Raw genomic sequence first — 144,179 nt, 5'->3', positions numbered from 1 at the left:
CATCCAACGATGCCGTCGGATGTCAAGCATGCTGTTTTGCAGAACCGAAACCTAAACTTGTTTGAATGCTAACCTTGGACATCGTCCAATCACGGTACGTCTCCTCCCGTCGTCACTGCATTTAGTTGGTGCGGCCGCCGCAAACCGCGCATGGTAGTTTTTCTTCTTTCGCGCTTTGTAAAATAATTACTGACTTGTCAACCGGATAAACGGTGAAAAGTGTGCTAATTTGAGCCAGTCTACGCAGTGCAAGGAAAAACGGAGCTTGACAAATTCACTACAGTGTTCCTTTAATCCTCCATACGGGGCTCAATTCTTTGTTGTCTGAATTGAATTAAGGTGTGGGAGAAAACCATTTCCTTCGTATTTACAATAAAGGTGTATCGGATTGGCTGAGTTGGTTTCTTTTTAATTTCTATTATGCGGCGATAATGCTGCCTGATATTGAACATGTACAATGATCAACGTTGGGCTCCTCTGGCCGACCGTGGCTTTACCGAGCACACGTAGATCCTCAACATCGCACACTTGTAAGGACGAAAGGAAGGGCATTAAAATACCTCCGTTACCTGTCACTTTCAGAAACGTGTATTTAGGAACTCACCATGATAAAGCAATATTCATTGTCGTCTCCGTATGTAAACTGCACCTTATGTCGTGTTACGGCGATAAGAAATAATTCGTTTCTGGCGTTGTAGTACGCTCTAAAACCAGCTGCTTGCCACGTAGACAGCTAGGAAAACACTCTGAGCAGGGACTGCTGTTACTCGCATCAAAATACGCAGAGTACTGAGATTTATTCTTGAAAAACACACAAAAAAATCACGATGACTGTTCAGCTTGAGAAGTTTGCTTTATGTGATTTCTGTTGAATACGGACTGTGAAGAGGGAATCATCTTTTCTTAATTCGGGCTACAGCACTATTGCTCTTTATTTCCGGAGAGGGATCCGTGCAGAAGCGTTGCCGGCGTAGTTTTACGTCGTAGATGCGGCAATCGTGACTTCGGGGCCCGGTAGTTTGTTACTACGTGAACTGGTTCCTGGGTACGCATCGGCGTTGTGAGTTTCTGAAGAAGGCCTTGCGGCAGAGACAGCCGTGGCAGCAGGCATACGTGTAGTTGGGTCCCACTATTCGCGGCTCGACACGAGTGCTTCTTCGGCGCAGCTGCTCCATACTTCACCGGGATCGCACTTCACCAGTGTGTCTCCTGATATCCCGGTACCTGTTGAGTGAAGCAGAAACAACGCGATTACAAAATTTCCCAGTGCTTACCTGGAAACATTTTTCTTACAGGAGTTGACGAATATCTGATCACTGGGCTGCAATTGTTGTCGAAAGACGATAGTTATCTGCTGCCAGTGACAGTCTCCTCCGTCCCCTTCCTCGAATCATTCGCCCAGCCAAAATTTAAAAGAATTCTTCAGCAATACGTTTACAGAAGCAAAACATCTCCAAACTACTAAATCGGGTAAGACACTTTATAATTGTCAACATTGTTCAGCAAAAAGAAAGATTTAGGCATATTTGAAGGACAATATAAATGCATATACTCGCACCGTTCTCAAGTGAAAAAGAGACGTTGGCGTAATCTTTGCGGTAGCAAACTCATAAAGTGTGTTAAAACCAGGGCCCGCAATCAAGCCTAGAGGTCGCGGCTCGTGTGCCAAGACAAACAGTAGCAACAGGTCCGACATATGGCTCGCCAGAAGTGCGAACTCGGGAAACCTGAATTGATTTCAGCAAACCTTTTTCGACTTTATCATGAGACGACGTAGACAGGGGGGTAACAGCGTTAGAGGTGAGCGGTGGAGATGGGAGAGGCAGTTGCGGGGCAGGGGCCGCACAAGACTATCGTCTTTAAACGATACTTTTTTTTTGCAGCGAAACCAGCAGATTAACGGCCCTGTTTTTTTTCTTTTGTTTTTACAATATCTTAGGGGTATTCGCAGAGATTAGGGGTGAAGAATGAGTTATTACTGATGTTAACCATGGGGAACGTCACAAACTAGTGTTTTGCCACACACAGGCGCAATTAGACGTGCATTTTTCCAAAGATAGAAAGCAAAGGTCTTCGAACTCCCATCAACTATGCTTAGTGTAGGCCAATTCAACACTGCTCACTGAGGTACAGGCCCCCAAAAAGCCGAATGCTGACTTTGAGATCTTTACGACTAACTCATAACTAAGATGCACGTGTCAATAATATCCCCTCCATTGTTCTATCAACCAAGAGAGCTTTTAACGACGATGGTTTTTCTTGAGTTACTAAAGCGCGAAAAATTTTGGTCTGCCTGTCTGTAGCCCGTCCTTAAGTCTATTGTTCGATGCAGTCGCACGGCCAAAATTGAAAGATTCCCTGCGCGAGGTGTTTATATAGGCAAAATATTCTGAATCTAATAAATATAAAAATATTATCCATATTTTTCAACAGTGTTAAGAAAAAAAAAGGTCATATTGGGCGTATTTGGAGAAGTCGACCAGTACATAACTGGAGTTTGCAGTGAAGTCGAGGGTTTGGCGGAAACCCGCCTGATCGGGAGACATGTTGCAGTAAAAACGGAGACATCGACCAAATGAAACTGTTAAAAACTTTAAAAACTTTAAAACAACAAACAAGACGTTTCGGCTTCGCTATGGAAGTTTTTTTCACAATGAGGTGAAGGATGATTTATGCACGTCTATGTTTTGTTGGGCACGTGACGTAAGCAGCGCGTGTAAGACGGGGGAGGGATCCTTCATTCCGGATAAGCGTGTGACGTGTTCTCTGTATCTCCAGGGACTCGAGATAAAGTCGCGATCTGAAGTTGCTTTCTTGGCCGATGATTCTTGAATTATTCCAATTAATCCCATGGCCCGTTGCATCCACGTGCTCGGCAAGAGCAGTGTTTGCAGTGTTCTTGTAATAAAAAGCACATGCAGGCACAATTTTCGCGGAAAAATGAAAAAAAAAGCGTTGAAGACAACGTTTCAACCACAAAATACGAAGAAGGATGGCGCTCGAGGCTCTGAAAATAGCGTGTCAGCAGTGCGAACGTGGCAAATTTGAACTTCACAAACCTCCAATACGTGGACCGAGACAGAAGAAGTGGACGGATGAGGAAGAAGAGGTGGTTCAGCGGTAGAAGACAATCGTTTTTCGACGGTATGTGCAGCTACGCGAGCAGATGCACGGCCAATTCTGCGTTTGAGGCAAGGTTTGGCAAAAAAGGGAAAAGGTAAAATAGCGATGTTTTTGCACACTTCAAACAGAAAACTAGTGACAGAAATAGCTTACAATTTGATACTAATCTGGCCTTTTGCCAACACATCTACTCAGATGGTGTGTAGCGAAGAATAACCCGTCCTTCGTGGCGCACATTTTGTTGCCCGTTTTTGTACAAATATTCACCACATTTGGTTCACGTTCATACGGTGGAAGGCGACACATCTCGACCAGTATCTCTCATCAAGATGTAACAGGTACTGGGGTCCTTAAAAGCTCACGTTAAAAAAATACACCTATATGGTGGGAAAGTATGTGATCCTATAACCAAGCTTGCAATGTGACCCGACGTGATTGAGTGCCAAAGTAACAATTAACTAAAGCACATCGAGCAAGCAAGATAAATGACAGGCAATGTAGCTTCCGAGCTATCGTGAGGAATGCAACACCAGCAGAAACTCTTACTCCCGCTGCTAACTGCCCCTGAACCGAGTTCATTCCGAGCTACTACAAATCTGCCGGGGTCCACCCACACGAAGTTGCAGCGACACCTATCATGCTAAAAATGACAATTCGATTGCGGCACTTGAGACTGGTTTGAAAGTTGTCCCACTCTATCGTGCCATGCTGCAGACGATTCTAACTTTACGCGCAAGAAAGAAGCCGGAACCAGATGGGCGAGGGGTCAGTTTTTGTAAGTGATTCCACACTCAGCTACTGGGAAGTTCTTGCCCGAGCAGCGTGGTAGTAGTTCTTACCTCAAGGTGTTATCCTCGTCCTCTGGGCCGCAACTGCGATAAGGGCAATGACAAGCAGAACCACTGCTAGGAGCTTCATGCTGTTTGCTTCTCGTGAGCCACACGTGCCGCTGGTACGAGGAGAGGCCCTTTATACGGCCGCACCTTGCGCCTCGTTCTTCCTGATTGCTGCGAATGTGGTAAACGGTACAGGAAGGACTGCGAGGACGATAGCTCGGGCTCTTTCCTTCCAATGAAAGGCTGTTTGCCTGTGTGCGTGCGTGCTTGCTGTCTTTCTCTCTGTCTGTTCGTGTGTGCGCGTGTGGGGGGCGGAGCCTATCTTGAGAAAAACTCCAGGATACCCTGGTTTACAATGTTTTTTCGGCGCCATTTAGATTCCATCTAGGTATGTCAGCTCATTTGGTCGAAAAATCGAACTCGTAATAAGGACTTCGATGCAAAGCACCCGTTCATGGGTGTCCATTCTTGTTGGATGAATTTACAAGTTACAAACGTCATGCGATGGTTATCGAGTGTGGACTGATGGGTGAGTTGGTATTTCGACATTCTTGTATTACAGCGCACTACAAACAGGACACAGGGAAGGACGCAGACACAGCGCTGACTAACAACTGAAGGGTTTATTGGGAAAGTGAACATATATACGATGCAAACAAATACAAAACCAATATCAAGTGTGAACAAAGTATGCACTCTCATCTCATTGACAGTTGGTGACAAGTGCATCAGCATGCCTTCTGTAGCCCTATCAGAAAAAGAACTAAAATTTCTGGCCAACCGTCAATGAGATGAGAGTGCATACTTTGTTCACACTTGATATTTGTTGTGTTTGTTTGCATCGTATATATGTTCACTTTCCCAATAAACCCTTCAGTTGTTATTCAGCGCTGTGTCTCCGTCCTTCCCTGTGTCCTGTTTGTAGTGCGCTGTAATACAAGAATGTCGATGGTTATCATTGGTTTTTTAATTATTTGGGCCCCCTTACTTTTAGGATTGCCACCTTTCCCCGAAAAAAAAACCCCGCCCCTTCGGGGGGTCCATAGAATATTTAATTTGTGTTGAAAAAAAGACACCATGTTTTTGCATGCAGTGTCATTTATTGCAGTTTTTTTAGAGAGGAATCAACATAACGTTTGTACTGGAAGTGATTGAGAGCTTTGTTATTGCTATGTGTGTGCTTCACTGAAAAGTAACCGCAATTGCTGGCCGCGGCGGCAGCATTGTTAGGTCCCCCTTCATCTCAGGCAGCGCGCTCGCCCGCGTATTTTCTCTGCTCGCGTGTCTTTGCGCAGGTGTTCGGCACATATTTATAGTCTTAGTTGGTCGCTTGTGAAACGCCAAGACGGACATATATATATATATATATATATATATATATATATATATATATATATATATATATATATATATATATATATATATATATATATATATATATATATATATATATATATATATATATATATATAGGTTTTTGGAAATTTTTGGAAATGAGGGGCTCGTTAGGAAATACAGAAAGAAATGCCGGCAGTCTACAACGCCAAGGAAGGCATAGGGGAATGATTAGACTATTTTTTTACTGTTAGTGCTGTTACATTATTATTTTTCATTATTATTAATTACGTGAGAAAGAAAGAAAAACACGCGCCCAGAGTGGGGACCGAACGAAAGGCGTGGGTTCGGTCCCCACTCTGGGCGCGTGTTTTTCTTTCTTTCTCACGTAATTAATAATAATGAAAAATAATAATGTAACAGCACTAACAGTAAAAAAATAGTCTAATCATTCCCCTATGCCTTCCTTGGCGTTGTAGACTGCCGGCATTTCTTTCTGTATATATATATATATATATATATATATATATATATATATATATATATATATATATATATATATATATATATATATATATATATATATATATATATATATATATATATAATCCCGGCACCAGCGCCAAGAAAAAAAGGGCAATGACGGCTGGTTTTAAGTATGGACCGGCAACCGGTCCGGCCGGTCCAAAACCAGGAAGGTGGCAACACTGCTTACTGTGGTAACTGTTTCCTCTAGAACTGGGTGTGATCGGATCACATTCAGAGGACCGTGCACGTTGCGCTCATTGAGAGTTGCATGTGTCTTGCCTGAACAATGCTGCTATTTTTTTGCAAAGTCTAGAAATGGTAGTAAAGCGCGACTGGTGGCATTACTTCGTAAGTAAACTTAAATAAGTTATAAATGCAAACGCCGAGTTTATTCCAGAACGAATATATGTGGTGAACAAACCTACCTCAGTGTACAAACACCCAATGTATAAAAAATTACTTGTAATTCACTTTAATTGCACTGCCTTTCAAAAACGGGGCCGTTCTAGGGCTCGCTCTGACGACACTATCTGCTGATATTGGGCCACGCGCTCGCTGGAGAAGGTTTCCTCGCGGCGCAAACATCGGTTACCACAGTAAAAGTAAAGTGATAAAAAAACCCGGTCTTCTGCATATGCTAATATATGACGTCTTATATTGCCCCTGGAACGACTCAAACAGTAGGCTGAGTTTCATCTACTGTGAAGTTTCACCTAGCCCACAGTGAAGCTCTAAACATTGTGAAATTTCTGTCCGCTGTCAATACATGGGATTCTACGGGAGGGGAAAGGAAAGCCTTATGTTAGTACGCTAGAATAAAACTCTAGTCCTTGCTAGTTTTATTCAGATAATTAACTATAGGAGGTACGCTGAAACAAACATGACAAACAAACGTCTTTTTTTTGTGCATAGAAGCGTCAATTGAGGCCCACCACAGCTTCGCTGCTCGTCCTAAATCGAGTGGAAGGGATAATAAAATTCTCTCTCCACCGATCACCACGAAGGGGCAGTAATAACCGCAGAGTTGAGGTTCACATTCTCTTCGTGCGATAAACGGCAAGAAAAATGAAATGAGAAGGCTTTTGCACATGAAATGTATTTATTTACATACAATCATCTTGAAGTTCTTGGCAAGGACGTTGGTTGAATTTCTTCAACCGACAAATATTGCTTCGCCAGGGCAGCATGCTTTGTTCATTTCATAAACAGGGCCTAGTATTCTCCAACATTTGCTTCATTGACGGGATTTTAATTCCCCTTATGTAATACCCCCTGTCGGGGGTCTTTAAAGAAATAAAGTGATGAATAAAGTGAAGGCATTGGAGAGTCGATATCCGCCCAAGTGTTGTTTGTGCTGCTGTTTTGCATCTGTCTTTGATTGTGGCTCCAGTTCAGGTGATGCATAAACGTTCGCTGTCGTACGGGCAGACTTTCATGGTTGGAGGAGGGGAATGACGGTCTTGTTTACACATCAAAAATGCGTGCTCATTGCTTTAGGTAAGGCTGTGCACTAATCGCTTGCCAAGTACCAGCGCATGCGTCTACGCAGTACCCAACAGGCCGTACGAAGATTGGAGGATGTTTTCATTAGCTCCAGGCGAATTAGCTGACCAGAAGAAGAAATGAAGAGTATCTACTGCGGATGACCAGGACAGCTGCTCGTGCAGTTCCCGTTCTCGTCGCGGAAATAATCATCATCGCAGTAGCAGCCAAACGCGCAGTCGTCCAAGCAGCCAACATCCTTCCGTGGGCAGGTGCGCTCCGGGCAGGTGCTACTCACGCACTCCTTCCACACTTCATTCGTACCGCAATCTTGAGGTCTTGGCGCTGGCCACGTAAAATCTTCAGCTGAGGGACAAAAAATGTAGGAATATGTGTGAATATTTAGCGCTGTAAATCACCTCGATTCCATCGTAGACAACTGCTGACGTTCGACAAAAATACGATTTTTCTAAATTTAGTTGGTTAATATGTAATGCCGTGAAAAAGATAATAAGGCCCAATACGTTATAAAATACTAAACCGCAAGGGAAAAAAAGCACCAAAAGGGTAGCCTACTTACTTACCATTGCTGCTTAGCAAGGCAAATAAATAGTGCAGGAAATCTACTAATCGGTAACCACTGACAAAGAAACAAGACGTTAGTGTCCTTCTCCTGGACTTCGAAAGATGTGAAAAGTTTTAGCTTTCCCAAAACACTTGCTCATTTTTAATTCGTGCGTAAATAATTTTTAGCCGGGGTTTTTTACACACACACTTTACTGAATTTCCAGCCGGCCAAATTAAATAATACGCGTTCTTGAGTGGATATGCTTTATTTGTACTATAGGGAATCGGCAACCGGGCATAAAAAACCGGTTTCTCGTGTTTTTTCTCAGCCTTACGGAGGCACAGTTATGGTGAACAGTACCACCATTACTGGAAATAGGCTGGTCGCGGCTGTATGAAGTTAGAACATTTAATTATACACTACAAAGAAAAAAGATAACGTTCCACCGTAATATCAAAAGCGACAGTCAAATATCCCTGTCTCTCATTAGCTCGCCCGCCACCAAAGCGTTCGTATGGAATAAAATAAATCTCAGAAAACGTTCCTCCCAAAATCATTGAGCAATTTAACCGCCATAAAGTTCACGTTCTGTGCCCTTGAAGGGGGCGGCGTCTTCGCCAGGGAAATCGAAACTTTAGAAGTTTCGCCTTACTTCTCGTTTTCCGGATGCACTCGCCACTGCTCACCGTTCTGCATAATCAGTAGCTACGCCAAGCGTAATTACATTTAAAATGCCACACGTCAGTTCATTTCAACCCAGGTATGTCACGGTAAAAGCTTTGCGTTACGTCGATTCGTACCTCTGCATGCGATCCGCCTTTCTTTACCTGCGTTGTGTTTTTTGCCCGTTTTTTTTTAAGTGTAGACAATGGCTAGGTGCCTCGCACGGTTGCTGCCCGTAGTAAAGACATTTTCGCATGCACATCTGTCTGAACGGCATCAATCTAAAATGTTAAGTTCACTCAAGCTGGTGGAAAACAATTGGAGCGTCAGCGATAGTCTAGTCAACTGATGACACATGCCTACCACTGCTTGCACTACCTTGCACGTTTCCTAGCGCAAAAAGATGCAGAATTAACTTCAATGGGTCTGAGTTGGCCTGGATTACGTAGCTACAAATTGTAATATTCTGAAAATGTGGGAGAGGTGCAGAAGGAGCCTTCATTAGAAGATAGCAAGAAAAGAACACGTGGTGAGCTGGCCAAAACCTACAGCATCGCCCGAATAGACATGAACAGTCAAGACATTTAGATCAGGAAAACACGTAACCTATGTCATCCTCATGTATACATTGAAGTGAAACCAGACAGTGCCTCTCGCCCTGAATTCGTGTATGCGCGTACCATACTGGCTCTCAGCTTTTCTGGTAACAACACTGGCTCTCTAATGTTCACAGATATTTTTACGGTATCATTCGGTAAGCCGTGAGTGCACTGAAGATGAGCTACCAGAATATTGTTGCGGTAAAAAGGGTTGACCTCTTGTCACTAAATATACGGATACGGAAAGAGTGGGCGAACAACGCGGTTATCGATTGTTTGATATCTAATGAATTTTACGCCTAGCGCGTCTAATTGCTCAAGTATTTTTTTCAGAGATTGTGCGTTTGCAAAAACTGCTTTTATCATAGTTATATCGCTCATAACATTTCTGTATAAACAGTTATTACCAGCCGCAAATCGGGGTATAAACTGTGCTGTTAAGAAACAAAATAAATTTATTTTTGTCCCTGATTGTAAACAGGCTTGCCGACATCGTAAAACATGATGGATATAAAATTTTACCGGCCGCCTAACTTTTTTCTATACACGTTAGCGATGGCTTTGAAATAATGAACTCACCTGCGTTACTTTGCCAGTTTGGTGTGGTAAACGTTCACCTACCAGATACGTTCAGAGCCAGATGGAATGACGTATAAAAAGTTTACCGTGACCGTCAAATAAAGTAACGACGGTAATTATCACAGAACATAAGTTATTTTTTGCTTTACAGGGACGTGACTTGTGTCAACAGCTGCCACAGTTAGAGGCATCAACATGTCAAGTCTATAGTAATGCCATGCGCCGTGCCTTAGCCCTTTTATTGCGCGGTTGTTTCCTGAAACTTTAAAAGCAGCCTACACATTAGTGCACCAAATGGTAGGCATGCAAAATACATATAAAGGGAACAAATTGCAAGGCTCCGTCAAGTGTTTTACAATGCTTCTCGTACAATTTATAAACACTTCCTTTTCATATTATTCGCAAATTTCGATTACCTGGAACCAGCGTTGCTGAAGATAGGACCACCGATAATGCCAGAAGAAGCAGCACTCCAATTGAAAGGTTCATCTTAGCTGCTACGGTTCCTTTGTAGGGGCGGAGGACAAGGGTACGAAAGGTTTTGCGCATGTCTGTAAAGAATGAAGCTTTTATACGCCAACTCCGACTTTACAAGCTGATCAACTCTGACAATCCGTGACACGATGGCAAAATGCCAGATGTATGGTTCTCAGCATAGCTTGACAAGTTCGTGTCAAGCCCGAAGGCCAAATTGTTGCGCAGTACTAACTAAAGCGAACAGCGGCGCGTCTTTCCTGCTTCCTGATGCTTCACAGCCAAGTTGCCAGCTATAATGCGCATGCATCATTCACACCGGTGACACTGATTTAGCTAGTTCGAGTAACGTGGATGTCAGTTGAAATTGTCTGGCGAGTTTCAATACTCAGAAAAGAATTAATATGACAGGCTAGTTGTCGTACTCGGGGTTTTGGTTCCGACTACACAAATTTGGTGTCTGTTCGAGGAATCTTTCTTAGTTTAAATATGGAGTTAAAAATGCACTTTAAAGGCATTGCGTTCTTGACGAAAAGAAGAAGGCCCGGAATGGTTGGGCTTGCCGGGATTCTTTAATTTAGCACTCCAATCAACGTGAATGAATCATTGACAACGTTGGGCTGTTCACGTTTTCGTTTGCGCAATCTTCGTTGAACGCAATAAAACCGCGTGCATCAAATACAATCCGTAATACGGTTCGACCTTGTGTAAAATGAAAAACTACTTCGAGATTGTAGTCGTTGAAATACTAGCTTGCGTTGAGAGCTATTTCTGGAATGGGCCAATGTGATCAGGTTTGGAGCTTCAGTGGCACTCTCCATCTTTCAGTATACAAATGTTGTTTCATGCGCTCCTATGGCGCTTTTTAAGGGAAGCATAGCATCTAATTAAGCCTCCAATGAATCGGTGAATATGAGCTTTTATAATACTCAAGTATGATCATCCGCGATTGTGGAGAGGAGCGTCCTCTGTTGACCATGTTGTACGTACGAAAGGCGAGATTCTCCGTTGTGGCACCAGGTCCTAGGAACCGGCCTCGGTTCCCAAGAACGACACCGCAACCCCGGAAAACTACACCTTTACTGGTAGTCCCGTTCCCAAAGTACGATTCTCAGCAGTCGAGCCGCGCACTCGCTGAATCCCATGCTGTCTGTCATGTCCTATCTACGTGGATACAAGTTACGAACGGCAATAACTCACGCAGTGTATCACTCCGCCGAAGCCAGGGCCCCGGAAGTCAGCGGGGGAGCGCGTTGTGAAAGGAGATGGCGCGTTATGTGTCACAGCACCTGCTTTCTCTCACGTAGTTTGTTTGTCATCGAAAAATGACGAAAACGATTCGCGTTGTGTTCAAAATACTCGCAGTAAGGCGCACTTGCGCTGCGCGGAGGAACAGCCGGCTGCGGTGATGAGGCGCATGGGCAACCTCTGTGGTCGTTCTTCATCATCCTTGTCATCGCTACACAAAGGTGTGCATAGCAATCAGGTGGAATTCACCACAGCCACTGTTGTCCGGCTACCACACCACGTAAATAGTGCGGTCGTTGCCGTGCTTTAGCACCTGGGACACGGTATTTGTCATTTTACCCATGTCGCATTTGAGGAAGCTGTTTATTTCGGATGGTAATCAAACTTCGTTGTTACTAAACATCGTATACAGCGCTTATCAGTTCATAGGTCCCTTTTCAGTGCTCTAAGCTTCAAACATTTCATATATCATAAAATTAAAGCGAGGCCATACGTAAGGCGAATTTGCTCAGCCATTCTTGGCCTATCCAAAGAACAAACGATAAGCGAAATAAAACAATAAAATTTTACCAAGACACCTGAGTATTCCTTCTGATGCAGTGAAGGACAAAGCATTAGTGTCCAATCACCGAACGTGTCCTCTTCTTATCATAGTGCTATTATTATTGAAAAGTCCTCGAGTGTGCTTGGGAGCTTCTAAAGCCACGCCAAGCCCCCTTGTGCTGGAAGAAACACCAGAGTCGCCTATTATGGTTCTGCGGCTAAGAGAAATAACTCGGCACCTGTTGAGAATATTCACGCAACACGCTTACCACCCACCACCCACTAATAGACGCAATATCGAAGCGAACTGGTTCTAGGATCTCTGCCATGCTGCAAGTCTACCAGGCACTCCTTCGTGCATTCACACGGTGGCCTGGTTTTAGTCCTCTCTGGCTCCTCCCGCAGCCTAACATCACTGCAGGAATACCAGGAATAGACAAAAGGGCGAATTTTCCCTTCTCTGCATTGGTCTAACTAGTGCTGATGCATATTTAAAACACGCATCATGGGGACAAGCTGCATGTATACACGAATGGATCTTGCAATGCACGTAGCTCCGCTTGCGCGTCCGCAGTGCTTGCATTAGGCGTGCATTAGGCCATTGTCTCAAGGAGCATCCTCGACAATTGCTTATCTCGGTGCCATTGTAGAGGCTGTCAAATTTATTGCCGCAAGGCAGCAAAGTGCTAGGTGGGTTGTCTGCTCATACTCAAAGACAGCACTTCCGCTCCTACAAAACATTCAGGCCAGATCCGGGTGTCGTATATTGGCTCTTATGATTGCTGAACATCTTCAAACAGCCCGTGATTAAGGGCATGCTGTAGATTTCCAATGGGTACCCAGCCACAGCGGCCTGAAAGGAAATGAAAGAGCAGATAGACTCGCCAAGCAGGGCCAGGACCATGGCGACAAGCTCACCGTTCCTCTCCTCGCCGGTGATATAAGGGCCATTATACGGAAACTGAGTGAGCAACGGTCCACAAAGGCGTGGTTTGATCTGGACACGAAGCTGTCATTGCTGTGCGCAATAGACCCAGCCTTACAGTTACGATTCAATGTGGAGCGACCGCGAAATGCGATCGTATGCGATTGTGCGTTGCCTATAAAAATTCGTTTCTGCTCGAAATAACTGTGTCAACTCCCCATCGTACGCATGCGGAGATCTTGAGGAAGATCTTTACCATGCGTCATTACATTGCCCGTTATACTCCCTGAAAAGACGTGAAATGTACAAAAAACTGCCATTTGCTAACCGTTGTGTGGTGTCTAGCATCAACTAGGTCCATGGCCTGATGCTTGCCTTCAAAATAGGGTTATCCGCGCCTTGAATACGTTCTTTACCTCAACAGGTATGACGTCAAATTATTAGGCGGCGTTATCGGCCTTTCACCGTGAATCCGTGAAGAATACAAACCCAGGAGGACACCTAATGAACAACATCTAGACATCCCGGCAATTTTTGTGAATTTGTGATTTCTTTACTTGGTTCTATGACCCTTTGTTTTGTGAAATGGGGTATCCGGGAGCATATTCGCTTCCCACTTCTACTCTCTCTTCGTCTGCCTTTTCTTCTCCTCGTTCTATCGGTTGCTATGACTAAGAGACTTCGCCAATCATCTCTGTTATTCTTATATCTTCACTGTAAAATGATTGAAACACTTAAGTGGACCTTTTACTGTCTATAACTAACAGCCTTATAACCTAGCAAGAACATAAGAAAAATACGGCTTTGAAGGCCCTTTTAAATGACAAAACACCACGTAAAACGGTGTTTCCTTGAAATTTTGCTCGGGTTTAACGGCGGCAGTCAGTGAGGTCTTTTCTTAATTGTCCCAGCGAAAATGCAATCAAGCAATTTCATCATTGCCGACGTGTCGGAGATTTCGCATTCTGCAAACTGAGCAATACGTTAATAAAACACACCAGTTTGAAACAAAAGGTTGTTCACTTCCAACTTGCAAAACATCATGTTTATTGAAGGGTGACTACAACTCTTTTCATGAGCGAGCCCTTGCAGTAGCATAATTTAGTAATTTTGCAAAATAATCCAAGGGTAAGTCGGCAATCCTCGCGGTTCCGGATAGCCAGGAGTCTGGGCGTAAAAAGGCATTACTGGAAACGCTTTTGTCGGAATCCCCGGGTAGAGCCGTTGAAATTGGAGGCCCGGAACATCTTGGCGGCAATCCTTGACGCAGGTTCCTACTCTGCTTCGGAAGTAGCCATCGGCGCAGAAGCAGCCGGAGGCGCAGTCCTCGATGCAACTGCTCAGGCCCTTGCGTCCACAGCGTTTCTCTCCACACGTGCTGCTCACGCAAGCCTTGTAGAATTCATTTCGGTGACACTTCTGCGGTGATGGCAGGAACGCTGGTACTGGGGAAGCAATAAAAGACATGTCTCCATATCCAGCCTGATAGTTAGGGATGTGCATTTTTCATTGAGAACTGTTTATTACATTTCGTAAATTCTCGATAATTTCCAAGTGCACTTATAGGCTTAGTTTGTTCTAAATAATTTTGCTTATTTTTGATTACATATGTGCATATGTGCAGTAGTTGTAATACACTCTTCGGTAACTTCACTTGATGTTCTGAGTCTTGGGCCTATATTTGATTTTGTGTGTGTGTGTGTGTGTGTGTGTGTGTGTGTGTGTGTGTGTGTGTGTGTGTGTGTGTGTGTGTGTTTGTGTGTGTGTGTGTGTGTGCGTGTGTGTGTGTGTGTGTGCTTGCTTGCTTGCTTATTTTGTGCTGTCAATGTTTGCCTACCAGTGCCCTTATTTGGGTGTTACCTGTTTATATTATGTGTCCTCCTTACTCTATGCCCCCTATAATAAACTGGAAATACACAAACGAATAAAACTGGCAGTATTCGCGTACTCCAAGAAATCACCGCAAGTGGGCTTTACCTTGACGCCCCAGAACAACCATCAACGTGACCAAATGTGCGAATTAGGCGAATGACCTGGCCCAGTATGTGATTAGAGTAAAAAATATAAAATTCACTAGGACTACAGCGCAAGCCGTCCATGTGCATTGTTGTCCCCGCACAGATTGTTTTTTACTCTTATCGATGCTGGGACTGGTCATTCGCCGAATTCGCACATTTGGTCACGTTGATGGCAGTTCTTTGGCGTCGACTCGTAAAGCCCCCTTGTGGTGCTTGCTTAGAGTGTAATATACATCGCCCAGAAAGGACCTACATTGCAGAAAGGGCAAATATTCTTTTCCTAGTACTTTGTACTTTCTGTGTTCTGTATGCCGTGTGAAAACTTTGAACCAGCATACCAAAACCTTTCCCAGTCTAGAAATTTGGAGTCCCGTTTATTCATTTATTTTTATTTACAAATACTGCTGGACAAAGGCCAAAGAAGGAGGCGCGAACGATAGAGTAATTATATGCAACATTTTGTTACAACAGCAACAAGAGGAAAAGCTATGAACGCGCTTTTCCAAGGTTAAATTGAATAAAAAATGCATAGGGCAGGAATACGTCAAGCATCTCTGAGTATTAAGTAAGTTTCTGGCTAGACAAAGTATTCCCTCAAGTTTTCTTTTTAAAAGAAACCCCATACATTCGACGTACACGTGATTACTGAAAGTGAATATAGAAATTCAGTTGATGTCAGTAGCGTCACTACCAAAGTGGTATACGTCTATCTCGTGGCAAAACTGAGGCCCTCCACTGGAGGGAACGCTGCTACGGTCCGCCATAGAATAATCGAGGCACGGTGAAAGTGGTGGAGAGAGTGGCTGTTTAACGAGTAGCTTCAAGGTCTTTTGAGAGAGCGGGAGAGAGAAGACGCGGCAAGATGCGGGGTCGACTTTAGAGCGAGTTTACAAACTGGTTCCTGATACAAAATCATTTGTGGAATGTCCGTCCTGTCTTTTCCACGTAGGCTATTAAGCACTTATTTGCTTGGTATACGTTAATTGTACTAAGTATAAAAACGCCGTCACGTTCATATTACGGCTATGTATGACTCTTTTGATAAAATACTAACAAATTCTATCCATCACCACGCCCCGAGGAACAAAAAACGTACCTTACCTGGATTACTCAGGCCAAACGCCAGAGGAAGACCGGACGCCAGTGCAATAGCGACCAATAGCGTGACATTCATCCTTGAACCGCGCGGTGCCTTTGTCAACGATGGTAATTCTAAATGGAGATGCGGCGTACTTCCTTTAACACTCTGTACGTACCCGGGCAGGCGTGTTTAGCAAGCGGGCAGCAGAAGTCTGACGGGCACGTTCGTGCGTCCGGTTCTCGCCCGTGTAACGACAGGGTGCCCCACGGCGATCGCAAGAGCGGATTTCATTGGCGTCAGACGTGCATTTCTCTCTTACGCAACCACAAAAAACTTCGGCTACAAGCGGCTTTCCTTTTATCGCAAATGTTTTTAAAAGCCCCAACTACGCGCTCAGGAATGTGTTATTTTTAACGCTCGAGGCCAGACAAACTTGTTAATAATTTCAACAGCGTCGAGTGCGAAAGGGTTGCATACGCAAACGCGCTCTTTCGCGAGTATATATTTAGATCCAAGCCATTTCGCCGGGAATATATTATCCCTAACCACGCATTTTTAATTTCTCTGTTAGGCGAACAGTTCTTTAGCCTAACGACATTGCTCTGCGCAACAGCTTGGTGCAACTGCTCTGGATTAATTCCTCTTCTATCAACTCACTGAGTGATGGTGGTGTTTAACGTGCCGAACCTGCACCTCGGTTCGACACACGGGTTCTGTTCTATCAAGAGGAGTAATTCAGCGCCAAAAAGGCTGCGCTTCGTGAGAAGTCCTTGCAGTTGTACTTGATAGGTCGTCATATTTGACCCAAAAATGCGTATTTTAGGAGTACAAAGTTGTCCTCCTTCTGTGGAAAATATTTGCGTTGTACAACACCTCACAGTTGTCATATTTTGTCGACTACAAAGCATTGTTGTTTGCATGTAGGCTTAACACGAAACGTAAAGTACTGTCACGGCAACCTGCATCACTATTTTTGCAGCGGAGCTGCGCACGGATAGTTTTTCATACATTTTTCTGTTTGCTCACATCGTAGCTCCCCGCGCCCGCTTTCAGGAGGGAAGGGAAACCAGCAAGGTGTGTGCTGACGAATGGCTCTTCCGCGCTCACGGTGCGATCGGCTGCCTCAAAGAAAAACAAAATTTGAGCATCTCCACGAAGTTAATCATGACGATTGAGCGAAGCACTGGGGATCGTTCTTACCGTAAATAACCTGTGAGAGTGCTTACTGCTGCTAAAACGATTTCCAATCCAATCCAATCCAATCTAATACAATTAAATTTATGCCAATCCAATTCAATTCATTTCAATCCAATCCACTACAATCTAATCCAATTCAATGCTCCTCGCGCATGCGCAGCACGGCTCTCCAGAAACACACACGCACTCTCTCTAACCTTTTGTGAACCTATCATTTTGTTCTTGCTAACCTTTTGTGAACCTGTTGTTCACAGATATTTCGATGTACACGGCGCTGTGCCGTGAGCACGAATGCCGGACGACGGGCGGGCAAGCCTCGGTCTTAAGATGCTTCTCCCTTAAAAACAGGCCGCTTACGAAGCCGGACGTAGCGAACGTAAACTGAAATATGAGTGGTAGGTAGCTCGGTGATGGCGCCACTGAACACATGTTCGCTGCTCAGATTCGCTTTGACTTTTATACAGGTGAACTTTACAAACTCCGGTTTGTCCGAGACTAAGGTGCACGTAAAGCTAATCCATGACTACATATTAGTACCTGTATCCTTGCCCAGGCCGTCGCGTCTTTCGGACGAACTGTATGTAACGCAAACTTGACTATTCAATACGTGGTCTCGTAATAGGGAGTGTAAGCATATCGTTACCGTGTTTGTCGGATCCCGGAGTTTCCGTTTACCGCTGAAAACGGTACGACACGTTTTATCACACAATTTGCGGTTTGCGTATTGGGGCCGCCGTTGTGCAGGTAGGGACATTTGATGAATCAGTCTCAAAGCAGATCTCGCATAATTTTGTTGCTCATATCCATTTGCTTTCGTTTAAAGTAGCTTGAATGTTTCACTTTTCGCATGAGGTGTTGACAATAACATTAATTATTTTGGAAATACTGCAGCGAGCGCTGCCTTGAGGGGCGCCACTGAAATCCCACTAGCGGCCCGTTTCGAAAGCAGCTGCAGGAGATCTGATAATCCGGCCCGCACCCCACTTTCGCCGCTGCTTTTGCGGCACGTTCACGATTGAGATGTACCGTTTGTATGCGTTGGCAAGAGCGTAAATATTTCTGACGCGATCTCAGTGGGGTTAATTCGATGTGTGCAAGCGCCAGGTGTGTGCCACAGGCCGGCATCGCGAAAACGGCATATGCATGGAACTGATTGCAATTCCGCTGTCCTAAAATTTACTAACAGTGTGTCCCTAAGCAGCCTTTCCTCAGATGGTCATGCTACGACTATACGCTACTATGTAAATCGGTTTTGTGCGCTTACATAACGTTGCGGAGTGCTCATACCTGACAGCATGCCAGTTACGCTTACCAATGCCATACCCCAGATATACACTTGACAAGCCAGTGTGGCATAAATGTCACGATCATTCCACGAAATAGGTACGATGAACAATGCAATATTAAATTCAGGGATCCACACATGACAAAACATTTAATGCTGGGTCGTTTCTGGGCAGCTGAGTGCCGGTAAACATCCATTATCTGCTGCATATATCCTCCTCGAGGAGCGCGGAGGCGGGCTTATAGAGTAATCCGCGTCCGCAACTCAACGCGTCTTCAAAACATCGCCTTGCGATACAGGTAGTCTGCAGAATCTAGCAGAAATTGAAATAACAGGGCTTTATGAATACTCTTCCAACGACACCTTTTCCTGCTTGTGGCCTGCGTATATACTTTCTGCTCCAAAAAATGAGCCCGCCGAGTGATCAGCTGTTCGTTTAAGTCGAAAAACAAAACTGAATTAAACGCACAGCTCCTATGTGTGTTCACTAAAACGTTTATTTCTTGATTTCGCTTCGCATTCGTACACAACGATAGTTAAGCGTCCCCCTCCTTCGTGTCCTTCGATATAGCAGTGCATTTCGCATCTAATTCCTCTGGATATTACTACCTGAATTATGTTTAGGCGAACTTCTTTAGCCTTTCCGAAGCTTCACTGGGTTTTTCATTCCCGTACGAGCTATTATGTTCCTTCTCGACTTGCAGAACTTTTTTTTCCATGGTTTCACTAACCTTACTTGGTTCTTGATATCCGGCGTGAATGTGCACATGCGGAATAACGCAGTGCCTTGGAATATACTTCACATTTTTGTGTAGCTTATATTCCCATAAAGGGCACCACATATTGTCTGGTTTTCAGTAATCACATCCATGAAGCATATTTTTATACGACGCATATATCCGAAACCAAGCGGCATTTTTTGTCCGTGCTGCAAAACACAGTCAACCTCTCCCTGTGCTAGTATCAGGTCTAAACGAGGCGACAATAGAGTTCACTTGAGCCTGACGTATTCGGAGGGGACACTAGTGATATCCTGCTGCCGTCGCCGACGCCGGTAAGAACGGCCAAGTGGCGCTCAGAACCGCGTCCTCGGATAGTTCTTGTTGGCGTTCGAGCACTCTGCCAAGACGCAGCTGTTTTTTGAAGCGCCCTAAACGTAATATTTGATAAGAGACGTGGCCATAGCAAGTTGTTTAGGGCGCGGAAAGGCAAAAAGAAGCGAAAGAGAACTAAAGCATTGCATGAGCCCCTATCAGCCTCGCAGGGCCGATACCGCAAACGCAGCGCAGCAGCGGCGGCAGGCGGCCCACCGTTGGTACCGCCATCTACTTGGTAGAATTGAAATCAAGGTAAACTATAATTCACGCCCGCGCTAAATATTTTGGTAAGAAATGAGCAAAATGTCTAGAAATTACTCAACAACGTACACTACCTTGCGCAGCACAATTTTGGAAGCCTAAAAACACTCCGCGAGCCCATAAAGTTATCCCAAAAATTTTAAGTGCGTGACGCTTAGTCCAAGTAGGGGCGGCTGTTTTGCTCGCTGATGTGAGAAAAATAGTCGTTTGCCGTGCTCCTGAGCATATTTTAACAAGAAAAACACAATAAACAACCTCAACTAAGAATTGTTTATCGGTTGTACCAAGCATCAAGAGCCGGGCACACTGAATTTCCTGTAACAAAGACGCGAGGGTATACACTTCGTCTGCCCAGGAAACTCGCTGGCGACGGTAAAGCATGTGCCGGTAAGTTACCGTTCGCAGTAACTCTCGCGCATGCGCAGTTGACTCCCGCAAACACTGTAGACGGCTACGTAAACACGGTAACGCTATGCTAAAACTCTCTAATTAACTAGGGAACATAGCGGGTGTGTAGTGCCTGTAGCACAGTAAACGGAGAAGCACTGAGCTGGCGGCGCACCTAAGTTTCGCGCTATAAAGAAATGGAAAGGATCATATCGTGTGAACAATCTCGCGCCAAGAAGCTTCGATTCCATGTGCGCAGGTAACTAATCAATTGCTCATCACCCTCGCTGGAAGCGCATCGGCTTTTTTCTACGCACAGCGATTGCACAGACGGGTATCCGAGCTCCATGGAGTTTCTTGGAATACACACTAAACAGGAATCTGGCGCTAGCGTCTGTGCGGCTCACATAAAGACCGTTCGTGTAGTCGTGCACTTCCCTGATGCAACACGCACACCTTACTTTCATCATTGGCTCGGATTAAAATGATTTAGTGACCATAGATTGAAACACAGTGACCCGAAAACGCCAAGAGTTGTGTTATATTGGTAGAAAAGAAAAGACGCTGTATTGAAGCTAAGAAAAAGCCAAGTAAGGCGTCTTCCTTGTACTGAGAGTCTATCAGAGCGGTTGTCACCGCTTTAAAAATGAGGCCATGGCATATCAATGCACAGTAAAGACAGCAAATCCAAGAAAACGATGAATAATACAAATTTCATGCCAAGCCCAAGCCAGAAGCTCTACTCGTTGCATTATCTCCCACGACAACATGAATTCCCTCTCTATACTTACTAAGAAACTGTACGCCGCGTTCCGCACAAACGATAAGGTGTCATGCGCCATTCTTAACAAAGGGTACCGCTCATATTAATCAGGATTTTCTGCGTCTTCATTTTCAACCGGCCCAAGTCATTGGCTGCGTTTGTAACCTGAGGCCCCAACTCAAGCCTCTGTCCGTCCCCCGTTGTGGACTCCACTCTTATCGCGATCACTTCAGGGGAAGCGGGAAGTCGTGCTGAACGTACGCTACGTTAAACGCCCCAAACACGTTTAATGCCTGGGCTCCTGCGACTTTTGGTTGACAGTTGAAAGCTCACTTATAAGTGTGCCCTATGTACTTACAATGGGACATTTGATAGACCATTGTTTGAAGGTCTTCGGAAGGACTTTGAAACGGCCGTGTAGCATGGGTATTATATCCGCAGTATGAAAATTGGAAAATGGCGGCTAAGGAGTGGGGTGCTGCTAAATTCGCTTGCAAGGCAGGTATTAGTGGGGCAGGAGCTACTGGCGCGCTTTCAGGCGAGCTTGGTTGCACGACTCGCGTGCAGGCGCGCTTGCAGCTGGGCTTGCTTTGAAGTTAAGCTTACAAAACAACGCCTGGTGCCATACGGGCAGCTAGGGTAACGCGATATTTCCGCGGAAAAGAATACTGTCGAAGAAAAGGCCGTTAATTTTGTGCTTTACTACAAAGTCATTAGTTGACAGCTCTTATTTTTCCATAGGAATTTCAGGCTTCGGTAACTTTGAAAAGTTATATAAACATTTTTTATCACATTGTGAGGTTTCCGCGATGAAACATAAAAGAATGGGCAATGCTCCCGACTTGCCTCCTAAAGCAGCTTTTGAAAATAATTGATACCTTCATGCGTCGTCGTAACCTGTTTCTCGCACTACTTTGTGATTGTGAGCCGTAGCTGTATTACTGCGCAAAAAACTGCCACTTTCACCTGCAGTGGAGTTGACGGGATTTCCGAGTTTTACTAAAAATATTCACTTAAGCACGCACTATAAGTTGCCCCGAACACAGCCGGTTCATTAAAAAAAGACTTAATACGTTCTTCCCTATAACGAAGTGGTTCTCGCAATTGTGTAATCACACCATATCATGCGTCAGTTTTCTTAAGGGTGGAACAAGGAGTTTGAGAGTACTGTTTTTTGAAGGAAAGTGCGTGCTGTTTTGAAAGCACATACACCGTTATAGAAGCTACGTGGCCCAAAATATTTCTTTTGAGTTCCGTGATGGAGATTCGCTAAAACAATCGCCGGTTAGAAACGACTGTAGCGAACTTGGATTGATTGATTGATTGATTGATTGATTGATTGATTGATTGATTGATTGATTGATTGATTGATTGTAGGGTTTTAACGCGCCGATGCAATGCAGGCGATGAGGCGCGCCGTAGTGGAGGGCTCCGGATTAGTTTTGACCATCTGGGGATCTTTAACGAGCGCCGAAATCTCGTACACACGGGCGTTTTTGCTTTTCGCCTCCATCAGAAAAGCGCCCGAAAATCGAACCCGCGTTCTCGTGCTCAACAGCGGAACGCCTTAACTACTGAGCCACCGTGGCGGGTGACCGTAGCAAACTTCAGTCAGTCGGCTAAAGATGCCGTTTGATACCCATTTATTCATCTTTCTGTGCTGAAGGCCTGACAGCGCTATTACAGTGGCAACAACTTGAAAGCTTAAAAGGTGTTTAAACGTTGATGACTTAACAGGCGGAGAACGTTTCCTGTTTGAATTCCCAGAACTGCAGCGTCGTGTCCGTCCGGCAGTAATAAAAATGGAGAAACAGAAATTCTGCTATGCTGCGGGCCTTGTCATGTCGCTGCCAGGACACGGATTAAATAGCTCTTTCTTTCCTGCGTGGCCAGCCTCTGCCCACGTTCATGGTCATAAGTTTCGGTCATCGTGTTTCAAGCGACGTAAGAAAAAGGCGACTAGAAGATTGTTCACTACTCCCCTATAGACATTGCCACACGTGGAAACTTCCACCCATTTTTGTCAGAAATGATTTCTGACGGCAGCCCATTCTGACGGTCATTGCATAAGACTTGTGCGGCCCCACGGACGTTCTCTCTTTTAAAGCAGAGGTTTTACGCGCTACGTCGGCATACAAGAACAGGCGGCAGTAGCTGCTTCTTTTCACACAACAGTTGTGAAGGGGCTGTGCACAGGTGAACAATGCATTTCACCGTGATCCCAGCAGTTGTCGTCGCGTTGGCCATACCCATCGTTGCTGCTTCGTACTATCCTTCTGGTACGTAGACGGAATTTGAAATTTTACTTCTGTGTATTGCCATAAATCTATAGCTCACGTTGCTCAGAGAGGATAGCATCAATTCAAAATTATGGTCTTATTTGAGAGGAATTGCTATATTTTCGCTTTGTTGCGAACTATACCATCAGCCTGGAAACTATGTTGTTAGAATTGTGCGAAAAAATTAAACATCAATTATTTTCTACTGTGGTTATATTGTGCAGTGAGAGCTCTATACGTACGCGATGATGAGGCGTTCGCATATCCAACTAGTTACACACAAAGTGGTGAACCAAGAGTCTGACTTGATCACTGATGAGATAGGTTTCACCTCAGCTTCGCAATGACAGCGCGACCATCGCTACATCAAGCGCCCCATGTTCAACAGCGTATGCCTTTTCAAAGCTGCATACAAAATTACCTTTTGAACACTTCTAAGGCCTAAGCTACGTTCACGGATCCCTAGCTTAAATAATCACGTTGTCCATTTCTGGTTACAGAATTGAGTGACATACACTAAGTAGGCTTGCTAGACGTTTTGAACGCATTGTTCCTGCCGGGAGGTTTTCCGACATACCGCTAAAACACAGAGAATGCTGCCGCAAGAGGCGGACTTAGTGTCACAAACTCCTCCCCCGAGTAATTGCGTCCGCTTGCAAATACCAAAGGAGGGGCGCGAGACAACAGTTATTTATATTTTAGCAGGGTGGTCGGCCCGTGAGTTTTCACGTGTGCCGAGATTGCTGGGGTGAAGGAAATCACAACGGAGAGGCTCGGCTACGTTTTGAACTATATAGGTTTACTGTACAAACAAACAAACAAAAAAAAGTACAGGGCAACGCCCGACACAAGAAGAGAAAAAAAAAACCTTCACAATGCCATCGGCCTGTGCGCGCAGGCACTAATCCGCCGTGGCCTACGACTTAACCTTCTCCCTCGAAAACATACTCAGACAGCCGTACGCGACACACTCTAGAGGCAAACACTTGTTTTAACCTCGACAACGCAACTACAACAAAAGTACTAACAAGTACGCAAAACACTCTAGAGGCAAACACTTGTTTAACCCTCAACAACGCAACTACCAAAAAAAATACTAACAATTACGCAACACGCAAAACCCTCTAGGGGACAAACATCGTGAGTTACAAGTGACGCTAGAAAGAAAAAAAAACCAAGGCGGATACCTTAACCCGATACGACAAACAATTCCGAAGGAGGGGGCGCGGGAAGAGGAAGTCTCTACGAGACAAGTAGAACCCGCCGGTTGAACGGCAGAAAGTCACGACGAGGTGGAGACGGCCTCGCCGGGCAGCAGCTCACGTGTTTCGGGGCTCCGGGGTGCAGAAGCTGGTCGGCCATGGGACTCGCGGCGACGGGCGAACTCGAGCGCTGAGCCGAGGCGTGGACCGGTCCGTCGCGAGCCTACCGATGTGCTTCTGCTAAAGCGCGTCACCCCCGGGCCTTTCCCCGCGTAGCACGTTCTGAAATCTTCGCCGACTGCCCCAAGCAATCGCTTGCGTCCGCTTAAATAACCTCCGCCGGCCGTCCCGTAGCCCCACTTCGGAGTATTCCCATTGTTCCTCTTTTCCCCCTCCTGGGGGCCCTTGCTTCCTTCGCCACGATCGCAAGCGCGCGTCCACGCCAGCGACCGTGACGTCACCCTCAGACAACAGCGCTGGAATGCGGCAGCTCGTATTGTCATCCGAGCAGGCAGGGCTAAACAAAGGAGGTGCGCACAAAGCCGAAGGGGGCACCCCGAATTCCCTCGCGCGGCGCAAAATGGCCGACTCCGTCCGGGAGGCCGTCCGAAAATAAAAAAAATGGAGGGTCTGGCCTGCAGTTTGTGACACTTGCCCCCTCCTAAAGAATATTATCCCAGAATATTCAAACACACACAAACAACAGGCCACCACACATGCACACTGCTCTATACAGGCAATGAGAAAAAGCAAGAAAAAAGTTCGTGGCGAGACTAGTGTCCCTTTTGGTCGCACAGCTCCGAGGAATCGTGGAAACGCGCACTCACGAATCTGAGCCCGCGCTCACCTGCAGAGCACTTTTGGGCGACTGCACTGCGCAAGTTCACACGCCACCACATCGCGCACACAACTGTTCAAGTCTCTCTCTTGCACTCCCACACTAGTCTTAAACAGGGAGAACTCAACGCACAAATTTCATAAGGTGAATGAAAATAAAACTCTTCAATCCTACACCAACACTCTATCCACGTGCGGAGAAGATGCACGCCGCACGGCACACTCAACAAAGAGACTGTACAAAATGAACACATATGAAAAAAAAAATGTATCCCCGAAGCAATGCAACCGCAATGGGTTTTCTTTTTTTCTTTTTTTTTTTTTACTCGCTTCGGCAGGTTACTCCCTCATACCATACGGCTCAGGTAGTCAGCCCCCACGTTCTCACTTCCCTTGATGTACTCTACCCTGAAGCTGTACTGTTGGAGTTTAATACTCCAGCGAAGGGCCCGGCTGTGGGCGGACCTGGCCTCCTGGATAAACCGCAGGGGTTGATGATCGGTTTGAACGAGGAATCTCGGGCCATACAGGAACGATTGGAATTTTTCTATTCCCCAAACCAGAGCCAACGCCTCCTTTTCGATAGTGGAATAGGCTGTCTCCCGGGGGAGCAACCTCCGACTGGCGTAGGCTACGGGATGCAGCTTTCCGTCGTGCTCCTGCAAAACCACGGCCCCCAATGTCGATGGCCACCCTCTGAAAAGGGGTGCCGATTATGGGCACCCGCACCATCGGCGCCCTCCGGGTGTGCCCCTTTGGAGTCGTACGCTGACACACGTCGCACGAGGCCACGTATCGTCTTACATCTGCTTGCATCGCCGGCCAAAAGAACTCCGCCCGCATCTTCAGTAGCGTCCTCTTTGTTCCCTGGTGTCCTCCCATCACCCCATCATGGGCGAGCTCCAAGACCGCAGTCCGGTATTTCCTCGGAACAACTACCTGCGTAACTTCGCCGCCAAACCTGGTGGTGTACTTTCGCTTCAGAACTTCGTCACTGATAAAAAAGTGTTGGCCTTCCCCTTTCTTGTTGTTGAAAATTTTTCCGACCCGCTCGTAACATCCCTTCAGGGTGGGGTCACCCCTTTGTTCCCGGACGAGCTCACCGCGTGTAACTTCCGGAAAGTCTCCAGCCACCTTAAGCTTGCGGAACGGCGCCGCGTCGCGACTCTGGGCTCGGGTAACCACGGGGCTTGCAGTCGCGCCGTACAGGTCCGGCGTCTGGGTGCTCATGCGATCCTGCACACGCGCACCCGCGGCCCGCTTTGACAGTTTTTTCTCCGACCCCCCTCGACTGTTGCCTGTTGTCGCGTGAGAGCGGGTTCTCTCCCCCCAGTCGGGGTCCGGACAGTCGACCGGCCGGACGCCTTCAACGTTTCCCAAAACCAAGTCATACAGCGGGCTGTCTAGGCACTTGACCCTCAAGCGACCAGTGAAGTAGGGTGTGTCAACAACTATCGAGGCCTCGGGGAGCATTAAGACCGACCGGTCTAGGAGGCAGACGGGAGAGCTCGTTCCTGTTAGGTCTCTGTCCCGAACTAGACAGCGTTTCACGATGGCCGTGTTGCAACCCGTGTCGCGAAGTACACGAACCCTCTCGCCCCCGATCAGACCCTCTACGATAGGCAGCCCCGCGTCCGTTCCTGGCGCCTTCTGACTGAGTGCCGCGCCAACAATCGGCACCTCTTCTCCATCTCCGAACTCTACGGAGTGGCCCTCGACGCCTGCGGCTGCGGCTTCTTCCCGGAACCCTGGGGTCTGCTGCGGTGACACTAATCTGCAGTCCCGGCCAACGTGGCCAACTTTCCCGCACTTGAAACACCTCACGGGAGCCCCACCCCGACCAAGCTGCTCACCTCGACAGTCCGGCGCCAGGTGTCCCACACGGGAACAAAGAAAACATTGCTTTACCCTCAAGCCCTTGGCGGGGAGAGATGGAGGCAGGGGCCCCGTTTTCCCATTGCCTCCGGTTGCGTCTCCCCCTGGCTTCGGTTTAAGCGCTGTGCGTCCCGCAAAGTTACTCCACCCGTGAGCCTCGACATACTGCTCCGCCCGGGCCACGAGGTCTGTCAGACCGGAGTCCTTCCTTTCCTTCAAGAAAAGCTGCAAACTCGGGGAGCAATTGGCCAGGAACTGCTCTCTCAAAAACAACTCTATCAGGGCCTGGTAGCTCTTCTCCCCTCCCGAGAGCTCAACCCAACGCTCCAGGAAATTTCGCAAGCGCGTAACAAACTGCGTGCATGTCTCGCCGTTCAAAGGCGCGCTTTCACGGAACCTCTCGCGACATCCTTCCTCGGTCATGCGGAACCTTAGCATTAACGCCTGCCGCAACTTGTCATAATCCGCACACTCGGTTGCCGGCATGCGGCTAAAGACACATAGAGCCTCGCCACTCAGGCAAAGGCTCAGGGCCGTGGCCCACTGTTCCCGAGGCCAGTTCTGGCCCTCGGCCACACGTTCGAACCGTCGCAGATATGAGTCCAGGTCGTCACGCTCTTCGTTGAAGGGCGGCATGAATTTATGCGGGCTTATCCTGCTCGCCCTTGAAGCAGCAGACCCGTCCGACGGTGCATCCGAACCTGGGCTCTCGCGTTCCCGGCGTTGCAACAGCAGCTCCTGCTCCTTTTCCATCTCTCGAATACGCAACTGCGAGTCGAGCTCCTTCCTCTTGACTTCCTGTTCGAACGCCTCCTTCTCTCTTTGCCGTTCTTCATTACGCTCATCTTTAAGCCTTGCTCTCTCCTGCTGGACGAACTCCATCAGCTTACTTCCTTCAAGTCCGAAAATTCGGCCCTGTTCGATCAACTTGTCAGTCTCCGCCATCTCGAGCGCCGGGAGAACACAAAAAAAAATATCTGCTAGAAGCACCCTGTTCGCGGCGGCTAGTTAAGCTACTGTGGAGCCTCAAAGAACAAATGCGCGAGCCGGCGGTAAGCGTTACTACGCGTGAGCCTCTCCGATTCCAGCAACCTCAGCACGTGGCCGACCGGTCCTGCCGTGGACGCCACTTATTGTCACAAACTCCTCCCCCGAGTAATTGCGTCCGCTTGCAAATACCAAAGGAGGGGCGCGAGACAACAGTTATTTATATTTTAGCAGGGTGGTCGGCCCGTGAGTTTTCACGTGTGCCGAGATTGCTGGGGTGAAGGAAATCACAACGGAGAGGCTCGGCTACGTTTTGAACTATATAGGTTTACTGTACAAACAAACAAACAAAAAAAAGTACAGGGCAACGCCCGACACAAGAAGAGAAAAAAAAAACCTTCACAATGCCATCGGCCTGTGCGCGCAGGCACTAATCCGCCGTGGCCTACGACTTAACCTTCTCCCTCGAAAACATACTCAGACAGCCGTACGCGACACACTCTAGAGGCAAACACTTGTTTTAACCTCGACAACGCAACTACAACAAAAGTACTAACAAGTACGCAAAACACTCTAGAGGCAAACACTTGTTTAACCCTCAACAACGCAACTACCAAAAAAAATACTAACAATTACGCAACACGCAAAACCCTCTAGGGGACAAACATCGTGAGTTACAAGTGACGCTAGAAAGAAAAAAAAACCAAGGCGGATACCTTAACCCGATACGACAAACAATTCCGAAGGAGGGGGCGCGGGAAGAGGAAGTCTCTACGAGACAAGTAGAACCCGCCGGTTGAACGGCAGAAAGTCACGACGAGGTGGAGACGGCCTCGCCGGGCAGCAGCTCACGTGTTTCGGGGCTCCGGGGTGCAGAAGCTGGTCGGCCATGGGACTCGCGGCGACGGGCGAACTCGAGCGCTGAGCCGAGGCGTGGACCGGTCCGTCGCGAGCCTACCGATGTGCTTCTGCTAAAGCGCGTCACCCCCGGGCCTTTCCCCGCGTAGCACGTTCTGAAATCTTCGCCGACTGCCCCAAGCAATCGCTTGCGTCCGCTTAAATAACCTCCGCCGGCCGTCCCGTAGCCCCACTTCGGAGTATTCCCATTGTTCCTCTTTTCCCCCTCCTGGGGGCCCTTGCTTCCTTCGCCACGATCGCAAGCGCGCGTCCACGCCAGCGACCGTGACGTCACCCTCAGACAACAGCGCTGGAATGCGGCAGCTCGTATTGTCATCCGAGCAGGCAGGGCTAAACAAAGGAGGTGCGCACAAAGCCGAAGGGGGCACCCCGAATTCCCTCGCGCGGCGCAAAATGGCCGACTCCGTCCGGGAGGCCGTCCGAAAATAAAAAAAATGGAGGGTCTGGCCTGCAGTTTGTGACACTTAGTGACACCTGTTTAGACTTCTTTGGCTTGATTGACCTGTTTAAACTTTGAATTGGTTGACACTTCAAACCCATATACCATAACCCATGTTCACAAACATTTTCGAAGGGTATTTATAGCTCGTATTGTTGGTGGGTTCCCGATGACTATTCTTCCTTTTATGATCTGAGTTGCCTAAGCAAAATGAACGAAGGGGCCAACGTATACGTCATTGCCCTTGAGTATTCTTATGTGGTTTACATTTTGCGTAATCATTCCGGCTCGTCTTCAAGTTTTCTAGAAGCAAACATACGATTTTGTGGGTTTTAAGCTGACTGGTGTTTTTTCTTCTCCTGATTATTCTTACTGGGTGTCGTTGCAAAGATGAGGCCCAGATTTTTACCGTTTACCTGAGGAGTTCGTGCCAATCACTGCGCCAACTTTTCTATAAATCATATTTATCATATTAACAATAGAGAAAAGAACGTAGAAGTATGTTTTTAAAATAATTTTGGACTACCTTGATGAAGACTTCCCTTATGTTCCCAGTTTCTTCTTACGAGAGTAGGCAACATCGTCTTTAAGATGAGGGCTTGAAAACCAAACATCGGCTGCTTGCACTTCAAGAAAGCAGAGGATGTGCCATGAAAGTGTTAAAATGTGCCACGTGCAAAGTTGTCTAAGTAATGATTACCTTATACACATTCCCGTTTGCTGTTCTGTTTTCATAAACCAGGGGAACTCCCGAAGCCAAGGAAGTGCGGTCCCAATGAAATCTGGAAGGAGTGTGTGAGCCCAGAATGCGCCGAGCAAACCTGCCCGCCGAAGAATGTCGATGCTTGTACTTCATTGTGCTCATTTGACTGTTACTGTGCGGACGGCTTTGCTAGAGACCGACGGGGGATATGTATAAGCGTTCAAGACTGTCTCAACGGAGGCCCAAGACATCCTCAATTCCGCCCGTTTGGTCACAATGCCCGCGGTCAAAGCTCTTGGCCCCTGAACCCTGGTTCTAGATTTCGTCATCCCCCTCGTCCACCGAGTTATCCAGATCCGCATATCGTGTACCAGGCCTGGTCACCTCGTTCGTGACGGACGTCACCCTTAGCGTCATCCAACCATCATTCGGATCTGCCAGTGCCCTTACTTAAACCTCCCATAGCAAGCTGCAATACTCCATCCTAAACAACTAGTGTTAAGGTTGCTTGTAACATTGTAACATTGTAATAACATTGTAACATTGTAACCTTGTAACACATAACACGTCCCTCCCCCGAGGCAGCATCTTAGGACCCAGCACAGCTAAAGATGCCGAACCTCCTGAGAAAATGTATTGCCAAGAAAAATAAATAGCAAAAATAGGCCTGTTTTGCCTCCTTTACAGCTACGCATTGAATAATGCCCTGTTTTTTTAGAAAGGAATTTTATCACAGAACAAATAACAATCGCTTTCTGAAATAAACGTGCCTTATTAAGTATATCTTCGTTTCTACTAGCAAGTTCATAACATTTCACGCTATTAACTTGGTTTTATAGTTAAGTAACTCATAGGCACATCGGCAGCCTTTTTAAGGCAAGCCTTCGGTTTTTAATAAGCAATGAGTACTTACACCAGACGATGAACCACTGATCTACGATGCATGTTTTACAGTCTGCTTGTCGACGTTTATTTTGCTCTTATGCAGCCCTAAAATCATTCGGGGAAATGATTATGAGCTGTATCTGTTTTGCAGGCCTTTTTACAAGAAATCTTGCCGACATGCTTGAACCCCACTTTGCCTTTTTTACAGTGACTTGTCTTGCTCCCGCAACGTAGCGTCTCGGAACACGTTAACCTGCCACTTGAAATGCGAGGAGCGCAAGCCGTTCGTATTTTGTTTGCGCATACAGCAGCTCCTGACATCAAGGAATACTCACACTTGATGCAGTAGTTGCCTAAGCCCTTCGTGGAAGGAATAGTGCGTTAAGCTGTCAGCAGTTTACACATTTGGGGAATCATGTTTGATTTCTCACAATAGAATGTTAATCATGCCCGGTGCACAACTGAACACGCCCTTGACTGTTGAGTCGTTAGAATCTCTCCCCGTTAGCCACCCTGGCCTGCAATTTGAATACGTACCACAGTCTGTTTTCCATTGTATAGAAAATGTTTTTCGAATGAAATTCTTTACCTCATCTTCTCCACCCAACAACCTTCCCTCTGCGCTTACTGTCCCCAGCCTGGCAACCTCTACCACATCATATGGGAGTGCCAACAAACTCCAGACTTGCCCCCCCTTCCAACCCAACCTTCGAGCAGTGGAGTGCTTCCCTGGCCAGCCCGGACCCGGATATCCAGCTTAAGTTGGTGACCCGAGCACGGATGGCCAGCCGAAGTCAAGGCATCCCGGACTAGGGACGCCTTCCACGGAGCGGCCCGCACATCAGCCTCTGCTGGAGAAATAAAAATATTTTTTTTTCTCTCTCTTTACAGCCCCAAACGGGTTGGTTTATCTGGGGGGGGGGGGGGGGGGGACTCTGGCTTTTTTAAGTGCGAATGCACTTTATAAGCGACCCTGAATTCCGTTGACCGCCGTCCGTCCACATAGCAACAGCTGCGGGTGCGCGCGCTCCTCGTCTTCCTTGGCAACGGGGGGAGATGGCACATACCCACGTGGGAGATTGGCCAGGAATCTCCTCGTCTTCCTTGGCAACGGGGGGAGATGGGCGCGCGCTGCCTGGCCGCTGACATGGCACATACCCACGTGGGGGATTGGCCAGGAATCGGGCGTGAGAAGGGCTAATGCACCCGCTTAAAGGAGTACTGACACGAAATTTCAAAGCTGAGATCCGCTCTAGCAATCAAGTACAACGACAACACAAATAGGTGTCTGTGCATGGCACATACCCACGTGGGGGATTGGCCAGGAATCGGGCGTGAGAAGGGCTAATGCACCCGCTTAAAGGAGTACTGACACGAAATTTCAAAGCTGAGATCCGCTCTAGCAATCAAGTACAACGACAACACAAATAGGTGTCTGTGAATAAATGTATCTTTCTTTCTTTGTAGTTGTGTGTGTGTGTGTGATCTCTCTTTCGCGAACATTACCGAACCGCGCAAATTCAACTCCTGCATTCGCACTTTCACATTCTTCCCCTCGGGGAAATGCGGGGAATTTTTTTCTATTCATACGATGCGCAAACTAGGTAACGCAAGAGGGAGCGGGACGCAATCATGTCAAATATTTACAGAATAGCACCCGCGAATATTTTCGCTTCTAAAACCAGCCACACAAGTTATTAAATGCCCTCAAGTGTTATTTGTATGTCGCGTTGCTGACAGCGAGAGCGCATGCCTACACACTCAACAATCTGGTCGCAACTGCAGAAGATAGAAACCTGTACTGTGATAATGCCAAAGGTGCGTTTGACCGCAATTTAAAGCGGTATGCAGCACACTCTTTAAAAAAGGTAGTGGCACTAACTAGCAGAACACTAACCAGCTACTTGTCTCAGTATAAACTATGTACTTATTGGATTTTAGTAACTAGCCATGCATAACCTAGTGTAAAGCTATGCGCGACAATCTGTATCGACTAAGCGTTTAGCGCGGCAGACACATTCAACGCGCAGATATCACACTTAGACAACCAACACATAAATTGAACAAGAAAACCAAAAGAATGCACGAGGAGGACGAGTTCAACTTAGTAATTTTAGGAATAGATCTGCTCTTCTTGCTTTTATACGCAGTAGCGGAAAGTGATTTGATAGAGTTGGTGGGCTTGTCGCAAAAATCAAATATTTTAGTGATAGTCATAGAATTATGCATTTTTAATGTGAGCATGTACAAGTGTGCTTTCGGATTTCGAAAAACGTTTTAATCGTGATTTGGAGTGGGGAAAGTGCTGTAGTTATTACTTTTACAAATTCATAGAATTTTGTTATGTGTGTGATCTTAGCATCAAAAAAGAAGTTACTAAGTGCACAATCCAGCGGTTACATACTTAGTGGCAGGACCTACGTACCCTTCTGGGGGTAGTAAAGTTCGTAAAGAGTTAGTAAACCCAGCCGTTACTGTGCTATTACAAGCTTTTTTTTAACAGTGCAGTCTTGTTTGTTCTCATATTGTGGCAGCAGTCCCAATACTCCTATGCGACATCTTTTAGGCGCACAGAGGGAAGGCAAAAAGGTTAGTGAGAGTGTTACGATATAAAAAGTTGCACATAATATTCATTTCGTGTGAAAACTGTTAAACAGCGCTGCCTGTGCGCAAACTGCGCTGAAATCTGTGTTTATTAAAAGATTTCTGCGCACGTGAAAAACAACAATGATACTTACGTATAGCCAGAATCGGCCAGTAGACTGGCCTTGATATAAGGAAGATTCAAGATAAGTATCTTACTTTGGCCTTCCAACGTAGACAGATACGAAAGTAAACAACGCTGTTGTTCTTCACGTGTGTACAAATTTTTACTAACACCCACCCCTCACACACACACAAACACACACAAAAGCACACGCACACACGCACCACGCACATGCACACACATGCGAACACGCACCCGCACGCACACACACATCGTATGCATAGTAAATTATGTCATACCAGCTAGCCGAAACGTCCACTCTGGTTTAAGCCCTTTGCTAGTTTGGAATTTGTAAATCTACAGTGCTACATGTCTATCGACGTCTACATTATCCATCTGTTGTTAATTAGGGGCCCACCATGCTATTCCTACGACGCTGCGAAGGTATTGTTGTATGCGGGTTCCTCCGACCACAAGTCTAAAACTAATGAAAGAATTGGCTACGCGACACTTCCGCTGTTGTCCATTCATTCAAATTATTTCGGTGAAAGTAGACTGGAAAGCTTACATAAATTTTGCAATAGCAAAGGTCATCTAAGGGTCGAAGAAACACTCATAATTTTATTTTGTTGATGCTCTCAATACTTATTTTATTCTTCGAAAGCAGAGATGATGTTCGTGAGCACGAGTTCTAATCACCGCGCGCGGAAACATATATGTATAAATTCAACGTTCACTGCGCATATTTCTTCACGGACACTGGTTTCTTGGTACACAGCGCTTCTGGCTATTCCTGAAGAAGCCGTTGGAACAGAAGCATCCCGCAACGCAGTCGTACGTGCAGGCTGGGCCAAGGGTGGGCTTAACGCAGGTGGTCTCGGCGCAGCTGCTGCTGGCACAGAGTTTGTGCTCCTCATTTGCGCCACACTTCTTGGGAACAGCCAGGTCCTGATCTGACAGGAGAGCCACAAAACCACATGTTTAGAAACTTTTCATTATAAAGACAGGTCAACAAGCATGGAAGTTATTTATTACAAAAAGTTTGTTGAGAAAATGTGAATCAAGGCTGCTGTTTCTATTCAGAGTACCTAGATTTATGAATGGCGACGTTTGAATATTGTTACAATAAAAAATATATATTTGCCTGTCGCATCGAATTGTTGAAACGTGAAAAAAATAGAATACAGTATGTTCAGGATTGCTTGAAAATTTGCGCGGTCATTGTGTTTCCAATGTCCTTCCTTGTTACGGCGTTCCGAATAAGGTGAAAATATCGTGTTTAAGCCCTTTGCGAGTTTGGAATTTTTATATGTATAGTACTTATGTTATCCAGCCTACTCTAGTGGAATCGTTCCGCGGTCGTCACGTCCAATTGTGAGAACCAAGTTTGTGGTCCATAGAAGCACTAAAAACAATGAGGCAAGTATTGTATGTATGCCCACAAGGAATGCAGTTCGCATGTATATTCGATGTTCTGACACAATTTTGCAGCGAAACGTGGTGAGTGAAAGTGTGTCCGAAAGCACTACGTATGGTATTTTTGCGCTTTATGTAATTCCGAGTGTTTAATAAATATAGAGCTTACAACGTGGTACGTAACTGGGATAGGTTCACCCAAAAGCTTGGTAATTGGGTGGTCACTGGGTGGTCAGTAACTATGGTGTTGCTACCCTGGACACACGCGGGCGTTGGTTTTCTGGCCTTGGCAGATGTTTTCCTTAGGATGGCTAAAAATGAAAAACACGCCCGTTCGATATCTGGTTGCGGCGTAAAGGCCGGGAGGGGATCTGAAATAATCCTGACAGTATCACTACGGGCAACAAAAGGTATCGTCGAAGCTTTGCGGGCTTCGACTAGACAAATATGAATTCAATGCAGCAAAGGGCTGAAAACGGAGTGAAATTTAAATGATAATTCAATCCGGGAACAAGCGACAAGTGATCACCACACAGCGCAAACCATCGTAATTAGACAATCCGCGACTGAGCATCTACTTGCCTTCCTTACCCGCCGCGGTGGCTCAGTGACTAAGGCGTTGCGCTGCTGAGCACGAGGTCGCGGGTTCGATTCCCGGCCGCGGCGGCCGCTTTTCTGATGGAGGCGAAAAGCAAAAACGCCCCTGTGTACGAGATTTCGGCGCACGATAAAGATCCCCAGGTGGTCAAAATTAATCCGGAGCCCTCCACTACGGCGCGCCTCATCGCCTGCGTTGCGTCGGCGCGTTAAAACCCTACAATCAATCAATTACTTGCCTTCCTTAACGGGTTATTTCCTACTACCATTATCGTTACCTTTAGTATTTTACTACGGAGTATCAGTAATTTCATTTCAAACTTCAATGGCCTCATGTTCTGTGTTCTACATTTGGAACCTCTTAATGAAAGCTTAGTTCGTCCGACCCCATACGAGACGCGTGGCAGCTGCTTAATAGTCGAATAAATATTCCTCACCTTTTTTTGCTTCCGCAAACATCACCACCAGCAGAAGGGCAAGAGCCGCAACTACTCCCATCTTGAAAGTCATGTTCGTCAAATAGTTGTACTTGCTAGGGCTCCTCGTGAAACTATTAAATCGGTTCGAACCACATGGCTGATGTTTATATAGGCCAGCCCGCCAACCATCGACGACTGTTTTTGCGGTGACGCACGACGAAGACCTTGGTTTCCCTTTCAGCAACAACTTCATTCGACTTCGTTCTACCCGTCGCCCTATCTTTTGATCGGCGGCACACACGAAGCTTAGTTTGGCCGCCTCAGAAGTTTCAAGGACGAGGCGAGTGTTTATAAATTGCGCAGCCTATTTCTCACCCTGAATTCCAATCCTACACGTGGCTATGAGCGCGGGACGCAACGTCCGTAAAATGCATAGCTGCACGAGTGCCGGCATGAATGCACAAACGTGGGGCTTGTCGTTACTGACAAACTGCAAATGCTGGTAGTGCCAGCTGGTACCTTGCTCAAAATGTTGTAGATAGCTTAACACAGCGCGCATTCGTACTTTACGCGGGCAGGATACACGTCATTTAGCGCACATCGCAAAGTATGAAAAGCATTAGCCATCTGGGGACAGATTTCTGAAGGAGTATTTATCCAGTTGTAGGCTTTTTGGCCTAGTCGTAATGAAGAAACGAAAAAGCAGCGGTGGCGACCTGGGCGCTGAAAAAGACAACCGGTAACACTGCTGTAACACCTGGAGGTCTTCGACCGAATCGAACATCGAATGCCAACATTTTTGTAGAAAGACCACAAATGACGTTGTAAGCTACCTGATACGTTAGCAATCCAAGTTTTCCTTGGTATTTTGAAACCATTGGGGAAATTGTTCACGACACTCTAAAAGAGGTCGGCGCCGCCTATTGCTTCAGAACAACCAATTAATGCCTCCAAGTGAGAAATTCGCGAATGAAGACGGCTAGCATGGGGACTAAGTTAAAATGAAACCTTCACAGGGATGGGGCGCAATTGAAAGTATCATGCCTTCCCAAGACCCAATGAAAAAACGAAACAAAAAAAGGCGCCGAAAATAGGATTTTGGGAAACGTGTTTGCGCTGTCAGTTCAAGTCAGTGAGAAGGATTTGATTTTCGGTAGTTTCCCTTCACAAAAAGAAGACACCCAGCTATGAAACCAAAAAAAAAAAATCGTTGTCGTTCTTTACTGAATTCGCCCAACTGCAGATTGCGCTTGAAAGGGGAAATACTGAAACCTGGGACCTTCTTTGACCTATCTAAACACCGTATAGCGCAGTAGGCAAGACACAGGACGAAGGGGACACGGACCGCTCGGCTTTGACCGCTCGGCTTGACAAGTACGTTATCTGCGAAACTGACCGCAGCTACGTTTCACTGACCACACTTCTAACAGCGAAGCTGTTGAGCAAATCGTCGGTTTATGGCGTCCGCAGTTCAAAATACCAAGAAAACGCCGAGCACTCGAGAAATCGCGCCTCGAGCGCACGTTCGTCCAGCTAAAGATACTTTGGGAGATTAGCCAACAATTGCCTCAAAAAAAAAAAAAAAAGCTGTTCGCTGTATCGTGGCACCACTTGCTTGGAACGAGAAAGACACGTCATAGCGTATACTCCCCTCGTTCGTTCGTCCTCGTGTCGTGGTGCGGATGCGTCCTGTACCGTAGAAGAGCTGCGACTTGAATGTCGATCATTGACTCCACATGACCCAGCCGCGCATACTTCGCACGGCCGAGGAAGAGGACGCACATCGAGAGGCTCGGCATGTGAAGCATCCGCTACACACGACAAGTCACGCTTGGAGAGTGGCGTACGAAAACGTCGACTGCAACGATGAGCTCACTCTGGCCTTGCTCAGCATAAGGTCATTGAAATGCCATGACGCCGACGTCAACCACGACACCACAACGACACCAAAACTCATCTTTGTGTCCGTCAACAATCCTCTATGCCAGCTTCGTCATTTAAGCCTTGCGCGTGAGTGCGAGCTTCCTTGAATTTTCTGGTTCAATTTTGAGAAGCCGCAATATCACAGCAACCGTAATTGCGTTTTTCTTTTTCGATGTGTTATTCAATGCGGTCATGTTGCTTCCATCTCAACAGCGTGTCCAAGTCCTAACACACATTTAAACCAGCACGGTGCAACGCCAATGTGAGGGTTCTTTACCGCATTATAATTTTTATGACAAATATTTGGCAGAAACAATTCCGTGTCTGCCTGTATGTTTCACTGATTGACTCCCTGGCTTCAACTCGTTTAGTCTGCTGGAGGACCATGGCACTGAGAAAGCTCAATTATAAACATTTAGACTAAGTAGAGCGATCAAAGTTGGTTATCAAGGGAAACTGACAGGGATGTATATGCACAGCGCTCGTTAATAATAAGTATGTAAGGTACACAGCACGTTTAATTTCAAATGCTTGATTTAATAAGTACACAAAACGCCGGATTTCCCAATTAACACTTGTTTGATGGACTATGGGGTTTAACACGCCGAAGCTACAACTGGGCGATGAGACGTGCCGTAGTGGGGGGCTTCGTATTGTTGTGACCACCTTTCTAACCTTTCTTCTTTTTTTGACCAAATTTCTAACGTGCGCCTAAATTTAGGTACACGGGCATTTTCGCTTTTGGCTTCCACCAGGAAAGCGGCCACCTGCATCCTTGAGCTCAGCAGCACAACGCCTTAGCCCCTGAACCACCGCTTCGAGTTCAATTACCACTTACAGCTCGCTTATTTAAGGATAATCGTGGAACTTATACAGCATGTTGTCAGTGTAAATTCCTCGTCTGCCGCAAATTATTTTCAACCTCTGCCAACGGTGGGCTCAGATCAGATTTACTATACAGCGTTAATTAAAGGAGCCATGAAGAGAAAATGCAAGTTGGTTTTATTCGAAAGATTTCGTGTTTTATAGTGCCCCTAGCGCTTGTCCGGAACAAACGGTGCTTTATTCACTGAGAAATTAAACAATTTAGGTTAAAAGTCTGATTTTCCCGCTCAATCGTGCGTTTTCGTGGTCCCAAATGACATCACAGGAACCGACCGCTCTGCAGCCTAGAGTACCTTCATTCACGCATCCGCCGTACAGGGTAGAGACACGTATACGCTGGCGCCGCCATTTTCGGTTGCTCGCTCGCCGCCGAAGCAAGTCATTGTGTCAAAACCGCGCTAAAATTATCGCCGCAACGCGGTTTACTGAAGAAGTTTGAATCATATTGTCGGTTTCGCGTTGCTAGGTCTCGTGGGAAACGAAAAGAATAACGCGTTGAGCCCGTTGGCCCAATTGCGGCGGCACGGGACCGTTCAAAGGTTGTCTCCACCCTGTACAGCGGTGTTGGTTTGTTCCCGCGTTTCTTTACGTTCCGTAACCTAGATGGCGCCACCATACCGTGGCAAGCGTTTGGTTTGTTTTTGCCCGCATTTAAACCTGGTTTGTTTTTGTTCTGGGAGAAAATATTCGTTCCCTGAAACAGTGCTCGCTCGACAAATGGGGTCACGTAAGACACCGTTGCTTGCGTCAATCGGCCAGTGTCGTCTGAGACAACCCCAAGCCCCGTAGTGCTGCTAAACCAAGCATGCTGTGCGCAGTACGAACAGCAGAACGCATCAGTACTTCTATGTTTACATGTGCTTTCGTAACTTCCACTGTTTGTCCAATCATTCTTATTTCTTTGTAAAGAATGTGCCCTAAATTTAAGCGCAAATCGCTCGTTCGTCCAGTTTGTAAGCTGTACCTAATTTGCGTCTGCTTCTGCCAGCCTCCGCCAATCGCAGAGCTTAGCTCATGTGATATCATAGGTTCTGTTGCGGGAAATGAGCTGGTGGGTCGCATGACCATTCCCGTTTTTCCTAATTATGTAGCTTATTTGACCGAAGTTTACGTTAAAAGTGGTGTCAGTATGATTCTAACGAGACAATCTTTTGAATGAACCAAACTTGTGTTTTCTCTTCATGGCTCCTTTAAGAAATGATTCGCTTACCGGCTGGAAATACTGAACTATGACGATTTTGGGCGATATATGACAGAGATAAGGTTCGGGCCACTTATCAATCTTTGCGTACGAGCGCTAATTTATGCATTGAGATCGGTAGGTTGCCAGACCCCCTAGCAGGTTCTCTAGATCTTTACACCGAAGTAGGGGCTGAGTGGTCTCGGGTGCCCGTCGCGACAGCGAAGGGGGGCGGGGGGGGGGGGGGGGCTGGTGCGAAAGTCACCGGCGCACGCCCACCGAAACAAAATTAGCAGTGGCTTAGCTCGGCAAAGCCAGGATATACGTAACGTGAGCTTAGGTTCAGCTGGTTATTTTTAGGTTTCCTGGTTGTCTAGGAATAGCTGATTATCATGCTTACTGCTGCTAAAACGATTTTCCATCCCGTCTCATCCAATACAACCGAATCGAATCCAATCCAGTCCAGTCCAGTCCAGTCCAGTCCAGTCCAGTCCAGTCCAGTCACAGCTACTCACGCATGCGCAGCACGGCTCTCCAGGAGCCACGCGAAACGGCTATCAAGCGGCTCCGGCGTAGCGTCAGACTTGGCTACTGCGCAACAGAGGCACACAGCTAGGCACGCGCCGGCGCCAGTGCGTCTGCCGTGGCTATGACGTCACGTCTCTGGAATGCGCAGACCGGCGAAAGTGCAGACCCAATTCTCTACACACCCGTACCCCAATTGGATTGGATTTCAATCCAACACAATCCAATTTAATCCAATCCAAGCCAATCCACGCCAAGCCAATCCAATCCAATCCAAGCCAAGCCAAGCCAATCGGATCCGATCCAAACCAATCCAATGCTCCTCGCGCTTGCGCAGAACGGCCCTTCACGGCACACGCGAAACTGCTCAACCTCGGCCAGTGTAGCTTACGCTACAAAATGGGTACAAGCGTCCCCGGGCCTGGTGCCCGGGCTCTGCCAGGGGCGTGCGCTTGGAAGAAGTCCCATCAAACCCGGTGCGCCCCTCAACGTGGGGGGGGGGGGGGGGGGCAATTCCGTTTCGAAAACCACAGCCCGCAAGGGTTGTTAGACTGTAGGTGTTTGCATGTGGCTATCAAGAAATCAAGCGCGCTTCGTGTGCCGCCAACGCAAGGGCCTGATCGCTCGACCAAGCAGAAGCAAACTGCTGTAGTTACGTCATGCGGGTGCAGATTACGATAGTAAACTTGTTTTCCCCATACAACTGCCCCCCTGATTGCTACACCCTTAAGCCACCACTCCCCACCGTATACTTTACTGCACGCACCACCCTACCAACTCTCCTCCTCTGCTCCCAAGCAGTGGGAATGCATGCACGCTGACCTTCTCGGACCTGCATGACCAGGGAAATCTGATCCAGCGGGACACCCGAGCACCGAAAGCACGCGGCTACCCGGACTGGGGCGGCACCCAGCCAGTATAAATCTAGAAAATAAGCGTTTATTCCTCCTCCTGTTTACCCAGCACGTGAAATGTGTTCAAAGGGGAGAGATGAAAGACAATAAAACTTCGTTTAGATGCCAACTGGAGTTCGTAGGCGTCGGCCTCAAGCCCCTGTGCTCTGGGAGCGTTTTCGGCCAGTTCGGCCCAGAGTTGATCTTCCGGGTTAGAGGGGCCATAATAAGTTGTGATTGTAAATAAAGTTCGTTTTATATCTTAAAGAAACATAGTTGTGGGCCATATAGGCAGATCGATCTGGTGTTGTCAGTGATTTCATTCAGAGAGTGGTGGAAGTGCCATGTTTCTTGCACTGCTCAAACGCAGAAATTTTTGTCTGTTTCTGTGCCTGCCGTTTAGAAAGAGTTTATTTGACAATACACACAAAGCGTTACACTACAAACACGGAACACAGAACATTCATGTACCATGCTTACAGGCATATTCATACACTGGCAATAGGCAGCACAATCCCGTTAACTATGTGCTATAGGGGGAATGAGATTGTATAACTATACATCCACATATATGAACGACCACATGTATGCACAAACTGAATTGAAATCTCGGTCACTTAATTCAACCACCTGGCCAAAATTAAGACAATTTTTCAACAAGATATCGGTTTGTATAGGCATGCCCGTGCAAGCTAAAAATCTATTGGCATTGGACATAAATGCTCTTTTCATGCAGCGCAAAAGAAACTTCAAGCGTGTTTCGGCAAAATGTCAGTACATAGCCGAAGGAAGCAACGTTTTTTTTTGTTAGGCGTACACGTTACCATGATTTGAAGCGCAACAAAAATCACGGACGAAAAAACAGAGTAGACGAGACAGGTGCCTGTCTCGTCTACTCTGTTTCTTCGTCCGTGTTTGTTGTTCTCCCAATCATGGCAACTATTCACCAAGTAGCCCAGCAAGAAGTTCTTCTCGTATAAACGTTAGACGATTTTTTATGGTAGCAAAAAAAAAACGAGTTAAAAAGGCATGTTGCGCACTTTTCCTTCAAGAGCGCTAGCAGCGCGACCGCTCGAAAAGTGACTTAAGTTGAGAAAATCGGAAGAGAAAAGCAGAGATACGAGAGGAGCGAGAAGGGAGGATCTTGAAAGGTGGCAGGGATAGAGAGAAGAGCGTGTCACCTTGCAGGGGCAGCAGAGAAGGATCCTTTTTAGACGACATTTGCCGTGCACAATTATTATTCGTAGGCCCTGTTTCTTTTTACAGAACTGTTTCAAGCTTCTACGAGAAAGAAAGCAAGCACGCGACAGCAAGGTGCATCACGGTCGTCAACGGAGCGTTCACCTTGCGACCATAGTCGGTTTTTTGCGACAGAATATAAGCAAACCAAAAGAGTTATGTGACTTTATTGCCTTTTTTGGACGTCTGACCTACTGCACTACTTAAAACAGACACCGTGTGCCCGCACACATAACCTTCCTTCAACAGGTTAATGGCGAGGGCTTGCCATTTATATTTCTGCCGGGTCACTGTCAGTTTGTTCTTCTAGGTTTTAAGCCAAATGCACGCTCTAGTTCGAAAGTTATAGCAATAGGGACTCGAAACAGCAGTTATAGCTTACGTTGTACTGAGAACATCACCTCCCTTTGGTGCAGCTGTTGCCACTTACCCAAATGTCGGTCGGACTAATCAAATAATGCCACGATCACCACGACATCAGTGGTTCTCTATCTTGAACTGTGCTATCTCGTGCGCCGCCTTGCCCTTCATTTCGAGTCTCCCGCGCCTTCAAAGCGAGCCAGCAGACGGTGAAAGTCATTTCTGGCAGTACAGATACATGCCTAGGGGCGCGTGCCCCGCAGAGGAAAGGCACGTAGCAAGGGGGTCTTCTAGCGAACAAACGGGTTTGCTTTTGAGATGCGCCCAAATGAACAAGACACGAACTAAACGTGAAAAAGAGAAAAAAAGAAGCCGGGACGCTCTGCGACGGTGGGAAACAGGTACGATAAAATACCGGAATGTCGAGATTTCCCCGTGAGCGGCGGGGCGACCTCAAATGGGTCACAAAGCCCAATCGCGGGGTCATCGCGAGCGGCGTCTCGTCTCGGTCGCCCGGAGCCAGTTTTCTCTGTAGCCGTCGAGCAAGAGGAGCGCACCAAATTGCACTGCTCCCCGTTTCAACTTGGGATCCTCTTCGGTTATCTTACCAAAAGAGCCATGCAAAATCTGACTGCCGTTTTTATCTTTGTCTGCGCGATCGTCTGCGTGGTTGTTGCTGCTCCGAAATCCGGCGATGGTAAGTTCGGTTTACGTCTTATCACTCGTTCTTCTTGTTCCAGATGTGTTGGTTGTCCTTTTTATGTATATGCGCCCTAAGAAGCAATATTCTTTCTTTTTTTGTTTGTATTGACAACTATGTTTCCACGAGCTTAACCCATACTTTATGCAACTGTTCCTTCTTGATTGCCCATTTAGGCACCTTTATTAACTTCCTGGCCTTGCCTTACGCACACGGTGGAAAACGTACGAATTTTTGAATGTATAGTGAGACTCAGGTTACTATCAGCACTAAATACGTTCGCTTTGTATTAATAAGCCGCAAATATTTGTGCCGGATAAAATATTTTTCGCCCAGCTTAAACAGCTGAAAAAGACAACAATCAAGGAAAAGGGAAAGTGGACGTATCTCAATATCCTGACATGGTTCTGCAGTCACCAATTCAGAACCTAGAAAATGAATAAACGGTGAGCATGGAAAATTTACCTCTGTGAACATGCCAGTTTTTTACTTAGATCATTAGATCATTCAAGCTCGAAACTTCTTCCAGCGACTGGGGGCCTTATTTTCTTACTGAGGTAACTCCTGTGCCATGCATACAGACAAAAAAGTTCCCGTTGCGTTTTGGTTGAAACTCCACGTAGAATAAAATGCCACCACAATTCCTTTCTCTGTATCGCTTCTACAGAACTGCGAATATTGGAGTGGATTTTCTTGGCTTCATGACTCCTCATTAGAATGCGTTGGAAGATCTTCCGTCCAGCTTTGCGATTGAAACTCAGCGTACCATTGGCTACTCCTAATGTCTTTGTATAGACCGTTTTCAACCTTCTCGTAGAACAGTAATCGTGGTACTCAAAAAACCAAATTATCTGTATTTTTCTTTCGTGAAGGGACGGTGGTCACCGGAAAGCACATTACGTAAACACTAGACGCAGCAGGGCATTGTGTGAGAAGCTTTCCGTCAAGACAATCTCATTTTTAATGCTCGGTTGTTGGCCAAATTAGCAATACCTCGACACCGCCTTCTGCTGAACTCATCTTTATTGTTAACTCTCGTTACTGTTCCTCCTATTTCGAGAAGTCAGCTTTACCGCTTTTTTTGCGGGAAGTAGTCATTTTGAAAATGAACTGTAATATGTACAGTATCATGTTTTTACGTGGCCTGCACGAAACTTTCATACGAAGGCAATTGCGCTAATGTAATTTATTATTACGTCAGTCTTTAACGCCTCCTTGGAGGAGAAAAGTTTTCATTGTCGCGAATAATACCTTTCGTGCGCAATTCACCAATCAAAGGTTCACAGAAAAACTTTTTGAAAATTTTAAATATGTTCAGAACGTCGATAACATAGATGAAGCAGTCGCGGAGTAGGCGAGGGAAATATTACTGCTCTACGCTGATCGGGTAATTCGAAAACATGCTCAAAAGATGTTTCTGTCTTTCTTGGTCAGGGCATTGTTTGCGGGTTTAAGTAACGCCATCCACGCGATATGGTGGGAATTGGCCGGCTTCTTTGCAGTTGCAGCAATAACCACAGTGTATACCCCTTAAAAATTAACCGCCCCTTCCTAAAAACATTTGATAGAAGCGCGAAAGCTTTCTAACACCAAAACTGCGTCGAAAGTGCGTCCAACCTTCCCTGAAAGTGCGACCAACATATCGTCAACCCTCCACAGACCCAAATCGCAAGCGAACTAACCAATCGACGATTTTTCGCGCACTAAGTAAGCGCACCTACCAGTGATTTGAATGAACACCGATTCGGACTTCATGAAATGAAGGTATACCATTGTACTCCTTTCTGATGATCCATGCCTATTGTCTAATTTAGAACCATTCAGTTTTCGCTCGTTTCAAGTAACCGTTTTGACACAATTGAATCCCGGTTTCACGCACGCGCACTGTGTCCAGAAATCTTATCGAGTCTCTTCGGTCGACCAACCAGCCTATGGGCAGATGCATTAGTTCTTTGACAGGCCTACGCCATCGGTCCCCCCCAGAAAGCTCCTGCTTTAAGAAAATCGCATCAAAAGCATAGCAGAAACTGCAAGGCTCTTCTGCTACGACGAGCCCTTCACGCAATGGCGCTCTCTGCTGGCGATAACGGTAGGCGCCGAAGTAGTTCAGTTAAGAAGGAAAAAGTGAACGCGTTAATTTCCAGTGTCCCAGGGCACTTAATAGCAAAGCTAGTTTCCAACGACACCTATGACCTTCTTTTTTCCCAAACACCTCCCAAACAGTTCATAACTTCTAACGGCGCGACCTGCCTTCGGCTTGCAGCTTTTTAACGCCCTAAGCACACTGACCACAATACAGGCTCGGGCAAGGTGTTTCATAATCTGGATGCAACTGGACCTCGGTGGTATAAGGCATCGGCAACCCCTCGACGTGGGGAGGATGTGGTTTCCGCTTCAAGTGGCCGTGCTCTGCCTGCATAAACAATTAAGACGCCACCTCGGCACCAGATGTCTAGCGAGTTGGAAAAACGCGGGCAAACCGGTTGGCGGTGCGGATGGTTTTCCGCTTACAGCTAAGCGAACAGAGGAGTCTGCTTCTCTTGCTGCGCGCTGTCCCGCAGAGCAGCCTGAGCTTGTTTCAACCAACGGTGCAATATTTTCTCTTTCTGCTCCGACGTAATCGCAATATTTGCTGCCCCCAGCAACAAACTGCTTGTGTGCAATCTTTTCGCGCGTGCTGCAACCATGTCGAGCGTTCCTCTGACAAGACCGATTCTCTGACAGGTTAATCGTATTCGCACCACCGCGTGCGCGCTTGCTCATTGCGGGTCCGCACTGTAAGCGAGGCAAATAAAATCGCAAGTTGCTCAACCAAGTCGAAGTTGCGTCGCGAATATGCACATACGTTTTCCTAACGAAGATAACATTGATTTGCTCGTCGACATCTCCTCGAGAGATCGTTCTTTCGTGAGTTACCTTCTAGGAGGAGCCTTGCTCACATGGGCGATCATTGTTGCTCAACGTGTAGTTGCACCGTGCATTATAGTCTCAAGTTTAATAAGTCTTCCGGTCAGATATAGTGACGGCAAATTTAAAAAGTGACTCCCTAAAAGCTTGAATTTGTTCTCATTGGGTTTTTTCATGGTGAAGCGACCCTCAGTAATGTAGACCACTGAAGAGGTGTGAAACGTGCTTCAACGAACGAATGTTTTTATTGTTCCCTCCCACCAGATGAGCAGCATCCGTGGCCGCAGGCCAAACCTGTGACATGGTGATCAGTAGACGTGGGCCTTAGCCACGAACACATCGCGCTCGGTCAGCAGCAGTTTTTCAGCTGCCGAATTTATTTATTAACAGATACTGCTGTCTCCATACATGATACATAGAAGGAGTGGGTACATCACACAGTAGATCTAACAATGAACTTACAATGCATTCAAAACGTATTACGAAATGTGGTTAGACGATTAATGTACAGACTATGCATTTGGTTTTCCCCGCAAGGAACCATCTGCGCTCTAACAAGTATAACCAACGCTTGGAAAAACGCAATACTGTAAGGAATGGCTGTAAGGAAACGATATAAGGTGGGCTTATCGGGGCAAGGCAGTTCCAGTGGAATAACTGAGGAAATCGGTGCTTGAATGCATCTGCGACCATGTACAATCTTATGTAGCAAAGTGATACGATCAAGCGTGCTTGGACAACTCAGGGATTTCGATCTCTTGAACCTACCACCATAGTTTAAAAATAATAAATTAACATTAAATGTTTCAAAAATAAAATAGATAATATTCTCCCGCCCTTATAAAATCCTCAACAGCCAGACTGAACTGTTTTGAGATGGCAACCTGCCTGAATGAGTATAAGAGCTCACATACGTTGGAATAACTTTGGAGTGCTATCTTAACATTAAGCAGCACATCTCACTCCTATGTAATCCGTTGGCGCGAGCGTGTTCCGGCTTATTAAAAGCGAGGTGTTATTTCTCTCCACCTACATTGAAAATAAGTTACTATTCAAGTTTTCAAAGCAATATTCCTTAATGTGTTGACACTTGGGGCCTCGCACACTCTACCTACCTAAATCATGTTCAAGTTTTACAAAAAACGCCCATTAGGGTTATCACACACACTAAAGTAATCACAGTTATGGTATCCTGTCTCGAGATTTAAACATAATGCAACTGGCTAAAATAAGGCATTATAAAATTGCGTACATGGTTGAAAATACAGTACAACACAACGTTTCGTTCGAGCCTCCAAGTTTTATCAGGCCGTTGCATCAAACGCGAAATAACTCAGAGTTGCGTTTCAACCTACCAGTCGTAGAGATAATATACTGACTCTAGAGGGAAAGCGCGCCGCTGAGCCAATGCATCGGAACCGTCACAGTGGCTGACATGATTCAACAATTTGAAGGTTGCCAGCTGCGTTTCTGCTTACTAAAACCGGCGAAAGCGATGGGTATTAATCTGCGATGGGTATTAATCTGGCAACGTGCTGCCGTGGCGTTTCCGCGTCCAGCTAGCGAAGAATTCTGCGATTAATTGTAAGATGGCGGCCCACTGGCCAGGGGGGTTTCGTTAGGGTGGCTAGAATTCTAGCCACCCTAGTTTCGTGTTTGCGTCGTCGACAGCATTGCGTAGTTTATTTCCTGTGCGTAGGTAACCAACGTGTTTTCAGTTTAGCGTGTGACTTGTACGTAGCGAGACTATTTGAGCAAGACGTGGTAACGCTCACGCAACACTTGCGCGCAAGCTCGAATGCGACTGATCGCATGCGCGAGGACGCCAAGGAATCAGCTGATACGTCGTGAGGCGCACAGAAAATGAATCTCCGTCATGATCTCCGTGCATTTTTGCACCGTGTCGCTTTATTTGCCATTCTGTGACATTTTGCGCGGCGCTCAACACTTTTCAATCGAAGTGTAGTGAACTGCGGATTTAGCTGAATGTTTAACCCTTATTGACAAAAGAAATGTTATCCCACGTTTCAACGCTGATATTTCTGGTGAGTCCCTTTCAAGCACGGGAACGAAACAGCGCGGTTGATCGCAGGCAAACCCAGTGGCAGAACGCATGCCGAGGGCAGTATGCAAAATACAGTCAGCGGCGTGTCCCGTTTTCTTTTCTCTCTGCATTCGTCAAGTTCTAAGCTGCTTTCCAACACTTCCAAGTAAAAGGTGGCGCGGTACTGAATGGGGGCTGTAATTTGCCGCACAAAGCGAGTAGAGAACATTCACTTGTGGTCACTGATTAAAAAAAGAAACCTATTTTCGTTACTAATTTTTTCGTTGTACCTTCACGAACGTTTGCGCGACCGTTCGAAGCACGGACAGCTGTACGAAGTTGCTTGAATAAAACAACTGAAACGGAACGATTATAAAAGGTCCTTTTATTTCTTTTCCAACGGGAACGATCGCTGGCTGCCACTCCGTAGCCTGTAGTGAACTTGCGGTAGTCAAGTTCAGATCAGAATCGCTGTTCCGGCGTCAGTTCAGAGGCAATAGATAAGGTGCTTAACGTGAAGCAACGAATGACGGCCTCGAAAGCGCCCGGGGAGGCAGTTGCTCAGCGCGTGCATCCGGCTTCCCACGTTTTGCACGCCCGCACATCTGAGCTGGAGACTGTACGCACGCGCTGTCAGTGCGAAACTCTATGAGGCGCAAGGGCCTCGCCACTTCATGGCGCACTTGAAGGAAATCGGAACCGAAACTGATGTACACATTTACTTTTCTTCGCTAATTACGGCTTAACTACACTGAAAGTTTTTTGAAGAGCTAGTATTAATTACTGAGGCAGTTATATGTAACTTTTTTGTTTCAGTTATTTGCTTTAGTTAAATATTTACTGAAGAACTTTTTCGCAGGCGAAATACAATTGCTCCTGCAACCATGGGAATTGTATCATGTTAGCGCCCACGATTCTTACGGTCTCAGAGCTCGCTTTACCCCCCTGCTACCAGTAGTTCACAACGGATATGGCAAACGCACCATTGCGTTTTTTAGGGTGGTTCTGCGGAATTTCTTCCTTTAATATATTAGAAGAGATGCCCATTTTACAAGAAGCATCAAAATATTTATCCGCGGAGATTTTACACTTCATCAGTATAAACATAAACTCTAAAAAATCTCTGCGGGCGGAATTCACCACAACACTCCAGCACGACTATTCTTCTGCGCTTTATCCGCACCGTTTCACAGCGCAGATAGTAGAAATATAGTATCTGCGCCGTTGTCTCAGTGCACACACTATATTTTGCTCAATTCGTATGTTGGGCTTCGTCATTCACCAAATTTGCACATTTGATCACGACGATTCGATGTTCTGGAGTGTTGTGATGAAGGCCACCGGCGGCGCTTTTTAAGAGTGTACATCGAAGAGATTTGCAATGACCCATTTTCAATCATATGTAGGTTCGTGTTGTTATTCCATTATGGTTTCTTTGCTTATTTATTTTTGTTTTTTAATTTTACACTATACCAAAATTGCTTCGTGCTAGCAACCTCAGCCCATCATTGTCACCTGCAAAGCAACTTTTTAGTATGTACACCAGCTTCTTTGAGCAATTATTTCGTGTTATTGTGTAGATGTGTACACGTTATTGTTTGTAATGTGTCTATCAAAGAATGTATCTCAGATCTTTTTAGATTCTTATGTTTACACTCGATAAACATGCATGTGTGTCAACCACTGGCACCATTCAGTGTCACCACTCCAACCATATTTTTACATGCACTCTGCCAATTCGGAGAGAATAACTCGCCCCTTTTCTTGCATACCTGTTACTTCGTGTCATTCGACGCTTCTCCCACAAACTGTACCTGAAATCTTTATTGCATGCGCCCACTTTCTAGCCAGTAGGCTATGGTCCCAGATGACCGATTTTTTATTGCAAAAAAATGCTCAAACAACTATTTTTTCCTCTTCTTCTATCGATGGTGTGCTTGCGTGAGATGAGTAAAATAGGTTGCGGCCGTATAGGTGATTAATAAACCGTATTGCTTTTTTTCTGTATGCCATCGATTCCCGGTGTTTTAGTAGCCTGACTACACGAGCCGACGACCGGAGAGGCCGACAGCCCGAGCCCCTAATGTGTTTCGCCTAGTTAAGCAGCTGAATAAAATTTGGAAGAACTCGAGATTTACTCTCGAGGACACAAATGGGGTTCTCCGTTTCCCTCCGGCATTGTAGGCATCTTACTGTCTGTGTAACGTACAAACCCAAACCACTCGACCACGGAGGATGGTCGTCAGGTTGCATCGGTGCTTGGGACGACCACGTTGAACTGCAGCAGCAGCACATCGGGCGTGTCATCGGTGAGCGCGTGAAGCCTGGCGGCGAGTGCACGTTTCCCGCCCCCTCCGCCACTACCCCCACCCGAGAACGCTTGAACCCGTGCACGATGATAAACGTGCATATGACGTATGTCGAAAGTATGTTAACATTACGGCCGTGCAATAAAAAAGTGGGGATGAATGAGATGCTAATGTATACACGCTAAAGCTTTACTTTTGGCTTCCGTACTGATAAAAGGCTGAAATGTAATTTTAGTAGCTTGAAGTAAGGCCGTAAAATTATAGTGCTCAGTTTCATTGCATCATGTGCCTGTTCGAAGTTTTTCGGTATCCCACGACGCTAGTGTGTAGTTGAAATCCAAAATCACCAAGGGCTGCAGCATCCCTCACACATGCCTGTATACAGTATACTGTGTGGACACCAATCGGGCAAGCTGGTGAGTCTTGGGGCCTCTCAGGGTCACAGGGGCCTCCGTACGACGTGGAGCAAGGATTTAGTTGGGTCAGTTTCTTGGACCCTGGACCAAAAATATGGATTCATCTTTAGGGACGAAACTTTTGCTGCGTTTTTGACGGTATTTTGGACTAAAAAGGAAATTGTAATTCTTGACGTGTGCGTGAGACAAAATCGGTGCACGTTTGCGTCGTCATGTACAGATTGTTTCCTTTTTGTTAGTTTGATGTTCGGTCTTCATCCGCACCATTTGCTCTACTTCTTTACAGCGCTTTCTATTTAGAGTTTCATTGCTTGCATTTTATTGTGTCTTTATCTATATTTAATATTCGTTTTCTCGCTCATTGTTGCCTTCTCGATCTCCGACATCTACCTAACTCCATTGTAATCTTCCCCTTCTGGCGTAGCAAGCCATGCCGATAGCAGAACTGACCTCTCCAGACAGCATCAAAAAGTTTTCCCTTCCCCCCTTATACAAAACCTTTGGTACCGAGTTTACGACTAGAAATAAAAGTTCCCATCTGTCGGCGAAAAAACCCACTAAATTTAATTGATTTTAAGAATTGCTTCTGATAAACGAGCACATCTCTCCTACTTTTTATTCCTTTTTCATAACTTTATGCTAGAATTCTGTATTCCTTTCTCTCGACTTTAATTAAAAACTAGCTATAGCCAATTGCTAAACGTGATTTCCAAATGCCGGAAGTTTAATTACTATTGCAATAAAACAAGCCCGAGACGCCACCGTTTCGAAAGGATGCCAGCATATGTAGCACTATTTGAATCTTTCTAATAACGAACACTAGAACGCTTAGCCTCATGCAGACTATGGACAGCTGAGAGGCGCAGGAAAAAACGGTTGCTAGCAGAATAAACAGAATTCTAAGATTTAGATTACTGTTATTTTTGTTGGCGTAAAATAAAATACAATGAATACCGCTTTCCCTCTAATATGCCAATTTCCTGACATACTTGACCACAGTGTTAAAAAAATTAGGTAAGAAATCATTGCGCAGAACGGCGCGCGCGCACACGCACACGCACACGCACACGCACACGCACACGCACGCGCACGCGCACGCGCACGCGCACGCAAACGCACACACACACACACACACGCACACGCACATGCACACGCACACACACACACACACACACACACACAAAAAAAAAAAAACACACCTTACAAGAAGAGATGAACGGCACAAGCCCAGGACAAGTGGCTGAGGGTGCTTTTCTCCTAAGGACATTACCAACTTGAATTAGGACGCATCGTCGCGTTAGGTGGTGGTCAACACTACCAAATATTTAATCCCCTAGCAGCTTGGGGCCCAGGAGTCACCTCATAAAGGCATTTCTAACTGCTGTCGTTTCCGTTTTTATTTTCTTTCGCCTTTCGTGCTACCAAGTGCCCGTGTAAGTGCCGCCTTATCTCTTTTTCCAGACGGCCCGACGACCACGCCGGACCCCAAGGCCTGTCCGGGCTGGGAGGTGTGGCAGGACTGCTCGGGCGACGACTGCCGCGAAATGACCTGCGACGACCCCACCACTTCGGAAGGCTGCAAGGACTGCACTAGCGGCTGCTACTGCGACTCCGGCTACTTCCGAAACAACCTTGGTATCTGTGTCAACTGGGACCACTGCCAGCGCGCATAAAGTCTTACACCCCTACATTGTCCGGCTCGATTGAAATAGATGAGAGTATATCCCGGACCCGCCGCCGTGGCTCAGTGGCTAAGACGTTGTGCTGCTGAGCCTAGCGTCACTAAATAAGCTACACTCAAGAGTACCGCCCCTTCGGGCACCCGGAAGCGTCCGGGGGCCATTTTGTTTCTGGCGTGCAGTGTTGCCATCTCTCCCAACGAAACCGCCGCCGGTTGTGACGGGCAGAGTGTGACCGGCCGCTCTAGCGTCTGCGCAGCAGAGAGAGAGAGCGGAGAGGAGAGCAGAGATGCCCAAAAACAAAATGGCTGCGCCCATATGTAAACAAATATCACGTGGTGACGACCGACCAATGAAAATCCTGGCGCACATACCAAAGAGAGAAAAGAGTCCCGGTACTCTAAAAACCTTTATTCAGTGACGCTAGCTGAGGCAAAGGATGTGAACTCTCTCCCGGCCACAGTGGCTGCTTTTCAGATGCAGGCGAACAGAGCGAATTCCCTGTGTCGAGATTTCGGTGCACGTTAATTCTTCTCAGGTGGCCCAATTAATTTAGAGCCTTCCACTGCGGTGCACTTGATAGCCTGGGTGTTCCTTCGGCATGTAGAACACCCCGAATTTCAGACCACACTCTGGCCAAACGAAGTGCGACTCCCGCCGGTTAGAACAACCAGTGATCCATGTATCCGGCGTGTTGTTCACACAGTTCACACGCTCCACAGCCCGGCAGTGACCTCTGCAACTACAGGGGAACTGTGTCGAGGGATATCTCAGTAACGGGTATTTGGCAAGTATAATTCATTTTGCATCGTAATCCTCGAATTCGTTTCAGCTGCCCGGAGGCAGTGCATGAGTGTGTTATGTGTTAGACAAAACACCAGTATACTAGGGTAGTATACTGGCGTTTTGTAAACTATACTAGGGTAGTTAGGTATACTAGGGTAGTATGCTAGCTTTATCAATCCTACAGTGTTCTTTTTGGCAGTTTCGTGTTTTCTCGTCCTCTGCTGTCTTTTTTTCTGCCAGTGACATTATTCAAGTGTCAAAGTGCCTTCAGCCGTTATTAGAAAGGAACGTGAGCTGTAAGGAGACTTGTTAACTTTCTTGCCACATGTGGATCTGTAGCTGAGGGAGTTGGTAAGGATCGATGGTGTAACAACGAGATATTCAACGCGAGACTACAGGCAAAAAATATCAAAGATTCACTGGTGAGCCATCAAGAATGCGTGAGTATCCCGTTTTTCTCTGCGAATTTGAGGGTGCCCCCGGTGCGCGAGATTTGCTCGGCTTCCTGGATTGGCCGCTTTGCACTGGTTGCCCATTGCGTTCTGTAGAACGTGAAAGCGGTGGCAGGGGCCACAGGACTTGTCCAGGGAGCGCAGGGACAGGTAGCGTGCCGTGGTTCGACATGACGATCCGTACTGTCGTGAATGCAGATGTTTCCTTCCCCACTGTCCGCTCTTTCTCTCTCTACATGTTTTCTGCACACTGCCGTTCTATATCATTACCCATTACAAGTTGAGGGATTATCCTCAGGCGGATACATCCCTCAACTTTAACTACCTCACGCCTGGTGCCAACTCAAGATGGGAGTCTTCCCAAATCCGGACACAATGACCCATATCTACACCATCCTTTACCCAACCCTGGCTTGCCACTTATGTGGTGCCCATACCAACCTGGCCCACATCATCTGAGCATGCGCCCAGAACCTTTTCCCCGAAATCCCTTTGAGGGGAGGTGGCCCGCCTGGCTTCGCCGCCCCGACGAGGACCTACATATCCGCCTGGTCAAGAGGGCAGAAGAGGTAGCCGAAAGGCACTGTAGGCCACCACAGGACCACCAACTTAACTCAAGGAGAAAACGTCGAGGAGGGGGTGGGCCTTCAGCCCCTCAAATCCTCCAGCTACCGCACGACTACAGTGCTAGGCTGTACAGCACAACGCTCGGAGATGACGGCCTGACCTCGCTCTCATTCATAACCAATATCGCATGCACGTGGCGAGTTACGTGGTCAGGTGCGAACCGCGAACCAGCTGTGGAGTGCACATGCGCCAAGCCAGTAGCGGCGCCGGCAGCGGCGAACGCGGCCTTTTGATGAGCTCCGCCCGGCGAGTGACGTGTTGCGCAGTTGTGCTAAAATGAAAATCAAATCAATAGCGATGGCGAAACTGCTCGACGAGATTAGTAGAATTTTAATTAAAAAATGATGAACCACTTCCCTCAGCGTTCTTGACTGGCTTCCTTATCCAACGAACCCCTCTTTCGAAATTCCGATCAGCTGCTCGCAAAGCGGAGGCCACAGTTCTGCAGTCATGGTTGATGCCATAGGTAGCATAGGAGGGCCATGCGTTCGAAGCGGCGCTCGTTACCACCTTCAAGCGTACCATACAAGTGCATTAACACAAATAACCAAGGGCCTAGTAGTTGCTATAGCATCAGACCCGTATTCTGAAGGCCGTGAATTTAGGTCGCAGCTAGGGAATATATTTTTTCTGCTCTCTCTTTGCTCTTTCTTTTTTGTCACGCATTTGGAAAAACTGATTCGTACTCCCAGGGGCGGAAAGTGTGTACGCAATAACCGGTGTTTGAAATAGCAGGGTTCCATTTGATTGGCGGTACCGCGCAGAAAGCACCATGTCAGAAACGCATGCAGTAGGTTCTTGTGCACGTACTATGGAGCACAATGTAAATAACCCCATATTGTGCAAGTACGGTGTGTGCAACGGGCACTTAAAAATGGGGCGCCATACAAGCATGCGTGGACGGACTCTCGAACCTAACGGGACACACGTAGCACCGACTTCAAAAAAGACAGACCCATATATATATAATAGCAAAAAGACAAGAAGAACCGTAAAGAGAGAGAGAGAGGAACGTTTTCATCATCATAACCACCACCACCACCACCACCACCATCATCATCATCATCATCATCATCATATCTACGCCCACTGCAGGGCAAAGGCCTCTCCCATACATCTCCAATTATTGGTCCTGTGCGAACTGCTACCAATTTATCCACGCAAACTTCTTGATTTAATATGCCCATCTTACTTTTAGCCGCCTCCTGCCACGCTTTCCTTCTCTAGGGATCTACTCTGTTACCCTTAATGACCAACGGTTATCTTTCCTTTGCATTGCATGCCCTGCCCACATCCATTTCTTCTTAATTTCTAGTAATATGTCCTTAACACGCATTTTTTTCACTAACCCACTCCGCTGTCTTCTTGTCTCTTAACGTTACCTATCATCTACCGTTACCCCTATCATCTCCGCTGAGTTTTCCTCAATTTAAGTTGAACCCTTTTAGTGCGCCTCAAAGTTTCTGCCCTTTAGGTCAGTACCGGTAAGATGCAGCTGTCATACACTTTTTTCTTCAGAAACAATGGTAGGCTGCCATTCATTATCTGATAATGCCTGTCGAATGCACTCCACCCCATTTTATCCCTCTCATTATATCTGCCTCATTGTTGGGATCAGGGGTCACTACTCTGCCTAAGTACATAATATTCGCTTACCAGTTCCACTGCCTCGCCACCTATGTGAAACCGCTGTGCTCTCCCGAGGTTATTAAGCATTACTTTAGTTTTCTGCCTATTAAATTGCAGGCCCACGATTCTACTGTGCATATCTAGTGCGGTAATCATGCTTTGCAATTCGTCCCTCGAGGCCCGAGTTACTAAGCAAGGCAACGTCATCAGCAAATATGAGGTTACTCAGGTATTCTCCATTACCCGTTACGCCCACCCTTTCCCAATCCGATGTTGTGAATACCGCTTGTAAACATGCTGTGAATAACATTGGAGAGATTGTGTCTCCTCATCAGACGCCCTTTATTATAGGAATTTTACCGTTCTACTTATGGAGGGTGATGGTACCTGTGGACCTATTGTAGATATCCTCTAGTATTCTTTCGTAGTGATCGTCTACACCGTGATTCCGCAATGCCTGCGTAATGCTGAGGTTTCGACAGAGTCAAATGCTTTATCGTAATCTATGAAGGCTATAAATAGGGGTTGAGTATTCTCCGCGCATTTCTCTATCATCTCACTCATCGTGGGATGATGGTCTATTGTTGAATAGTTCTTACGAAACCCTGCTTGTTCATTAGGTTAACTGAAATCTCAGGTGCAGAAATTCTGTGAGCGATTACCTTGATAAGTACAATGTAGACGACTGACAGTAAGCTGATCGGCCTGTAATTTGTCAAGTCCTTCGTGTCACCTTTCTTATGGATTAGGATAATGTTCGCGTTCTTCTGAGATTCCAGTACACTCGCGGTTATTAAGCATTGCGTATACAGGTTTGCCTGTTTTTCTTGTAAAATTTGCCCGCAGTCCTTTAAGCGGTTTTCTGTTATCTGATCCTCACTGGGTGCTTTGCCCCTTGCATTTCTTTCAAAGCCTTCTTTTCTTCTTCTGCCTTTACTGGTGGGATGGCTATCTCCTCCTAACTACTACGATGCTCTGTAATATCCGGGTAAGTCGCGGCTACTGTACGGACCTCTATAGTACTCCTCGGCTGCTATAACTGTCTTGTCCCTATCTGTGATGACACCGCCTTGCTTGTCTTTAACTTCACACATCTGATTTTTTCACATGCCTAGACGCCTTTTCACTGCTTGCAGTGAAGAGGCTTTGAGTTAAGAGAAACGTTTTATTGGGCCTTTAAAGGGGCCATGCAGACAAAACACATGTCTGGTTCATTCGAAAAATTGTCTCGCTAGAACCATACTAACACCGCCTCTAACGTAAACTTCGCTCACATAAGCCAATTAATTAGGAAAAAAGAGAATGGCCAGGTGACTCACTGGCATATTTCCCGCGTTAAAACATATGACGTAGTATGCACAGCCGTGCGATTGGCAGACGCCGGCAAAAGCAAACGCAAGCTAGGCAGAGCTTATAAGCTCGCAGAACAAGCTATTTTCATCTAAATTAAATGCACATTCACTTTGTAGCAGTAAGAATGGTTGGGTGAAACAATGGAAGTTACGCAAGTAAACGAAAACATACAAGCACCAGTGCGTATTGCTGTTGGTACTGCGCGCACTATGCTTGTTATAGTTGCACAGAAGTGCGGCGCTTTGGAGTTGTCTCACGCGACACCGGCCGATTGGCGGAAGCGACATTGTCTTACGTGACCCTGTTTGTCGACAATACTTCATGTATCGTGAAACGATTACTACCTGCCGTAAGAAAAACAAACCAGGTGCAAAGTATGGTCGGAAACAAGGCGAAGGCGAACAGAAGTTCTCCACAGTGCGATGGGGCCATGAAGGAGGACTGACGGTAAAAAAAGGCGTTCCGCAGTCCGCTGCAGATTAAAGAGCCCACTTGCGGTCGCTTAAAGGCCTGTCCCTTTTACTTCATTCCAGACGTCACGAAACCCACGACTTGCGGGAGAGTCAAAATTTTAACTTAAATTCATCATTTTCTCAGTGTATACGCATGGTTTGGTGCCGGACAAGCGCTGGGGGCACTGAACAACACCAAATATTCCGAGTAAAAGAAACTTCGATTTTCGGCTGCATGGCCCATTTAAAGGCCCCTTAAGGGGCATTCTGACCTGCGTACCGATGAATGCAGCAGCCTTCGCTGTGTATGCCTGTTGAATATTTAGTTTGGAGCAGCCCAGCGAATTACAGAACATTCATTGCAGCCTGACGAGTTTGCGATGCTACAGCACCTAGCGAGGCATCAGACTTCGACGTTCGGCTTAGAACTGCACAGGAAAAATAGCTCACATAGGCGGTCAATTTTGTTTGTCCCGGCGAATTTGCGAGAAGAAAAAAAGAAAGGAGGTACAAAGAATGCAGAACTATTAAATAAAGTACAGTCTTTTTCCCTTCGATTGTACGCGACTTTACGCGGTCAATGGGGCAGTTGGAAGTAAATAGCTCTTCTAGCAGCAGAAAACCTTTGGGACGACAGTTTATTGTGTCATCTACTTGTATAGAACAAAAGCGATGCCCACATTCACTTTATAGCCACCTTTTTCCGAGTCATGGCTTCTTGCTTCAAATCAGCCGAAGTCCCAGTATTTATGAATTACCTGACATCACTACGAGTCGGGAAAGTAGCGCCATGTGAATTGAGACCTCTGACGATGGCGTTTAGCGAACTTAAATCTCGTGGGTGCACAGCTAGGAAGGGCTACACGTAACCAAAGGCGGGTGACTGGCCATTTTTTATTTTCTCCTGTTCGGCTGGTTTTAAGCCAGCCATAGGTGTAGTGACAGCTTCCTCAGATGTGGCAATGCGGGAAAGACATGGGCCCAGGAAGGTTGCTTTATTTTTTCGAATCGCCGTGGTGTCAAGGACGACAACGGCACTATGCGGAATAAACCAGTGGCAGCTCTGATGGCAGCAATTGCGATTAACAGCCTTTCCACCTATACGTCAATAAACTGGCAAGGTTTCTATACATGTGTATTGCGCTAATGTTTTGTTAGCGATCTGAACGAAACAGACTTTAAAAGATTGACGTTCCTGGCACGTCGTGGGATGCAGGAGTCTCAAGACGTAAATGTGAACGAAACGAAATTTTCTCAGGTTGTGTGCCTTCGATAGGTTTGCTACGATTTAGGTCATGTCTCCTTAGCCGTTCGTTCTGTACATGATAGACAGAAAATGTGCGTTCCTGCTTAAACGATCCTTAGGTTATGTGGGCTCTAAATCTGCGACCCCGGGAGAAATCCCAAAGTATTTTATGACGCCCCTTAATACTGTGCCTACGTGCATCAAGGAGCACCTCTGAATGAAACATACGCTATATATTCGTCCCCGTGTGGCATTTTGCCTTGCAGGACATTCAGATGCCGTCACGACGTGGGTGTTATTTCTTGCGACGTGACATTTCTCCTCTGGGCGCGGTTCACTACGCGCAATTGAAGCTGAAATGAAAATCCAGCCAGGTATTCATAAAACGTCGGATCAGAGAGTGATGATGCATCTTATTCACCTTTTCATCTTTTGCAAAACGAGAGCGGAGGTACACAGCATTACGTGGGCGATGAACGAATGTCTTCAAGCTAAAACTTGATGGATGTTTATTCTTATTTTTGAACTTTAGGCACACACCAGGCCAGATGAACCCCAATGCAACTGTCGCAGAAGAAGTGGCACATTTAGGCACGAAAACACACGCACAAGAAAGAGGCGACCTTGAACGAAAGTAGGTGTACTTTATAACAACAAAAACAATTGTGAAAATCTGCACGAATCAAACACCCAGACAGACAACTAAGTGCATACTTTTTTGGGAGCCCATAGCCACCTAGTCCTCCAACAGACCCCCTGAGTGGGCTCAAAGCAACGAAGATGCCCATTTGTTATGCTAAGGTAATTGTAGCGTATAAAAAGCTAACTACACAAAACTTACACATGGAGACCGTAGACACGAGAAAAATAGAACTAGCTTAGAAACTCGACTATTTGTACACAGACAGCTTTGGCACACAGAAAAAGTACTTTATGTAGCGCACCCTGATAAGCGCAGATATTCCGGGCCAAGCTTAATATGTATCATGGTGGTTTGGATGGTCGGTCTTCCCGACTAGAGATATTCCCAGGAAATGGAGGGTAACATAACAGACGATGGCGTACATTGCAAGGAGAGAGAATGAAACGAACGTGCTCTGATCCACCGCACAGTGGCTAAAACATTCTGACCCACAGTGGGCAGAGCATACAGGCAACTCCCCATCCGGGACTGCTTGAAGGGAAGAAGGTGCCCGAGAAGCCCGCCCGCTAGCAGCACTCATCATAGCGATTGGCTTTTACGCGCTAGGGACAAACAGGTATAAGGCTGTCAAACAAGCACGTCCCCAGCGTAATCAGTGGAACACTGATTGGCATGCACACAATAATACAAAAAAGACTGGCAGTAGAGCTATTCTTGGGGAAAGAAGAGTTATGGAGATCCCTTATCGAGATCCCAAATTGGCGAGTTCATCTAAGGTGCACACCAGTACACGGCTTGCGTTTCATCGTAACATGAGTTGTCAAATACCAAGGATTGATCTTGGTAGTGCTAGGCTTTGATAACACAAGGTAATAAAGAAGCCTATACTACGGTGCTTAAGTGGAGTGGCACTTGAGCACTTCGAAATGCGTTTGTTAGGCATGCTTGCCAATGGGGCAAAAAGGACGAACGAGCAGTCCATGTGATTAGTTTGTCTATGCTCATGTATAACGGCCACGGATACCTGGAGTGAGGAGGACACCCCCTCCCACATCAGGTATTGCTTGCCCTGCTAGTGCAGCGTAAATGTTCAGTGTGTGTGCGATTGTTTTTTGTTTGCGACTGTCAAGGGCATGGTCGTTTCTGCAAACAGTTTTTATTTTATTCTTTTCAGTTATATTGTTCTCCAAACATGACAGGAGGGCTATGTATGTGCGCCTGGTTGGAGTCCAGAACTACGGGCGGCTGTATAGGAAATAAAAATTCCTTGCTTTCAAATGCAGCGCCGTTCATGTTGTTACGTGGTGGCATGACAGATATAAGACGAATCATGGTATATGTGGGGAGATTTATTTACACTATGTACGTGGCGGCCATCAGGGAGTCCGCGCTGGCTGTGCACCTCACAGTGCTTCGTCGTCGCCGGAGGTTGTGACCGCATAGCTACGTGCCACTATTCTCTTCATCGTCGTCTTGTGACAATATTACAAGGAGTTCACGGCGCCAGCTTAGAGGCGCTGACCCAGTTGGCTGCAGAAATCGAACTCCCACAACATCGGGAGCCCGGATCCGAAATGGCTGAATGAATCTCTCAGTGGTACAATCACCCCAACTTTTGGGCAGAGCAACGCTTTTATTACTACTTGAGCGGAAGAGCCGGTGTCTCTCGCCAGGTTCCATAATAGCATGCAAAACACAATTACTTGAATTCACAAGTGACCTTCACACTAATCTGAATAACAATCTTCTTACAGACTGCATTTTTTAGACTTTTCAAAAGCCTATGGCCGTGTACCTTATTGCCACTTAAGTTCTAAATTATCTGCTATACAATTAGATTCGCTAACCTTATCATGGATTCGGAATTTCTTATTACTCCGTAAACAATTCATTGCCATGGATAACAAATCGTCATCAGTGTCTTATGTAACCTCTAGTGTGCCTCAGGGTAGCGTTCTTGCTCCACTTCTGTTTCTTATCTATAATAATGATTTGGCAAAGGGCCTCACATCCTACATACGAATATTTGCCGATGATTACATAATATAACAACCTATTAAACACGTTAATTATCATCATGTCTTATAGAAAAACCTTGACCTAGTTATCCATAGGTGCAATGCATGGCGCAAGACATTAAACGCATCCAAATGTAAAATAATCCCCTTTGGTCGTATGAATAACCCGTCTGTGTTCTCTTACCGTATAAATAATGAAGTTCTTTCGTAGGTATCCACCTACAAATACTTCAGAGTTCATCTCACACGTAACCTCTATGGGCCACTCACATCACTACCATCTGCGCCAGTGCCTCAAGATAATTAGGATACCTATGCCGTTACCTACATTGTACTCCGTCGAACATCCGCAAATTAGCCTACGAACTTGAATTGTCCTCAGCAGTCTGATCACCTCACCCCAACTACCTTATCAATGTGGTCGAAGCAGTCCAGAACAGGGCTGTCCCTTTCATTTCCCGCAATTACGATTACGGTTCCAGTGTAACCCAACTTAAAAAGGCTCATTCACTTCAAGCCTTAGTCACTCGCCGCAACATCTCTCTCTTATGCCTCTTTCACACATACGTACGATCCCCCTACATATCGGATAGATTGCACAACCGACTTAGTTTCTGGCGAACCTATAAAAAAACTGCTACTTTTAAGGCATCCACATTGCGCAGTGCAATCAGGTTGTGGAATAGTCTTGCTCATAACACAGCATCTGACACTAACCTAGATTCCTTCCCTCGAAAGTTACTCTTACACTTATCTTGATATTTTCATATTTCAATTGTCTATTTTTTATTTTTGTATATGTGGCACGTGCAACAAGCCGTGAACTTCTAAAAACCACGTTTTGCACTTTGGGTTTTTGTTGCATTGAATTCTTTTCCTGTATTGTCAACATGCTTTTGCTCAAAAATTACGCCACTTCTCTTCTTGATATCCTTACTTTTTTGTTCAAAGTTTTAGCGAATTTTTATTACGCATCCTGTATCGTTCGCAAACTACTTTGCCGTTTGTTTTTGATGCGACATGCTGATTTGTGTTTTTTTTGTTTAGATACACTGGTTCCTTGTTATTAGTACTTTTTACGCCTTACTCCTGTAACTTCCAGACAAACGTGTGCTGTTCTCTTTCTGCCGCCCTTACTCAAAGCTCTACACAATGAGCCTGTAAGGTACTCGTTAATGAATGAATGAATGATGAATGAATCAATCAAACAGTCAATCAATATGAGAAGACCATGAGACCCCTTTCTTGGCCTTCAACACAAAAATTTTGCCCGGTTTCTCTGTCACTCGACTCAGCCTCCCTGCCAAAAAATACAGTTGCCATGATACCTTTTTCTTGGATTTCAACACAAAAATATTTCTCGGTTTCTCTGGCACTCGCCTTAGCCTCCGTGCCACAAAATACAGTTGGAAGAACCCTGGCACACCCAGTTTAATATACATGCAAAATATGAAATGCTATCACCCCTTCATACCCAAATATAAGGGCCCTTGGACCTTTTTTCATCTCCCGTAAGACATTTTCAACCCTCCGCTGGGTAGACGTTTGCAGATATCTTTCCGCCACGCCGTTGCCGAAGCTCCAATCCACGCTATTTTGTTCCGCCTATTTGGGGAGGCCATGTATTTCGCTAAGTGAGCTAACGCGTGGGTGATGCTTTCTCATTATCAAGCCGGCTGGCACCCTGCAGCGTCGGCTTTACGCCATGGTACGACCTCAGAAGCTGTAAATAGGGCACAGCAGCTGGGACCACGTCTCAAGTGGCCCTCTCCTACGGGGCTTTCAGAGAAATCCTCTCGGCCTTCTTCTCGGAACACGGGAGGAGCTTTTTAAAACTGCCCTTCTCACTGAACTGGCGCGTGGCGTAAAGAAAAAGTACTTTTGCACTTGGTTTTTTGGTTTTTTTGGTTTTTGGTTTTTGGTTTTTTGGTTTTTTCGTTTTTTGGTTTTTTGGTCAGAGTGCTTTTCAGCTTGAAGATGCGCAGTCACGCCTCGGCTATAAGGAGCCGGGTATCTGCCCGTTAGCTTATAAGGGTCTCTGATCCAACATTTTACAGAGGGAGATCACAGGAGATTTCCTCCAACAGAATGAAATCCGCAGTGCTTTCTGGCCTCACGCTCCTGGTTGTGTTCAGTAAGTTATAAACTGTATGATTTGGTATCATTTTGTTGTCCTGTCCCATGACTTAAACTCACTTGCATAGTTAGCATTGCAAATCAATAGCGTATTGGTGATGCTGCCTGTCTATAGTTAAGCCTAACTGCGCATTCCCGCGCTAAAATAATAATCTCGAGGGGGCGAAGTAGCAGTTGCAGTAAAGAATGGCAGTGATATGGCAGTCGGGGATCAAATCAATAACCACGAAAGTTTAAATTTAAGGGTTTCATTCTCGGGGCCCACGTTTATTCTATATGCAGTCTATTGCTCACCGAACGCTGACGATTCTTTTTTGCTTAAATTACATGACGGAATGATAAAATTAAAGAGTAATAATTGCATAGCTACTTGTGATTTCAACCTACCTGCTATTGACTGGGAGCGTAGGAAATGCGATTTATCTTCTGATTCGTTACTAGACATAATGTTTACCCTTAAACTTCAACAAATTGTAAAAGGCGACACTTGAGGAAACTAAATCCTAGACCTGTGGCTAGTTTCCGAAATGTTTAGTGGGGAGTTGTTCATTTATATTAAGCTATATCCGACCATAAATAATTTCCTTTTCTTGGAGAAAGTGCAGTCTTAAACCGAAAGTTGTGACGCAGGCCTTAAAGATTTTTCGAGGGCAAACGACATTGCTCTAATAGACTGTTTAGACACGCATCTAGAACAAATCGACAATGCCCCTGAGCTATTGTGGCGACAGTTTCATGCTGCTGCAGAATTCTGTATTGAAAATTTTGTGCCTTGTAAAATACGACAAAAGTATCGTCAGAATCCCTGGATTAGCAGAGGAATAATGCACTTAAGGCAAAAAATCAAGTGCCTCCGAAAGAAAAAGTAAACAGGATCTTCAGAGTACATTGAATTAAAAAATAGTTTACTGTGTAAAGTGAGGCACTCTAGAAACCAGTATTTCAGTACCACACTTGCAAAATTTATTAAAAGGGACCCCTAAAAGTTTTAGAAGTATCTGAGTGCGGAAGCACGAAATTAGAAAGATAAAGGTAAATGAAAAAAATTATCGCCGATCCCAAACAAATTTTTACAGAATTAAATGCGTATTCTACACAATAACACCTTATGCAACCCGCAACAACTGCTTTAAATATTCATTCTTTCCACGAACTATAAACGACTGGAACAAACTAACCAACACCGAAGTCTTACAGCCATCCTTAACAATGTTTTCTTCTAGCCTCAACCACAGTGTTTAAACTAACATGCCAATTAATCTCGGTCCCCACAAACGTTGGAATTGTTTGTATATTTTGAGTTGCTTTGTGCGTACTTTTGTTTCTGTGTGTTTTTATCTGCCTGCTTTGAAAATTTGTTTGTTTGCATATTGAGCATTCATGTAATTCATGTAACCCACTCTGCGAAAATCCCTAGTAGGGATTGCAGTATTCCTAAATAAAAGAAAATTTTTTACGGTCTTCTCTAATAGGGATCTGAGTGAATTTTCAGAGTGCTGCTCTGGCTCATTTGAGGGTCCACAGGTAACTTATGAGGGAGTTGTTGAAATGTTGCTCAAACTGGATGTAAAAAAGTCTACAGGACCGGATGCCATTCCAAGTGTCTTTTTGCGATAATATGCGAACAAATTGCGGCATTTTTGACACATTTGTTTGTTTTATCACAACGAACGGGTGGCATACCTGATTACTGGCGTATGACACGGGTAGTCCCGGTATTCAAAAAATGATACAGATTAGATTGCAGCAACTCCCGCCGAGTTTGTATTGCAAGCAGGTGTTGTAAAATGTTAGAGCATGTTGTCGCGAATTATACTGAAACATTTTTATTGGAAAGAAATTTGTTGTAACACTGCCAGCATGGGTTCCGGAGGGGCATGTCTACGACCAGCCAGTTGGTTTTAAAAGTACATGAGGTTTCCAAAATTCTGGATCGGTCAGCACAGGTGGATATGCTTTTTCTGTACCTGTGCAACGCTTTTGATAAATTACCTCACGGGAAATTTTGCATAAATTAAATCAATTAGGGTTACCTCTCGGTATTGTTCGTTGGGTGAATTCATACCTCAAAAACAGAAAAAGTTAGTGGAAATTAACAATTCTGCCTCTGATATGATTTCTGTAACCTGGGGGTGCCCCAAGGTGGCGTGTTAAGTACCCTCCTTTTTCTGATTTACGTCAATGATTTAGCAGAAGTTGTGAGTGATGTTTCAATCAAATTTTTTGGTGAAGATTTTGTAGTCTTTAAAGAAATATATTCCAAGGAAGATCACAAAGTACTACAAAATAATATTTTGGCAAATAATGATGGGTGTGATCGATGTTACATGTTGCAAAACAATGAAAAAGCAGTACTCCTGCGCGTAACACGAAAGATGCATCCAAGTACATTGTATTACACTCTTCGAAACAATGGCATCGTAGAAGTTCTAAAATACAAGTACCTTGGGGTTACCCTATCTTCTAAACTCGGTTGGTCAGAGCGTGTATCCGATATATATGTATCCGATATATATGTATTCGATATATGTATATCGTCTCTTCGTAAGCTCTGGCACCTAAGGTGGAAGCTCAAAAATGCTCCAGAAAACACTAAACTAATGGCGTACAATGTATGTGTTCGAGCGAAATTAGAATATGCTTCAGTGGTTTGGGGTCCGTTTAATAAAAAAGACACATCTCACTTAGACAAGGTGCAGGGAAAAGCCATACGATTTATTTACAGGAAATATAGTAGACATGACTCACCATTTCTTCTGATGAAACAAAATAACATTCAAACGTTATATGATCACAGACGGGACAGTAAGCTGATATTTCTGTATGATTGCTTGTCAGGCAAAATAAAAATACCTATCCCTGGCTGGGATAAACCATGTGTAAATAGGGCTACAAGGCGCAGTCACGAATTCTTACTGACACCTATCTTCGCCCGAACAGATGCCTTCAAAAATGGCTATTTCCCCAGGACTGTTACAGACTAGAACTCTTTACCTCTTGATGTTTTAAAAGCAAAAGATTTTGCAGAAGCGTTGCAGTGTCATCTTTTTCAAGTGATTGTGTTCTGTCATGTTGCTCTTGTAATGTATGTGTATGAGATGCAGGGTACTATGAAGTACCATCTGCAGGGTACTATGAAATACCATGAAGTACCATCTGTAAGATGCAGGATACCAGAAAATATAGCATCTAATATATTTATTGCGTATGTTCTCTTTTGCGCTGGTGTATTCCTATGTTTTGTATAGCCCCTCCCGCTTGGGTCAAAGTTTTGACTTGCAGTATCTGTAAATAAAAAAATAAACAAACTGGAAAGAAAGCCACAAATACTTCGAATCCAGTTGAATGGACGTCCGAGGATTCATTGTAGCATTAAGAACCTGCTTAACAAAAATGTCTGACGTCATGAATGGGAAGTAGTTTTCATTCATTTATCTTCGTTTGAGCTGAAGAGATTGCATGATGGCATTTTTCATTCGGCGCTGCTTAACAAAAATGTCTGACGTCATGAATGGGAAGTAGTTTTCATTCATTTATCTTCGTTTGAGCTGAAGAGATTGCATGATGGCATTTTTCATTCGGCGGTCTGCAAAAGCGCAGCAGAAACACTAATCTTCAAGCCGAAGTCTGTAATTCGTTGACACGAACATACGATAATGGTATAAGGTTCCAGGCTGGGGAAAGTGGGCACACAGCGAAGGCTGTTGATTGGGGAAGGTGAGGTGGAGGTGGGTGGGATTGAGGTAGGTATTCGTCTGGAGCCCCGCGAAGTAGCAGCTTCCTCCAGAGCGAGGCACCAGTGGAGTGGGGGGGAGCCTGCAGCGAGTTTGCCTGCTATTGGCGAGAATGTCTGTGTAGATTCTTTACAACAACACATCGGAGGGTTTGGCTGGGCAGTCCAGACCCGGATACTCAGCTCAACCTGGTGGCCGGAGCCAGGACAGCCAGTCGAAACCAAATAATCCCGGACTAGGGATGCCTTTCGCGGGACGAGGACCATAACATCAGCTTCTGTTCGGCGAATAAAAAAGATTTATGCTCTCTATCTCAAGCTGAAGAAAAAGCCCGTGGGAATTTAAACTTAATTTTGCGGCTGACACAAGATCAGGCACTTACTTATTACTTTCTAAACGAAGTTTTACAAGACACGTGCAAAATCGCATTTTAAGACGTCAGTTGCAACAGTCCTGTAAGTTTAAACAATCTAAATGCACATAAAAAACAGGCCACAAAAACATAGCAGTGGTCTTAGAGCACGTATCTGTAAATTTGAAGTCCCTGTAAAATGCGTTTTCTAAGAATTTGTTATACACACCATACCCTGGCGAACCTATTTGAATAGAGTTGTAGAGCGCTAGGCAGACGACAGAGACAACCCCAGACGTCTTGCAGCAAGGGGTGACTGATTTATTCTCTGCTCGTGGATCGCCCCCTCTGAGGCGAGCCACCGAGGAAAACGAGGATGCCCCGCTGCTAGCGCGGGGTGCCTTAGAGAGAGGAAAAAAAGAGAAAAGGAAGACGTCTATGTACAGGTTGTGCCTCACGTGGGATACGTGGGAGTATCCACGGCAATCAATTATGCGTGGCGGTCCTGTCGCACGGCACTCGCCAATGAAGGTGTTGGGAGTCAGCGCGCGAATACGAAGATTGAGGTGCGCGTGAAGTTTAAGGTTTCTGAGAAGGGTACAGATGTGCATTAGCCGTGTTAGCAGGCTTCAGATTCTCAAGAGACATGCTGTAACCGCAGCTGTCCATGTCCACAAGGCAGGTGGAGGAGTTCCGCACTAGTCAAGAGATGGGCCGTCGTAGTGATACTGGACGGCCCGGTGAACAGTGTCGTTGCGCACGCAAACGCAGGTGGCCGAAACGTATGTTTGAAGGTCCCACATGCTGGGAATGTCTATAGGCTGCGGAAGTCATGTGGGCTTAGGAGGAAGTTGCTGAAAGAGCATGCGTAGTCTTTCACATGGTTACTCTGCGGTAACGCCTGCCCTGGCAAATCGAAGAAATGACTGACGTGTCCCTTCTCGAACAGGACACGTTGGTTTTCAGGGGACATCGAATAGCAAGACGGGTCAGCGGAATGCGTAGCACCCACTTCAATTGTGTTTTGTGAGCAGCGAAAGCTGCCTTGATGTGCGGACGGAAATGTTCCACCAAAAAATTGGTGTGGGGGGTGATAGGAAACCGTGTGTAGGCGAATCGCCCCAAACAGGGGAAAAATCTGGGTGAGCAGGGATGACTCTAACTGGAGCCCTCGGTGATGATGGTATTACAACAGCCGAACCGTGAAGCCAAGGGGAGACGAATGCCGCTGCCACTGTGATAACCGTGATGTCGGGAATCGTCGTCGTTTCGGGCGATCGGGTGTGCTTGAGGACACACGTTAACACGCAACGGAAACCTTGACAAGTGGACAGTGGTTTAAGTAAGTCGATATGGACCACCACAAAACGTTCGGGAACCGTTGAGCAATGGGAACTGTATAGCAGGTGTCCTTGCACACTGATCAGGAGCGCAGGTACATATCCACTCCCTGATGTTGGGGTTCCTGCATGGCCAAACAGAGTGTGAAGACACAATGCGCTCAGTGGCACTTACGTCGGCCTGGGTCATGTTGTGCAGCGCGGAAAAAATTGGCCTTCTCACATCCGCAGGGACAGAAGGAGGACGAGGTACCGAAGGGTACAGCTCGCACACTACAAGCTTCCCAAAAGTGGCCAGCTCTACGTTTTCGGCTTGAAGTCGAGCGAGCGTCGGAAGTCAAGTGGCTGACGGTTCTGACACGACCGCGTAGATGCGGCTGAGAGGGTCCGCGGGAATGTTAGCGGTGATGCTGATGGGCCTAATGCCCGTTCTGAACTCGGAGAGAAACTCGAGTTGTCGGTCCTTACGAGGTGTGGAAAGAAAGTGGCTACACTTGAAGGCGTCGGTGAAAGCCTCCCGCAAAGGCTGTGAAGAGCCTTCTTTTGACAAGCTGGCGAAAGGGGCGCACAGCTATATAGATGGTGATCATTTGTTGGCCGAATACACTGTAGAGTGTTTGCGTAGCATTAAGTTAGGTTACGCCAAGGTAAACTGCAACGACAACCCAAGAGCCGTATGTGCGAAAAAGCATAAAACCCAGTTTGTGAATCGTGCGGACAATGCGGTGTACGAAATCCCACTTTCATGCGGACGAGTTTACGTAGGCCAGACTGGGAAATGCCTGAATGATCACCTTAGTGAACATGCTTACGCCATGCGTACTGGAACGGGCAGCAATCTTGCACTACATTGCAAGCAATTCGAAAAAAGTGACTGCCACCCAAAGTTGAACGAAAAACCTTGTTTTGAAACGCTATCGAGACGCTCGCTCCCGGAAAATATTGGAGGCCTCACTGATTGGCATTCGTGGGGAGCAATGTGCGAGCACGCCATCGATTTCCCTTTTGGAAACAGAGGTGGCAGATCTAGCCAGCTGAACCTCACTTGTACCACATAGCAAACTTCGCACCTCAAGTGTGATTGTTTTATCCTTGATGTAAGCTTCCATTGCATACTTGGAGTGATATCTTATCCTTGAACGGGCTTATGCTTGAAGCCACTGGTTTTCCGTATATTTATTGTCGTGTAATAAATCGTACTTCAGTTGTTCGTCAACGCTCTAGTTCGTCACTTCTTCAGTCCTCGCCCCTGCGCTGTTTTTTAGTGTGAATAAGTTGACAGACAGCACGGTTAGTCGACAATGGCGGCTGCCATTTTCGCGGCAAGCCCGGCCGCCCGGGCAACTATTGAAGCCTCCTGGTCTTGGAGACCTCACCAATGATATCTGTAGAACAAGAGTGGCATGAAAGGCAGTGCGTTCATCCTATTCGGGGCAATGACGTGGGGCCTACAAGGACGCACGTACAGTAGTAGCATATGGACTATCATTGTCGACATCCTGCTACCTTTGCGACGTTATTGTGATTTTTTAGTTACCACGACTAAGACGATAATACGCTATTACCCAAAAGGTATTTCTTTACTCCCTTAATTGCTACTTTTGTAATTACCATGCTGAAACTTCTCCATTGTACTAGCGGAGTAAATGCGTGTAATATCCGTTTCTACGTCTAAGGGCCCAACCCATTCTCTAGTTTCTCCTTCTTGCCCGAGAAAACAATAAATCCGTGGTGGTCCAGGTATTCTGTGCTTGTATAGCATTCTGGAGGAACCTGGTTCGAATCCCACCCCAAGCAAAGCCTACTGAAATCTCTCTTCAAATCAATGTTTACTTTGCTTTGTGGGCTTCCCCCATAATGTGGTACCATTACAAGCCTTCATTGACCTTCTTTTATTCCTTCGTCAGTCGGTCATGTTGTCTTCCACTTAATGGCCGTTTTGCGTGCCATGAACGCCGGATCGTTGATAAACATACTAATAAGTGTTTTCGGATTAGAATGCCGCCCCGGGATTTCTGCAGTACGGAGCGCGATGAGCGGTCTAGGACATATCTACCTGGAATCGATTACAGAGACGCGGAGAACTTACGTTTTTAACTCGTTTTGTTTCTTCAGGTCCAGTGAAAAGCCAACAAGACAGCGGGCAAGTATACTTACTCTCCACCAATCCACTTTCTCGTTTACTATTTTTACTACAGGGGTATTTTATGGCAGCAGAAACCTTTTTCTACGTTGGCAGATTGAACGAAAGTAAAGAAAGCGAAGTGATCGAGTGATCGAAAGATCATCTTTAAATCACATTCGTGTCGCAAAACAGCAAGGTTTAAGCTTAATAATATTGTGGAATACTTTTGTACTGTTATGTATATAATGAATTTTATTCTCATGAATATAAAATGCATTTTGGAGTGTATTGAACTGCTTCAAAATGTCTCCTGCACGGGATGTGGCCTAACGAAGTGACGCTAAAATTGCGTCTTTTGAAAACAGCTGTAATGCCTAAATATGTATGAACAAGTAGTGTATTGCGTAAATGATTTGAACTGCACGCATGCACCCAGAGGAATCTACGAGTTATACTTTCGGTCGCATACATGTAAGCTTATGCGTACATTTAGTGCAGCAGTTAAAAGCAGAACAGGACAAAATACGGTACAATCGGAATGCTTGGGGTTGGAAAGAGCGCGGTTTTTGTATAAAATTGCTATGGGAGCATTGCTGTGTGCAGACACAATTTTAAGGCACTCCAAGAGAATTTTAAAAATGGGTCCGTTGAACCAAAGTAATGCTTTTCGTGCTTAGTCAATTTTCAGATTCTCGCTTGTAGAGAAAATTTACTAGCTTCTAGTACGAGAAAAAATCGAAGAAGGAACAACTACAAAAACCGTAACGGTCCCAACAGCAACCGTTCCGCCGGAATAATAAGTAATTGTGACACGAAATTAGGCCCAAGTCGCCATAAGTACATGACCGCTTCAATTGCCTCACAGGGCAAGTATTCTGGGTTTTTGATTCCAAATTATTCAAAGCTGCTGAGCTCTCAGCTTAAAAGAAGGACTCAGCGAAGAATTTAATTATTCAATCCGATATGAGTGGCGGTTATTAGGCATTGCTCTACCAAGCCACAAAAATAAAAACGAGGGGGCGTTTAGTGAGAAGATAATGAATAAGAAAATCATTTTCTATTGAAAAGGTCTGGAAAAACGGATGTTATACTTTTGCAGACCTGTAGAAGGACACTTATTTGAGCAGGCTGAAATACTAAACAAGGTACGACTTTCTGCAATTCACAGAAGAGCGACATTTAAACATAAAGGTCCGCCTTTCTTGAGGCGTGATGACTTCGGCTTTTCTTATGTCCCCTTCAGATTCTAGAAGAAACGTCCAGAGTAAAATCTCTGGCCAACGTCACAGGCCCCACCTTTGATTAATAAACGGCGCTTATTTCAACATTGATAGGTTGCTTCAATTTGTCAATTACTTCCAGCCACAGATACGAAGAGGAAGCATCTACTCTACTAAACGATTGTTTCTTCTTATGTGCTTAAGTGGTAAGACAGAAACATGCACATAGGGAAACTGCGAATTCCCAAACACATAGTTGAGAAATAGCTGTCCAGAGGTATGACCATCCGCTGTGGTGCTTTGGTGTCGAACTCTGCTTGGAAATACGCCTCCACTGTAATTTGTTGCATTTCCCGATTCACAATTTTTTTTTGGAGCAAGACAATTTATGGCTGAGGTTCCGTGTATTTTTATGCGCATAAGTTAATAACTCCCGAGGCTCCGCATGTCTGAAGCTTGAGCCTTCGTGTATGTGAGTTTCTTTCCGTGCTTGTTTGCTTGCTTTAACTTGGTCAACACTAGATTCAACCGAAACGGTTTCTCAAAGACTTGCAGGGTTGAGACCATGTCTACATTCCCACAATGTATTTCAGTCGTTAAAAGATCTTGCTTGCATAGTTTCTTTTACCTTCGGTCTGCTGTTGCGGTGGGTATACGTCTCGCTTGTGTAATTTCTGCCGGGGTGCATATTCGCAATTCATATCTCGTAGAGACACGCGCGTGATTGGAGAGCGTTTGAAAGCAGAAACATACCTAAAGTAGATAACACGCACCATAAATGAAAAAAAAAAAAAAAAAAAACATGCAAAGCCAACCTACAGCAGGCAGAACAAACCTGATAGAAAAGAATGTAAAAAAATCACGCACCTGCGTTTACGACAGCCAGCATTGTGTGAGCCAGCTACGGGACAGTTAAAACCAACCTAACGGTGACAAAACAAACACATCTGAAGAAAAAAAAAACATTGGCTCCGACCCACGCAGTGAAGGTGGTTGGATTGCGAAGCTGTAAACGACACCCACAATTACCCATGCGGCTTCACGTGAATTGACACACGTGGCTGTACATAGAGTGCCATCAGAGGCTCTGCCAGACGTTACCTGGGATTCGCCCGGGGCGGTGTCCCGAACGCAGAAGTGTCGGCACAAATAAAATGAAGAGGAACGTCTTTAGAAGGTTCAGGAGGAGGGCGCGACGCACGGCTATGGCGCCATGTATCTCAATGCCTACCCCTCACTCTTGTTTCATGTGTCGCCTCTAAAAAGCGCCCTTGCCTCCCCCAGACGCTGAATCCAAACCACCGTCTGTCTCCCCGCCTCCACGTGTGGGCGTAGCTTAGTCGGGCGACGGGCTCACGCTTCGTCTCTCTTTGGGTCCAGGTTCGACCCCTGGCGGTGCCAGTAGTTTGTTTGTGTAGCCTGGGTGTAGCCAGAAGCCAGTACTAGCCTGGGAAGTTTCTTTGTGTGCCCAATAGTAGCCCGGAAGTTTTCGGCTGACTAGGACGCGAACATGTCCTTGGCTGGTTGGAGGTGTACTGCTTCGCCGTAAAATTGAGACCCAACCCACCTAGCAGGGATAAAATAACCGCAATGTCGAAAAAATATTCAACAAGGGTAACGAAAACCGACATAAAAAGACAAAACCCCTACAACGTACAAAACCAACAGCTGCAACTGGACGAACAGAAACAAAACTACACGAAACAGAGACAACACTACAAATTTTATTTATATTACACAAAGGTACGGTGATGGATAATACACACGATAAAAAATTTACACCATCTTCCCGCGAGGGGAACCATGGGGTAGATGCGACGCATCGGGGGTTGCCGTTGCGTTTCCGTTATATTAGCGATGTCAGAGTGTGGATTGCTGTTGTTGTGTATCCTATTTACGCAGCATGTTCACCCCGATGCGTCACATCTACCCCATGGTTCCCCCCGCGGGAAGATGGTGTAAATTTTTAACCGAGCGAAAGCTGCGCGCTAACGCACAGCTGGCACGGCGACGGGAGCGAGCGCAGCCGAGTGAAAGCTGCGCGCTGACCGCGCTGACGCACAGATGGCGCTGCGGTGAGAGCGGCGGAGCGCGCAGCTGCCGCGGCGAGGAGAATGGGGGAGGGATGCGGACTATGCCGCGACAACGCGGGACAAGGTGAGTTAGAGAGATGCGTTGCATCTAAAAACATGTTCCAAGCAAAACAAAATAAAAAACCTTTCGATCCGGTGAAGAGGGAAGTCCAGCACAGCTGGAGCTCCTGTTGGGTTATGCTTCTTGTGGTTTAGCTATAACGGGTCTTTGAAGGAGCGTGGTTTGATCTGTACGTCACAAAGAACACACACAATCGGTGGGTATGGGCAATGACGTGTCCAGTGTGCCGCACAGGTGGCCGCCGAAGAGCACACGGCATGGCACAATGTCGGGGGGCAGAGAGACACCGCGCGTGGCAAGTACTACGGACGACTCGGGAAAGAGGCGGGGGCGGTGCAGAGGCGCCTAACGCAGAGCAGTTCACATACGGCCTCCGTAGATGGCCATGCGTAACTGCGCAGCTAACAATGTGGGGAAGCCAGCTCGCGAAGCCCAAGCTTACACCGACCCCTCAAAAGAGCCATGACGACAAAATGCAAGTTTGTTTTATTCGAAAGATTTCGTGTTTTATAGTGTCCCCAGCAGAGTTACTTGATATAGGAGTTGCGAAACTTCCCATAGGCTCCATGTATCAAAAACTGGTCGTACGATTGGTCCACTGCTTTGGATCTTGTTTAACAGTGGCGCCATCTTTTGGTGAGAAAATAAACTATACAACTTGCTTCGCCGCTCGATGACCTTGGCGAAAAATGGTATTTGAGTGCTTACGTAAATTTGTTATGCCAGAGGAGCCCGATGTGTTGAACTATGCAAGTGTTTTATATACATACGGAGCAAAAGTAGTAAAGAGAAATGCGATTATGGGGTCAACCATCGCTTACGCACTGTCGTTTGCTGCGCGTCCTCTTCGGTCTTCTGGCGGCAAAAAATAAATAAGTCGCTTCGACGGCTTTATTGCAGGCTGAAACTGATCATTTAGAGCTGCTTGATCGGCTACTAGATTAGTTTTGGCATACAATGGGCTGTAGGTCAAACGATAACTCCAAATTTGGTACTTCAGTTAGGACCTATGTTGTGCAGGATTGCTCGCACAAGCGCCAATTGGTCGAGCCAGATGCGCGGACGGAGAAACAATCGCCACCTAAAAACCGGAGTAAAGATAGCAATGAATGATTTATAAAAGCACAAAAATAAAAAAAATATGCACTTTAAAACAAAATTTAACGTTAAATTGTCAGTTTGAATAGCTAGTTTGTTTTTTGGAAAGTGGCATTCGACGGCCGCAGTGGCGCCCCGGTACGCACGATCCAAAGCAGGGCGCGTCCAGGTGCGGGCCGTTTTTTGAGGCGGAGTTTCGCAACTGCCTACATCGAAGAGCTCTGGTCCCCAGTGCTTGCCCGGATGCAAACGATGTTTGATTAACTGAGAAATTAGCCAATTTACGTTAAAAGTTTGATTTTCCCGTTAAATCGTGTGTTTTGTGGTCCGCAATGACATCACTGGAACTGACCGCTCTGCAGCCGCTGGAAAAGCCTTGTTTACTCTTACTGAATCAAGATGGCGCCACAATACTGTGGCAAGCCGTTTTCTGCCTCTGCTTTGTTTTTGACCGTATTTGTACCTGGCTTGTTTTTGTTCAGTGAGGAAATAATCGATCGTGACACAGAGCGCTCGCTCGACAAATATGGTCGCATAAGACACCATTGCTTGCGTCAATCGGCCAGTGTCGTCTAAAACTACCCGAAAGCCCCGCAGTCCTGTGCAGCTAAACCAAATATAGGTCGCGCAGTACCAACAGCAGTACGCATCGATACTTCTATGTTTACGTGTGATTTCGCAACTTCCCCTGGAGGTCCCACCATTCTCACTGTTTTAAAAAGAATGCGGCCTAAATTTAGGGGCAAATAGCTCGTTTAGCAAGCGTATAAGCTCTGCGTAATTTGTGTTTGCTTTTGCCGGCCTCCGCCAATCGCAGAGCTGGCTGGCATGACATTATAGGTTCTGTTGCGGTAAATGAGCGAGTGGGTCGCATGGCCTTTCCTTTTTTCCTAATTATACAGCTTATTTGAGCGAAGTTTATGTTCAAAGTTGTGTCAGTATGATTCCAACTAGGCAATCTTTTGAATGAATGAACCAAACTTGTGTTTTGTCTTCATTGCTCCTTTAAGGTTGGCGTCACCTCAAACCCGGCACATTACTATAGTTCATACCACAAGCTAGCTGAAGCACTGTGGAGGCTACATTGTTGTCAACAGTGCGCCCACTCAGGGCGCCTAACTCGCCGTGAAGGGGGTCCTGAAAGGACATTCCCTTCTCCCTCTCGGCAAGTGGCACCGCAAGGCCCCGGCGCCTTTTGTGGCTTCCTTCGCGGTGAGTTAGGCGCCCTGAGGGGGACAACAATGTAGCCTCCACAGTGCTGCAGCTAGCTTGTGGTATGAACTATAAAACACGTGCCAATATTTTAGAGGCAATATTATACACCGGTTTAAATCAATAGATGGAGCCCCTGGCCTCGTTTTTTTATTCATTTGTGATTTTTTCTTCGTGCGCTCAAAATTGTTGGTCTACGCTCGGTCTGTTTCCGGAGATGATCTGCAGAGTACGAGCCATATAGAGAGCCTCTCTGTATTAAAAGAACAACCGATGACTATGGGATTTAACTCTGCTTTACAAAAATGCTACTCAGAAATGGGATAATTGCACAGCGAAGCCGGGTGGCCGAATAACCCTAAACCAAGCGTAAGAATGCAAGCACGTGGATCTAGGTTCAAACATGTCCGTTGCGGGAGCCACGTGAAATTTGTCCCTACGAGATATGGAATGCGAAAGAGCGTCGCGGGAACGTCGGAACGTAGGCGTGTCTAGTTTCTTCCACCTCCCTAGCTTCGGCGGCGGTAGTCGCCGGCACGAATGTATAGAAGCAGAAAAGCAAGACAAAAACTGTGGTTGATTCCTCTGTCATAGGAATAGGTAAAACACGAAAGTGAAATGTACAGCGAAATCTGCAGCTGAGCATGATTTGCGGTTCGGCGGCTGTCTTGTGGGTGTACTTGGTGATTGAAGTCCTGCTGGCGGGTCGCTTCGGCAAAGGTTTACTGACGTCATTTCCGTGACGGGCATGACGTCAGTGAAATCTTGGTGTATCCCTGCATAAAATACTTTCGTGTTAAAATTTAAAACTCGAAAGCGAACAACCCTAAGTATAACGTACTCTTTAGTACGAAAGCTTGTGTCCCCGCAAGAAGACCCTGTGTGCATGGGTGCACCCTTTACAGGCCGCGTGCTTCGTTGTAATGGCGTCATTTCCGTAACGGATATGACATCAGTGAAATCTTGCTGCATCGTGGAATCAAACACTTCCGTGTTAAAATTTACTATTCTGTCTTAAGAATACTAGAGAGAAGCCCGAAAACTAAAAGCGGGTCCAACCTTCGCTGAGAGTGCACCCAATCGATCGTCAAACATTCAAATAGCCAAATCAGAAACGAAGAACGTACCCATGCGACGATTTTTCGCACTCTAATTAAACGCGTCTACGAAAGATCTAAATATATTTCGATACGTGGTTCATGAGATAAGGGTATGCTATTGTACTCCTCCTTCGTGATCAATGCGTGTATTCTCTTATCTGTTTTGAAGTAGCCGTTTTGACACAACGCTGGCCCAGTTTCGCGTCCGCGACGTGTGTCCAGAGATCTCATCAGAACTTATCGGTCGACCAACAGTGTTATACGGAGAAGCATTTTTTATACGGAAATGCGTTTTCGACAAAACGCCACCAGTGCCGCCAAGAAAGCTCTTGTGTGTGCATACTTTTAGTCGCTCTGATCTTCGATCAAGACAATAGGTGAACTAGCGCAAACTGTTGTTCAAATTGCTCAGCTTCGCAGATCATCCAGCTTCCCTGAGTGGAATGGCTATTTCTAGACAAGAATTTGTAGTAATAATTACGAACTAATACATCCAACCTGACTTGCAGCGTGCGCTTGATTTTCTTCCTGTTCAGATTGAGAAGGCTCTGGGCGCAAAACCACCACGTCGTTTGATAACAACGGGCGCGCAACACCCGGGATACAGGAATTGTGCATCTTTGAGTGACCTTGCATTTATCGAAGAAACTCATACGATATTTTTGGACGACAGAAATTTGTTTTGTTGCTCTTGTCTGATTTTGCTGACTCAAAGGCTGAAGTCCTAATCCCAAATTTCCTCTTTTTTGCAGGGATGGCCACTTGGGGAACATACACCGAAGAACTGCCAGGCAGGCACCATTTTTAGGTAGGGCCCGAATAATTAAGTATAAAATAGTTTTAGTCGAACACGTACGACTACTGCTACCGGTATTCATGCGTTAAATTGAGCTTGTACGAATGCGTTAGAAGGGTGGTTTGGGCTAATTGGTGCATACTAACTGAAATTCAAAACAGCTCAAAATAGACAGGACAAGAAACGACGACACACGGCGCTGACTAGCAACTGGTTGGTTTATTGCGCGGCTTCCAAGTATCCGCGTGCTCTTTTCCACAAGAACAGCATCGAGACACTGACTTGCAGCCCCCATGACTGTGTCCGTAGCGCCAGAACTTGCGACACTGCAACGGTCGAGGTTTTAGGGGCTCGACCCGGAACAAAAGTGGATACACTTTAATTTCTCTGAAGGGCATGACCGGCCCACGAAGGTGGTAATCACCGATTCAGTGGGAACTCTCGTCGCATGTAAGACGATTACATCGGTAAGCTAAGATGGCTCCATCCTTTACAAATTTCTGGAGCACCTCCGGAGGAGTCAGGGCAGTGCTAACACTGCGTATCAATCCTTTAGTGCAAGCTAGAGGCGGGGGGATAAATGCGCGTACCGGAACCGCCGCACACGTCGAGCAGGCAAGCAGGTCCACGGCCCATTCTTTATCAGTAGACCGCCACAAGATTCCTCCCCAGCCGAATGGACTTACCGCCGTGGTCTTTATTAAATGGGCGGTGACCACCTTCAAGTCATTTTTGATGGAGGTCGCTTGTTCCGGCGGATGAAACCATCGTTAGAAGGCCCCAGTGCCACATGGATTCTCGTCACACGGCCGCTTGTACACTCGTCCAACGGGGGTTCCTGGATAGGAAGGTACGTCGACCAGGGCGATGTGCCCCGGCCGGTAGAGTTGACATTCATCACTCCTGGAATCACTGCGTGAAGAGGAACAAAGACAGAGGGGAGATAAAAGCAAAACCACAGATCAAAAGACGAAACTCTCAGATGAGCAGCCCAGAACCTGGCCACGCACCCACGAAAGCTCGCGTGGAACGAAGATGTTGGTCTGGGACATGGTGGTGGTCCTTCCATCGATTAATTAGCCTTCCTCTTTTTATAGACCCGTCTCTCGGCGTCCACCCTGTCCCCTTTTTAATTGGCTTGTGGGGCGGCTTTATTTCTGTGACACCCTTAAATCATGGTTTACATTGCCTGAATGCAAGCTTTTTCAGCTCCTAAACAACAAGAGCCACTAACATTATCTGACTCCAGGCGTGATATTACGTACTCGATCAGTATTTTGTGTTTTAAGTGCGAATGCACTTCTTAAGCGAACCTGAATCGTCCGCCGCCGTCGTCCGCATAGCAACAGCTGCGGGTGCGCGCGCTCCTCGTCTTCCCTAGCAACGGGGGGAGATGGGCGCGCGCTACTCTCCTCCTCCTCTCTCCGCTCAGTGACTGCGGGTGTTGGGCGCCTCCTCTCCACTTCGGGCGGGAGAGCTCTCGCTCGCGTAGCGGGCGCTCTGCATTCCGACGCGTGAGGGCGCTCGTGTAGCCCTCGCCGTAACGGCGGGCGCTACTCTCCTCCTCCTCTCTCCGCTCAGTGACTGCGGGTGTTGGGCGCCTCCTCTCCACTTCGGGCGGGAGAGCTCTCGCTCGCGTAGCGGGCGCTACGCATTCCGACGCGTGAGGGCGCTCGTGTAGCGGCCGCGTGGCGCGGGAGGGTATTAGTCGAGCGCGCGCCGTCGTCGAGAGCGGTCGCTGGTCCTGCATCTCGATAACGATGATGGCGGACCGGGCAACGGTACCAGCAATACCGAGTGAAATATCTTTCTTTGTAGTTGTGTGCGTGTGTGTAATCTCTCGACTACTCATTAAGATCACGATATCCACCGTAATCGCGCAATCAACAACCGTGCATTCGCACTTACACACTCTCCCCCTCGGGAAAGTGCGAGGGAATTTTTTAGTAGTGCTTGAAAGTCACGAGAAATCCAATGTTACGTTTTCCATTTTAAATAAACCACAGTGAATTACATCCTTTTAAACATTTTATGAATGGCGTACTGCTGACATCCAATGTTACGTTTTACATGTTAAATAAACCACAGTGAATTACATCCTTTTAAACGTTTTATGCACGGCGTACTGCTGACATCATAATCATCATCCTATTTCAGTCCACTGCAGAATGAAGGCATCACCCAGTGACTTCGAGCCCCTGCTTCCTGAGCTGCCCGAGCTCAGCCTTTGCCTCCGAATGTCCTTATTTCGTCCCTCGATAGAGCTAATGGCCTCCCCCCTTTTCTGTACCCATCTTTCGGTATCTACTCCGTTACCCTGGCAGTCCACCATCGGCCGTACAAGTGTCCACTGGCGGTCCAAGTGTCCAAATCCGTTTCTTTTTCTTAATTTGGACTATGAGAGCCTCTACTGTAGTTTGTTATCTGATCTAGGAAGCTAGTTTCCTGTCTGTAAGTGTTACTGCCATAATTTTCGGTTTCATGGCCCGATGAGCCGACATAAATTTGCTTTCAAGTTGTTCCACAAGATGCCAAGTTTCCGCTCCATATGTGATCACCTCATGTTTATTTCTGGGTTTTCCCGCGATAGTTATCCGTGACTGGAAGGGCCGAATCGCTTCGTCCGCAGGCTTTCACATTTCTCCCAAAGTGGACCGCGTTAGCACCACTAGAACCCGTGGTCGAGTCCACAGGATGCGTTTTTAAATGCGGAGCATTTCAGTAACTCACGATGTCACCCGCGTTGACGTCCGTAGTCGTAGTCCGCACCCCTCCCCCTACACTATATAAAAAAAATACTATCCGGCCCCTGGTTTCGATCCCTCGACCCTGAGGGCGGAACGCAATGTACATGGTGCTCTACCCACTTCGTTACAAAGCCGACACAGAATGGGAGGCTACGAACGCGCCTTATATCCTTGACTCATTCAAACTACGTCAAGAAGCTGCTACAACGCATTCACTACCACCAACTCCCCAAACACTAAATGTTAACGCAATACACCCACCCCCTATGCGACGCATTTACTCGAGTCCCCCTCGCGGGGAGATGGGCCCAATTTCTCGTTTCCAATTGGCGGCACAAGCTATTGTTCCCCCCTAAAGCTAACCCGTGTCCCTCCAGTCTTTGGGGTGGCCAAAAGAGAGATCCCGTAGAGGTACCGAGTTCGATTCCCGAGACCCCCTTAACCATTTTTTTTCTTGAGGCTTTGGTTTTCCTTCCACGGTTGGGGGATGTGTGTCGGCCTAAACAGCTCTGCTGTTAATAATTCTGAGCAATAGCATGGCAAGTGATGTAGGTACGAAACTGCGGTACGTTAGTGGTGACCGCCCTACCAAGTGTTGCCGCAGTATATTTTTTAAATAGGCACATCCATCCATTCATAATTTGAACTCCAGGCAATCTTTCTGTTGGGTTCTCATTGGTTGTCTGAGTCAGGTTTCTGTGGGAACAAATGTGTGAATATAATATGCATTCTAGAATGGCAATCATGAAACTGCTATGTACTCAAGGCGTGCTAATAGTTCCGTGTAATTTTGGCGGTTTCACAGGCGGTGGAGGTTTTGGCTACGGGCCAGGACTCGGAGGTTACGGCTACGGACAAGGAGGAGGCTTCGGCTATGGACAAGGACTGGGAGGTATCGGCTACGGGCCAGGAGGAGGTTTCGGCTACGGACCAGGAGGAAGTTTCGGCTACGGACCAGGAGGAGGTTTCGGCTATGGACCAGGCGGTGGTTACGGCTACAACCCTGCAGGAGGATTGGGATACGGACCAGGAGGAGGTTTTGGCTATGGATTAGGAGGGGGTTTGGGGTACGGACCAGGAGCGGGTTTTGGGTATGGACCAGGAGGAGGTTCCGGATACGGACCAGGAGGAGGTTTCGGCTACGGACCAGGCGGCGGTTACGGCAACGGTCCAGGAGGTGATTACAGTGGTTTCTTCAATGGAGGAGGATACGGAGGTTTCAGCGGCGGCCTAAAAGGTTACGGATTTGGAGGGGCCTTCGGGTTTAGATAAGCCCACGGTGGTGGGTGCGTACGAAATGTTGCAGGGTGTGAATGGTTTCGTTGGTTGAATAAAAACCAGCGTGGTGCTGGTGGTACTTTATTAAAGGTAACGCAGAAGAGCGGGAGAAACCCTCGGTCCAGGGCTCCTGCGGTATTTGCTGTATCAGGCTCCGAATAACAATGCTTAACTTATCGGACCCCCAGCGAAAGCCGTCGTTCAACATCTTGGTGTTCGCGGTGATGCCAAGTAGGTGGGCTCTTATTCTTTTTATTGAACCACACGTAGTTTTTTTTTGTCTTAACTAGTTATGCCTAAGAGGTAGCGCAGGAGATTTCGACCTGTTTAACAGATTTATTTACAACATCATCAGCACGTAGACATATCAGTTAGTAGTAATAGTAGTAGTAGTAAGCATTGCCGAATGAGGCGGACTTAGCCTTGCATAGCTGCCGGCAATCGCTGCGCCTAATCGTCCCCAATACATTATCAGAGACTCTCAAAGTCATCACACCTCGCTTAGTCCTAAAATAAAAGACACACAATGTCAACGCACCTCACTTAGTCCTGGTGACTGCAAGAATCCGAGTAGGAGATGAGGCACCTAGCTCTCTTCGCACAATCCAGTGGTCCCTAAAAAATAATATCCTCCGATGTAGCATGGGGCACTCCCAACTTCTGGAGATCACGAAAAATTTCGTCCGATCAGGGTTGGTTTTGGAGCAGTTCATAATGAAGTGGTCAATGTCACCAGTCACACTGCACGAGGAGCACAAATGGGATGAAACAATTTTGATTTTATGTAGCCAAGCTGGTGCACGGGCTGAGTCTGTCCTTACTCGGCAAACACGGTGCGGTTTCCAACGCATACAGTCCATCAACCTGTCGTGACGAAAGGCGTGAGAGAGCCGAAGCCTAAATATCAGGTGCATGCTATGTATTCCATGCATAGGTGCATGCTATGTAGGTTCTATGTAGGTGCATGCTATGTATAATGTTATGAGAAAAATATTCAATGAACGCGAAATAGTGTTATCGACATAGAATTCATGATAAATGTCTAGATAAGAAGCATTCCTGGAAAAAGATGCTCCTACGTTTTGATTACCTCTGCTGAAGCGTTCAGGTGCAAAGCAACCCACACCTTGGCTACATTTGATCGGAAATTTTGAGAGGCCTAAGGAATATTTTTTATGACGTTTACACTACCACCATGAGCGCTATAGCTAAACGGGGCCGAGCGTTCATGTTTAAGTTATAATTTAAAAGGTATACTTAAGCTAAGATGCAAGATGTCACTGTGACCCATAGACTACTGACGTTTACCTGTATCATCTGGCTGTAAATTGTAGCTGCCAGCAAAAAGACGCTCCGCAACAACATTCCATCGTTATTTGCCTCAACATCTATCTTCTGTATTTGAGAGCACTGAATCAAATCCTGAACAGCACATATCACCTGCTAACAGTAAATGATCACGAAAAGCAATCACCACAGAAGCAGACATCTTGCGAAACATACTTCAAAACGGCGTTAAAATGTTTGAAGAACAATCGCCCCAGTACAGAAAAATTTAGAAGTGCGAATAAAAAAGAACGTTCGTTTTTTTTTTCTGAAAAGAAAAACGACAAAAATTTGTGGGTACATCCTAACAAAACTTTTAACCTTTGCGCAAATTTTTTGAAATGCGGAGCATTTCTTAGGCTCGCCTTGTCCTGCGTCGTTGATGGCGGCGCCGTCCACACGCTCACTGCGCAATGCGCAACTCTCCTCCTTACACCCACAGCTCCGCGATACTACACTATAAAAAAAAGAAATAGTTAGCGGCGCCCGGTTTCAATCCACGACTCTCTGGCCGCAACGGGAGGTACGCGGTTCTCTTCCACTACGCTACAAATCTGGGACAGGAACAAGTGCTACGAACGCGCCTTATGTCCTTGACTCATTCAAACTACGTCAAGAAGCTACTGATACAACGAAGGCACGTGAAGCTGAACGTCAACGGAAACGACGAACTGAAAACTTTAGAGGGGGATGCTGAATTTCCCGTGGGAAAGCTGCGGCGGGAAGCGCCACGCACCTGCAGCTCAACCAGCCCCGTCCTCAGCGCCTCTGATGCTGATTGTGGCAGGATGCCCCTAGGGATTGGCCAACCAAATAATCCATCACGAGGTAGGTTCGCGTTCAACCACCGTCGTCATCTTCCCGTAGGGGAACCGCCGAAGAAGAGAACGAGAAGACAAAGCTGCGAAGAGGAGGCGTGTACATTGCTCTCAGCCGTGTGCACCAATGTCAACAACCTTTATCTCACCAAAGCTGACGGAGACTACCGATTCTACCACAGAAACAACCTCGACAAGAACATGATGGACGAGTTTCGGGGCCTCGAGAACCACCGCCTACTCACCGCAACACAACAGCACTTGCGTGCCTTTGCCACCGGTGTGGACCCGGACGCGAATTCCCTCTGGCGCTAGTAAAAACCAGATCACTCAACATAACGGCAACACAATGGAAGCACACGGAACCGCCACGATGCTTTGCATCCTCATCAGGGTTCCCCACGGGAAGATGGTGTAATGTTTTTACAGATGTCTCCCACTCAGGGCAAAGTTTTTAGTAAAACGTAATTCCGAAAACGGTTGTTTTTTATGGCTCTTCTATCAGTGGTTTATTTAATGTGCCTGCGAAGAAGATTCATCACAGTTTCATTGGTAATCTTAGAAATACATACCTGTGATGACCATCTCTTCAATTCTACCTTATTGTGACAGGGCGTAGTAGAATCCTGCATGATCAACAGAACCACTTCATATTGAGAAGTTGTTCAGTGCCGAGTAATAGGAGACACACAGCTACTGTCACCTCTGCAGTAGCACTCGGCTGGTGTCTCCTCACCAAGCAATTCCCTGTTTTAATCCACACTTTTTACTCACGGCTGAGAACTATTTATAATAATTTTTAAAGAACTATTGATAGAAAAAGGCCGCATCACTCCGTGCGAAAGTGGATGTACAGCGAAGCTGCTGTAAACCAGCACACAAGCGGAAGGGGTGGGTATGAAATGTTCCTCGTCGTCTCGGTGAGCTTATCGCTTTCGCTCGGCTTCTCAGGCGGAAAATCATGGATCGCGCCTCGCCTGGCGCATCCGCTCGCCCTCGAATGACGTCACACCCTCTTTTAGAGAGTAGCTGCAAGCCGAATATTTACCACGAACACATTAGGGGGGGGGGGGTTGCCATTGTTCACAGCCGCTTTATCATCCATCATTGAGCTTTGATGCATGTTTTGTGGTTTTTTTATTGCACGAATATACAGCTCGATACTGTATGCCTGCCTAGCCTGCCGCATGCACTTGGAGTCTTTGACGAGACTGCTAGGTCTTGAGTAGGTTTTTTGTTTACGACACGAAATTTTCTGATCAACTAGAGGCTAACAGCTTCGCTGTAATATTCCAGCCTACAGAAGCAGTGAGGCTCGTGAGATGGCTGGTCAGCCCAACTTCGCGCACGGGGCACATGTTCATGCCGTGTACAAAATCTGCAAATGTAAGGAGAAGCAGGGAATCTCCTCTGGCTGAAAACCTAGTGAAACAACAAAACAGTGCAATATATAAAAAAAATGATAATACAGTATAAAAAGATAACATATACAATGCAAATTTAAATACAGAACTTGAATACCAAACTGGTAGGATATGAGCATGAGTATATGGGCATGAGCATCGGGCGTAAGCATGGGCACATGGGCATGACAGTGAGTGTGAGATGGGCATAAGCGTGCCCATACAATCGCTCCAAGATCGTTATCTACGTGATTTTGGAAGAGAAAGCTCTCCACCGAGCCATAGCAGTCGGAATGCGCTATTTCGCATGATCAAACCATGCTACAAATTTTACGGGTGGTTCGGTCGTGCGCTCTGCTCTTTCAGTGCATTCCGGTCGAACATACAGCCGTGAGCTGAAGTAAACGGACCACGGGAGCGGTGGCCAAAACTCATCGCTGCACCGTCTGGTTGCGCGGCACCTGCTCTCCATACCGCGCACAGCGCAGGCGCGGCCTAGCAGTGCAGCACACATGCCGCTATCGCTCGCCTCTTCGCGACTGCTTCTTGACTCGATAAATCAACGCCGGGGGAATCACGCCCCGCAGTTAGAGGAACACTGCCGGGTGCCGCCCTATCATTGAAAGCGATGCGACTCAACTGATATGCGGCGATGGTGCTGCGCTGCCACACATAGTGTGCTATAGCTGTGTTGGTCTCGTATCCTTTTTTTATTATTCAGTATCACAAATACATCCAAAAAAAATGGCCAACCAACGTGGGTGCTTTCTCTTAGCTCAAGATGGTGTACGGGCTATTTTGCTTGTTTTGGTATATTTGCGCCTCATGCAGGGAAAACTTGTCCCCGAAACAGGCTTCCGATCACATTACAGTGAATTCTATCCTATTTAACTGCCACAACCCTTACGCCCCGTCACCAAATCCCGCAATTGTTCACACCACACCTTGTTATAGCACTTAGGTTTTTGCCAAGGACACCCACCGAATCGAGCATAGCAGCTTTTTTTGTGAACAATGTGTCGGTGCGTGTGCGTGCTTGGGGTAGTTCGTATGCTTCCTATAAATTAAACGGCTCAAAAAGAAATACCACACGGGTGGTTGGTAAAGTGAAACACAGTAAATCTTGCTTTTGGAGCATTTATTACTGGTTCGAAGTTATCAAAACCAAAAGGCAGAAATAGCGGCCCACTAATTCATTGATAACATGAATGCATCCAGCGAAGCTGGAGTTTTCACGTTGCTTTGTTTCGCAGTTCAATAGATTGAAGTTATTACGATGTACGATATATAAAAAAACGGCTTATGAGTTCTTCAACATTTTGCGAAGGTATTGACCAAATTAGCCCAAGAAACTAAACGGAATCATTTCTAGTCGGCCATTAACCTAGTTTTGTGTGATGGATGAAACTTGGAATTACCGCGGCGGCCGCTTTTCTGATGGAGGCGAAAAGCAAAAACGCCCGTGTGTACGAGATTTCGGCGCACGTAAAAGATCCCCAGCTGGTCAAAATTAATCCGGAGCCCTCCACTACGGCGCGCCTCATCGCCTGCGCTGCGTCGGCGCGTTAAACCCTACAATCAATCAATAAAACTTGGAATTATCCTAGCAGTCAGAAATGTGGATGCTGTAAGGAGATTTTCACAGTGGTTTCGGCGAACCTAGTCAACCTGGTCGGCCGTCGACCAGGTTGTAATCTTTTTATTTTCAATCAAATCCTTCAATTTCAACTCGTGTCACAGAAGTGCGCAAGAACTATGAATAATATTTTCAAGTGCAAATAAATCTTATCGAAAAATATAGTTTGCATTCGTTTCGATAGTCGCTGTGCATTCAAGACGTGGTTCAATCGTATCTCATTTCGCAATATAGTTTTTTAACATTAAATGCATGTTTCGGTGCCTCGAACGTGAAAAAATTGCGAAGCTGCATTTTCCTGAGCATTTGCGAACTGGCACTTATGCCGCATACGGCATACGAAGTTTCATAAAGCAATGCAGTACATACCTAAACACAGCAGTATTTGTTGTCAAAGCCTTAGCATGTATGTTCAGCATCAATAATTTTTCGAGTTCGCTGATATTCTCGGGAGGCTATAATTTCGCATCTATCCTCGAAACCGACAAAGATGGTGTTTTGTCTTATTTTCTTCGACTGCACAGTTATTTTTTTCTGCTTCCAAATATATGAGGGGGGGGGGGGGGGGGGGGCGGGAAGCGCGCCTACCCTGCCAGCGGGGCCGCGTTGCCGCCGATTTCCCCAGCGCGCCATTTCCGCAGGTTTGTTGACCAGCAGACAGCAAAAGGGCAGCGCGGTTCCCCTGGCGCTGATTTATCAAAGCAAGAAGCAGTCGCGAAGAGGCGAGCGATAGCGGCATGTGTGCTGTACTGCTAGGCCGCGCCTGCGCTGTGCGCGGTCTCGACAGCAGGCGTCGCGCACCAGACGGCGCAGCGATTAGTTTTGGCCACCGCTCCCGTGGTCCGTTTACTTCAGCTCCCGGCTGTACATTCAAAGCCTTTAAAATGACTTAACAGAGCTAAATTCTCGCCGGCCTACATTGGCAGACTAGTGCCTGTAATACAAGTGCACCACTCGCAGGAGCAGTACTTGTTTATTAAATAAGAAATAACAACGCGCATTGATTTCGGTTCTTGTACACTTCTCCGGGCCATGGCTTGTTACGTCGCCAATCGTGAACGCTGAAATGGCATAGGCAGAGTTTCCTCAATCATTCTGACAAAAATAATTTTGTAGGGGAACCGAAGGGTTAAATAACTACACCTGGGAACATTTGCTGAGCACATGATTTTGAACGCCCCATATTTCAGCTAGTAAGCATTTAATAAACCACCTAAGCACATGCAGTGGGCGTTCTATAATTTATAATTTAATGATAGACTACCGTGAACGGCGCAACATTGCCGTGCCAAGAGCATTCAAGCGAAAGTTGCCAGCACTTTATGTCAAACGTCACCCTGATCAAGCAAAACGCAGACGCCGGAACGACAAGTTGTCTTCTCACTACTTTTGGAGACATTCGGGACAAATTTTTGGGAGCATGGCATGACGGCCTGCCTTCTGGACACCTCGGCATACACTCGAAAAAATTGAGACGACATATTACTGGCCATAACAGCGTATGGGTCCAGCTAATTGGTTTTTAATAATTCACCACAGTTTAGCACAAACATTTTTTAGGCAAAAGGAGTGGCAGACGAGGACAGACGCTGCTCCTCGGCTGTGCTGTCCTTTGTCTGGAAATTCTTGCGCTTAACTGTGCTGAACAACTGCCCCACTTTACACCTGATGTCACCCACTACATCCAGATCTGCTGTGGGTGCCAGTGACACTAGGCGCCGCCGACCAGAGCCGCCGGACTTCGGCAGCCCACCGCTGCACCATTGACGCCCTTCCAAAAGATCAGAATAGACCTTCTGGGCCCGTTCCCTACGCCACGAGGCGAGAACAAGTGCACTGTCATAGCCGAAGACAAAATGACACTCTACGCATAAACTGACCTTCTTCTCAAGGGGCTGAAAAAGAAGTCATAAAATTCTTCATACACCAAGTTAGGCTCCCACATTAAGTCACTGAAGTCCTAATCACGGACCGCGGAACGGCTGTCACTGCAGAGCTCTTGCAAGGAATCGTACGCTACAGCAACACGGATCCCCAAAGAACCATGGAATACCAGCACCAATGAAGGGACTAAGCGAATGCCTGAACAAGACGACCACGGATAGGCTATGTACGTCGACTTTGAAGATTATACTTCGGACGGAATTTCTTCTAGTATTGGGTTTGCGTAGAGTACGACTATCCAGTGAACCACGGAGAGGAATCCACTCGAGATTTGATGCAGACGACAGCCTACGACGATGCTCGATGCCATGGCCATGCTGCCCACCGTAGAAGACGGTGGACTCAACACCATCGTGCAGGGATACGTATACAACATACAGAAGAGTCCTGGCAGCGTGCTCGACTTCGTAAACGGACCAGCAGCACGTGAGCTTTGAGCATGTACGGTACGCAACATCCTTGTCTCAACACTGAATTCAACTTCAACTAGTTACCTCTCAAAAATGCGGACTCAAACTTCTCACAAAGAACATTGAGGTCAAAATATATGGTTACGACTTCAGAATGACACAATAGTTTTCTTCAAATGCTTTTCGGCCGAGGCAAGATAAGGCTATAAGTACGAAACCCGTGTTATAGACAAGTGTGTTGCCCTCTGTACATGCCATGGCGAGTGGCGTTGTAAGCAAACCCCGCCTCTTCGGGAGGCCACCGCCAGCGTGCCGAAGTCAGCTTCGCTGCTTCAACAGATTTCACGGCGTTTAACTGCCTTTAATTTTTAAAGCAAAACTTTACTAATCTCCTTGAGTGGTTTCGCCGTTGCGGAGGATTTGACCTCCATTTGACCGCACCTGCACCGCACCCTTGGCAACGCATCACGCTACTCGCCGGACCAGGCTCCGCCGAAAACCGCGTTCGCTGGCCGCCGTCGCCGCCGCGTGCGCTGCTACCGGGTTGGGGCATGTGCTCTCTACAGCTGAGTCACTGCCTAACCACATGAGTCGCCGCGTGCATGCGAACGCCATGAATGAGAGCGGGACAAGGCCGTTTTCTCTTCTCTGAGCGTTGCGCGGAGGCTGGAGGATTTGAGCCATCATCGGGAAGCAGCTAATGGCCACCCCTCGGATATCGCCCGGCCAGCTGCTTCACTATAGAGACGACGATCCGGAATGCCCAGCGTGGTCAACTAGCGTCGCAGACCGAGGTAAAGCGAGCCGTTTGGTTCAGAAAACGCCGGTAGCGGGACCGCGACCATTAGACCAAAAGCAGGCTTTGGACGAATGGTATATTAACTACACCTAAATCAAGACTTAACCAAGTGAAACCAAGACTTAACCAGGCTAACCTAAGTTTTCGCTTTGCATATCTAGGGTTACCTGAGCTAAGCAGCCGCAATTTTTTGCAGATAGTGTTTCTCCCAGTCGTAACTAGACTAGACTGTTTTTCTTTAATTGAGAGTGTCCTCGAACTAAATCAATGGTTCCGGAATGAAGAGAGCTGAAAGGATAGAAGAGTAAACGGCGCGGCATGGGATTAACCACGCTTATTTCTGCCCGTCACTTTATTGACTCACTGCTTTTTGAACGTTTGTGTTTTGTTTTATTTCATTGCGGAGTACAAGTTCGCTCCAATAGGCGTTATTCCTTCAGGAATCCTGGTGTAAATTGGTCGATAACATTTTCAAGATTACCAGCACCCTTAAGCACTCTTTATGATGTAGTCATTTGGAGAGAATAAGTGCCCAATTGCCGAATGCGCACATGTCGTCGTACTATTATTCAACCTCTACATTTCTCGTCTTTTTTATTTGTCGGCTACTATGAATCAGTCATCACCCACAATCGCGTCGTCAATCAAACGTGACATAAAGCGGGAACATAGCCTTGCTACTCGCTGTTACATTGGCGAAGGCGTCCCCGTACCTAGCTCGGTCGCCTCCGTCAGTGGCAGCGTTCTGAAGGAGCGCGAGCAGGAGAGCTCACTCGGTATTGACGACAAAGGGCAGAATGCAAAACGTAACCGCTTTACTGCATGGCGAGAGAAGAACAGCGACTATACAGGGACAGCTAGGAAGTCGACGGGCGGAGTGACCCTCTCAGTTCAGCCCGCAATGCCGACTGATACAAGCCAACGAAATGGCGGCTTATACATAGCGGCTTATATATATATATATATATATATATATATAGTAAGGAAAATGAGGGGCTCGTTGAGGAAATACAGAAACATAGGTCGGCAGTCTACAACGCCAAAGGAGGCATAGGGGTGTTGTTAGGCTCTATTTTTTACTACGGTTAATGAAGTTAAGATTTTCTTTTTAAATATAAGGAAGAAAGAAAGAAAGAAAAACACGCGCCCAGAGTGGGGACCAGGCGTTCGGTCCCCACTCTGGGCGCGTGTTTTTCTTTCTTTCTTTCTTCCTTATATTTAAAAAGAAAATCTTAACTTCATTAACCGTAGTAAAAAATAGAGCCTAACAACACCCCTATGCCTCCTTTGGCGTTGTAGACTGCCGACCAATGTTTCTGTATATATATATATATATATATATATATATATATATATATATATATATATATATATATACATAAATATATATATATATATATATATATATATATATATATATATATATATATATATATATATATATATATATATATATATATATATATATATATATATATATATATATATATATATATATATATATATATATATATATATATATATATATATATATATATATATATTTCTCGCTTCAATTAATATGAAAAAATAATAATAATAATAATAATTTCACTAACGGTAAAAAAATATAGTCCAACCATTCTCCTATGCCTTCTTTGGCGTTGTAGACTGCCCGCATTTCTTTCTGTATTTCCTAACGAGCCCCTCATTTCCTAACCATATTATCCTGCGAAAAGCTTAGCGAGGGCCTCGGTTGTGGCAGCCTTGATGCCAAGGTAGCATAAGAGGGTTTCCCAACAGTTACCCGCTTATGACAGGCTGTAGACGTTCGCGTCACGCCCCGGGGGTTGAAAAAGAAGGTCCCCTTCTCCCCGTGTAGTCTGAGTGGCGCTGGCTACCACCCTCAAGCGTCAGATACAGTTGTAGTAAATATAAATACCCCAGAAAGTGAAGCAGAACACAGTCGCCCAGATAGCCGAATTGGTAAGGCATTCGAGATCTAATCGAAAGGCGTGGGTTCGGTCCCCACTCTGGCCGCGTGTTTTTCTTCCTTTCTTTCTTTCTCGCTTCAATTATTATGAAATAATAATAATAATAATTTCACTAACGGTAAAAAAATATAGTCCAACCATTCCCCTATGCCTTCTTTGGCGTTGTAGACTGCCCGCATTTCTTTCTGTATTTCCTAACGAGCCCCTCATTTCCTAACCATATTATCCTGCGAAAAGCTTAGCGAGGGCCTCGGTTGTGACAGCCTTGATGCCAAGGTAGCATAAGAGGGTTTCCCACCAGTTACCCGCTTATGACAGGCTGTAGACGTTCGCGTCACGCCCCGGGGGTTGAAAAAGAAGGTCCCCTTCTCCCCGTGTAGGCAGAGTGGCGCTGGCTACCACCCTCAAGCGTCAGATACAGTTGTAGCAAATATAAATACCCCAGAAAGTGAAGCAGAACACAGTCGCCCAGATTGCCGAATTGGTAAGGCATTCGAGATCTAATCGAAAGGCGTGGGTTCGGTCCCCACTCTGGGCGCGTGTTTTTCTTCCTTTCTTTCATTCTCGCTTCAATTAATATGAAAAAAAAATAATAATAATAATTCCACTAACGGTAAAAAATTATAGTCCAACCATTCCCCTATGCCTTTTTTGGCGTTGTAGACTGCCCGCATTTCTTTCTGTATTTCCTAACGAGCCCCTCATTTCCTAACCATATTATCCTGCGAAAAGCTTAGCGAGGGCCTCGGTTGTGGCAGCCTTGATGCCAAGGTAGCATAAGAGGGTTTCCCACCAGTTACCCGCTTATGACAGGCTGTAGACGTTCGCGTCACGCCCCGGGGGTTGAAAAAGAAGGTCCCCTTCTCCCCGTGTAGGCTGAGTGGCGCTGGCTACCACCCTCAAGCGTCAGATACAGTTGTAGCAAATATAAATACCCCAGAAAGTGAAGCAGAACACAGTCGCCCAGATAGACGAATTGGTAAGGCATTCGAGATCTAATCGAAAGGCGTGGGTTCGGTCCCCACTCTGGCCGCGTGTTTTTCTTCCTTTCTTTCTTTCTCGCTTCAATTATTATGAAAAAATAATAATAATAATAATAATTTCACTAACGGTAAAAAAATATAGTCCAACCATTCTCCAATGCTTCTTTGGCGTTGTAGACTGCCCGCATTTCTTTCTGTATTTCCTAACGAGCCCCTCATTTCCTAACCATATTATCCTGCGAAAAGCTTAGCGAGGGCCTCGGTTGTGGCAGCCTTGATGCCAAGGTAGCATAAGAGGGTTTCCCACCAGTTACCCGCTTATGACAGGCTGTAGACGTTCGCGTCACGCCCCGGGGGTTGAAAAAGAAGGTCCCCTTCTCCCCGTGTAGGCTGAGTGGCGCTGGCTGCCACCCTCAAGCGTCAGATACAGTTGTAGCAAATATAAATACCCCAGAAAGTGAAGCAGAACACAGTCGCCCAGATTGCCGAATTGGTAAGGCATTCGAGATCTAATCGAAAGGCGTGGGTTCGGTCCCCACTCTGGGCGCGTGTTTTTCTTCCTTTCTTTCTTTCTCGCTTCAATTAATATGAAAAAAAAATAATAATAATAATTCCACTAACGGTAAAAAATTATAGTCCAACCATTCCCCTATGCCTTTTTTGGCGTTGTAGACTGCCCGCATTTCTTTCTGTATTTCCTAACGAGCCCTTCATTTCCTAACCATATTATCCTGCGAAACGCTTAGCGAGGGCCTCGGTTGTGGCAGCCTTGATGCCAAGGTAGCATAAGAGGGTTTCCCACCAGTTACCCGCTTATGACAGGCTGTAGACGTTCGCGTCACGCCCCGGGGGTTGAAAAAGAAGGTCCCCTTCTCCCCGTATAGTCTGAGTGGCGCTGGCTACCACCCTCAAGCGTCAGATACAGTTGTAGTAAATATAAATACCCCAGAAAGTGAAGCAGAACACAGTCGCCCAGATAGACGAATTGGTAAGGCATTCGAGATCTAATCGAAAGGCGTGGGTTCGGTCCCCACTCTGGGCGCGTGTTTTTCTTCCTTTCTTTCTTTCTCGCTTCAATTAATATGAAAAAATAATAATAATAATAAGTTCACTAACGGTAAAAAAATATAGTCCAACCATTCCCCTATGCCTTCTTTGGCGTTGTAGACTGCCCGCATTTCTTTCTGTATTTCCTAACGAGCCCCTCATTTCCTAACCATATTATCCTGCGAAAAGCTTAGCGAGGGCCTCGGTTGTGGCAGCCTTGATGCCAAGGTAGCATAAGAGGGTTTCCCACCAGTTACCCGCTTATGACAGGCTGTAGACGTTCGCGTCACGCCCCGGGGGTTGAAAAAGAAGGTCCCCATCTCCCCGTGTAGTCTGAGTGGCGCTGGCTACCACCCTCAAGCGTCAGATACAGTTGTAGTAAATATAAATACCCCAGAAAGTGAAGCAGAACACAGTCGCCCAGATAGCCGAATTGGTAAGGCATTCGAGATCTAATCGAAAGGTGTGGGTTCGGTCCCCACTCTGGCCGCGTGTTTTTCTTCCTTTCTTTCTTTCTCGCTTCAATTAATATGAAAAAATAATAATAATAATAATAATTTCACTAACGGTAAAAAAATATAGTCCAACCATTCCCCTATGCCTTCTTTGGCGTTGTAGACTGCCCGCATTTCTTTCTGTATTTCCTAACGAGCCCCTCATTTCCTAACCATATATATATATATATATATATATATATATATATATATATATATATATATATATATATATATATATATATATATACATATATATATATGTATATATATATATATATATATATATATATATATATATATATATATATATATATATATATATATATATATATATATATATATATATATATATATATATATATATATATATATATATATATATACAAATGGCGGCTTATACGAAATGGCGGCTTATGGAATTTATACATAGAAGTGCCAGCGGACCAACAACCTTTCCAGCGCTTTGCGCACGCACAAAACGGTAAAAACACCATACAAGAACACCCTTTCGCGGTCTCGGGACAGCCGGCGCACCTGCAGTCTAAAGAGAGACGCGAAAGGAGATCTCAGCAGGTGGAGTCCGTTCGCGGAGTTAAATCTGAACCCGACGCTGCTAGAATCAGTGTGTTCCGGATTTTGAAACTGTCACGGGCAGGAATTGCCAGCAACGAGGGCCCATGCGGTAGACACCCTGCGGTTGTAGCTTGTTGTAGGAGGGAGGGCTGTGCCGCACAGCAGAAAGACTTCTACGCGCTAACATTTATTATTTATTTATTCACAATTCCTTACAGGCTTCTAGGAGCATTAGGAAAGGGGGAGTAAATACAAAAATATTTACAAGACCATTAGAGTAAAATCAAAGGTTAAAAGCGATGTCGTACCGAAACGCAAGAGGACATAAATCGCTATGTGCATTAATACACCGAATGCGCGCAAATCAACACGAGGTAATACACACAAACAGAAAACGAAGATTTCAAGAATTTCAGTAAAAACAATGGTGCTTAAACAGAAATGTGAACAGCCTTTTGTGCTGGTAAAAAGCAAACACAATCAAAAGCAAGCAAGGCACAAAATGTGACACGCTTGGAAAATTGTATTGTGCATCACTAATATTAAAAATGTTGACACACATGTTCCGGCAATCTTCTACTGTGAGCTATGGAAGCAATGGCATCTGGAAGATCATGTCACATGGCAACGGCCCGCGGCAGGGCAGATGAGCTAAATGCTCGTGTGTTGCCATAAATGCTGTAAAAACTAAATTGATTATGAAGTCGTCTCGACAAGTGCACTAGTGTTACATGAGGTAATCGTGACAGCCCGCTATTATGGACATATTTATGAAATAGGCAGAGGAGAGCAACAGACCGGCGTTTCTCCAGAGGCACAAGTGAATTATGCAGTTTTATTTTTGTTCCGCTTGAATAACGATCAAAAGTACCTGAAATAAAACGAGCGGCTCTGTTTTGCACAGACTCTAACATCGTGGTTAGGTAGTTTTGAAATGAGGACCATATTGGGGAAGCAAACATGAAGCTGTGGGCGCACAAAAGTTAAATACGCTAATTTGCGAGTGAAAGAGGCAGCTTTTTCCAAATTTCTACGCAAATATCCTAAAGTTAGGGATGCTTTCGCCCTGATGGCTGGGAAATGAAAACAACCACGATAGATTGGGTGATTGATGTTCGCCAAGATTGTACGATGATGGCTGCGAAATCGGTTCATTGTTAAGGACATAGAATTTGTTTTTTTTTTGTGGCTAAAAGACACCACTTTGCACTTGGATATATTAGGAACATTTGCCATTTGTTACACCAAATTTTTAATACTTGCGCACAGGGCAGCGGCGCACTGAATTGTGATATCGTCGAACGCTACTTGCGTAAATAGTATGATTCGATACCCGCCCCCCAACCATTCCTTCACCGCCCAACAAGCCCCCATCCTCCGCCGAATACAGGCCGAAACCTACTTTAACCACATAATCCTACCCACACTTCCCCTTCTCTGTTCCCACCCGACAGCCAACATTGCCACATCCCTCTCAACACGTATCACCTCGTCTTCTCCTGCCCCCAATACCCACACCCCACGCCCCGCCCCTCCCCTTCCTCTGAGCAGTGGGAGCCCGAGCTGACCAGCTCCGCACTGGAGCTAGAGGTCGCCCTGGTGCGGCGCACCAAGGAGGCAGCCAGGACAAGTGGCCTCCCGGACTTAGGAGGCAAACCACACTCTTCTACTCCTTCCTTTTGGCTCAATAAACGTTTTACCACCCCCACCACCACTTTGACAACGTTAATCTACATGGAAGGCCCCACCCTGTGTGTTTCATTCACCTGCCAAGCACACGCCATTGACTAGCGCTGAGCGCGCGAAGCCCTCCCGTGCGTGCACGGACCCTCCTCTTCCCCATGCATGCATAAACGTGCTACCGGCGACGGAGTGCACGTGCCTAGACGGTAAAGACGGAGGCCAACACGTCCCCCCAGGAACCCTCCAAGAAGGAGGCAGCACCGAGCCTTTGTTCAGTCGGTCATCTTTTGTGCGCCGTTGTCGACCATATTTCGTGTGACATCTGGCTGCCACATTTTTTGTACCACGGACTCTAGATTTTCGTGCATAGTTGACTAGTGCACAGTGTATAGTATGAAAGACTCAAGGAGACAGACTGCAACTCAAACGAAATCTGGGCCCATCCTTTTACAGGTATTTTTTCGTACAAAGTATTTTACAGCGGAGCAGTACATGTCTAACCCCGCAACCTCTCGCTTTCATTCCGGTGAAGCCGCTTTAGTCGGCGCCGCTCCCGTGCTCCTCCTTGCTTCCACCGGCCCCTCTTTCAGAACTATATTCCCCTTGCCCCCACCGATGCCTCTTTCAAGTGTTGCACTCGGCTGACAACGGCCTTTGCGTCGTTATCGGATGATTGCGGAGAATCACCAGAAGCGCGAATAGGCGTAAAAATGACAGAGAACCGCTGCCGCCGAGCATGTAGCCGCCGCCATCGCCGCCTAAAATTCCATCTCGCTAAGTAACTACGAATCCCTCCCTGTTAAAGAGAAACATGTCCGGTCGGAACACCAGCCTGAGCCCCTAATTCTGAAGCATCAAAGGCTTTCTGAGCGACATTTCCGGCGGTGTGTTTCATGCAGAAGTATGCGCCCATGCGCCCAGCACGGGTGGCCCGTATTTGAATGAACGCGTTCAAGGTTGGAAGGAGGGGAGCGTGCGCACAAAGCTGGGCTTCATGCCGCTACCGATGACATGCCCGTTAAGCTGGTTGGAGATTTAAACGTGAAAGTCTAATGGCTCAACGCGCCCTGTCAGCTGTCCTCTATAATCTGGCAATTTGGTTCCCGGTTGGTGTGTTACACATGCAGTAAATGCCTACGACGGGAGAGAGAAACGGACAGCAACGAGAATAAAGCACGAGGACTTTGAGGTTTTAACTCACTATGGGACGGACGCATGTTGTTCGCTTGAAGGAACGAGGGCGGGAATTGAACAAGCGTCGGCCTGAAACGACGCACGAAGGGGCGCGAAAACAACGAAAAGCAGCTGCCGCTGCCGTTACCGCCTCAAGTTCAACCTCATCGAGTAGCTGTGACTCCCCCCGAATGAAGAGCAACTTGCCCGCTTGGAACACCGACGTGAGCCAATACAAGTTGTTCAGCTTGAGGGGCTTTCCGAGCGACATTTCTAACGGTGTCTTGTACTTCTAAGCACGCTCACATAACCGACTGCCGGTTTATCTGTGCACGGGTTTGGAGTGGGGGGGGGGGGGGGGGGTGAACGCGCATTTCTAGGTTGCGTGCCCTTACTATTGACGTGCCCGTTGTGCTGTCGGGAGGTTTAAACGTGGACGTCAAGCGACCGAATGCCACCTGACCGGTGCCCTCAGTGGTCTAGCGGATTTGGTTGGTGTGTTACACAAACAGTAAGATGTCTACGACGCTGGAGCGAAAGAGACAGCCCCACGTTTGGCCGCTAGAATGAAGCTCGAGTGTTTTCAAGTTTCATTCTGCTAATTCCTTGGGAAGTATACTCAATCGCGAATTACAAACAAACGTGTTTTGTTTTCGGTACTGCGTAGGCTCCGTACAGGTTCACACGGGATCGTTATTCACAGCTTGGAAGGGCACTAAATTTGTTAGGTGCAGCCTTTGACGGCCGCATCTGGAATTTCGCGGCGGTGATGGCAGTGTAACCGACGAACGATGGGAAGAGCGATGAGTGAAAGGAAGCAAAAGAGGAGACTGTGGCGAAATTTTGAGGAAAGGGCGGTTTGCCGTGGCGGCGTGAGACGCTTCTCCGGCAGTGTCGGGGAGAGTGAAGTTTCAGATACTGGCTAGGACGCAGTACGAACGGGACGCTCGTCTGCGCGACGCTTGGCGAAAACTTGATGGGGGCGTGCGCGTGACGATGATGTGCGTTCGCTATCTCCCCTTTCCCCAACTACGGCTATGCGACCTTCCCCATCTCTATAAATTTTATGCGATTACTAAGATGCGGGTCGTGGTCCCTTTCTGAGAGGTACTTCGCGCTGCCGACGCAGAGGCCCACCATCGCTGCCCTCTAGAGAACCCACGAGTGAGTGCTGCCTCAGCACTCAGGAGTGAGTGCTGAACAGCGAGTGAGGCAAACGGTTGTGTCCTTCGTCAGCCGCTGCAAATAAAAGTTTTTCGTAACGATACTAATATGCCTGCCTGAAACTCTTTGCCTGAACATATTTTGCACAGTAAAGACAGATATGCTGCACCCAAATTTCGCATTACGGAGTATCGTATTCGCCAGCCAATTTTTTTCATCTGTTGTTACCGTCGGTACGTTAATTTTTAATTAAACTATTTAGGGATGTTAACAGCCCTACACTCCTACGTTCTAATTTTACGCTCTCATACAAGTACGTTTGGTTATTCTAAAAACAAAGATATTTCAGTTGAGGCTATTTTGTCGTTAACATTTACCCGGCGAGAATAAGATATAACGACGACCGGATCCTAGTCCACAAACTCATGTTCTAATGCACTCCTTTATGGAAAGAAGCAGAACGGTTATCTCCCCTGATTTTAAAGAATGGCTAGGAATTACAAGAGTGAAGGCCGAGTCCATGGAGGGCCCAGTCACGGAGGATCAGAAGAAAATTCGCTCTTGATTTATCCCAGTCCTCCAGTTATCCCGCAACAATAATCGCGGCGAGCACCCTGCATGCAGATTTTTCTGTGACTTAATACCTTTTGAGAGGGTGTTCGAGAGATTGTGTTCCCGGTGGACTCAATAATAGTAGTGTGCAGAGCGTGATAACTAGAAAAAAGTCAACAAAAACAATACAAAAAGGAAGTAATCAGTTCAAATTTAAAGAAACCCTCGGTGTGGAGGACGCGTAAACCACATAGCTTTGCGATTGTTTTACTAATTTTTGTCTTGTAAGAAGCATTGTGAAATGCCTTATCGTTGTGGTGAACACAGGAGAAGACTCGATTCTGCAAAAAATACCTATTGGTGGTTGTTATTGATAGGTGGAGTGAGGTGGCTGTCCGATCAACCCCGACGCCATCCTGTTCATGCATGCGGTACTGCCATCTAGACAGGTGAGCATGCGTGGTTGAAGGATGGGACAAGAAATGGCAATAGGGGGTTACCGCCGAAAACGTTCTGTGACCTGCAATCATGTACTCTCCATTAGCATTTTTTTATGCCAGAGACCAAGAAAGTCCTAAATCAACAGCAAAATTCTGGCCACCTCGAGTGAAAAGCTTCTCAGAACTGAGTTTCTAGGCATTTTCTTGCGATTAGATCTTTGGGAATAGCGAACTATACTTATATAGTTCAATGACCACAACCATAATACAAGTAGACGGCTTTTCAGCAGTACGGCAAGAAAGATGACTGATTGTAGGGTTTAACGCGCCGACGCAACGCAGGCGATGAGGCGCGGCGTAGTGGAGGGCTCCGAAATTAATTTCGACCACCTGGGGATCTTTAACATGCGCAGAAATCTCGTACAAACGGGCGTTTTTGCTTTTCTTCTCACACCAGAAAAGCGGCCGCCGCGGCCGGGGATCGAACCCGCGACCTCGTGCTTAGCAGCGCAACGCCTTAGCCACTGAGCTCCCGTGGCGGGCTTACGGCAAGAAAGGTATATAGGAAAACGAAACCACGATATTCTGCCGCCATCACAAGTTTCCTCGTAGTACAAACAAATTCTACGACAGCCGATGATGGGTATTTATCGTAATATGAACTTGTGCGGTTTTATATAATAAATAACCCAAAAACTTTCCGGGGATGTGCACGGATTCGAACTCACAAACGATTGGAGGCAGGCGGCGACTGTATGGAATACACTTTTTTCCCTCTAGTATACTACGGCAGCGCCCCTCGCCGATTTTTGGTTTTCGGCTCCGATTGAAAGTTCCCCTGCTTTGGTCACTACTGCAATATTCTAGTCCATTGTGCTCACTTCAAAGGCTTGGCAGGTCGGTTGAGTGTATGCCTGAATTCCCACTTCAGCAGCTCTGGATACGTAGTAAGCCATGCCGTTATGTAAACAGCGCGTCCCCACATCCCAGTACTCACACACAAGGGTAGGCGCGCCACTTCACACACGCGCAGCGCACGCACCAACACACGCACCAACACACGCATCACACACGTCACCCAGACACGCACACACACGCACGAACGCAAATTTTTGCAATTGGTTTAACAGTAAATTAGGCTTTTCTAATAACTCTCAGCAATTTTAATAAAGTCGGGGTCCTTCGATTCTGAGCTTTCCTGCGAGTAATTATTGCTTGCTTCTATAAACACTGCTTTAATATAAAGACAATAGTTGAAGATCCATTATTGTTCTAACTTTATTAGTTCTGGCGTCAAGCGCAACTTCGTAATGCTTGCGGGGCCAACGCAATACACCAGCGAGTCTGGTTCAGTGTTTTTGCTTCAAGTTAGGTGTTTTATGCGGTTATAATTTAGTTCACAATTTTTCCTCATGAAGTTATATAAATCGGTACTCGCTGGTTGGCCTCTGTACGGTATTAGTAAACCAGCACAAAAAATTATCTTGTGAAGGGGAATGAGCAGCGAAACTATTCAGACCCCGACATAGAGGAGACAGAACTTGAGGGAAAGGTATGAGCAAATTTTCTCTTTATCGTTGACGGTGTTCATTCACAAGGGGGACACACACCGTTACACCCGCTTTCTGCTGAGCATTCGCGATGAAGTTGGGTTTGCTGCAAGTCATTTTTGCGTATGCACAATAAAATTAACGGAATTCTATTCTATGCCGGTCCCGTACTCGGCCCAACGGGCGCGGGGCCGACATAACGTACCCATTGAGTTAAGCAGCATCAATTATATAAATGCTTTCTAGACACATTCCAGGCGTGTTCCACTACTGAGCTCCAGTAAAGCGCTCGTTTCGTGAGGAAGACGAAGGACTCGGTCCGCTCTATAGCTGCGCGGTCACCATCGAAACCATAAGCTGTTTGAAACATGAGGGGACACAGCCTGAGCGTCCGTTTTTCAACGCCTGGTGCTTTGAAACGGCTTGCGCTTCGAAGACACGTGTAGCCTCGTGAGCGTGAGTTTTTCACAAAGATGGCTTGTTGGGCTAGTTGTCGATGCATATTAAACGGGTAACCAGCGCACATAGAAGAGAACACAAACGCAAGAAACGACAGGACAAAGCGCTGAAGCGCCTGTCGTTTCTAGCGTTTGTGCCCTCGTCTTCGTCCGCTGGTAACCCTTTTAGAGGGTTTTTGTTCGTATACGCGAAAAATATACGGAAGCCCAACTACACAAGCTTCGTTTAAAATGCTCAGGCTGAAATGTGCTGTGACGTTAAAAATGGCATGACAGCTAAGAAAACTAGCCTGCCAAGTGCTTGTGACGTCGCATTTACGCCGTGATAAATCTGCCAAAACTTTTAAGGGTGCACAGTAGTTGCCAGTGGGTCTCAAGCAGGACTTCCATCCAAGGCTTTCGAAGAAACGCGCTCGGTCTTCCTGACGAAACGAGGCGGCCCTTTCCTAGCATCTGCGCTTCTCGTAACCACGTCTCCCAGCGATAAAAGAGAACTTGGTTCGCACCTGTATCATCTTTTTTTTTTAATCTCGGAGAGTACTTTTCAGCTGACACCTGTGTAATTAAGCTGGGAGTATAAGTGGCCGGATATGCGTCAGCCACCTTCTCGAGCTATGTCTGAGATAAAACTTTAAAGCCCGACCAAACGCAAGCCATTTACCACGCAAGATGAGATCTACCGTGCTTTCTGCCCTCCTTTTGCTCGTTGTGTGCAGTAAGTTGTCAATTCTACAATTTGGTGTGATTTGGAGGTCGTTGTTATCTATTCACATGATCCTCATGGATCCTCATGGCTAAGTGTTTTGTGTATATAAAAAACCGGCAGAGACGGTCATGAAATGTCGGTCTTTTTAAACCAGCGTACCCATCGTCAACCTAACACATAAAAATGCAAGTCAGCAATAATCGTCTCCTCTGATAAGTTACCCCACGTGCCTCGAGTCATGGTTGTACGGCTAATATTTTGCCATTTCCAGTCAACTGAACGAAGTGGCGTCGTTTCATATTGGGGCGTTCCTGCAGTAAAGTATTCCACATGATGCCGAGGCTAAAGTTAAGCATCAATGATTTTTGTATTCATCGTGATTTAAAAGTAACCCTCAAAGAATGACGACGAAACCAAACAAATCAAGTGCCGGATATGCTTATAGAACTATGTGACTTACAGAGAAAAATTAATTTACCCCTCCGTCTAACGACGGCGATGGTTGAACACGAAGCTTTTGCGTGATGAATTCTTTGGTTGGCCCATCTCCCACTGCGAGTTTGTGCTACTCTGGAGGTACGCACCACTTTTGTAGAATACCCACAGAAAATTTCGGGTGGGCATTCCGTAGGCGTCACGTTTGGGTTTGGGGTGCACTGCGCGAATAGGTACCTGCTGCTTGCCGTTAGCTTGGACCCTGTCAAAAATTTGATTGTTGGGTTTAACGCACCCACGCAACGCAGGTGATGAGGCGCGCCATAGTGGAGGGTTTCAGTTTAATTTTGACCACCTGGAGATCTAACGTGCGCCGAAGTCTCGTACACACGGGCGCTTTTGCTTTTCGCCTCCACCAGAAAAGCGCCCGTCGCGGCCGTGAATCTAACCCGCGTCCTCGTGCTCAGCAGCACAACGCCTTAGCCACTGAGCCACCGCGGCGGATATGTCGAAATGGAGCAATCGGATAGACGTCGGCTTCATAACCCGAGGGAGCGAGGATCGGCCACTTTACAGGCCCGCCCTGTTGTCGCAGCTCGTTCGATGTCACAATGTAAGCCACTGCCGGAATCAGGCGGCGCAGCGAAATAACGAACCCAAGTAGAGCCCCTTGGCGTTACGAAATAACGGACCCAAACGGAGGCTTTAAAATACGAGCGGCTTATGTAGTCTTAACCGTTCGAAAGTCCTGAACAGCTGGCGTTTGTCATACATCTTCTAGTTGTTTAGCGCCAAAAAAACTGCAGTTACATTTGAGGCTAAATCTGTGTATATAACCGGGACCCCCGCGTCTATTGAGTTGGGAATGCCCGTTGGGTTGGTTTTTACGATAGTAGGCGGAAAAAATGAAGGACGCTCATACCAACGCGTACGACCTGAACGTAGCTAAGCTGTAGGCAACCTTCACGACGACCACGAAGGTGTAAGTCCACGACTACGGCCGATTTGCTTCTCCTTCTTCGCTGCCGCAATGACCTTCGCAAACGCTGTCGTGCGCAAACGCCGTACTGCGCAATGACCTGCGCAAACGCTGTCACTCCCCTAGTATCATCGGTGGGGATTTCAATGCTCATCAGTTTCTGTGGGGCGACAAAAAATTCCGCCATCTCTACGAAGTGAATGATGATGAGAAGGGCGAAGCAAAAATGCTTATCGGTGAAACCGTGAAACATTCGCCCGCATATCATATAAAGGCTCGACACGACAAGCTTTCCACCGCTCCGTTCACAAGCCCGTCGACGACGTCGATGTTTGTGGTGGTTATGTAGGGGTTGTTTTGGACGATGAGAATCTCCATGGGTAAGTTGGCGAATTCGGTTAGTGATATTTTAACCACCTTGGCCATCGCCTTCTGCAGAGCGTCTTGTGTCGTGTACCCCCGGTACGTGTCTTGAGCTCGCAGGCGAAGAACGACAACCTCTTTTTCCTCTTCTCCTTTTGTGGCGTTGAACGTTTTGTCCTGTTCGGCCAATGTTTGGTTGGCCAATCCCTAGGGGGATCCTGTCACAATCATCATTAATGTGCCGTTTGGTATACAGCAGCAACGAGGGACGGCACAGGGCCCGAGCAAGAGGAGCTTCGCCCCTAAAAGTCTGACGCCAGGGGCAAACATCCGTTCAACATCATCGCCTGTTCGAACCTGTGTGTAGCGAATGCTGGGGCTCCCACATTTTTCCGGTCGCCTGCGCCGGCAAGCTCTATTGTTCTCACTCCCCATACCAGGGATATACAGACAGAGTTGCCCAGCACACGACCGCGTGGGCAGCGACAATCTCCCAATCTTCGTGAAAGCCCCTGGCTTTCATTTCAGCGAAGTGAAATTTGCCCGTGTTGTCAACTGCATGTACCGTACAGAGACGAGCTGAGTGTTCTATCAGGCGATTGCTCAAGGATATGTCAGAGTGTAACCTGTAGGCAACAGCGCTTTATAACCTACCGTGCCACTTCTCAGCGCCAAACTTGACGCTGAAAGACGAGTGTGGCACCAGGCGAAGAGACAAGCCGAAGCTTAAGCGAAGACAGGGTGATCTAACACTGAGTATCACATTCAATATACTAAACTCCGCTATCAGGCGCTATATGAACATTTTACTGCGCTCCAAAGGGCTGCGTTTCTCTTTTCGTTAGGTGTATCCACACTAATGGCTTGAATTTGGCGGATCGTGAACTTGTCTTGAAAGTTACGTCGAATAAGGCCACTCGCAGCCATGGCATTACGGAAGGGTGTGACGACCTCCCAATTGGCTGACAATTTGCGGACGCACTCGATTCGACAATGTGCTTCGACAAAACACCCTTGTGTTACGATATTTCGGCCCACGTTAAAGGTCCCCAGGGGGTCAAAATTAATCTTGAGCCTTGCACTACGGCGCGACTCATCCCCTGCGTTGCGTCAGCGCGTTAAACAAAAAAGCAATCAATCAACCAATAAATAAATAAATAAATAAATAAATAAATAAATAAATAAATAAATAATCGACATTGTATGGAGGACTCCCTTTACAGTTACCTTATTTACAGTTACAGTTTCTCCTCAGTGCTGGATGCCCCTTTTACGCTCCGGAGTTCGAAACGATGTGCATACGGACACCATGTGTACGAGCTCTTGAGGTGTTGAGGGAATCAACAATGAAATGCTGTATAACGTTTCGGCAGAACGCAAAAAAAAGGATTTCCTCTGGTACTTCAACCACATTTGGTATATGGGTGCCATTCCTTCCTCGTGGATACTCGCCTGGGTGGTGCCGGTTCTTAAGCATGGAAATGGCTACGAGACGACGGTTTGAAAAGAACGGGGCGGGGGCAAAAAACTGGGTGGAGGTTTTGTTCACCAAATGAAAACGAAAGCACAGAGTACATGCTAGGAGAACATACTAGGAGTGCAGCAGTGCATTCCAGCTCTCCTGGAATGCTATGCATGCTAGGAGTACGAGAAAACTTCTGCGGATGCCGTCGTGTATCAGTAAACACCAACTTGCTAATAAGTGCTGAACGGGGTACATAAAATTATTACATAACTTTTCCTTCGGCATTTCCAGTATACAGTGTACTCGACTCTAATTGTAAAAGGCCAGGAAATCTTGGGAAAATTGTGTATTTTTTAATGACTAGGTGACATCAAAATGAATAGAAGGCCCAAAGTGAAAGTCTGCTTTTGCGGGAAGAATTAACCACGCTTTAATTGCCCAAATCACGCTGACAAGCACAGCTAACATTGATAAATCGGCCCACCGAACGGTGTAACTTTTCAAAAAGCAGTATTTTCGCTCGGCCGTGAAACGTCCATTTCATTGCCATGACAAGTGCTCAGTGAACTCGCTGACGCTTATCTTGAATCGTTATTCGTAATGACTGGCGGCCTCGATTTTATGTTGGCTTTGAAGGGAATTGTACCAATAGCCAGATGATTGAATTCGTGTGCTCGCCAAGTAAAACCTCCGGCACTAATCGAATCCAAGTTCAGTCACCACAGCATTGATAATCTTTTCGGAGACTCACCCGTTTCTCTTTTCTCTCATATGAACACTGTAGTCGCGAATTAATATAGAGATGATGGTTTGGGCAATAATGCTTTAGGCGTCGGTGAAAATGGTTTTTTTATTCTGAACCACAACATTCGAAAGAGGTGTGACACATTTTCTTTGTGTGGAAACAAAACGTAATACCTAAGAACATGATAACTATCGCAAAAAAAAAACGACCCAGAAAAAAGGACACAGGTACAGGCGCTACTGTGCGTGTCCTGTACGTGTCGTTTTTCTTGTTTGTCGTTTTTTTGCGCTACTTCTCATGTTCCTAGAACATAACCAACACCCCAAGCAACATGGTCTTCTAAATGAAGTAATTTATGAAACACTCACTTAGAAGCCTGCTCGTACACAACTGGTTTCGCGGACCAAATTGTACATAATTGAATTAGAGTCCACCGAAATCAACAGTTCCCCGTGACCATATTTATTCAGATGGAATATTTAATTTCTTGAAATATGCGAGAAACACGCAAAACTATTCATAGAGGTAATCATTCCTTGACATCTGCTATGTTCGAATCAGATATTACAAGTACCATCATCATCAGCCTATCTACGCCCACACAGGGCAAGGGACTCTCCCATGGATCTCCAATTATCCCAGTCCTGTGCTAACTGCGACCAATTTATTCCTGCAAACGTCTTTATCTCATCTGCCCATCTGACTCTGTGCCGCCCCTGCTACGCTTGTCTGCTTTAGGGATCCACTCTGTTACCTTTAATAATCAACGGTTATCTTGCCTTCGCAATACATGCCCTGCCCACAGCGACCTCTTCTTCATTTCTAGAAATATGTCCTTAACGCGCGTTAGTTCGCTGTGCTTCACCCTGTCCTGAACATTTCCTTAACACGTGTGTGTTACAAGTATAAATTGGAGTATTTTATCATCAGATGTTTATAAAAAGTCTGTAGTTTTGTGCGGAGCAATAATAAATACTGTTTAATGAAAACTATTCTTCAGAATTCCTTCCCCTTACTGTGTACATGGCAACATATATTCATTTGTTCGAAACTCCATAAAGTAAGGAAGCCACGTGGCAATAAGCAAGCACAAATTATATGCCTGCTCTGACTACTTACACCTTTACGCAGCCTAAGACGCGCAAGTGCCAAAAAATGTATATGGCTTTGCCTTGCGCAGCGATAGGGGGATCAAAAAGCATCTAGGTGTTGGGCACATCATCAAACGCCTGGCATAGTACTCAGAGAGAAAAAAGTGCTTACGCATGTTGTTTCTTCTGTGTCCCTGCAGGTTTTGCCACAAGTCAAGCACCAAGGAGGCAAGTACAGATACCATCACTCATGCTGCTAGGGCCGCAAAATCGTAAAAAAATTTTAAAATTTTAATCTGATGAGCAGTCATCTCTCAAGCTTAAAGAAACGTGAAGACAAAATGTATACTTATTTTACGTCAAAGAACTATTCTTGATGATAATTCCAGCGACTTTGTTCCGTCCATGAACTAAGTTGTTTTAGCCCCTAAATACCTAAAAACTAAACCGGCTTCGCTGACTTAAGGTCGCGAACTCTGATGTGAACAGCGAAGCTGTCGGGCAATCCCCGATTGCAAGCTAAGCTTCACAGAACTTTTCAAAGCCAGCGGATCGATTTCTGTTCTGGCTTGAACTCTCACTGGTGCCCCTGGCGGCGGCAGCTTCTTTCGGAGGGTGCGGGACTTGACCATTTCTAGCACATTCCAGAAACGACGGCCAAACGCACTCTTCTATAAATGCGCTTTCCTTCAAACCATCTATTGGACACGCGCTCGGCTATTGGCCGACTCCTCTCCTCCTCTCCTTGGCTTTTCCCTCTTGCTCTCACCCGCGTTTTGGGTCCGCCCACCTGCTCTTGGCGTCCGCTCCCTCTCTCCCCACTATGCCACACCTGTGCCTGACGGTTGCTACCTCCTCGCTAACCGAAGCCCTCTCCACATCAAGGCGGCTGCGTTGCCACGCTTCGCCCCGTGAAGGCCTCGACCAAGAACACCTTCGTTGTTAAAATTGACAAACCTTCAAATGTCCGATGGCCCAACGTTAACACTGTAATTATAAGGGTGGTACGAAAACAAGGTCGCCAGTCTAGTAAGTACCGGTGGTCATTAAAGCGATGCGCTCACATTCAACTCGATGCACCACTACACATTGCAGTGGCTGCAGTGGCTGCAGTGGTCAGGCGAAAATATGTCGTGGGGGTGGGAAGCGCGAACTAACGACAGGGTGAAGAGAAAAAATCGAAAACAAAAATGACACGAGCTTCGTGTCATCTTCGTTTTCATTTTGTTGTCTTGTCCTCGCCATGAGTTCGCGGTTCCCACCACCGCTCGCCCAAACTTCCGCTCTTGCAAAAATATGTCAGGCGTTTTGTACAGTACTGCGGGAAGACCATGCCTCCTGATTTGTTTATCTATGTTTTGCTTCTAGCATCTGGCCGCGATCAGCTATATAATTCAATGTTTCAAGCGAAGTGCGAGTTTTATTTTTTTTTGTAGTCCGCGCTGGCATTCTTGTTAGATTGGGAAAAAAGTTTGGGGTTTATAGTCCAGACGGGTATTGTTTGATCGACAATGTTCTCGATATAATGTGATGCTTCCATAAACGGCAGCACTCGCAATAAATGGGCCGGAAACGAACGCCGTGGTATTCAATGCGCCGACGCTGCACTGTGCGTGTCATTTTATTGACTGCTCCCTGGATGCCTGTTTTCTCAGTTCATTCTGAAGCCCACGTGCGCTCCAATCAGCGTTCTTTCTACAAGACCCTAGACTCAATCTACATTGCGTGACAATATCCAGTTTAATCAGGGCAAGTTTGCTTCGAAATTTTCATACTGACATGAATGCCATTACAACGAGATTGCGTTCATTATGAACCAAACTGGCGATTTGTCCTGATGGTTCGTGTGAAGTACATATACGAAATAATAATTGGACAACCCGTATAAAAAGTCAGCATTTAGAGTCTCCTTCTGACACGGAAACTTTACAGGGATCGGTCCGTTCACCATCTTGTGGTAGTAACGAATCCAGCGTGCAGAAGTCCTAAAGCTGCGGATGTAGTGAATAACCCTATCAAATATAACGTGAAGGCAGGGAAATTTAGTTTAGCCTTAGACAAATTCTCTCAAAGTTCTCGGGGCGGCATACCTGGAAAAACTATCCACCTCAAATGCTATGGTCATTGTAAGACGGTTTCAAGACAATTTGGATACAACGCTTGCTTTAGGCGATCGATCTACTTGTGCTACCCCAACGCCAAAATATTTGTGAGTCCTCCTGTCCGATAATAGAAAAGAGAATTTCTTAGAAACCGCATATTGGGGCGCGGTGACTGGGATTAATAACGGTACCGCCTTAAATAGCAAATAAAAAAATTACAAAACAGGTCTTACAACCGACAGGGTACAAAACCCGCATTCGGGGCTAGAAATCATGACAAGTTCTAAAAAACGTTCAATTTCTGAAAAGGCTCAACCGTTTATTGGCTGAGGCCAAAAAACAGAACCAAATAAACGCCCTGAGGGCCCCAGTGCTTCCTAAAAACAACGAACTTGCACAAAAGACTGCAGCGCAAAAGACTATTCTCTATGAAGTCGATTGATTGTAGGGTTTAACGCGCCGACGCAACGCAGGCGATGAGGCGCGCCGTAGTGGAGGGCTCCGGATTAATTTTGACCACCTGGGGATCTTTAACGTGCGCCGAAATCTCGTACACACGGGCGTTTTTGCTTTTCGCCTCCATCAGAAAAGCGGCCGCCGCGGCCGGGAATCGAACCCGCGACTTCGTGCTCAGCAGCGCAACGCCTTAGCCACTGAGCCACCGCGGCGGGTATTCTCTATGAAGTCAGCGAATTCTATCGCCTATAGTGTCGTAACGCTGGCCACACCACTTTACGCTCTGTCCTAACTTTCCCCTTCTTTTACTGTTTTCATCTTTATTTCCCATTGTTTCCCTTCCCCACGTGTAGGATAGCAAACTAGGCCACATCCTGGTTGACATTCCTGCCTTTCCTTTACCTTTATTCCTTTCTTCAACACCGTACGACGATTTCGCCACTATAGAAATTCGCCAACACATATTAGAACGACCGCCAAGTCATAGTTTGGACGAGTACTTATTCCAAAGTTATTTTTGAAGCTTATCCAATGCTTCGAAACAAGCTTCAAAAAGTTTTCAAGCTCAGAAAATGTTGCCTTCACATGACATGTAAACAAGACGTCCTCTAACGTTTTGCTTTGAGCTCAGTGCACACACCATGCGGAACACTTAACGTCGAACTGGCCAAACAGTCACACGTCGCAAGAATTCCCTAGCCACGCAACTCTCCGAAATTCCCTCCAAAACCACCCAAAACAACTTCCAAAAGTCAGCTTATCCCAGCGGACGCAACACGATCTTCCTATTTCCAGGTTATCTAATTCGTTTATAGCCAATTTTCCGTATTATAATTTGCTTGCCGTACATTCTCTCCAAATTACGCTTGTGTGTTTGCCACTCCATTCCACCACTTATTGTTCGACCAAAACATTGGTGATGAAATGCTTGAACTGAAAATGCATGTAGGCAAGAACGTTCTAACCGGTAGAACCGCTGCAATGTTTCATACACATCGCGTTGTTCAGTGCTAAAAGAGGTGGCAGGCTTATTTGAAGAGAAGTGCACAATAAATAGCGCGGCGTTCTTTTAATTGTGAATGAACTTTGGCTTAATTTATACGACCGCGAAAGCAAAATCAACCCGTTAAAAGCACTCCTGAGACGCACGTTTTCGGAAGAGCTGGCGCGCGAGTAGGGCGAATTCTGGAAAATCGTAATTAATTGGGCATCCTTCCATTGTAGTAATCATGGGCGTTGCAAGAAAGAAGAGATCATCGGGGGGGGGGGGGGGGGGGGACGGAGGGGGGCGAGAGAAAGAGAAGGGATTCACGTGGTGGCTGTAGCGGCAGAAGATTAGCTTCTTCCGGCGACATTTGCAGCGACGCAAGTCGATACGTGGCTAATTTTGTACATCCCTGTAGTGTTAAATTTATTCTTCGGGTTTAGCCCCACGCACACTAAACAAGAAGTAGCTGAGAAGCACTCCTTGCTGGGCTAGTTGGTGAATAGTTGCCATGATATGAAGCGCAACAAAAAAACACGGATGATGAATACAGCGAAGACAAGACAGGCAGAGTAGATTAGAAAGAGCAGAGCGGACTAGAGCAGAAGACATGCAGAGTACAAAGACCGAGTAGACAAGACAGTAAACAAGCGAGGTCCGTGTTTTTTGTTGCGCTTCAAATTATGTAAACACCAGGTACTTTCTTCATTCCATTTTTTTTTTGAAAGAGAAGGAGAAATGTGAGTAGCTAAATTGTGAAATATTGGTGACGCTAAGAAAAGCGTGGTAAACTGCATGCACCCCGAAGTGTTTGGAAACGTCAGACTAAACCTGCGCCCACACTTGCTGCTCATTGGTATCACTAGAAATGAAATGCTTTCGCCGAGAGTTCCACCGCACTCCTGCTTTTACTTTTACTTCCGTGAGTTGACCCACTGCAGCAATTTCTGTTTAGCAACATTTCGAACGAATAGTAACAGCCCAGCCCCACTGATTTGATCATGACCACTTTTGGTTTTATGTTTTGAAAATTCTGGCCTAGTTCCGATTTGAGTATTGAAGACTGGTGGCCTGCGACGTCCAGCCAAGAAGAGCCAGTATTTTCGCCTACCATTTCTTGCTTGGAATTGAAAAGCCTATTTGTTCTAAAAATTGTTTTTATTTCTCTTGTTTTATGTAATGAAGGGACTTTGAGCAGTTCTCAGTATGGGCGCTTTTTCTTTTTTTTTTTCAGGTACGGCCACCAACGAAGCAGTCGACAAATAGGGAATGGTGTGTGCGCCTAAAATAAACCACTCTACATTTTTGCTCATGCATTTGTCAAAAGAGTGTCATAGCACACACCAGAATCAACAATTTAGGAATTTATACTGAAAATGAATTCTGAACAAATGTTGAAAATATAGTAAAAAAACAGTCTCGTACACCTGACGATTCGTTACAAAAGTCTCTGCGAGAAACAAAAATAATATGCATTCAGTGCACTGTATTGTGTACTTCGCAAATTGTCAGGTACGTTTTCAGGCTGCAGTTCTATCACATGGTTGAAGTAGTTTATTGGCCACTGAACAAAGCCTAAAATATACAATTGGCAAACTACATCAACCGTGTTTCCTGGCGAGACAGTCTGCCGTCAAACTCTCGACTTCACTTCTATCAGATATTGCTTCTGGCACTAAATTTTATTTTATGTGCCTGATTCTTTTTGTTTTACATACTGCAGAAATGACTAGCGACAGTATGTAATAGATTGCAAGCCTTTGAAAACTCTCCCCAGTGAACGCAACCGCAATGTTTTAAATTGTGGCCAGTTTACAAGTGCACTTGATATCTGTGAAGATTGGCTCTCAGAACAAATTGAGAGGGATATTTTCAGCCATGAATATATTCAAATTTTAATTAAAGCCTTGAATACCTAGGTTTTCAAATATAGTTCAGTGCCAATTCAGGTTGCCTCTTGATATATATTTCAAATGCCCAAACATGTAGGGCAAGAGGTAATCATTCAATTGATGTTTACTTGTACACATTTACTATTTTTGTTTTAATACAAGCAATGAAGGGACGTATATCAAACTGAAATATCAACCCTGTAGTTAGTGCTGGCAAACCGGAACCAGTCGTTACTCTTGTACAATTGATTAAAAAAAACGAAAAGAACATCTCGGTAATTACGAATGTTAGCAAGAAATGCCCCAACTCACATTACGAGCTGTGTACCTATTGTCCTGTCCCCACGTGACGTTATACCGTGCAGATTTTACGCGTGTACTATTTATGTGGCACCGAAGCGAATGTGGCATGTGCTCCCAGCACGGATGTGATAAGGCTGCAAGTTCCTTGGTTTGCAGTCGCCAATTTTTTATGTGGGATGTGCACAACGCCAAGTTTGCGAAATGCTGGTAGACGTTCAGTGGCAAGCAAGCTTTTAGATGAATTCTTGCATGAAAAAGATCACCAGAAACTACTCTTGCGAGAATACTTCCACTGTGAGTGTGATCCGTGGTATGAAACTTCTTGTAATTTGACTGTGGTGTTTCGGCGGGCACGTTTTAGTGTATTATAATCTAATAGGCATGGCCAACTGAGAATGAGGAAACACAACGAAGCACTTTGTTTTAAGTTTCAGTCCTCAGGAAATTCTGATAAAAAATACGTATGCAGGTTACGCGCAGAGACGGCAAGCAGAGTGACAACATGGAACGGGCGCTACTCTCGGCTATTTGCACCTCGCAACCGATGCGCTAAGTCTTTATGCATTGCCACGAAACGACTGTCCAACCAGTACGTGGCATTGAAGTGAGTGCACAAACTTCAGCTAAATTGGTTTGCGCACTGAACAAAGTAAAGGCTTACGGAAGCTTTGTGCTGTAGAATAATTGGGTTTGACATCAGAGCTAAAGCTCTTCTTTCACACTTATTCTTGGGAATTATTCCTGCAGGTTTTGGCGGAGGCTTTCAAAAACCATCGTTCCCGTGAGTTTCACTCTTTTTTATTTATTTATTTATTTATTCACAATACCCCTAAAGGCCCCCGTGAGGGGGTATTACATAGGGGGGTTACATAGCACACGTTTTGTATTAGCGCAGTAAAGGGGAAAAAATAAACAAAAAGAAGCAGGAATGTTCACACTGAAAACACAAATAAATATACATTGTAAACTTGAAAACGCAGTAATCAAATCATTATAGCAACATTGTCTGCGTTTTACGTAAAAGAGTTGGATCTTCCTTTCCTACCTCGTTGAGCTATCTAAGTTTTGTTTCAAGGCCTATAGCAAGGCCCATTTTGTGCCCTGTACGCAGTAACTACAAGTACACATAGGTAATATTCTAGCTTTTGTGACGGCGGAAATGGGTTTGAGACAGGAATTTCAGGATACACCGCGAATGCACGTATTTTTGATGTGGTTTGTATTCGCAGAAGCAGGTTCCCCAGGATAGTTAGCAGCATGTGCACGTTCCACTACTTTCATTGCCTTTCTTGAAAGGGCGTTTTTATGCATGTTTTTTTAGCATTACTTTTTATTTTGTTCGTTATTTTTGCCCCTGGAGCAGGCTTGCACAGTTGAGTTCTTTGTTTTTTATAGTCGTGTGGATATAACCTCCATAATAACAACGATTTTAACGCGCTGTTTCTGCACATCAGTGCAAATTCGTAAACTGTTGGTAATGTATTGTCACAGTGTGTTGAAAGGCCTCATTACGGTGACTTAAGCGTTTTACGTAACAACGTTGGCCTTAAAACTCCCGAGAGGTGTTTGTTTCTCGTTTGAAATAAAAGCAAGAATTTCAAGAATAATACAGTTCAAGTAAAAAGAACTTAATAAGTTGTCCCTGTTGATGATGACGCTAAGGACTACGAGTTCACAGGCAATACTTAACGTGCACGTTCTACTAAACAAATTAAAAATCTTGCCTTCAATTTAAGCTCTTTCAATATAAATGTGAGTTCGTTTGAAAAATTAATAACAAAATGAAGAGGTACAACAACAATTATTACGTTATAAGGACGAGGGGAAAAACATGGCTCCCAGTAAAACAATAATCGCTATTTAGCAGTCGGTTTTAACCTTACAAATTTACGCTCGAAAATTTTCAACCGCAAACTGGAGTATTTTATCTTTGGAAGGATTTTTTCACGAAAGCATATTTTTGGAAATGGATTAAAACATTATCACGACAAAAAACAGGAGAGTTGGTGCACGGATTCTGTTTAAAAGGGAACAACATAAAGTTCTTGGTTCACAAGGCAACAGCAGTTTCGTGCTTTTGCGGAAGCGTGGCGACTGTGTTACCACGGCAGTAAAGATAGCAATATATATGTTCTACCTGACGAGCCATAGCCATGACTATGCACAATCAGAAAATAGGGAAGAATTGCACGCATGAGCAAAGTTTTGCTCCTGGACCTTTTTAGAAAACATACAGTTTACTAGGCTAACAGTGACAATCCGGTGATTCTTTGTGCGCTAAAAGCTTCCCTTAAGCGGTCTATTGTTAAAGGAGCTGTGCTTTCAAGGTACTTCAACCTTATGTTGAACTGCTTTTTTGTAAAAGGGAGGGGTTACGTTAATGTGAAAGTGACTATCGTAAACGTCTAATGCAATTGAAAATTTTCTTATCTTTTTCCAGCCCGAATGGCCTTCTTGGTCCCGGAGGAATTCCAGGTATGATGGGTAATTGTTTGGTAGTTGAAAATCTGCCATCAGAAATGTAATGCGCGGATAACTCTTGAGCCATATTAACGCAGAAAAAGCAGTTCTTAAAATCCCTGCTGTCGCTTGAAAACAACCCGAACCGCTTGTTCTCGAAGCCTAAACTGCATCCTTGCTAACGTTACCTTAAAAACGTTCATGTTATTGTCGAAAAAGACAAGTGTGCAAAACAACATACGAATTGCAAATACTCTAGGAAACTGTTGATAAACAACTTGGGGTTGGGTTGAACTGTTTACCGCAAGTTGCCGTTTTTTTTTGCTAGAAAGCAAAGAATAACAAATTATGCGCAGTAGAAGGTGTTGCTCACACTTCGCGGCCTTCGTTTTATCAAAGGTGCAGAAGGCAGTCTGTTCTGTTCGCTAGCATTTTGTGTAATATTGCGTGGGCAATACACGGGGCATGTTCGCAAAAAAATTTTGGAATCTATCCGCGTCACTCTGTAGCAGACCAAGCGAGAGCACAGCACCAAAATAGAGCGGAGAGATGCGTAGCCCCTTCTCCACTCGCTGCCCTAGCCTTCCCGCGTGCTGCCGCGTTAGGCAGTCTGGGTCGTGGCCTCCGCGATTTGCTGCCGGCAGCGCGGGCGGTAGCTTTTTTAGGGAGGCCAAGAGCATTCCGGAAGCTGGACTAAGTAACAGGTACAGTGAAAATGCGGCAGGGACAAGCGATTGCGATCCAAGTCGAATGTACAGCGCAAAGGAAAGTACCAAAGTTAGCACACAGGGCGCACAAAAGCTTAGAAAGGGCCATCAGGTAGCAATGCATGCGAGCGAGGAGGCAAGCGACGTTCCCCCGGTGACCGACTCTTATCCCAAACATCGGAAAAGAATTAACCGAAAGAAAAAGTGTGGGGTGACTACATAAACATGCACGGTGGCAGGTCAAGGGAAAAATGGTTAGAGGTTCGCGGTCAACTAGAAAAAGAAAAACTGAAGTATATGCCTTTACAGAAACGTTTCTTCGAGATTTAGAAGAGCCCCCAGCAATGCATGAATATATATGGCAAGGCTGTAACAGAACGGTAGGTACTAGAAGGGGGGGAGGCGTCGGTATGCTTATTCAAGAGGGAGCCAATTGGCACAGAGTAAACGAAAACTGCGAAGAACATATGTGGGTTAAGGGTACGGTAGCGGGAAGAGAAACGCTGTTGGGAGTCGCCTATCTGTGGTTAGGTGATGACAGGGAGGTTAGAGAAAAGAATTAAAAACTGGTAGGATGCAGAGACAAATAGAATGCAGAGACAAGACAGAGACAAAACAGAGAGAATAACTGTGAGGGAAAAATTACTTGGGACGATGAAGAAAGCAGCCCAGTATAGACTACAGCCTCGTTTCAGAAGGAGTGTATGTGAAAGGTTGACTCTAATGGAAATAGATGAAATAGGTGCCCACAGCTTAGGAAGTGACCATAAACGGATAACATTGACTTTTGAAAAAATTGAAGGTCAAAACCAGAAAACGGTGGTACACGACTTGAAATTAAACGATCAGCAAATGGCTAATATTGCCAAAAGCCTGGAGACGGAAATCGAGAGACAACCTACAAAATATTGCGACTACAGCGAACTGATTGGTTTCATTCAAGGAAAGATAAGGAACGCGAAAGAACGCAACTACTGCAAAGGAAAAAGAAAACCTAGAAGCTGGTGAAACAAGGAAATCAAGGAAACTATAACACAAAGGTAGCAAGCATCGAGAGAGCACAGGAAGGCCAAGCGAGTGGGAATGCAAACAGAAGAAATAACTTTGAAGTGGAATTGGTACCGCCTTAAGAAGCTGGAAGTACAAAAACGTGTACACCAAAAACTTAAACGAGAAAGTGAGCGATGGGTCTCGAATATACGGACAAATAATAAAGGCGCACCGAGAAAGTTTTGGAATCCTGTAAAGCAACTAAGGAAAAAGACCGAAGAAGTACAACGTCATGTAATAAACGGCGAAGGCCAATTACTAAAAGGGAAGAAGCGGTATTTTACATACGCTCAATGATACAAGAGAAGTTCAGAAGAACAGAGAGAGGGATACAGCATTCAGGGAGTGGGGCAAGCGAAGTGCGCACAGATAGAGAGCTAAAGTTCGAGAATCTAAACTTGAAAAAAGCCGAAGAAAATTTTCCAGCTAATACGGCAACAGGGACGTATGAAATTCCTATACGGTTGGTCAATCTACTGGGTGCAAAAAGCAAGGCACACCTGATTTGAGCAATCGAAATGTTATAAAAACTAAGCAAGTACCGAACAATTGGCGTAAGAGCAGGATGAAGATGATAGATAAAGGTAAAGGAGACAGGGCTGATGCCAATTCGTACAGGCCTATTACAGTTACTTCAGTGGCATACAGGCTGGCAAAGCAAGCCATAAAAGCGGAACTACAGGCGTGGATAGAGGGGAACAGCATACTGGGAGAACTACAAAATGGTTTCAGACGAGACAGATGTTTAGAGGACAATTTATTTGTCCTAACCCAATGCATAGAGGTGTCAATGGCTCAGGAGTGACCACTATGGATAACATTTCTTGATATAAAGGGAGCCTACGACAACGTAGATAGAGAACTTCTATGGAGCATACTTGAACGGGAGGGATTAGGCCAGGAGTTTATACAGCTCCTGCAGGGAATTTACAATGAGAGTGACGTGCAAATTACCTGGGAGGACCAAAAGTGCAGGGAACCGGTAGTCACAAATAGAGGTTTAAAGCAGGGTTGTCCTCTGTCGCCATTGCTGTTCATGCTGTACATGGCTAGACTAGAAAGAAAGCTTGAAGGGAGTAAAATAGGTTTCAATCTATGTTATAGCCGCAAAGGACAGGAAGTGGAACAACATATCCCGGGACTGATATATGCAGATGAATTAGTACTACTAGCAGATAGCAAACTTCACAAATATCTGCGGGGAAGAAGCCACTGAACTGGGGTTAGAGTTTAGCACAGCAAAGTCGGGAGTTCTAGTTTTTAATGACAACACCCGTAACGAATCGGTATTCGTTCAAAAAGCAGGAATACCGTGGGTAACGGAATACCAATATCTGAGCATATGGTTAAACGAAGGTCAGGTGTATCAAAAAACTCAGGAGCATTCAAGAATGAAAGGCAGAAGAAACGCCTCTATCATGAAGCACAGAGCACTGTGGTGATATAACAGATATGAAGTAGTGAGAGGAATCTGGAAGGGAGTAATGGTACCAGCACTCACCTTTTCAAACGCAGTAGTGCGTGTCAAATCAGAGATTCAATCAAGGCTAGAAGTAAATCAGAGGGCCGTAGGTCGATTGGCATTAGGAGCACACAGCAAAACAACAAATGAGGCAGTGCAGGGAGACATGGGATGGGCATCCTTCGAAATGAGAGAAGCACAGAGCAAAATTTGTTTTGAAGAACGACTTAGAAATATGGATGATCCGAGATGGGCGGCCAAAGTGTTACGGTATCTCTACATGAAAAGCGTGGAAACACAATGTAGGAAATGAACCAGAAGGCTCAGGACAAAGTATATGAAACCTGGAAGTGCAGGGGAAATGACCAAGGCAAAAAAAATTAAGTTAAAGAAACAGAGACAACGACCTAGAAAAAGAGGATGGATGCGAAGAAGTCCTTAGATATCTACAGGATCGGGAAGCAGGAGATCACAAAGAAAAAATTAATCGATAATACCAAAGGGAGTGCATTGCTTTTTGAAGCCCGGGCGGGTTGCTTGCGGACAAAACCGCTTATCCGCGAGCCGGTACAGGAATTACAATGCGCAGGCTGCGGAAATGAGCCAGAAAACATGCGACATATTGTAACGGAGTGCAAAAGTATCCGTCCAGTCCTGAGTGATGGAGCCATCCAACTTCCGGAAGCCCTTGGCTTTAAGGTTAGCGGAAAAGTGGATTGGACAGCAGTAGAGGTTAGTAAAAGAAGGTTAGAAAGTTGGTGGGAAAAGAGCAGAGAATAATCTGGGAAGACTTGCGAACAAAGAAGTCAGACTAGCACAAAAAGTTCGTAAAAGTATTTTCTTTTTTATTTTGACAATATTTTTTGTTTATTTTGTTTGTATTTTTGGCGAGGTGATTGTACAGTGGCGTTGCGACTAAGGCCGCTGTGCAACGCCACCCCGATACATAGGAGAAGCCACTAAGCATCATCATCATCCCAAGGCAGTCCACGGGGCAGCGTCGGCTCGCGGAAGGCAGCAATTGGCACACTGACCTGCCGTACGTCCGGCGGCGCGCCATATCGCGGGTCAGCAAGCGTACTGGGGGGCTCTACTGCTCCCACTGGTAGGCATGTGGCGTGACAGGCGATTTCGTACAGGTGACGTAGCTCGAAGTAACCTGACGTCCAGGTGGCTGCGGTGGCATCCGAGTATGTGTTTGCGCGTCTCGTTGCCGTTTGTCACATTAAGGTCGAGATTCTCAGGCATTCATCTAGGTCTAATAATATATCTCCAATTGCTTATTTTTCATTTTTAAATGGAGTGGCTTCTGCTCTTTAAAAAACTTGGAAATTATTTCGCGAATATTAGAACGCTCTCCACCCTAGAAAGTGTGCTGCATCGCCGGTGACCAATCAGCGAAAATGAAGACCTAGCTATCCTTTAAACCGTATGACGTAGTCCTCATAATTTGAAACGGCACTATCGCTGCACGTTTGGCTTGTAACGGCTGTCCAGTTAAGGTTTTGCCGCAAACAAGTGCTTAATTAAAAATCGGCTCATACAGTGCACAAAATGTGACTGTTCAGGGTGGCGCCGGCAGTTATCCAATGAAAGCGTTTGCATTCTTCCTAGGAATGCCACTTGGTTTTGGACCAAGCGGAGGCTCCGGTGGCAAGTAAGTGGTTTGTGTTTGTGTCTTAAGGCGAAAACCCAAGTGCCTCATTTGGCGAAATACAGTCGCTGTTGTTGTCCAGCAGAGAAAATGGCCGCGGCTGGAAAGTGTAAGCGAGAATACGTTTGAGTTTGTGTTGGAATTAAACCGGCGTAGCAGAGTGGGCGCCGAGATCGATACCACCGCGATACCTGCGCACGTTTCCAGTGGCATTAGCCTACTGCGTGGAGCGGGACATGTGAGCCTGATGGCAGGAAAGTGGAGCATGGCCCTTCAGACGAGCAGAAGTAGTCGTTGTTGTTGTTGTTTCTCTCCTGGTGGCACATACCCACGTGGGGGATTGGCCAAGAAACGGGGTGGCTTTTTGGGGCTAAAACGCCCATCTCATAGCCCTATATAATCAGCCTCTAGGAATTGGGGAAATGGTTACCGAATTATATTGTTGCGTCCTGTCAAACAGGGCGCAGGGAAGTTGTCTTGGCGAAGACGCAGAGGCAAAAGTATTTATTAGGCGAGGTGCCTAATTTGTCAAGGGACACATACAGAGAGCACCGGTTGGTGGCAAGCAATATGGCGACCAAGAACAGAGCACACGGGCCGCTAGCTAACGCGCTCCTTCGTCGTCCTCTGCTGTGTTGCATCACACGGCACATACCCAGGCGGGGGATTAGCATGTCCGTCCTACATAACGCTGTCATCCCACAGTTCGGATCCCACTATTTGGAACGTGACATTATAATAGAACTAGAGAAGAATCAGTGAATGATGTCATTTTTGGGAAAATAGGCTAAAAAAGTTTGACCGGGTCAGCAGGACATGCGTCTGGCCTCTGATATGTACGCATCAATGGCCGCAATAATCCCTCTATGACAAAACCCCAGGAATGTGGCCCCAAACTAAAGGAGCACAAGCATCGACAGGGGAAGGCCCATGCGTTGAATTGGTGCGACAAGATACCGTTTCCGAATGAAAGAAAAACCACGGCAGAAGTCTACAGCTGTGGCGTGAGGTGTCACCACTCTGCCAGTAAATATTTCACGCCAATATACGAAGAAACAAGATAAACAAAAGAGATGAAAACACAATGTAGCGGTTAGGAAGTTTATGGAAGTAATTTGTGCCAAAGGCGAAGGGGTGAATGCGGATTAAGAATATGAAATACGGTGTACCAGTGAAGAAGTCACGTCATGAGGGAAGAATTGGAGACGTTCGTGCCATATCGGTTCGTGGCATTCCTTGGCAGCTTTCAATGCGAAATCCCCCTTTGATGCTGAATAAAAAGAGGAGTATTATTAACAATGCTTCAACAATAAAATATTGTCATAACCGTTGTTTTCTGGCTTGTACAAACGCAATTTCTTCGTTCTTCGACAAATGAATATAAAATCCTTGAGGATGATCTTTTTCGGGTTTCAACCTACATGTAGCCCACAAAACGGCAGAACAGAAGTTGTTGAATTGCCTCATTAAAATTACTTTAAGTGAAACACAGGTATTTTTAACCTTTAAAACATGTGCGTATGGTGTGAAGGACTGCATTTTAACTTAAGAATAAAAATGTGCTTCTCTAGTAGCGCCTCTGTTAAGAGGTATTTCACCTGATAAAAATGAATGCAGGAGGCGTACTTTACTCGCCGCCTCAACTTCGCCTCATTTCCCACTTTTAGACAGTTGGTAACATTGATACATAATTTTAATGCGTAGCCTTCTTGGCCGAGTACCCCCCTCCCACAGCCCCTCACCCAGGGCTATGTAACGCCCTGGATTTCCACAAAAGTGCATAATTGGTGGAAGTAACATATTTAACTGGGAATCGCAATAAACCACAAAAAACCAAAATACACTAGAATAAAAACTTTACAAATGATCTCATAAAATCAAAATATTCATTTCACACATCTTCTCCCTCTCCTCCACCCCCGCCCCCCCCCCCCCCCAAAAAAAAACTGGCAAAGATCCCGGAAATACTAATTAGAAATGCGTAAACGAGGAGGATGTGTAACGCCCTGCGTACCCACAAAAAGAACTGCCGGAAGTAACACGTGCAGCTTTCCCGCTCATGGCAGTCCGTTCAACAGCGATTAATCTGTAGTTATTTAGCGTAATGTAAAGTTCTTTCGCACTGCTAATATTGGGGGTGAAAACTTGCTTTGCGCACAGTTTCAAGTCTTGCACGTTTTGCGGCTAGGTTCCTGAGCCATGGAAACTATCCCACAGAAATGCATGGGGAGTAAAATTTCATCGCGAATTACACATAAGCTATTCAGAATCCTGAAAACTACTTCTAGTGTTTCTAGCTTCCCGTTGAAGTCTTGCTTTGTGCCAAATATCACTTTCCTGAAGTAATTTTCCTAGGTTCCTGCGAGGTTAGAATTTTGAGCGGGAAAGCTGGGTATGCACATCTAAGTGTAATCATTAGCATAAAAATAGCGTAAATGAAGATAAAAGGGAGTTTTAGCTTTCAGTTACCGTGTTCACGTTATCGTTTACCGTGTTACCGGAAGCCGGAATTTCCGTTTCCCGCTGATCCTATCGTTTTCAGCGGTAGCATACCGCTGCTTAGCATACCTTTTTCGGTTTGAGTATTTCGGTTCACCGGCCGCCACGCTGCAGGTTACATCTGACGAATTAGTGTTAAAGCAAATGACGCAAAGCTTCCTTGCTCAGAGTTGTTAGCTTTCATTCACAATAGCTTGAATCCTCAACTTTTCGGATTAAGCGTGCACCATACAGTTATTCGTTTCAAAAATATTGTAGTCATCTCCTGCAGAACTCTTTAAAGGAAAACTTGATCTCGGTGGCGCCATCTACTGGGGACAGTTGGAATAATAATATTAACTAGAATTCACGCCTACGCTAAATATTGAGCATGAAATTGGTGAACTATGTTTTAATAATTACACAGAAACCTACACTACATTTCCCCAGCACGATTTTGCAGGCGTGCAAGCGCTTTGCGAGCTCAAAAACTTATCTGGACTATTTGAGGAGGGAGAGGCTTAGCACGATTTTGCAGGCGTACAAGCGCTTTCCGAGCTCAAAAACTTATCTGGACTATTTGCGGAGGGAGAGGCTCAGCACGAGTAGAGGCGGCCATTATTTTTCCCATCTGAGAAAAATCGTCACTTGTACTCATCAGCATCATTTAGCAGAAATAACGTACTAAACAACATCAGCTGAGATTACTTTTACCGGCTGCGCCAACCATCCAGCGTCGAGCGCACTGCTGTAATCATGACTAGAGAATACAGTAGCAATAAAAGAAGTCGAGCTAGTTGAACGTGAAGCTATCTCGTGATGGATTCTTTGGTTGGCCAATTCCTAGGGGCATCCTGCCGCTATCATCATCAGAGGCGCTGCGGACAGGGCGCAGACAAGTGACATGCCCCCGAGCAAGAGATGCTTCGCAGCTAAGAGTTGGTGAGGTAAAGGTTGTTGACGTTGGTGCACCGGTTGAGAGCAGCGTACACGCCCTCCTCTTCGAAGCTTTGTCTTCTTCTCCTTCTCCTTCTTCAGCTGTTACCCTACGAAAAGATGACGACGGTGGTTGAACGCGAAGCTATCTCGTGATAGATTTTTTGGTTGGCCAATCTCTAGGGGCATCCTGCCACAATCATCATCAGAGGCGCTGCGGACGGGGCACGGACAAGTGACATTCCCCCGAGCAAGAGATGCTCCGCAGCTAATATCTTTTAGATTCCTGTTTCTCCGGTAGGTAAACCTTAGTGCTTCCGGGAACGTCTTTTTAAGTCGGTCGTTACTGGCTAAAATGGGGTAGTATTTCCGCAGTATACTGTTTACGTTTGGGAGGCCGTTTGAAAATTTAGTTATTAGGGGAGGCGGCCTGGCGCTTTCGTTTTGTCGCTGTTTGTTGAGCACGTCATCCCTTTTGAGATTAGATGCAAGTTGGTACCCCTGATCGAGCGAGCTTTTTGGGGTGGTTCCTGTTCATGAGGGTGGACGTTAGTTCGTCTAGTAGATGCTTTACGTAGTCACTGTCATCACTGCATACTCTTCTAAGCCTTGTGGCTTGTCCTACAAAGATCCCTTGCTTGCAGTGTCTCGGGTGATGGATTTTATAATCTAGGTACTGCTGCCTGTCTGTTGGTTTTCTAAAAAGGGTGGTTTAAAGTTTACCGTTGTCAAGAATGACGGTAGTATCCATGAAGTTCACTTCCTTTTCGGAATACTGGCAGGAGAACTTAATAGTCGGATGCGAAGAATTGAGATGAGCTATAAACGTTTCCAGAGTCGCGCGACCGTGTTCCCAAATCACCAAGATGTCGTCTATGTAGCGGCTTATGTTCCAATTTGACCGGGTGGCTGAATCCAGTCACACACAAACAGACAAAAAGACAAACAGACAGACATAGACAGACCAAAGTTTCTGCGTTTAAGTAGCCCAAGAAAGACTATCGTCTTTCAAAATTGATGCGGCTTGCACTAGTGGTGCTACGCTGGAGAAACAGCGGAGCCGTGGCCCGGCAACCTCCCCCTGCGATCCACTTTCAATGGAGAGTGGGGGGGGGGGGGGGTGGAGTGCCGCCCGGAACGGCCTTGTAAAATCCATCCTGGGGCCCAATTCTCTAAAAAGGGGCCGCCGTTTTGGAACGACACGGAAGTGTTATGCAAATGCATGTGTTTTGTGCGGGGGGGGGGGGCGCCATTTTGAGGGGCGGAAAATAAGGGAGCACCGCGTTGAGGATCACTGTAAACAGGGCTCGAAGTAACGCGCACTGCACCCCGTCGTTTTGATTGTCGCTTGGCGCCCTGGTTACAGCGACCCTCCACAAGGTTTCCACCTATTTATGGCTCCTCAAAGCGGTGCCCCAATCCGAGAACACATGCATTTGTATGGCGCTACCGCGTCGTTTCGAAACGACGGCCCGTCATTTTAGAGAATTGGGCCCTTGCACTACACCTTGCATCAATGAAAAATAGAAAATTGTAGAAGTCGAAGAACTTAATCGCTATGATGGTATACTTTACATCATTTGTGTAAAGAAACAACTTTAAAAAAAGAAAATAACCAGGCGTGTTGGGCACTCAAAGCAAAATTTGACTGTAAAGAACTCATAGTTCACACAAGCTACGTAAGAAGGCTATGAATTAATAGACAATTGTCGGAATTTCTGCAGATATATATAAATATATATATATATATATATATATATATATATATATATATATATATATATATATATATATATATATATATATATATATATATATATATATATATATATATATATATATATTTTTTAAGCCGATAGTCTTTCTTGGGCTACTTAAACCCAGAAATTTTGGTCTGTCTGTATGTCTGTATGTCTGTCCGTCTGTCTGTCTGTGACCCGATTTAGCCACCCGGCCAAAGCAAAACAATGCCTGCGCAGTAGTCTTATATAGTCACAGCTAAATCTACCCGTCTATGTCCGGTGAAATGTTCATACTTGTCAACATTATTGAAGAAGAACAAGACATTACGCAAATATGAGACAACAAATCAATACAGAAGTGATATTTGCAGTGTTCCTTTATAAAAAAATCAAACATGCTTGAATTTGCGAAATTAAATACTTCATCAACTGCAGAAAAAGAATTCACTCCGCCGTCGCCTGCTGTCGCCCGAGCCACTATAGCTTCTGGGGCCATTTTAACAAATCAACCGGCAACAGTTACGCAAGGTTCCACTAGGTAGGTTCCACGTTCTGCTTGCAACGCACGTGGAGTAGGGAAACGCGGTTCTATAAACGCTGAAGTAGGGCGCCTCGATTAACGCGCGTCTTCACCGTACGGCAGCGTTCGCATCGAGACACCCGGTTTGGAGCAGTGGAACGCGGGAAATTTAAAATGATTTAAGCAAACCTTTGGCGTCTTTACCTTGGGAGGAGCGCGACGCAAGAGGAACAACATGAGAGGTGAGCGGGAAAGCGAAGGGAGGCATTTACTTCGCAAAAGCCGATAAAGACTATCGTATTTTGACGGCATTTGCAACGAAAGGAGCAGATACGCGGCCATTTTTTTTAAATACAGCGCAAAGAACACAATGACCAACAAAGACGAGCTCTTGTCCTATCCCCTTCTTTATTGTCCTTTGCGAATTTTACATTCTCAAATTTTAAAAATATGTCTAGGAGCTCCGTTTACTTCTTGGCCGGGAAGTTTTGTACATCTTGGCAACAAGAGCCAGACAGGAATCTCCGCCAAATGGTTCCAAGGCGAAGGGGGTAAGGGAGCTTTGGCACAACAACAGTCGTTGCTCATCAACTGGGCATGCACCAAGAAGACAAGAAAACACAAGCCGGGTTGAATGAAATCTAGGGACCAAACAATACCTTGACAAAAATTCTTTGTGGACCCTACAAAATCTGAACGGTTGAAAAAATACCTTGGCCTCTATTTGCAGCCCATTTGGTGGCCCCGGCGGGATGCTTGGTGGCCCTGGCGGGATGCTTGGTGGCCCTGGCGGATTTGGTCACCCTAGCGGAATGCAAGGTTTGAAAATTTTGGGTATTTATATTTCAAACCAAGAATGGTGCATATAGAAGAAAACATAATTACGCATGCTGATGCGAGAATACTGCGAAGAGCTACTGCCACACTTTCTTTACCAATAACGTTAATTACTTAACGACGACATTTTAGAGGTGCCATACCTTACTAGTTCAAAAGTTATAAATGTCGGGAAATAAGATGAAAAAGGAATATTGAACTTCACCCATTTTCCGAGGTATATTTGGTGTGCTTTCACTTACCGTGGTTTTTTAGAATGGACCTTTTTCCACGAACTTTATCTCCGCATGCGCTTGCAGGCACCGCCGTTAGTTTTGGTGACTCGCTTTTATAGCGATTGCCGGTTTTTACAGATGCAGTGGGCGCACCGGGTTCAACTTCAAAAAGGTTCTGGTTGGCATTCGGTAGCCACTGCGTAAGCCCTAAGTAATTGCAGGGTGAACCATTGGCATTGCCAAACGTACTCAACTTCGTCAAGAGCGCACTCAAAGAGCGACGTTTGCGCATAAAGTTAAAAATGGGAAGCGCGGGGTTGGCGCAGAGCGCGCCTCTTTGCTACCACTAGGGGCGCTCCTAGCTATTAGCAATATTGGACAAAAGCGTCACCAGCAGCCACCAAGCGTCAACAGCCACCAATTGTGATTTCCATATTCGCCGCTGCCAGCGCTGTTCTTGGAGTGGAAAAGGGCCATTATAAAATCTTCTGTTAAGGGTTACTCTTTTCAAGGAAAACCCCAAAATCGAAACACTCTGAACTCAGCTGGGAGCATTGTCCGAAACTTATGACTCTTTCTAGTTTAACAACCCAACGTTTATGGCTTTTGTACATACTCATTCTTTGACAAGTTACAGCACTTTTTATTCATATTACACTTGCTATTTCGTTGCCTCTGAAGCAGAAACGAGAATATTTATGTGGGTGTGTTGGATTCAAGCACGTGAGATAGCTGCTGTCGTTGCAGTTAATGCTCTAAAAGCAAGTTTAACTAATAAATGCTCCTTGATACTTTACCAAAAATTGACTACAGAACTTCTGATACTGGCCGCGGAAGCATGTTTCACAGTGCACAGCAAGGACACTTAACTACAAGGTGATACTCAAAATTACGTGCTCCGAGGCTCATGCTGTGGCGCCTGTATAACACATATTTGGCAAATGGTGAACTTTAGCCTGCTTCTCGAGTCAGTATGGTATATTTGCAAACGTTATTTTCGCTCAGAATTGCAGACAATTGCACCCGCTGCGCGAGGTGTCGATATCAATTGAATGTCATGAAAGGTGTAGTTGCGCGAATTGCTGCTGGCACTGTTGGGCAGCGCCCGCAGCTTAGAAAACTCAGCCCAGTCCATAGCCTAATATTGTGGAGGTTATTGATATCTCATGAGCAAGAGTTCGAAGTCAAGAATCAATGCAAACTTTTCGTCATGGTCTGCTATCATTATCAGAAATATACCGCTACTGAGCGCAGTCGTATTCACCTGCGTATATAAAAAGGTTATTTAAGTATAGCGATTTGCCAATCGAATATTTTGTAAATGAATATTCTTGTTCTTAATGAAACAAAAAAGCTTGACAATCTTTTAGTTGGGTATTTTGTAGAGTATTGGGCAGCGCAATGAACAAGACGAAGCAAAGACCAGACAAACACAAGTGCTTACTAACAACCAAATGAAATATTGCACCGGGGCGGCAGTTTTATGCATGCTGGTCGACCACCAAAACAAAAGGAAGAAAGAAGCAGCGGTGGGGGAGAAGGACCAAGGAAAAACCGCATCAAATTCTTTCCTAAAAAAACGCACAGCGATGGTGACAGGAGAGACGTGTGAAGTTTTCACATAGCGAATTTCCCAATGAGCGAGACGCTCGGTGCACTCATACGATATTCACCATGCTGAAGAATGTAAAAAAGCCGCGTAAACGTCGCGTGCCTTCTGCTGCCGATAACGCACCAATATACTCATTTTTTGCAAACAACGGAGTGACGCAGCCACAATCTTTTGCAGTGCGCAGCAAGGTCACAGCCAACAGTCCCATTGAGCGCATTGGCGTGTTCGCGCAAACGGTCGTTGATGCAACTGGCGGCCGTCTTGCCTACGCAGCACTTTTTGCGATTCAGTGGGATGCTGTACACCACTTGACATTTTCACTCAACACAAGGCCGAGCATGATTCTTTTCGCATGTCTTGGCTGGACTGTTCCTGTAGTTACCTTTCCTGCACATGTGTGTAAGTTTGTTCAGCGCTGTTTGTACTGCATTTGAAAAATGCAGTATATTGGGCCGTTATTGGGAGCAGGAGGAGGTACGCGAGATTTACGAGGCATTTTGCATCGTTCAGCACGGTGAAGATTGTATTAGTGCACCGAGCGTTTCGCTCATTGAGAAAAACATTCCCTATCTGAAAACCTGACACGTGTGTCGTGTGACCATCGCTGTGCGTTTTTTGGAATGAATTTGATGCGGTTTTTCTTTGTTCCTTCTCTCCTACCCATCCTTCTTTCTTCCTTTTGTTTTGGTGGCCGATCAGCACGCATAAAACTGGGACCCCGATGCAATAAATCATTTGGTTGTTAGTAAGCGCTTGTGTTTGCCACGTCTTAGCTTCGCCCCGTTCGTTGCGCTGCCCCCTACTCTCAAAGTTATGTACCAACCGGCTCAGGCTTGAACACGTGCGGAGAGACAGAGCGCTCAGGACAGGATAGCACAGACACGCACACAGCGCTCACTCACAACTGAAGTCTATTGTCGCTTAACAAGCAATAAATCGGGAAAATATTGGTGCAGCTTGCACTTGCCATCTGGGCCTGAAGGTATTGTGAGCATCTGCTGGAACTTCACCCGGCTGCTCTCCACGCTACATCACCATTTCCCAGCCCCCGCGCCACTTGAGGAGCCAGGAAAGGAGGCTTGGCAGACGGCGTTTACCCTGCGAGCGGCTGCCAGCCCAGAACGAACCAAACACACTGATGATGATCGTTCGCGGCTGCAGAAGGAAGATGAAGGTGACCAGTTTTGGCTGGTCGATGATGATGAATAGCGTGGAGAGCAGGCGGGTGAAGTTGGAGCGGATGCTAACAGCGTTGCAATAAATAAATATTAACGATTACGTTCATACAAAAATACAAATGAGTGATATGTTGTTTGCGTGGGACCAAGGTTTCACTGGGGATAACAGTACGTTGGAATTTTTAAAATGTGAAAGGCTAAGGGATGCGTTAAATTCTATCGTTCTTCGGTGGCGGTCCAGGAGGGCCACCGTTCTTTGGTGGCGGTCCGGGAGCGGGAGCAGGAATGAACGCCGGATTTGGAGGAGGTTTCGGCCCTGGAGGAGGTTTCGGCCCTGGAGGACCCGGTTTCTGAACCAGCGGTTTCTGCGGTACAGAGCATTCAGTAAGGGACCCTTTTTTTCCGAACTGACATTTATACCGTACACTTTACTTTTATTGCAATACAGTGAACTTACCAAAGTATATTTTATCATTTAATCGATCACTCATTTCAACTTTGCTTAACAAAGGGGGAAAAAATTAGGTGTCATAGCACTCTGTGGGGGTGGATGGCCAGCGAAGCCTCTTTGCACGCGAAATAGAGGTGACACTGAATTCGTGGAGAAGGTACAAGCAAACTTTATTTCTCTCAAGCGCTGACGGGTGTTATCCATAAGAAAGAGTGCTGCGTCTCAAACACGATAGATGCATGGAACTGTGCCATATATTTTGTGGCTCAGTGGATAAACAAATTAGCCGTTGATAAGTAACCGTGACTCAGTGACTAAAGAACTGTGTTGCTCAGCCCAACGGCACAGGTTCAATACCGCCCGCGGAGGCCATTTGTCAAATGGCGGCGAAAAATGTAAACGCCGGTGCACCCCATTTTCGGAACCGGATTTAATTTGACCCCAGCGGGTCAGATTAATCCAAAGTTCTGCAATATTTCGCGACGCATAGCCCGGGTATTGCTTCCGTTCGTTGGAATCCCAAACCGGGAATAGAAAAATGACAACACATTTGCCGTATTCAGCCTGCAGGGTATGAACTTTCGGGGATTTGCAAATGATTCCCCCTTGTCGCACACTGTGCATCAGCTTACTTTGTGCGAACTATAAAACGGGCCAGAACAAAGTATAACCAGAGTCCTTCAATGCTTTACTGGTCACGAAACTGCTCCGTAACTCAATGGGAGAGCTTCATATGCTGCGTTTGGCCGCCGCGCGGTGGCGCCACCCTCTCACTGAGGTCACTCCTCGGGCGGCGTTGCGCTGGCTCAAATGGCGGAGCCGTGGCGAGTTGTGTTTGTTGGCGCCTGTAGCGGCGCGCGCGGTCCCTATATGAAACGAGCGCCGAAGTTTCGTGACCAGTAAAACATTGAAAGACTCTGGTATAACTAAGCTCAATAACGCTGTGGAAACAAAAATCATGGGGGACATTTAGAACATTAAAAAAATGTGTAAGCAAAATCCCAGTCGAACCCTATGTCGGTCTGCTCTCGAACTTTCGGTTGACCTTTGCGGCCGCGCCAGTAACCACTTTACGGGCCCTCTGGACAGCACCGTCCGTTGTTCCTGTCGCTAACAATCGCCATTTCCCTGTGCACGATGCGTCGCCCTTTTTCAGAGTAGTCTTATCCGTACCTGTTTCAGAAGAAGTAGATACGGATACGCCTTGCACACCGAAACATGCATCCTGAGCACCATAAATACAGACGGGTGTTGATAGCCAAAGCGCTGAACTAATTGCACGGTGCCAACACCACAGTCATGTACACTGACGCAGCCAACCACAGTAACAAGAGAGCTATGGGGCGGTTGTGACTTGCGAAAACGAACACATAGCAATACAACCTCACAACAATGCGACAGGCTGAAGCGCTGGCTATAGCACTAGCGCTAACGCAAACAGATAGCGCCACCGCAGTTACGGACTCTCAATGGGCTTGCCGAAGTTTCACTTTGGGTCTAGTGGCACCGGCAGCAGTTCGCCCTCCGCGAAGCAAACCCCCAAACCGGAAGGTCGAGATCGTTTTAACCCTGGCCGACTCGTCCATGAAAGGCAACAAGTTCGCCCATTTCACGGCCAGAGCCCTCGCAGTTCAGGCCCCGGAAGAACAAGCGGGGCGTGCCCCCCAACGACCGACCATGAAATCATGGATCATTACAAGTAAAGCAGGAAGACTCAACTGACAAAAGAGAAGGAAACCACTCTCAGGTTGCTTCGAACGAATACTTTCCCCACCCCCTCAAATGAATTTACTACTTGCCACCCAGAACCACCCACTAGGCAAATTTTGTGGACAACCAGGCACACTCCCTGACATCATCTGGGAGTGCAAGGACATGCCATCCCCCCTCCTTCCCCTATCCCCGAGCAGTGGGAGTGGTAGGCTGTTTGCTCGCACCTTTCCTACCGGGAGTTTCTGGTATGGAAGTCCACCCTGGCGAAGACAGAGCGTGGAATCCTGAACTGAGGAGCCTCTTCCACCGAACACACTGTTCAATAAAAAGTACTGCTCCTCCTGCCCACCTTACACAAGGATGTTCCCCTTTCCTGATGCGTGATCCCCGGCTCTCGTAACTTCAACTTTTTAAGTACGAATGCACTTTATAAGCGACCCCAAACCATCCACCGCCGGCGGCGGCGGCGGCGGCGGCGTCCGCAGTGCTCCTCTATATTTAAAAAAGAAACAGCATCCGGCGCCAGGTTTCGATCCGAGGACTTTGCGGCCGCAGCGCGACGCTCTACCGACTAAACCACGGACGCTTTTTTTTTTCTTTATTTCCAGACAAACACCGCTGTTACAAACATAATACACAACAACAAAACAAACCCATTACACTAAGACACAAAATCACTGTTCCACTCTAGGGTACAGTGCTGACTACTAAAATATTTTCATTTTTGTTAGCTCCTCCATTTGTGACAACCAGTCTGGAACACATTGGCGTGCCTTTTGAACTTCAAGAAAAGAGAATATGGCCTCTCGGAAATACTCATTTACTGGCCGCGCATCAATGTCCGAGTGGCGGACTGCCATTCGGCATCTCCATATACTGTGCAGTCCTAGTAACATTACTAGATCTAGAGGGACGCCATCATCATCAGGTTCAACGGACAAATACCGAATACCATGGGCATCGATTGGCAGATCTTTTTTCAGCGTACGTTGCAGCACATCCCAGAAGAAGACCCCGTCCCAACAGTCAATGAAAACATGTTCAATGGTTTCCGGTTTGTTGCATAACCAACACTGCTCACCCCACGGCATAAAAAGGCCTTTTTCTTGCATCCATGTTTTCACAAGGAGTGTCCCGGTGTGTAGTTGAAAGAAAAATGTTTTACATCCCGGTGCAACTGGCATTCTTTTAACCCGTTTTAACACATCTCGACCCGTGCCAGCCGAGTGAGCAATTCTGTACATAGGAACGGGAAAAACAGTGTCACAGAGATCGTTATACAGTCTCTTCCTAGTCACTGCGCTCAAATACTCTAACGAAAACCGTGCGCATAGAAAACGTAACGAGTCCACAACTTCTTTTAGATAGCCACGGATACCACCTGGCATACACAATGTCGTAACAGACAATTCAGGCAAAACCCTGCCCAATCTCACTTGGCAAACGGTGCGCAAAAAGGGATCCTTTACATCCCTCCAAAACAGAAAGCGGTTTGCCAACTGACGTAAAAAGAGATGCGTTAAACCTAACCCCCCTTCCCGTACACGTCGAAAGAGATTTGTACGACTCATCCTCTCCCAGATTGATCCCCAAACAAAAACTGCGAAAACACGATGTAACTTTTGGACGTTTGCCCGTGAACAGTGGAGTACCTGTAACACATACCAAAGTTTGCTCGCCATAAAAAGGTTGCAAATCGTTGTGCGAGCGAAAATGGAAAAATTGGCGCCCTTCCACTTCTCTGCCTTTTCCTTAAGCTCTACGGCTTGTCTCCTCCAGTAAGGGTCACTGTCAGCATAATACTCTATAGGGGAACACCAAGGTACTTCACCGGTGTCGTCACCCACTTTACATTTTGAAATACCACCGGTGTTGAACTCCACTCTCCGTGCCAGATGCCCAGGCACTTGTCCCAGTTTACAGCACATCCACTAACATAACAAAACCATTTAACTGTATTAATGACCCTAGCAATGCTTTGTTGATCTACGCAAAATACAGCGATACCGTCTGCATATGCTAAAACTTTAATTTCAGCTGCATGAAGTTGAAATCCCTTGACAGTGTCGTTTTTTATTATGCTTAAACATAATGATTCAATATATATGCAAAAGAGGAGGGGGAAAGAGGACACCCCTGCCTCACGGACCTCTGTACTTCTATACGCCTTCCAACCGCTTTGTTAACGATAAGTCTAGTTGTACAGTTGTTATAAGCCATGCGCACACCCTCTAGAATAACTGATCCGATGTTACTATGTTCCAAAACCGCCATAAGTCCATCGTGGGGCACACGATCAAACGCCTTTTCTAGGTCTACCTGTAGCATTGCGACGCCTGTATGCGTCACGTCACAAATCTCAAGCACACTCCGTGCCTTGTGTATATTCGTGAAAATTGACCTGCCTTTAATACCACATGTTTGATGCGGCCCCACTAAGATGCTAATTACGGTCTGCAACCTTCTAGCCAATATTTTCATTAGTATTTTATAATCAACGTTTGTTAAGCTTATGGGCCGGTACGATGTGACTTGGCGGAGTTTGACAATATCATCTGTTTTGGGAATTAAGATCGTGTGGGAGGCCGAAAACGATGGTGGAAGCGTTTCTAACATATACGCTTCTTCAAACACAGCAGTTAACACAGGGGATATGTCATGTTTAAAAGCCTTATAAAAAGCAGCACTCAGGCCATCTGGGCCTGGTGACTTTCCCAGGTTTAAGTTGTCAATAGCTTCCTTAACCTCCTCAACGGTGATAGGGGATTCCAAAAGTGACTTTGCTTCATCATCAATTTTTGGCAGGAGTGACACAAATTCACTTTCAAACTTTGCCAGTTCAATAGGGCTTCGAGAAAACAAGGTCCTATAGTGTTCAAAAAAAGCACGTTCAATATCTACTTTTTCACTGCTAATTGTGCCATTATATTCAATTTCCGTTATTTCGTTACGGCGAGCGTATCTTTTTTCCGTCCCCAGCGCTCTCTTGGTGGGCATTTCGCCCGCTATAAATTTTTCCGCTCTCGCTCTGACAAGCGCTGCGTGATACCGCTCCGCGTCTATCTGCTCAAGTTTAGCTTTTGTGGCCCGTATCTCTTCTTTAAACGCCCCCGGTGCTCGCCTTTCTTCAGCAACCATCGTCTGCAACATAGTGCGCAACAGGCTTTCTTGCTTTTGTTTCTCCTTTTTAATGGCACTTGCCCTTTCGATTGCTCCCATTTTTATTTCTTGTTTGAAGTGTTCCCATTGAACGCCGTATTTTTCACTGCTGCACTTTTCTATTTTTTCCAAAGAGTTTCTTACTCGTTCCATAAAAATATCTTCTAAGAGTTTGTCATTTAATTTCCATAAATCCCATGTAAATTTCTTGGTGTTTTCCTTTTTACTACCAAGGCAAAAGCAAACTAAGCAGTGGTCGGAGAACGAAACAGGGGATACGGTGTAGTCACAACACGAAGGCAGCAATTCGGCTGAAATGTATGCCCTATCCAAGCGGGCGTGGCTAGCCCCTTGAAAATGTGTAAACTGGACATCTTTTCCGCTGCCAAAACAATCTCCCACGTCTTCCAGATCGAAATCATTCACAATTTCGCATAATAATACAGTGCTTACATCACGATAAGGCGTATTGCTGGTTTTGTCCCATTCCGAGCAAACACAATTAAAGTCACCCAGTAACACTGTATATCGTTCACTGCTGCAGTATTTTCCTATTTCTTCAAAAAAATCGCGCCTTTCTTGCACTCTAGTTGGTGCATATACACAAATCACTCGCCACTGCTCTGATGATAATGCGAAATCACAAAATACAAAGCGCCCATTTTGGCATGCTGTTACGTTTTCAATCACCACCTCTAACGACTTGCGTATCAGAAGAACACAGCCTGCCGACAGTCCAACAGCGTGGCTAACACATACATAGTAGCGCGTTGTAAAAGGCCGCACCATAACGTCGGTCTGGTCCTCACTTTCGACTTTCGTTTCCTGAATGGCGATGATGTCAAGATCTTTCTCCGTTACAATGCGGTACAGTTGATTTTGTCTCCTCTTAGCTGAGAGTCCTCGTACATTGAGGGTAGCTAATCGAAATGGCTTATGGAAGGACAACATTTAGGGGAACCAGACCGAGCGCATGGCGCTTACCTTAATCTCACGCCGTATGATGTGCGTTGGCCTACACGTGTTCACGTAATCTTAGTGCCGCCTTCTCCAGGCGACAACCCTCCTGGCTTGGCTGCTGCTCGCTGATTCTTTTTTCCCCGTACGGCCTGCCACGGCGCCTCTGGCTTTCGCTGGTTGGGTTCCTCCCCAGCCTCTGGGCCATCTTCATGACGGCGCTTGTTTGGCTGCACCTCGAACTCCATTATTGCGCTCTCAGCTCCGGTAGTTTCAACGCTGTCCCCTTCTTGAGCGGCGGCGTCCGCCTCCCGAGAAGAGTCAGCTGCTGGCCCGATGTTCCCCTGCGTCTTCACTGTCTTGCTCGCGTCCATTTCCGTAGTGGCCTTGCCCGTTGCCTTCTCAAGGCTGTCCCCTTTTGAATCACCGGCGTCCGCCTCCCGAGAAGAGTCAGCTGCTGGCCCGATGTTCCCCTGCGTCTTCACTGTCTTGCTCGCGTCCATTTCCGTAGTGGCCTTGCCCGTTGCCTTCTCAAGGCTGTCCCCTTTTGAATCACCGGCGTCCGCCTCCCGAGAAGAGTCAGCTGCTGGCCCGATGTTCCCCTGCGTCTTCACTGTCTTGCTCGCGTCCATTTCCGTAGTGGCCTTGCCCGTTGCCTTCTCAAGGCTGTCCCCTTTTGAATCACCGGCGTCCGCCTCCCGAGAAGAGTCAGCGGCTGGCCCGATGTTCCCCTGCGTCTTCACTGTCTTGCTCGCGTCCATTTCCGTAGTGGCCTTGCCCGTTGCCTTCTCAAGGCTGTCCCCTTTTGAATCACCGGCGTCCGCCTCCCGAGAAGAGTCAGCTGCTGGCCCGATGTTCTCCTGCGTCTTCACTGTCTTGCTCGCGTCCATTTCCGTAGTGGCCTTGCCCGTTGCCTTCTCAAGGCTGTCCCCTTTTGAATCACGGACGCCACGCTGATATCAGTGTGAGTAACGCGCCTTATATCTTTAACGCATTCAAACTACGTCGTCAGCGGCGTGCGTTGGCGACTCAGCGGCGTTATAGCGGCTTGATAACTGCGTGGTGTACACGTGATACTACAAACCCGATGGAAGAGATGGAAGAGAAGGCGGCGAGGCGGTGGGCTGCGGGGGCCGAGCGCAAGCGCCGCAAGCGGGCCGACAACCGTGCATTCGCACTTTCACATTCTCCCCCTCGGGGAAATGCGGGGGAATTTTTTGACAATTCTGTGCAGCCCACAACAGTGTTTCGCACGTAACGCGTTCGCACGTAACTTGTAACACGAAACCAAGATCTAAAAAGTTTTCCCCTTAAAATTGTTGGTACCAAAAACCCTCTTGTCTGCACAGAAGTGTGCACCTGCTTGACGTTTACATTGCTTACGACGCGTTGCGTGGCTGCGAACTCGGGTATGCTCTGGCCTGACGTCAAAGTTCGCCGGGACACGACGTGTCGCTGCAAACTTTGGTATGCGGTGGCCTCACGTCCCCCTGGGTCTGCGACGGCGCGGTGTCGCTCTTTGAGGTCTGACGTTGTTAACCAGCTCCCACAGCTGGGGAGTACGATGAGCTTTACGCAGCTTGACATGTGAGTGGGCTCAACAGTAAAGCTACCGATCGTGAAAACTGTAGGCACAACGACGCTCTCACATACCCTCTCACGGAGATTGCCCAGTGATGATGACAACTGCCGAAAGAAGCTGTCAGCAGATTCAGCAATTCCCATTTGGCTGTGACACCTACATACTTACACTCAATTCTCAGTCACCCCAGACCCGCTCAGGGGGATTGGCCAGTGCAGTTCTCAGCTGCCGATTCCCAAACTTTCATTTCCGGGAACGGGAACATTATTACCCACACAAATGGATTAAGTTTCTTTCAGAACTTTCAGGCCACCTTTCTGGCAAAGTCAATTCTTTCTTTAAAGATATCTACCCAGAAGAAATTATGCTTTGAAGGTGGGTCAAGTTGCGTGAACGATCAGCTGGGTTCGAGACGTTAAAAGAATGGGCTGCCCAAACTCCTCTGGCATGATAATCGAAGTAGAAAAAGGGGCCCACAATTTGTATTGTTTATCGCAATTTTTGCCAGCAATTTTTAAAGACTTCCGCACGAGAATTATGAGCACTGGTGTGATTGCTAGCAGTGATGGCAGCATATTTATTACTGGTAAACGTACTCTTGTTGCTGTACAAAGGAACCAAAGGGGTTGACACGCATGCAAAATTATAAGCTTTGTCTGTCTGAACAGGACATCGATCAAAAAGATAACCGCACCAAAAGCAACAAATTTCAGTGGGAAACCTTTCCTAAAAGTTTTACGTCTTTTTACAAACTCTGTTTTAGAAAATAGCTTTAGTTGATAATTATTGCACAACAAACATATTTCATTTTGCCTATAATAGCGGATCTTAAAGCAGCAATATAGAGATACGAGTCATGTCTCGCGTGTGGCGCTTACAGGCTTCGTATTTTGTGAAATAGCGCAATCCGAGTGAATTTGATGCCTATGTGACGAACAAATCACTTTTTTTCAGGGGCATGATTGCTGAATGATTGTGACAACACAATATTGTAACGGCCTTTGGTGGCATGAAGAAAGTCTTTGACGTCATATAAGAAAAAAAAAGTGCTTTTCAAATAAAGGTCTCTCATGAGAATGGACTGAGTTTTTATAAGCTTTCTACTGAGGTTCTATAGCGTTAATAAAAAGTTATTTAAAACTCTTACTCTCTACACTGAAATCATGAGAAAGTCAATAAGCTTTTTATTGCACAAATGCAACCAACATTCTACTGTCTTCAAGATAATAAGTTTTAATGCACTTCATATTGCGTTTCAATAGAGGGAACCAAAACTCCCATCGTATAAACTGTGGCGAACAGAAAGTCAATAAACTTTTTATTGCAAAAGCGTAATAAGCGCTTTATTGCTTTATTATATTTAGTTTAACACAATGTGTACTGCGCTTCAACCAAACTGCTAATTTGCAGACAGCTGTCATTAGCCAGGCAACCAAGTTTTTATTACGAACACGCGACAAGCATCTTATTGCCTTCGTTATGTTGAGTTTCAATAGACTGTATTGCGCCCCTATAGCTGACTTACAGAGGTCTGGTAGTTTATGGCTGCATATATGTGGGTTCCTATTGCGCCGCGTGTCCCGGAGCATGAACCGAGATCGCGCGATGGACGGCCGTCATTTCGTATTGGGAGCACTTGCGACCGGCGGCGCTTGGGGTGACGGACATCACCGCCGGACATTGCGAGCCCCTAAAAAGATCCGCTGTTAAAACTCGCTAGAAAACCTGACTCAGAGGTGACAGGATGTTACGACTATAATAAATAAGAATTTTACAGAAAGCTAATTGAGATAAATTTAATAAAAACTCATCAGAAATTCTACTCAAACTTAGCTCATATGCAACAGGCACAATAAGAATTTCAGATAAATCGATTCGGGATAAATGTAGTAAAAAACTATCAGAAACTCTCTTCGGGCTTGACTCACATGTAACAGGATGTTGCGACTATACTCAATAAGAACTTTATAGGAAGCCAAATGCGATAAATTTAATAAAAAGTCATTAGAAAATCTATTCAAACATGACTCACAAGCAACAGGCGGTTACGATTATACCGTAGGAATTGTTTTGAAGGTTTATTAAATTCTTTTAATAAAAATAATACAAGAAACTAGTAAGAAACTGTGTTTAAGGCCGTTACGGTCCATTGACTTTCCTCCACAGACTTCCAATTAAAACTCGGTGGCCAATTTGTAATGGAAACTCAACAGAAGTACTCCATAAAATGTCAATAATATCGTTACGCGGCGGCAGGACACGAACAATGAACGATTACGAACGATCTACTTACACTATTTACAAGCGGCCATGGCCGAGTCCACTCAGTCGGCACTCCCGGCCTTCCCTCGTCGTCTTCAACGCCGGGAGATGGCACCATGGTGCATTGTCCATTTGTCCCGCGACACTACCACCCGGCAAGGACGACCGCCCCGGTCGAGGCCACAGTGACAAGGTATTAAAGGAGCCATGAAGAGAAAACACAAGTTTGGTTCATTCGAAAGATTGCCTCGTTAGAACCATAACGACACCACTTATAACGCAAACTTCGCTCAAATAAGCTACATAAGTAGGAAAAACGGGAATGGTCATGCGACCCACCAGCTCATTTCCCGCAACAGAACCTATGCCGTCACATGGGCTAAGCTCTGCGATTGGCGGAGGCCGGCAAAAGCAAACGCATGTTAGGCAGGGCTTACAGTTTGCATAACGAGCTAAATGCCCGTGAAACATACTGCACATTCTTTTTATGACAAAGAACGGTGGAGTAAACGGTTGAAGTTCCGAACGAACACGCAAGCGTGTGCGCCAATGCGTACGAAACAACCGCCTGGCCGAGCTCGACATCTCGCCGTCGCGCAGACGAATTTTCGGGTTCGAGGCGCTCTGACCTTGGAGGAAAAATGCCGTAAACACCGCGCATTGACGCTCGTATCTTTCTGGTCGAAGCAGAGAGCTCGCGCGAACGGCTTTCCATACACGACACCGGCCAACTGGCATAAGCGATACTGCTACTGAAGTTGAACTATTATTAACCGTAATAAAAATACGGCACATACGTACCAGTCTGTATTCGTCCGTGGCGACGGCGCTGACGAGGCAGCGGTGCCGACGGCAGGGCGTTCGTCTGTTGTGGCTATCGCGGAATGGTCGCTTTCCCGTCCACCGCGTATCCCACAACTCTTGCCGCTCGTGCACTTAGAAGCGTTGAGCGTTCAAGTGGTGTGAGGTTGTTAAATGCAAGCCCGAGCTCCTCGGCGAGAGTTTTGTTCTCCGGATCAGGCGATTCCATGACTAGGGCTGCGGGTGCACTAGGTTTTACTAGCATTTTTAAAATGGCCGCCGTCTCGGTCGACTCCCGCGTGTGGGTGCTATATGGAGTCGACATACTAAGTATCTGTTTCATGGACCGGCCCGTGTGACACCATTGCTCACGTCACCAAATGTGCAATTTTAGCGGGAGATTTAAAATTTTGGCTTAAATTGCCTTATTTCTCAGTGAATAAAGCATCATTTGCTTCCGGGAAAGCGCTTGGGGTACTATGAAACACCTAATCTTTCGAATAAAACAAACTTTTGTTTTCTCTTCATGGCTCCTTTAAGGAGGCGTCGTTGATGCATTTCGCCTGCGAGGGTCTATGAGCAACGGCGCTTGAGTGCAGGCCGCAGTGGTTCACGCGGCTGATGATGGGTTTCAGGGC

The 144,179-nt window shown here is 46.2% G+C and overlaps 4 protein-coding genes and 2 long non-coding RNA genes across 6 annotated transcripts; 4 read left to right on the top strand and 2 right to left on the bottom strand.

Annotated features, from left to right (window-relative positions):
- Nucleotides 1-758: 758 nt before the first annotated feature.
- On the bottom strand, nucleotides 759-4,182 carry LOC144137829 (uncharacterized). The gene is made up of 2 exons (XR_013315739.1): nucleotides 3,963-4,182; nucleotides 759-1,224 (listed from the first exon to the last, which is right to left on the bottom strand). It is a non-coding gene; the product is annotated as an uncharacterized LOC144137829 (long non-coding RNA).
- Nucleotides 4,183-23,086: 18,904 nt separating this feature from the next.
- On the top strand, nucleotides 23,087-30,898 carry LOC144138978 (uncharacterized). The gene is made up of 5 exons (XM_077671482.1): nucleotides 23,087-23,271; nucleotides 26,015-26,073; nucleotides 26,919-27,073; nucleotides 27,406-27,435; nucleotides 30,279-30,898. Exons 1-5 carry the CDS (start codon nucleotides 23,196-23,198, stop codon nucleotides 30,625-30,627), a joined length of 669 nt encoding a protein of 222 aa, XP_077527608.1. The 5' UTR covers nucleotides 23,087-23,195; the 3' UTR covers nucleotides 30,628-30,898.
- Nucleotides 30,899-34,425: 3,527 nt separating this feature from the next.
- Nucleotides 34,426-36,429, bottom strand: LOC144137828 (ixochymostatin-like). Its single transcript, XM_077669835.1, has 2 exons — nucleotides 36,275-36,429; nucleotides 34,426-34,777 (listed from the first exon to the last, which is right to left on the bottom strand). The coding sequence occupies exons 1-2, from the start codon at nucleotides 36,345-36,347 to the stop codon at nucleotides 34,575-34,577; spliced, it is 276 nt and encodes a 91-aa protein (XP_077525961.1). The 5' UTR covers nucleotides 36,348-36,429; the 3' UTR covers nucleotides 34,426-34,574.
- A 7,301-nt stretch (nucleotides 36,430-43,730) lies between these two features.
- LOC144137827 (ixochymostatin-like) lies at nucleotides 43,731-53,327 on the top strand. Its single transcript, XM_077669833.1, has 2 exons — nucleotides 43,731-43,958; nucleotides 53,099-53,327. The coding sequence occupies exons 1-2, from the start codon at nucleotides 43,880-43,882 to the stop codon at nucleotides 53,308-53,310; spliced, it is 291 nt and encodes a 96-aa protein (XP_077525959.1). The 5' UTR covers nucleotides 43,731-43,879; the 3' UTR covers nucleotides 53,311-53,327.
- Nucleotides 53,328-75,563: 22,236 nt separating this feature from the next.
- LOC144138977 (uncharacterized) lies at nucleotides 75,564-83,875 on the top strand. The gene is made up of 3 exons (XM_077671481.1): nucleotides 75,564-75,586; nucleotides 79,746-79,801; nucleotides 83,342-83,875. Exons 1-3 carry the CDS (start codon nucleotides 75,564-75,566, stop codon nucleotides 83,806-83,808), a joined length of 546 nt encoding a protein of 181 aa, XP_077527607.1. The 3' UTR covers nucleotides 83,809-83,875.
- Nucleotides 83,876-104,887: 21,012 nt separating this feature from the next.
- Nucleotides 104,888-141,541, top strand: LOC144139024 (uncharacterized). The gene is made up of 8 exons (XR_013316018.1): nucleotides 104,888-104,958; nucleotides 110,228-110,255; nucleotides 116,513-116,546; nucleotides 118,206-118,240; nucleotides 123,059-123,101; nucleotides 129,505-129,593; nucleotides 132,858-133,000; nucleotides 141,433-141,541. It is a non-coding gene; the product is annotated as an uncharacterized LOC144139024 (long non-coding RNA).
- Nucleotides 141,542-144,179: the final 2,638 nt, after the last annotated feature.

Source organism: Haemaphysalis longicornis, unplaced genomic scaffold, assembly GCF_048455015.1.
Source record: "Haemaphysalis longicornis isolate Haplotype H1 unplaced genomic scaffold, Haemaphysalis longicornis Haplotype H1 scaffold_5, whole genome shotgun sequence".
Classification (NCBI taxonomy): Eukaryota; Metazoa; Arthropoda; class Arachnida; order Ixodida; family Ixodidae; genus Haemaphysalis; species Haemaphysalis longicornis.
The sequence above is the reverse complement of the archived record's forward strand: the minus strand, read 5'-3'. Positions and strand labels throughout refer to the sequence as shown.

Coding starts and splice junctions, on each gene's coding strand:
- LOC144138978 (XM_077671482.1), top strand. CDS start 23,196: ATGCATTTCACCGTGATCCCAGCAGTTGTCGTCGCGTTGGCCATACCC. Junction 26,074..26,918: donor GGGTGTGCCCCTTTGGAGTC/GTACGCTGACAC, acceptor GCCCCCGATCAG/ACCCTCTACGATAGGCAGCC. Junction 27,074..27,405: donor GAACCCTGGGGTCTGCTGCG/GTGACACTAATC, acceptor CTTTCCTTCAAG/AAAAGCTGCAAACTCGGGGA.
- LOC144138977 (XM_077671481.1), top strand. CDS start 75,564: ATGCCGCGACAACGCGGGACAAG. Junction 75,587..79,745: donor CCGCGACAACGCGGGACAAG/GTGAGTTAGAGA, acceptor TCTTTTTTGCAG/GGATGGCCACTTGGGGAACA. Junction 79,802..83,341: donor CAGGCAGGCACCATTTTTAG/GTAGGGCCCGAA, acceptor GCGGTTTCACAG/GCGGTGGAGGTTTTGGCTAC.
- LOC144137828 (XM_077669835.1), bottom strand. CDS start 36,347: ATGACTTTCAAGATGGGAGTAGTTGCGGCTCTTGCCCTTCTGCTGGTG. Junction 34,778..36,274: donor GTTTGCGGAAGCAAAAAAAG/GTGAGGAATATT, acceptor CTCTCCTGTCAG/ATCAGGACCTGGCTGTTCCC.
- LOC144137827 (XM_077669833.1), top strand. CDS start 43,880: ATGCAAAATCTGACTGCCGTTTTTATCTTTGTCTGCGCGATCGTCTGC. Junction 43,959..53,098: donor TGCTCCGAAATCCGGCGATG/GTAAGTTCGGTT, acceptor CTCTTTTTCCAG/ACGGCCCGACGACCACGCCG.